The 121896-nt window shown below is 44.3% G+C and overlaps 9 protein-coding genes and 1 long non-coding RNA gene across 15 annotated transcripts; 4 read left to right on the top strand and 6 right to left on the bottom strand.

Moving 5' to 3' along the window:
* Window positions 1-682: 682 nt before the first annotated feature.
* On the bottom strand, window positions 683-1099 carry LOC130878173 (histone H2A type 3). Its single transcript, XM_057775993.1, has one exon. It carries the CDS (start codon window positions 1097-1099, stop codon window positions 707-709), a length of 393 nt encoding a protein of 130 aa, XP_057631976.1. The 3' UTR covers window positions 683-706.
* Window positions 1100-1395: 296 nt separating this feature from the next.
* Window positions 1396-1860, top strand: LOC130878175 (histone H2B type 3-B). Its single transcript, XM_057775995.1, has one exon. It carries the CDS (start codon window positions 1411-1413, stop codon window positions 1789-1791), a length of 381 nt encoding a protein of 126 aa, XP_057631978.1. The 5' UTR covers window positions 1396-1410; the 3' UTR covers window positions 1792-1860.
* A 3943-nt stretch (window positions 1861-5803) lies between these two features.
* On the bottom strand, window positions 5804-6359 carry LOC130878174 (H2B.U histone 2). The gene has a single exon (XM_057775994.1). It carries the CDS (start codon window positions 6325-6327, stop codon window positions 5947-5949), a length of 381 nt encoding a protein of 126 aa, XP_057631977.1. The 5' UTR covers window positions 6328-6359; the 3' UTR covers window positions 5804-5946.
* Window positions 6360-7119: 760 nt separating this feature from the next.
* LOC130878177 (uncharacterized) lies at window positions 7120-13712 on the top strand. 2 transcript variants are annotated; one of them, XR_009057433.1, is made up of 3 exons: window positions 7120-7226; window positions 9224-9602; window positions 10662-13712. It is a non-coding gene; the product is annotated as an uncharacterized LOC130878177 (long non-coding RNA). The 2 variants fall into 2 exon arrangements; XR_009057432.1 differs by having other exon boundaries at window positions 9224-9728.
* A 1505-nt stretch (window positions 13713-15217) lies between these two features.
* On the top strand, window positions 15218-22952 carry Rnf187 (ring finger protein 187). Its single transcript, XM_057773929.1, has 5 exons — window positions 15218-15266; window positions 16225-16841; window positions 18081-18173; window positions 20945-21169; window positions 21843-22952. The coding sequence occupies exons 1-5, from the start codon at window positions 15218-15220 to the stop codon at window positions 21843-21845; spliced, it is 987 nt and encodes a 328-aa protein (XP_057629912.1). The 3' UTR covers window positions 21846-22952.
* An 11390-nt stretch (window positions 22953-34342) lies between these two features.
* Window positions 34343-40478, bottom strand: LOC130878553 (putative butyrophilin-like protein 10). Its single transcript, XM_057776576.1, has 5 exons — window positions 40394-40478; window positions 39869-40222; window positions 38871-39152; window positions 36160-36342; window positions 34343-35069 (listed from the first exon to the last, which is right to left on the bottom strand). Exons 1-5 carry the CDS (start codon window positions 40476-40478, stop codon window positions 34477-34479), a joined length of 1497 nt encoding a protein of 498 aa, XP_057632559.1. The 3' UTR covers window positions 34343-34476.
* A 4488-nt stretch (window positions 40479-44966) lies between these two features.
* On the top strand, window positions 44967-62718 carry LOC130878462 (zinc finger protein 39-like). Of its 3 annotated transcripts, XM_057776440.1 has the most exons (6): window positions 44967-45074; window positions 46253-46387; window positions 55000-55126; window positions 58205-58297; window positions 59976-61609; window positions 62565-62718. In XM_057776440.1, exons 1-6 carry the CDS (start codon window positions 45072-45074, stop codon window positions 62625-62627), a joined length of 2055 nt encoding a protein of 684 aa, XP_057632423.1. In that variant the 5' UTR covers window positions 44967-45071; the 3' UTR covers window positions 62628-62718. The 3 variants fall into 3 exon arrangements, with proteins under 3 accessions (XP_057632423.1, XP_057632422.1, XP_057632424.1); XM_057776439.1 differs by lacking the exon at window positions 62565-62718 and having other exon boundaries at window positions 59976-62505; XM_057776441.1 differs by lacking the exons at window positions 44967-45074; window positions 62565-62718 and having other exon boundaries at window positions 46260-46387; window positions 54961-55126; window positions 59976-62505.
* Window positions 62719-68899: 6181 nt separating this feature from the next.
* On the bottom strand, window positions 68900-83826 carry LOC130877309 (zinc finger protein 717-like). The gene is made up of 5 exons (XM_057774465.1): window positions 83756-83826; window positions 82082-82139; window positions 78219-78345; window positions 74551-74640; window positions 68900-73052 (listed from the first exon to the last, which is right to left on the bottom strand). Exons 2-5 carry the CDS (start codon window positions 82094-82096, stop codon window positions 71641-71643), a joined length of 1644 nt encoding a protein of 547 aa, XP_057630448.1. The 5' UTR covers window positions 82097-82139; window positions 83756-83826; the 3' UTR covers window positions 68900-71640.
* Window positions 83827-91879: 8053 nt separating this feature from the next.
* Window positions 91880-105196, bottom strand: LOC130877308 (zinc finger protein ZFP2-like). Of its 3 annotated transcripts, XM_057774462.1 has the most exons (5): window positions 105086-105196; window positions 103867-103923; window positions 98576-98702; window positions 97617-97706; window positions 91880-95643 (listed from the first exon to the last, which is right to left on the bottom strand). In XM_057774462.1, exons 2-5 carry the CDS (start codon window positions 103879-103881, stop codon window positions 93986-93988), a joined length of 1890 nt encoding a protein of 629 aa, XP_057630445.1. In that variant the 5' UTR covers window positions 103882-103923; window positions 105086-105196; the 3' UTR covers window positions 91880-93985. The 3 variants fall into 3 exon arrangements, with proteins under 3 accessions (XP_057630445.1, XP_057630446.1, XP_057630447.1); XM_057774463.1 differs by lacking the exons at window positions 103867-103923; window positions 105086-105196 and adding an exon at window positions 101368-103409; XM_057774464.1 differs by lacking the exons at window positions 103867-103923; window positions 105086-105196 and adding an exon at window positions 101368-103409 and having other exon boundaries at window positions 98576-98684.
* Window positions 105197-111564: 6368 nt separating this feature from the next.
* On the bottom strand, window positions 111565-112491 carry LOC130878618 (olfactory receptor 1019-like). Its single transcript, XM_057776650.1, has one exon. It carries the CDS (start codon window positions 112489-112491, stop codon window positions 111565-111567), a length of 927 nt encoding a protein of 308 aa, XP_057632633.1.
* Between the last annotated feature and the right edge of the window lie 9405 nt (window positions 112492-121896).

Raw genomic sequence — 121896 nt, 5'->3', positions numbered from 1 at the left:
TCTCCTTTAAACTTTACTATTGGACATTGCTGTACTCTCAAACCTAGTTTTACCAAAACTAATTATTTTGTTCTTCAAGGTTAAGCTACTTAAGTGGGTAAGATTATTTGATCAATTCCAAACGCCTGCTGGACCACCATCATGGCCATCCATCTGTAATCCTACCACTTTTGGGCAGTACTGACCTGTGTCGCTCCGTCCCCGACAAAAGAAACTGAAAAACTTCGAGTTGTTAGCTTTATATATATATATTTAAAAAATCCCTTACACTTTTGGAAATCTCAACGTGATTAGATCCTAACTCGAATGGACTTACGTCTTGGTAGAACGGAAGCACTAGCCTTCATTAGAGACACCAGTTTCTAACCTACCAGCGCCTAATGCTAACTCCAGCCAAACCAAGTGTCCCCTAAGGTTCAAGCACGAACCTTAACGGAAACCGAGTGTTAACACGAAAGTGGTGGGGACAAACCGCGGGGGCCTCCAAACAGACCGTAGGCCAACTGCAGATGGAAGCCGTTAGTCTGAGCGGTCACCACCCCAAGCGCCGCGCGGAGATACACAAACGCATGGAAGGAATCGGGAGACCCAGCCCTGGCCAGTACCTGGTGGTAACAGGCTCAGTATACAGCTCTTTTTGAGGTTGTGGGTGGCTCTGAAAAGAGCCTTTGGTGTCCGTTAAGTAGCACTAGGGACCAGAAGGGCCTCACTTGCCCTTGGCCTTATGGTGGCTTTCGGTCTTCTTGGGCAGCAGCACCGCCTGGATGTTGGGCAGGACGCCGCCCTGCGCGATGGTCACGCGGCCCAGCAGCTTGTTGAGCTCCTCGTCGTTGCGGATGGCCAACTGCAGGTGGCGCGGGATGATGCGCGTCTTCTTGTTGTCGCGGGCCGCGTTACCAGCCAGCTCCAGGATCTCGGCAGTCAGGTACTCCAGCACCGCTGCCAGGTACACCGGGGCGCCGGCACCCACCCGCTCCGAGTAGTTGCCCTTACGAAGAAGGCGGTGCACACGGCCCACAGGAAATTGCAGGCCGGCGCGGGAGGAGCGGGACTTGGCTTTTGCGCGAGCTTTGCCGCCCTGCTTGCCACGACCAGACATCTCCAACTGATAACCAAAAAGAGTAACACGAACCAACGAGAAAGCTAGCGCTAACGACCCCGTAAGCGCCAACAAGCCCTTATATATGATCAGGAGGGAGGCTAGACTGCGCCTTTCTATTGGGTAGCAGCGTTAGCCAATTGGAAAAGGAACACGACAAGCCTAATTTGCATATCACTCGCCTTGCGATGACGTAATGTGCAGTTGTAGTCAATCAAAAGCGAGCAATTTTGATCCTTCATTTGAATACGAGGCGTACAAATAGAGTTGGTGCAGCGGGCGTACGTGTCTCTCCACAGTAGCTAGCCAATATGCCTGATCCGTCCAAGTCCACTCCGGCCCCCAAAAAGGGGTCTAAGAAAGCCGTTACTAAGGCGCAAAAAAAGGACGGCAAAAAACGCAAACGGGGCCGCAAGGAGAGCTACTCCATCTATGTGTACAAGGTGCTGAAGCAGGTGCACCCCGACACTGGCATCTCGTCTAAGGCCATGGGCATCATGAACTCGTTCGTCAACGATATTTTCGAGCGCATCGCCAGCGAGGCCTCCCGCCTGGCGCATTACAACAAGCGCTCGACCATCACGTCCCGCGAGGTGCAGACGGCCGTGCGTCTGCTGCTGCCCGGGGAGCTGGCCAAGCACGCTGTGTCCGAGGGCACCAAGGCTGTCACCAAGTACACCAGCTCCAAGTGAGGCGCTGCGGGGCGTCCTCAATCCAAAGGCTCTTTTCAGAGCCACCCAAATAGTCGTTAAAAGGGTCTTGAACACAGTGTGTGGAGGCATTGATGGTTGCCACGCACCTGATAGGAATTCCGTCACTGGGTACGACCAAGAGAGATGTGTTTGGAGTGAGGAATGTAGGGCTGCAGCTGCTCTGCTCTTCCTAAGGGTGGGATGTGGACGATGGCCACGGGAGGAGGCAAGGGACGTGAGTTCCCTCCCCAAGCCTCGAGTCTTCCCCAGGTGGGCGAGGTCACAAAAATAGTGGGATTCTGGGTACCGCGTGTCCTGGGTGGCCTCTGATCTGCGTTCCTTTAGAACGTTTCCTGGAATAAACAGGCGTCTTATCCCCTGGATATGACTATTCTGGCATTATATATATCCAATAGATCCTGCCCTAGCGGTTTGCTGGAACCGAGGTTGAAAAGGCATGGCGACACCCTGAATGCCTGTGTGCAGGAGCTGGATCTAGCCAGCTGCAGCAGCCAGCAGCAGGTTTAGTGGTCAGGGGATGGAAGGATTTGGGAAAGAATCCTGTTGTTTTGAGCAAATGAGTTGCTGCCCTAAGCTGTTTTATTTTCTGTAAAGCATTGGTATCAGAATTTTCCACACTCAGCATTTTTTTTTCCTTTTCGGAGAATGCCATTTTGGTCTGGCAGGAAATCTTACCTGTGGAAAGAACACAACTTTCCTTGGTTTGGCTTTTATTTATGGAGAGAGGATTCATGATAATTACTTGAACTGTTATAAGATATATTGAGAGTCTTATCGCCGTCTCTAGCACAGAATAATAGGTACGTTTGGACAGATGCTAAGGGACAGTCGCTGGGAGAAGATGTCTCCACTGGAATTTCCTACAGTAGCTGTGCCATCTCCCTCTTTCCACATAAAAAGGATTTTTGACAACTTCAAACGTTTTAAAGTTAGCATCTGAAGTATTTTTTAAAATACTAAGTCAGTTAGCTGCAAAGATGAAAATGACAACATAGGACTTTTGTTCTTAATTAGTCTTAAAAATGCCATTAGAACATTAACACGAGTCAGGTCAAAGTAAACCAAGTTCTTTAACAGATATTTCAGATTATTTTCTCTGAGAATTTGTCTTTATCTTTCTTCTGCCTCAAATTCTGCCAACAGCAATTATATGTATATTACGTTTTACCAATTGCTGATCTCCAGAATTTTCTATTGAAGTTTAAACATGCCAACCAAATTATCTCCGTGTTTAAAGAGGTACACCAGGAAAGCAGACAATTGTGTAAGAAGCTGAGTCTTCCGCTGAGGCTTGATAGGAGGAGGGGTTGGGTGGGAGGCTATACTCTGGACCTCTAATATATTAGCCAAGCCTCTACCACTGAGATGCCACTCAGCCCTCTTCTTTCCCCCTGCCTGGGTTGTTTATTCAAATCCATTCGTGGGTACAAGTAGTTAGTGTGTAGTATATAGCATTATTTTCATTTGACATATTTTTATAAAAATATATAAGTAAGTATACATTAATAGAAGCCTTGTCATAACCCTTGACCCAGTACATTTCTTCTTTAGTTACAGTTGAAAACATAAACCATGTTCCATCATCATAGGGGAGACCATGTTCTGTCTTATATCTGCTGTCTCTTACACACACACACACACAAACACACCAGTGTGTCAGTGTCATTATGTAGGGCTTGTTGGTCTAAAACTCACTATATAGACCAGGCTGTCCCGGAACTCAGAGATCTGCCTGCCTGCACCTCCCTAGTGCTGGGATTTAAGGCATTCACCACCATGGACCCATGCCAGTATTCTTAATCGTCTCCAAAATAGAGGATTTGGAAGCCAGATGTGGTGTTGTCGAATTGAAATGGCAGCAGCTGGGAGGAACAGAGGCAGGGGAATCTTTGTATGCTCAACACCAGTGTGGTCTGCAAATCAGGTCTCAGGCTATTCAGAGCTACACAGTGAGACTGTCACCAAACAAAGCACGAACAGGATTTATATTAAAAAAAAAAAAAAAAAAAAAAAAAAAAAAAAAAAGAGGCTGAATACAATCCTCTGTGAATGGATGCCAAGTGATTGTCAAGGCTTCTGACACTTTTGCTATACTGAGGAAGTACTCCATTACAGACCTGGATGGCCGGGTGCTGGAGTCAACTATCCATTTTAAAATTTTAGCTATGAATGTTTTCCATGCATTTATGTGTACCACATGCGTCCAGAAGTCAGAAAGGGGGTCAGATCACTTGGAACTAGCATTATTGATGGCTATCAGCCATTAATGACCCAATTATTGTGGGTGCTAGGAATTGAACTCAGATCTCTGCAAGAGCTATTCTTGACCCTGGGCCATTTCTCCAGCCCCAAGTTTTAAAGGAATATTTGCAACTGCTTCGTCTAGGTGCGGGATGACATACGGTTTCAATAAACTGTAATCTTTGCCTCCAGGAAAAAGACGAGCCTGGCAGATGAACCTAAACATTTTTAGTACAAAAGATAGAATCAGCGAGCAAATCTAACACACAATTTCCAAGTATAGTTCTATAACAATACATTTATAGTTGTTGGTAATACAATGGTTTAATTTTTAATTTTTTTTCCTGACAAAAACTGGAAGTTGAGAATAAGCTGCCCAGGTGTGTTACTTTGGAAGCTACAGCTCAGAATGGGGAAGATTTGTCCTTCTGTAGGCTATGAATATTAAGGAGGTGACAAAGACTGTGGAAAATTGAGCTGTTGAGATTTTATAATATAGAAAACGGAGAGCAACTGTGTACAAAATCAGTCTGCAGTTCCATGCCATGACAGTGAAAGGCCAGGTGACCCTGAACAACTGGAAAGTGTAGCAGTGCACAGCAAATACGTGAGGATTTGTAATAGCAACGAAGACAATGCAAATAATGTGTTTTCTGGATCTGAAAAACTTAATGTTAGTGAGGTTGGAGGGGGAACGAGGGATCTGCAGGCGTGCAGTCTGAGATAATGACGAAACTGCCATTCCCCAGTCTCAGCTAGATGCTCAAGATAAACTTGCTAATTATTAGGGAACAAACTAGGAATTTCGAGCAAGGGAAAAAGCTGTCTCTTTAAGAAGTTACCAACAGAAAGATTCGCCTTTCCTGTGAGACAGTGAGAGGTTAAATGTTGACAAACGAGCGCCTGTCACTGGAGGTGGTGTGAGGAGAAAGACGCCATTGTCCACCCGAAACCAACATGCAGTCGGAACCAGGGGCAACCAGGAGCTCATGGAAGATGGGCTTCTCCCACATACAATGAACCTCTCATATTGGAATTTTAGGGGGATGGTAGTTTGGACTGTTCTTGCACTTAGTCATTAATGCAGACATAAATTGAGCAGAGCACATATAGGGTTATTATTATTTTTTTGCTGTTGTTTTAAAGGCACCGATTTCCTTTTTTTAAAAGGACGTTTCACCATTTACTAGAGTTGTGTTAATGTATACATACATTTTTATGATCTACATTCATGTGCACACACACATATGTATACACTGAGATGAAACAAAAGAACATTTCATCGTTTAAATACATGCATGGATAAAATGTCAGAATTTTCCATGGCCAGATTTTCGCTTAGTGGTAAGGTTGTGAGCAAGGGGCTGTGCATAGCATTTTTAGGCGTTTCAAGTAAAATACCATAGAAGACCTGTTTAAACTGTTTTTGTCTGCAAGAGCTCTAAGGGTCTAATCCTGGCAAGGGGAGGAAGGAAGCAAAGGGATGGAGGAAGATGGCTCCGAAAGCATCAGTCACGAAAGCACAACCTGAGCCTCAACACGGCATTCCGCTGGACATAGGGGAGGCGGATGGATAGGGTGAAAAGATGAGGAGAGATCCCCCTGCTGACGCCCCCACCCCAACCGCGCAGTCCACCCCAAAATGCCCCCCGGAAGCCATCCACTTAACTACGTTTTCTGTGGCCAAAATTGAACCAAATCAATTTCTTTATTAATGTATCTTTATAAAGAAGGCACGTATTACCTTCGTGTCCCAATGTCCAGTACAATCCCCATCCCAATGCACATCAAATGAATGACAGTTCTTTATCACACCAGGTAGCACGCTCCTTTTTTGAGATTGGAAGGTGGCTCTGAAAAGAGCCTTTGGGTTGGGGACGCCCGCGCAGCGCCTCACTTGGAGCTGGTGTACTTGGTGACAGCCTTGGTGCCCTCGGACACAGCGTGTTTAGCCAGCTCCCCGGGCAGCAGCAGACGCACGGCCGTCTGCACCTCGCGGGACGTGATGGTCGAGCGCTTGTTGTAATGCGCCAGGCGGGAGGCCTCGCTGGCGATGCGCTCGAAAATATCGTTGACGAACGAGTTCATGATGCCCATGGCCTTAGACGAGATGCCAGTGTCGGGGTGCACCTGCTTCAGCACCTTGTACACATAGATGGAGTAGCTCTCCTTGCGGCCCCGTTTGCGTTTTTTGCCGTCCTTTTTCTGCGCCTTGGTAATGGCTTTTTTGGAACCCTTCTTGGGGGCTGGAGTGGAGCGGGAAGGCTCCGGCATCCTGCTGCACTGGCTGCACCAAGACGAACAGGGAGACGGCGGAGGCAGGGTTATTTGTCATCCTTATATTTAAATGAGGGCTCCAAAGCAGTATCATCTGATTGGATAAACCTAAAATGTTGTAACTAGGAGACACCAGTTCTTTTTTCCTATTGGACAGTATTGCAACCAATCCGAAAGTGCGTTGACTGAGCCGGCTCAGGTGTCTCATCTTTGTCTGAACCCTTTGTTTTAACTAGGAAGATTTAGCTTCTCTGGCAGTTGTGGAAGTGGCTGAAGGGGCATTGCTGCAGGATCCGATTCTCGTTGAGCCAAATCACCGGCCATTTGTTTCTCATTAAAAACGAGGGAGAAGCTTATTGCCTGCTTAGTTGGAGGAGGAAATGACAGCTTCCGAATGCCATTTATTTCAGATCATCGTCCCCCTCCAGGGGAAACAAAAGCAAAAACACATTTCTATGAGAATCCTTGAGCGAAGTTCAACAGTTCACGGGAAATCAGAAAGCATACTAATGTAGTTTCACTGCGAGTGTGTGGCAGGGTAGATTTTCATCTGGAGAAGGGGGTTCTTGGCACGTCCATAATGTCAGGAGCTGGAGCTAAGGCTGGTGTAACCTTATCGATGGGTTCCGTATTTACAGGATGCAGCAGGTTATAGAAGTTACGCCTCTCATAACAGTTTGTGCGCACGCACCTAAACACACACGCACACACACACACGGTGCTGAGAGAAAAATAAAAAGGCTGTATGTTTACATTGTTCACATGTCAGCATCACTTGGAGAGCTGGCTTTAGAAGAGCCGACCGCTAGCTCCCTGCCTCACACACACTGAGTCATGGTCTGCATACTACAGTTGAGGAATCCCGCTCTGAAGGCCAATTAGCTGCCGTACCTGGGGTAAGTAATCTGCTTCCTTCGCGCCTCCATTTCTTCATGTCATGGTGGTATAATGCCTGCAGGATGCGGTGAGTTCATATGGGTGAGCAGCCTGGAAAGGGGCCCTGCACAAGCTGGTGCCTAATTCCTATGAGCTCCTTTTACATCAACACACATCCTTTCTATCTCCCACCAAAATACAGAGTGAACTGTAATTCCTCACGCAGAGATGTGGCTGTTTTTCTGGCTGTTTTTCCATTGCCTACAGGGCGAAAGACAACATGGCATCCATCAGACGCCCAGCCAATGCTTGGTGAAAGAACAGACTTGGAAGCCCATTCAGCTGGCAGCTGAGGCATTGGGTGTCTTGATATTGGGAGACTTCAGGGGTAGGGAGCCGTGTTTTAGTTATCAGCATGAGAAAAAAGTAATTTTGTAAAAAAAAAAAAAAAAATCACCTAGAGCCTAGAGGTGATGGTACACGCCTTTAATCCCTGCACTCAGGAGGCAGAAGGAGGTGGATCTTTGAGTTGGATGCCAGCCTGGTCTGCAGAACAAGTTCCAGGACAGCCAGGGCTGCACACAGAAGCCCTGTCTTGAAAAACAAAAACAAAAACCTTAGGAAAAACATATTTTGAGTGTTAACCCTCCTATACACACAGTGTAAATGAACCTTGGGTTAAAATTACTTGCAGCTACCAAGAGTCAAAAGGTGAATATTAGAAATATCTATATAAACTAGAGAACATTTACAAATTGTTTAAGGATAGGAATAGGAAAGAGAATCTTGAAAAATAACTACTGCTATTGATGTATTATACTAATACCAAACAGATGCTCATTAATACAAGGACAAATGTTTCACCGACTAAGATTCTGATGGGTGAAGCTGCATAGTTCAAGCAAGAACACTGCCATACACAAAGGAAAGCTGGCAATATATACCACAATTTTCTACAGTGTACCAGAAAGCCCACTGTCCATTGCAGTCTCCCAAAGTGACAGCCATGTTTGCAAGCAAAAATCAACATACGCTTTCATAGATAGCAGATGTAAAAAAATGTAGAAGTGATGAGGCCCCACCACAGATGTTAAGATGTGTAGTAAAATAAATCGCAGCTCATTTTTACAGTGGGGTTTGTTATCGTCAAGACAAGGCCTCGGGAAGCTCATCCAGCCCTGAATTCTTGATGGTCTTGCTGTTATCTCCAGCGGGTTAATATTAAACCAAACTTAATAAGAACAACTGCATGAAGTGCTCCTCCCCATGACATCAACATCTTAGTCCCTTTCGGTCCCCCTTGCCAGCGTGCTGCTGTGCCCACACTGTGTGCAGAATGGATGACCCCCCCCCCCTCTTCCTCTGAGGCCCGGTTGCAGTGGAGACTCACCTATGGCGGCTGATCCTGAATAAAAGATCTTCCTGTTTTCCAGTTCATTTACTGTTATAAAAACATACCCAATGGGTATGGTATTGTGTAAGGTATAAAAGTTGTGAGAGTGATAACTCCTGTCAGTCTTCACAGACTGCGGGGAGCTGAGGGACAAAGCTGAGAGGCTGGGAGGGAAAGGTGGCTTCCTGTCAAATGGCATAGTATTCCATACTCCAGAACCTTGAGCTTTTAAACTCACAGAAATGTTAAAGTCTCTCTAAGGGACTGAAGGTCATAGGTTAGTTAGATACAGTCTGAGTTTAATATTAATATGCCTCAGGGCCCAGCAACACATGTGCAGACACACACACACACACATGCATGCACACACACATGCACATACACACGTGTGCGAGAGAGTGCGCACATGCAGACACGCATTACTTCTACATGGATATCTTCCCAACAAGAGCCTGTCCAATCCTAGACTGCTGTCATCTTTGCTTACTGGTAACCTCGGTCAAAGATTATCGTTTAAAAATATCTTACACATTCCTTCTCATTTGTGTCTTTTGTTTGCTTCTTTCGTTTTGTTTTTTCGAGACACGGTTTCTCGTAAACGTAGGCATCTTTTGTCCTCTGCAGTTTCCAGCTGGCATCGTTTGGACAAAGGCCTTCCCACCATTACCCCGACTCCAATGACATCTCTGGTGCTGTGAGGGCCGGGGCGCTGAAGAGTCCTTTGGTTAAGAGCGCTGTTTTCTCCTGTGTGAGGAGATTAGCTGGCCTGTTCCTCGCCTGTGTTTGCTGAAGGGCCTTCTGTGGACCATTACTCCTTATATCAGCAAAAGAAAAAGCGAATTATCGACGATGGGAGCTATTGAGGCAAATCTTGGCAACCAATCCATTCAGCCTGAGAAAACCCGGGCTACGATCTGAGAGCCGCATGTACCCTACGTTTTGTGTCTTTGTGCACCAGACTAGCTGCTCCAGCCTCGTGGGCTCTGGCGACATTTTCTTCGTTGTAAGTGACCACCTCCTCCTGGCGCCCTTAAGTAATTCATGCTTCTCCACCTGAGCACCGTAGTTAACCGTCTTAGGGACTGCTGAAAGGGAACTGTTTACTCGACCCAACTCGGACTTTATAAGTGTATGTATTTCCTCAAGACGGGTGGCGTTCGCGCAGAAAGAAGGGTCAGGAGGAGGGGTAGAGGAGCCGCGGTGGCACTATAGAACTGCTGGGAGTGGGATGGGGAGAGGGAGCCGGACCTGGAGATGGGTGAGAGAATCAGGAAGAAATGCAGCCATAAGCAAGCTGCAGGTCACATCCCAGACCTTCCCCAGGAAACACCAGCGCCTGCCCGGCCCCAGCTTCCCTACCCACCCCCACCCGGCTCCCAGGGCACACTTATCCAAGGAAATCTGTCTGAGAACAAGGGAGAAAATATGAAGGTACAAACGTTCACGAAATGCAGCAAATTCCTCACCAGGAGGTGAGGAGGTAAGCTGGCCCGCTCTGAAGGCCTCAGCCAGGCACGGAATAAAGGACCGTTTAGGAAAGGCCGTGGAGCTGCATACAAGCGATGCAGCTCTCGACTTTTGTTAGGAGAGTGCATTGAATGCAAGGCATTGAAATCATCCTGGGCCTCTGGCTGGGTTGTCGCTGTTTTTTTTTTAATCTGCTACCACTGGCTCTGTCTCACCCTGTGATGGTTCTCTGAATGCCTTTATACTGGAGAATTCCCAAAGCTAAAGGCTGTCACCAGGTGCAGCTCTTCAGCTTTGGGAACCCAGACAAACTTTTCTCTGTAAATTATGCAACCTATGGTGTTCAGTCACAGCTGCACAAAACAATGGACAATCCCCCAGCTGCCCTGGGAGCCTCCATCTTGCCCTGGTAGTCTCCTTGCAGTCCTGGAGGGTTTGATTTCTCAGTCACTTCTCTCCACGCCGGGAGAAGGCCCCACTGTCACAGGGCACAAGTATTCCACCCATGTCCCAATCCTGCAGTCCAGGTGCTTTGCTACTCCCCATTTGGGCTTTGTCTCCTTAGCTTAGACAAGAATTTTACCTTTTAATTCAGGTATGGTAGTGCCAACAGAGCAGAAGACGGAAGACACGGGGAAAGCTGTCAGAAGCGAAACTGGAGTCTGTCTTTGTTGTCGGGACAGGGTCTCCTCTAGCCCTGACATGACCATGGGTCACCGTGGAGTAGACACCTGTGGGCACCGGAAGGACGAACGACTCTAGATTTACAGTAACGGTAATGGACTGTTATATTCCCTCATAGGAAGGAGGATAATTGCATAAGCTCCTTGGGGTTCCTACTGGAGTAAACAGGGAGTGGAAGGCTGGCTGGAGGTGGGAACACCCACGATGCAGCTCTCCTGAGTTATCACCCATGCTGAGTTGGAACTTTTTGATAACTGCGGATTCATCCATGATCCTCTACGTGACCCCTTCCCAAGACCTGTCAGTAATTCCAGTAAACTTATTGGCTCACTAATGTGAACCTGGAGGAATTATTTCTTCTGTATTGTAGTGTCTTGATTGGATAGATAGACATTTCTTCACATCCTGGGAAGTCACACCATGCCTTTGTTCAGCCCTAACCAAAAATATATAATTGTGGAACAGGTGTGCCAGGTGAGGAGGAGCAGGTGTGCCAGGTGAGGACTATCTCAAAAGACTCCACCAGGAGGACAGCCCTGCACAGAGGGTCCTGCCAGCGCACAGAGGCTACTGTACCACAGAGAGGGTACTGCCACCGTGCAGGGGGTCCTGCCACTGCACAGAGGGTCCTGCCAGCACACAGAGGGTCCTGCCACTGCACAGAGGGTACTGCCAGCACACAGAGGGTCCTGCCACTGCACAGAGGGTACTGCCAGCACACAGAGGGTCCTGCCACTGCACAGCGGGTACTGCCATCACACAGGGGGTCCTGCCAGCGCACAGAGGGTACTGCCAGCACACAGAGGGTCTTGCCACTGCACAGAGGGTCCTGCCAGCACACAGAGGGTCTTGCCACTGCACAGAGGGTCCTGCCAGCACACAGAGGGTCCTGCCACTGCACAGAGGGTCCTGCCAGTACACAGAGGGTCCTGCCACTGCACAGAGGGTACTGCCAGTACACAGAGGGTCCTGCCACTGCACAGAGGGTCCTGCCAGCGCACAGAGGGTACTGCACCACACAGAGGGTCCTGCAGGGGTTATTGCCCACAACTGTTCTCAAAGAATCGTGTTTTGGGCCATCTGATGAGATCTTCATCCTCTCCCTTTTTAAAATGTACTTGCTTCAGTCTCCTTGTTTACAATGGCATCTGTTCCCTTCATGATGCCCTGCTCTTCCAAATACTCCTCTTAGAGAATCTTCTTTTTGGTTGCTATTTTGGTTTTTACCATTACAGCCATAGAGAACTGTACCAAACTGGTTGTTTTTATTCTGATTGTAAGGTAAATGGATAGGGACCTGCCATCCATCTACTTCCTTATCATCCAACCCACTTTAATTCCCCATCTCTCATCCCTGCGAGGCTCTATCCCCCACTTCAGCGTCCATCTAATCATTAACATCAGGGCTCTGTATCTACCCCCTTGATAGTTAATCACTCATTCACTTCAGAGCCCCATAATCCGTTCATTTTTCGTCTCTTACCATTCATCTACTCAGAGTCCTAGAAACAAAACCCCAGTTTGCTTTAGTCAGTTGGAGAGAATTGTTTCAGAAAGATATAGAGTAATTCAAACTCTTCACATGATGATTATTATTACGCTATTGTTGTTGTTGGTAGTTTATAGTTCTGAACGCCACAGGTATAGTTGAACTTTTAGGATCTTATATAACTTAATGAATTTTAAACATCTGAAATATTTGTTTTTTTACATCTAAAATATTTAAAAGGTAGTAGTTATTAGGTAACTGGTCTGATGCAATTTTCTTTGAAGCAGAGTTATATTTTTATAAACAGCTGTGGGACTGGAGAGATGGCTCAGCACTTACGCTGCTCTTGCAGAGGACTAAGGGTGGATATTCAGGGCCCATGTTGAGTGGCTCATAACCTCCTGTAATGTTGGTTCCATGGTGTCCAATGTCCTTTTCTGATCTCTACAGGTTCCTACTGACATGTGTAGACACACACACATACACACACACACACATGCATACATACATACATACAAATAAAAACAAATACAAAATTTTAAAAGAAAAGGTTTTAGTATAGATTTAAGCACAGGCATTAAGAGAGTAGAGAGGAAGCCAGAGATATGGCTCAGAGGTTAAGAACACTTGAATTTGTTGTAGGGGACCCGAAGTCAGTTCTCAACATGTTCAGGGCAGCTCATGTCCGTCTAGTCCTGACATCCTCTTCTGGTCTTTTTGGGAACATGTTCTCAAGTAGTGTGCATGCATCCTGCAGGCAAAATACTCAAACACATAAAAGTAAATATTTTAAAATTTAAACAATTTAAAAAGGGAGAGAGGCTTAAGTAAAGAACAGTAACCCACACCCTTGAGGGAGTGTGGACTTCTCAAGAGAGTTGCTGCAGTTTTTTAAGTCCAAAGGATAAAATAGTCCTTCCTTAATCGAACACAAAAGGCTGCTCCTAGGCTAAGATATATTTCAGTGGTGGGGGATTGCCCTAGTGTATGCAAGGCTCTTCATTTGATCCCCACCACTGAAGCTTCTGAAGGGCACCTCCTTCATGCTTAGTCATTCACTTTGCTATCTGTTTCTTCCGCTTCCAGCCACACCCTGGCCATGACTGTGCCGGCCTGTGTTTGCAGGATGCCGCAGGTGGGCAGTGTCCAGGGTGCCCGTGTGCTGTCCCAGCTTTCAGATTATGGTGTAGGTTTCCCCACCTCTCCTTCACGCTTTCCATTACTGCTGTGTTTTTGTTGTTCTGTTCGGTTTGGTTTTTCTTTTTAAGCCAGGGCTTTACTATGTAGGTCAAACTGACCTCGAATTCACAATTTCCTTGTCGTCATCTCCCAAATGCCGGGATTATAAACTGGGCCATTGTCTAGGATGCATTGTCTAGGATGCGTTGAGTTTGAGCACCAGACCTCAGCAACAATTTGAGAACCATGTTGGATATGGCCATGGTCAGTTAGATGAATGTAGAAGTGCCCAAATAAAACTGCTTAAAAAAATTTAATCTTGTAAAATTTATTATTATTATTAATTAGTGTGTGATGTGGTGTGATGTGTGTGGGCATTCATGTCACTCTGCTTGTGTGAGGGTCAGAGGACAGTTTTGTAAAGTTAATTTTTTTCCTTCCACCTCTACCTAGGTTTCAGAGATCAAACTCAGGTCTCCAGGATTGCACCCACTGGGCTGTTTTGCTGGTCCCAATTAGATTTTTTAAACTGAAGCAAAAATATTTTCAAATTTGAATAACATATACACACACACACATTCATATCATATCTGTTGAAGAGGTTGGCTCTAAACTTACGAGGCTAGCAACACTTAAGGACATACGAATTTCTTAGACAAAATCTCACTCTGTTTCATGCACGCATGCAATGCATGCGTGCGCACACACACACACTCACCACTTTTTTTGTGACAAGGTCTCATTATGTAGTTCTGGCTGGCCTGAAACTCACAGAGATCTGCCTCCTGTGACTCCTGGGTGCTGGGGATAAAGCGTGTACCACTATACCTAGCTAAAATGTTGACATGCAAACGCCATAAGGTTTACATGCAAACTTCTATTTAATTAAAATTTTTCTAGATGACTCATGACACCCAACAGGCTATGAAGGGGATATGCATATTTTTTATTGTTTAGGAAATGAACAGGGCTGCACAGCTTGAGTACAGATGTGGCTGCTGTAGTAGTGTTCAGCACATACACACGGCAGCATCGCATTTACAATACATTTTTAATCTCAACTGAAGCAGGGTCCTGAGTTGTGGATCGCTGACTACACCTTCTTAGACAATACTCTTTGGAGTGCATTCTTGCAAAATTTGATATTGTTCTGTATACGCATTGAGCATTTTTGGATTACATGAATACCATGAACGTGTGTGATGATTGTTCTTGGTTGTCAAAGTGACTACGTCTGGAGTTAACTGAAACCCAAGGGGCTTGGTACACCTATGGGAGATTCTTTTTTTTTTCTTGACTGAATCATTTGAGCTGGGAAAACCACCCCAAATTCAGATCTTGCCTGAAGATAAAACAGCCCCACTGGTCAGCCTTACAGACCAGGCACACACCTTTAATCCCAGTAGCCACACACTAGTTACCATAGAAACCGGGTGGTGCATGCCTTTAATCCCAGTGGTGCACACTTTTAATTCCAGAACTAGAGAAGATTATAAAATAGGAGGAGACAGCTATCAGTCTCATTCTGAGATTCCTGGAGGCAGGGTCGCCATTTTGGACTGAGGTAGAGGTAAAAGCTGGCTGCTTTGCTTTTCAAGTCTTCAGGCTGAACCCCAATTTCTCTCACTGAGTTCTTATGAATTGTGCTTCAGTTCTGTTTCTCTAGAGAACCCTGAACAGTACACTTACCATTCAATTTCTTTTGTTTTCACTATACATATACTGTCCATATTTTGGCATTGTCCAAGACTTGCTTCTGTGGTGTGTGACCTTGCATGTCCCGTCTTCACTTTCCCATGATGCATTCTTGCCTTCTAACATGCTGCCGCATCCCACCCTTGGAGGCTGGTAAGAACACAATCATTAGCACAAGTCCTTTTGGACATCTAGACATGGAGTTCACGGGCTTAAAGGTGTCTCTCCTTCGCTTGACCTGTACTGCAGGAGTGACTCCAGAATGGTTATCCCAGGTCCCTGGCACTGAGGGGGCATCCATCATCTCTACGACTTGGCTAAAGTGAAATGTGACACTTCGTGTGTGACTAATGCTCAGAATGGCATTGCACTGGGGCTCAATTTCACACTTTTCAGATGAACCCTGGATTTGAGCATCGTCCCATATCTTCATTTCTCAGATCATTTTGGGCTGTTATAACAAAATATCTGAGGCTGAGTAATAAAAATAAAGAAGTTTATTTGGCTCATGTTGTGGTGACTGAAGGATGCCCATGTCCTGACAAGGACCTCTGAGCTGTGTTACAACACGATAGAAAAGTAGAGGGGGAACTGTCCACATGTGAAAGGATCAAGCCCCGACTCCTCATCTGGGCCGACAAGGTAAAAGCATCTGGTATTTCCACCGTCACTTGCTGTCGCTGTCTTCGTTAGCCTGGTCAGATTCCTACTTGACTATGTAGGCATGTTAATAATTTTAGGAGTTTCTGTCTACCTAACCTGTCTTATGCCGCTTCTGGGTTGAAGGCATAGAGGTAAGTCACCCAAACCTTCAGTCACCCTGAATTTCAGGAACTGCAAAGCCTCCCCGGACAGACCACCTCCCAAGTTATCTACGGGAGATGGGAAACTATCTATGATAATTGAGGCAGCACCCTGGAGTACGAATAATTTTGTAGGACACCAGTCAGGATCTGGGTTTGGAGCCCACGACTGACACCATCAGGACAAAGAGGATCAACTACCAGCACCAGGGTGGAGGAGTGCGCAGCTGCTCCGACCTGGGAGGGGCGGGGCCATGGGCGACTATTGGGACCCGAACGGAGAGAGTACAGCTGCTAGGACCTAGCAGGAGGAGCGCGCAGCAGCCAGGACCTGGCTGGAAGAACGCGCAGCTGCCAGGACCTGGACGTCAGAGCGCACGGCAGCCCGAACCCCGCCCCGCGCGCGCGTGCCCGGCGTTGGCGCAGTCCGGGTCCGAGTCGTCGGCTGAGGCTTGTCCATCTCGCTCTCCGGCCGATTCCCGGCCTTTTTGCGCCCTCTCCGCCTGTGCCTCGGTTGGCGCCGCCGCCCGCAGCCCTGGCGCTCCCCGCGGGCCCCGCTGAGGCCGTCTGCGCCTTGTGCCAGCGCGCGCCCCGCGAGCCGGTGCGCGCCGACTGCGGCCACCGTTTCTGCCGGGCGTGCGTGGTGCGCTTCTGGGCCGAGGAGGATGGGCCCTTCCCGTGCCCCGAGTGTGCCGACGACTGCTGGCAGCGCGCCGTGGAGCCCGGCCGCCCTCCACTCAGCCGCCGCCTCCTGGCACTCGAGGAGGCAGCCGCGGCTCCGGCACGCGACGGCCCTGCCAGCGAGGCCGCGCTGCAGCTGCTGTGCCGTGCAGACGGAGATCCGCTATGCTCCGCCTGCCGCATGGCCGCGGGCCCGGAGCCGCCCGAGTGGGAGCCGCGCTGGAGGAAGGCGCTGCGCGGCAAGGTGCGCGAGGCGACCCCGCACACTGCCCACCTTTGTGCCTTACTCACCTGGAGTCAGTCTCTCTCGATCTATGCGCTGACCTCTTCCCTCTCCCGCATGCCATGGGTGTCCAGCATTCTCCCCACCCCGAGTCTCCGCGGTGCCCACCAGCCCTGCACCTTTCCTACCCCGGGGGTCCCTGCCGTGCCTAGTGTTCTTGAATCGTCGAGTCCGTGAGTTCCGTCCTCCCTGATCTCTGTTATCTCTCTCCCGGTCCCTGCTGTGATCCTCAATCTCTCATCTCTAGAGCATACTCTTCTGCCCCAGGTCTCTGGTCTACCTGTTCCTTATCTCTATACCGCCTTTAAACATCCCCTCCTCTCTTCCCTCCCTCCCTCCCTCCCTCCCTCCCTCTCTCCCTCTCCCTCTCCCCCTCCCTTCCTCTCCCTCCCTCCCCCTTTTCCTCTCAAGTCCCACTTCCCATTCCCCAAGGCCTCTCCCTCCTCCAATCCGGGTGTGACCTCATTGAGGCAAGCCCCGCCCATCTACTTGCTGGTTACCTGAGTGTGGACTTTGTCTGCCAGTTACTGCTTGCAACCCTCTGAGGGACTGCCGATCCATCTCATTCTGGAACCTTCTCTGCTGTGCTTTCTTGGTCATTGCATGTGGCTCTTGCCATTGGGTAGAAACCGCCCATTATGATCTGGGCAAAGCTGGAGCCCAGGAGTCCGGAGTATCATCCCTGGCCCACGGTAGCCAGGTAGGAAAACAGCGATGCCTGGTCTCTGCCCCGCAGGAGAAACCACTAGTTTAGTGTGTTTGAGGGTGCTGTTAGCCCTGTGTTCTGGAATGATGCACCGTGAACCCCAGAATAGGATTAGTCACTAATTTATGCACAGTGTTGAGGTGGAGGCCAGTCAGTTACATCCGGGTCCCAACCTGGGGTATGTACTCTGCCAGAATGTGCTGCTAGGGTTGTCTTGCGGTTTGTTGACACTTTCCTAAGCCAGCAATCTCCACAGAGACTAAGTAGGGCACAGTCAGGAACGCCATTGTCTGGATCAAGCTGACACAAAAGGGGACCTATTTAAAAGGTGGAATTACAGAGCAAACCTGGAATTGTCTGCTGTGTGCCTAGTTCAGACAAAGAGGGAAGCGCAGGAGACCCTTTCAAACAAACAATTTCCAGCAGCCAAGGTCTGGACTGTTGACCTGGGTGTCCAAGTCCTTTCCAGTCTATAACCAGTTTTTCTCTCCCAGGAGAACAAGGGGTCCGTGGAAATCATGAGGAAGGACTTAAATGATGCCCGGGACCTGCATGGTCAGGCAGAATCAGCGGCAGCTGTGTGGAAGGCAAGTGGAGGGCAACCAAACTGAACTGCTGTTTGCCTGGCTGACCGGAGGAGGGGCTTCTGTGTGGACTTATCGAATGCCAGGGTACTCTCCTAGGACACAGTCTAGCCAGAAGTCAGCAGAGAAACTCTTTTCCTTCTCGTTCTTTACATGAGGGTGGTTTGTAAGGTTCGGCTTCCTTTTCTGCACAGGACACTTAGTACTCTTGATCCTGACCAACCCCAGTGGAACTTGCTGTTTCCTGGCTGTCATACAAAACCATAGACAGTTACTGCTCTGGAGGCTGGAAGTCCACAGGCAAGCCATGGCAAGTCCATATCTGGTCAGGGCTAGTTTCTGGTGGCCTTTCTTACTGTGTCATCACCTGGAGGGCGGGGCAGGAGCTCTCTGGGGGTCCCTTTAGTAGGGCACGAGTCGTACCTCTACTTTGGTAGGACTGACTACCTCCTAAAGACACACCACTTTTAACCCCATCACCTGGAGGTTTCAGCACAGGGATTGGGGGGAGGGACACAAAAAGTTGGTACTGACCAGCTTGCCATCCTCTAGTGCCTTCCATGACATTCAAAACCAAGGTGACAACATGGTATAAATTTTTTTTAAAAGGTTTATTTATTTTTGATGTGTACAGTGTTCTGCCTGCATGTTTGCCTACACGGCAGTGGAGGACAACATATCTCACTATGGATGGTTGTAAGCTGCCGTGTGTTTGTTGGGAATTGAACTGAGGACCTCCAGGAAGAACAGTCAGTGCTGGGAAGAACAGTCGATGCTCTTAACCTCTGTGCCTTCTCCCCAGCCCCCCATGTTATAGTTTTTTAAAGGTTCCTTGTCAACAAAATCAAACATTGATTTAAATTCTGGTGACCTTTCCTTGGATATATTGATGTTCTTTAGTTTCCATATCCTCCCCTCTGTTTTTTAAAAACATAAAGCCAAAGTGTTTTTGTAGACTTACAGAAGGCCTGGAGCTCTCGGGTAGCCTGCACCTTAGAGTTGAAGCTGTCTGCTCTGCCCCTCACAAAAACTGGAAGGCTCTGAGGTTGTCCAGATTCCTAGGAACTCACAGTCATTCCAAGGACAAGTTCTAGCACAGAGAGATTTTAATACAAAGATGAGGATCTTGCAGTCAGAGGGAGGAGCTTAGCCAGAAAGCAGTTAGCTGGTTAGCATTTACAGCTTTTTCAGAAAAACCATTCTTTCTCAGGAGCGTGGCTATCTCCTGTGTTGTGTGGTCCTGGGCCAGGATGAAGATCTTGAGTAAAGTTAGGAGTGTGCCTTTTTCTTTAGTTCTGTTGTCTGAAGTGGTGTTGCTGAGGGTGGCAGGATGGGTTTTTTTGCTCTTGGATTTACCAGAGGCTATATTAGGAAAAATGGCTGTGCATTCTGACAGGACTTTGGTCCCAGAGTTCATCTTTGGGAAGCTGTGAATGGGGTCTTCACATAACCTGAGCAGTGTGTATGTGGGTTCTATGTCCAACGACTTAACAGACTTCTGCTGGGAAATGGGAACGTGACTGATTGGTGGAAAGCTTGTCCAGCATGTGAGAGGCTCTGAATATAAGCACGCTAAGCACAGCACCACAAGTAGACTTTAGGCCTGTTGTTGTATGGTTGTTTTTGGTACATAGGCTTCTTTCTAGTCACAGTATAGTAGAGTAACTCTTTAGAAAGTATGGTGTCAGCAACTAGAGATGATCTGTAGCACGTGAATGGATGCAGATAGGTTATGTGCCAGTGCTATGCCATTTTGTAAGAAGAGACTTAAATACACTTTGGTGACTTGGGGACGCTTTTCCTGGAACCACTCATGAAAGACTGTGCAGGGAGACAAAACATTGCCTTAATAGAAGTTCAAGTGGTATGAGTGGCCTTATGTGGAAACAACCCAAAGAAACAGTCACAATCTAACAAATACACCGGGTTGGACGGAGAATGGCAGGTTGAGGACAAGTGGTTAATTCAGGAGGCATAAAAGAAAAGAATTATTATTATTATTTTTTTTTTTTTTGGTTTTTTCGAGGCAGGGTTTCTCTGTAGCTTTGGTGCCTGTCCCAGAACTAGCTCTTGTAGACCAGGCTGGCCTCGAACTCAGAGATCCGCCTGCCTCTGCCTCCCAAGTGCTGGGATTAAAGGCGTGCGCCACCACCGCCCGGCTAAGAAAAGAATTATTTTAGCAAGGTCTGTGCAGGATCTTCTCTACCTCCACTTCTCTCCTCAGTCAGAATGCCATTCCTTTCGCTTTGTATAGGGAGAGAGTTAGCCTTTCTCTGTTACTGTAGCAAAATTATCCAGGACTGAGTACTTTGTAAGGAAGGCGAGTTATTGGCTCTAGAGGCTGAGTGTCAAAGACTAAGGCTCTATCTGCTGGTCTCGAGTGAGGACCTCATGGTGCACGTGTGTGGACCCAGGATCGCTCTCTCTGTAATGGCTGCCTTGGGAGCCAGCTGGTAGTAGCCAGTGAGACCAGCACCAGTCCTTCAGAGGCCTGATGGGTACATCGGTGACCTAACCAATCCCCACCTCTTTAAGACCCTGTCAGCTCCACCTCCCCACACTGGGACCAAGCTAACACCACCATGAGGGGCCATAGGGATGTCTTTCACGTGGAGATTTCACTTCTTGCTTAGGAAAATGATGCAAGAGAATCCTCTCTCACCTGTGATTTTTTTTTTTCTTTCTGAGTAGATGGGGGTTCTCTTCCTTTGGACATAGTAGCAGTGGGTGTGAGCCAAGGTGGACTGTTGACCCTTCTCCCACTCACCCTGCAGGGGCATGTTATGGACCGAAGGAAGAAGGCCCTGACTGACTACAAGAAGCTTCGGGCCTTCTTTGTGGAAGAGGAGGAGCATTTTCTGCAGGAGGCTGAGAAAGATGAGGGTACCTCTGAGGATGATGAGCTGGCTGACCCGGCAGACCGCTTCCGGTCCCTCCTGCAGGCTGTGTCAGAGCTGGAGAAGAAGCACCGTAACCTGGGCCTTAGCATGCTTTTGCAGGTACCACCTGGGTGGGAGTGAGCACCTCTCCACGTTACATCTCTTTGGCCAGTTCAGAGCTCCAGTAAAGGAGCTTACCCTAGGGAAAGGTTGGAGCCATGGCCTACCTTGCCCCTGCTGTGGCCTAGGTCTGAAGGACAGGGAATGAGCAGGTGGCTCGGAAAGTGGTAGGAAGGATCTTTGTGCTGAGGACGGTCTGAGATGACCCTGGTTCTCACATGGGAGGGATATTTTCACCCCTCAGACTCCTAGGCAGTAGTAACCAAGACGCCTTTTCTGTCTTCTCCCATCCTCATTTCTGCCCCAAGGGTTGGGCCAACACCTGAGGCCTGAGAGCCCACTTGGCAGTCTGAGCCTGGGCTTGCAATGTGGCATCAACAGCCACCCGTAGCTGAGTATCCCCGTTCCACATACCATTAGCTGTTTGGGGGTTCTGCAGTTCTGGGGTTAGTGGGTGCTATACAGCCTTGGAGACACAAGCTTTGGACCCATTTTAGATGGGTTGTCAAGTCACCTTGATTCTAGGTGTGCGTGCTCAGGGGAGCAGTGGTCTGTCTTACTGCCTCCGGTCTCTTCCTGTGTATTTCTGTCTTGCTGTCACCTTTGTCCCTGTATTGCCCGTCTACGCCTCACTGTCTTTCCTTTTTGTCTCTGTCTCTCCCTCTTCCTGCAGTGATGATGCTTGCACAGCAGGCTGGCACCCTGGAGCATGAGGCAGAAGGAACCACCTTCCACAGCTGGCCTGCGGCACCCCTACCTACATCTTTCAGGCCTCTCTGCCTGGTACCACCCTTCATCCTGGACAGGTCCCTTCTCCGTCAACACTGACATCATGGCGGTCCCGGATGAAGTGTCAGGTGCCCCGCTTTTGATCATCCATATAGTTCCATTTCTCAGCAGTGTTTTTAATTTTCTTTGGGTCATGAATGTGCTCAGGCCTATACCTGTTCCTAGTAGAGACCAGTCCTGGGATTTCCTTCCCAGTGTGTCCCAACCCTGCCAGAGACCACTGGAGAGCTCTTAAGGCCCTGCTTCTTGTTCAGTTACAGCTTAGGGCCTAGTGTGGTGATGTCACTCTAGTATCCAGGAACCAAACCTTGCACCTTCTCCATTGGTGCCCATGACAGGGTTGACTCACCAGACATCCCTCAACAAGGCTCTGGGACATGCCAGTTATAGTCAGCTTGTGTTAGTGCCAGGGAATAGAGATGCAGGAGGCCCTGAGGTATGGCTGGGAAAAAGAAAATGAAGCATTCTCCACCCTCTGGAGGACTGCTCCTTCCCTTTGGGTCTTGCTGTGCCAAATCCTGGGAGCTGTCTTCTGCTTTGCTTTCTTAGCCTCTTTCGTCCTGACTTGTGCCCCTTGGGTATCGCTGGCATCCCCAAAGTGCTCCCTACTGTTACCCACCTCTCGTGGAAGGGACCTTCTTCCCTGCAGAAGAGCAGCAGGGTTGGCATCTCCAGGCCACCTGGTTCTTTACTTGGCTGTGTTTTTGGCTTTTTCTCACCTCATATTTTCTCCAGTAGGTGAATTTCTCAAAACTCGTGGCGTAGCGGTAGCGTGGTTGCCTGCAGCATTGTGTGTGTAGATAACTAGTCCAAGAAACAAAACCCAGCGGAGTGGACAGACACAGGCCAGGGGCCAAAGACACAGACCTATGTAGGTTCGGGGGTCGCAGCGTTCTGTCCCCAGAGGCCCTGGCCTGGGGTGTAGTGACTGGCTCCAGCTTGACTCCCAGGGGGGCTGGGTTTTCAGTGCTGAATAAAGTGGTTTGCTCCAGCCTCTCTGTTTCCATACCTCCCAGTCTCTGTCCACACAGTGGCTAATCTCCGCTCCTGACCAGCTTCCAGGGTCTTTGATACTTGTGAAAGCAAGATAAGCAGATCGTCACTGAGACAGTCAGGGAGAGAAGTTAGGTGTCACTTTGAACCCAGTGTTGATTGTGGGAATTGCATCCAGGAAGCAGAATCCATCAGTGGCTAGAAGGGCCAAGAGGCATCATGTCACAGGACTCTGGCTTAGCCCACCTGTCCGGGTCCTGCCAAAGGGCTGGCCAGGTGAGCAGAAGCCTCCAGGGCTGGAAGATAACAGAATGGATGCCCAGGATGGACCTTCCCTGCAGGCAGAAGAGCTTCCGGAGTGCCAGGGAAGAACAGGAAGGCAGGAGCAGAGGTGCTGGTGGCAGTGAGAACAGTAGCCCTGAATAGTGTGCCCCTTTTCAACAGACTTGTGATCTCTGTTGATGACAAAAATGGAAATTAGACTAATGGAATGACAGGTAGAGAATGCCAGGCAGTGGCCTGTCCACCTGTGTCTCAGACACCGTCCCTCTCCTGCCCCTGTGGCTGCCAGCAGATGTGTGAACTGCAGTCTTCAGTTGAGCACCCCTCAGGTTTGCACCAGAGCTCTGCTTGCCGGTTAGTAACCTGGAATTCACACGTTCAGTCCACAGCGCTCTAATGACTGCACGTAGGACGCTTCCCCCTGCCCTTCATAACCCTGGTCACCTCCAGAATTTGAACCTCTGAGCACCTCAGCACCAGAACACACAAGATCCTTAACTGGCCTCCTCACTGGAGAGGAATCTGCGATCCCTCTGGGTCCTTCCTGGCACTGGCCAGCTTTGTCCTCTTGCCCTGTTGAGGGAGCTGAATCAGGTCTGGTGGCAGATTCCTTATCTGGTGAGGCCTGCTTCCTAGTTCTAGTTCATATAGATGTCCTTCCTGTACGTTCACAGGGAAGAAAGAATGAAAGGTGGCTCTCGAGTTCGAGGTCAGCCTGGTCTGCAGAGTGGGTTCCAGGACAGCCAGGGCTACACAGAGAAACCATGTCTCTAAAAACAAAACAATACGCACACACATGAAAGGTCTCTAGGGTACCTAATAGAGCACTAATCCTATTTGTGAAGCTCCACCCTTTTTACCATATTATCTCCTAAGGTCTCACCTTCCTAATGCCACCATTGGAGGAGTGTCATAGCAGAAGCCTAAAGGCAGAATCCCAAAGAAGACATGCTCTGCTCCCTGCCGCTACTGCTGGGTTGATGTCAGCTCTCAAGAATTTGACAGGGGGCTGGAGAGATGTCTCGGAGGTTAAGAGCATTGCCTGCTCTTCCAAAGGTCCTGAGTTCAATTCCCAGCAACCACATGGTGGCTCACAACCATCTGTAATGAGGTCTGGTGCCCTCTTCTGGCCTTCAGGCATACAGGCAGACAGAATATTATATACATAATAAATAAATAAATATTTTTTAAAAAAAGAATTTGACAGATTTTGAGGCATGGTGACCCAAGGACATCCCTTCCCAGGTCCTCAAGTTAGTGTATACTTTGCTTTCCACACCATTACAACGCAGGCCACTGGGGTTCCTTTGCTAGGGACGTGGAAAGTCTTGGAGGGTGGAGCCAGAGACAGAAGACATGAACTGGATGTTTCACATGAGTGGGGCTTCAAGGTACCATGGTGAGTACAAAACAGCTAAATTAAAGTGTCCATGCGGCCTGTAAAGATATGTCCATCTTTTTGCACTTGTCTACAAAGAGAAGTCCAGTTTGGTGGTGGGCTGCATTGATTTCATAGGTATCCTTTGCACCTGATCCGCAGGCTCCAGGTTGGATTTGCTGGGAGACCATGTTAGACATCAGGGGAATCTGGAGGGGTGGTTGCTTGTGGGATGGGAAATGCACAAGTTTGGGATGTGGGGAATAAAGAGAATACCAACTTCCAAAAGACACTGAGCATGGTGGCACACACCTTTAGTCCCAGCACTTGGGAGGCAGAGGCAGGCAGCTCTCTGAGTTTGAGGCCAGCCTGCTCTACACAGAGTGAGTTTCAGGCCAGGCAAAGCTACATGGTGAAACCCTGGTTGTGTTTTGTTTAAGCCACACTCAGGAAGCTGAGGCAGGATGATTGTCATTAGTTTAATGGCTATGTGGAACAGTCTTGTGAACCACTCCTCCCTGCCCCACCATCCACTCACACACCAACAGCAGGGAGAAGCAGCAGAAAGTAATTTTGTTGTTTTTGCTAGGACCTTTCCCAGATGGAAAATGGCCAGGTTTTAAGGCACATTCAGACCTTGCTTGGGATTTTGGAAACAGTACTATCATGTTGAGTATAACAATACTGTGAACTAGTTTTAAGTGGCTAGAGGAAATGGTGAGGTCAAAAGTACAGAATACACTATAGGTCAGGGGTTTGGTGTGTGTGTTTCTGGTATTTCCCCCCACCAGTTGGATCCCTAGATGTGGAGCCATGTTCATAGATGAACAGGCGGACTATTCCAGCATGCAAGTCATTTCGTTGGGCCTTGATCCCGGGGTTCTCTGGCAGCACCTCTCCAGCAGATGAAGTTTTTAACTCCCTTTGGGGACTTCTGTGAGGGTCTGGGCCAAACCTCTGGCATTTCTTTGTCAGTGAAAACTGGCTGTGGCTCCTGTCCTAATCGCTACATAGTGAAGTGGGGACTGGCGGCAGCTGTCCCCAGGCAGGTCAGTTTAAAGCCCATTCTCATGCCCACCTAGTTTTCTAGAGCGGAAAACCCCAAATAACCAGAAGATTGTTAAAAATCAAGGACAGGGCGGCTTCCACAGGTTTTATGCCGCTTGATGCCCACGTGCGGTGCTTTATTTCCATAAGAGAAGTTTAACTTAGATAATTGAGTTGAACAAAGATTCTCTGTTAAACTGTCATTCATGAAAAAGAATGTGCTGTTAAGGAATTTCTAGGAGACAGACAAGACTGCTAGCTTTAGAAGCAAAATAGCAAGTAAAACACCACCATTGATGCAGTACACAGGCCAACCACGCTTAGACTCTCACAGAACAAATAGTCGGGTTTTTTGTTTGTTCTGTTTCTTTGGTTTTATTAAGATTGCATTTTGGGAGCTGGTGAGGTCTGAGCAAGGGCAGGCCAACTTTAGGGCCCCTTGGACAGGCGTGCTGGGATCTGATAAGAGCTGTGGGTTGTCACAAGACAAGTATTTTTTCCCCATTTTGCAGGGGCAGCATCTGAGTTCCTGTGGTTACTTTCATAAGTATAGGGGCTGGTGTTCTGACGACTAGGTTCTAAAATTCCATTTCTTGTCCTTAGACCTCAGTCCTAAAGGACATGAGCAACTCTCGGGATATGCTGCCCTGTCTTGTTTTCACTATGAACTCGTCCCCAGAAAGCTGAAAGTGCAGAGAGGCTTTCAGGTTTCTGGCCTGAGGGAGGGGTTTCAGGGGTGTATGGTGGCCTCTGATTACAGAGCCAAGGCCAATACCATGCTCCGTCCATCATGAAGGGTCATGCCTTCCCATCAGTTGCAAAGGCTGGCTTTTCCTTTCCTAGACACAGGTCGTCTCCCCCACCCTGCCCCGTGGGTCTTGTAGATACATTCCTAATTCTTATTAGGTATCTTGAGGACAGGGGCACCCCCTCCCCTGTGGACAGCTCTGTATCCTGGCAAAGAAGAAAAATCACCTGTCTCCAACCCGGAAAAACGGATTACTGAGGAAACAGGTACCTGAGAAAAACGCGTGCAAAGCATCACTCTTATAAAATCAAGGTCATATGCAAATGAGGTGACTTCTTGGGCTCTTCTGATTGGACAAACCACAGAGTAGCCAATGGGACTTTCGGGTTGCCGGAGGAGCCGGCCGTTAGAGCCAGATAGTTATGCTATAAGCTGTTTATTCATGTCTGGTGGTCTGCTTCCTGCATCTGTTTCCACCTACGTGGACCACAAGCATCTTGCTCGACTCCCTCTCCACCCCATTTCCCCGACGCGCTCAGGGCTCTGGTAACTCAGGTGTTGCAGCGGTTCTGCCCCTACAATCACCTCCAGCTCCGAGGTGCGAGGTCCGTGAGCCTTGGAGCTGATCACCGCGCAAGACAGTGCCTAACGCGGCATTCAGCAATGCAAGGATGTACGCGGGCACGGAGGCCTTGTCCACCCTCAGGACCCTTCGGTGAATACCAAAGGCTCTTTTCAGAGCCAACCGGAATGGCTGGGTAGCTTAATGGACTCCTGACCCTAAAGCCATTTTTACCTGGGCCAGAGTGGGGAATCTCCCCCTGGTGGCCTGGCGGAGGTATAACTGTGCGACCTGCTAGAGAGATTTGTCTGAAACAAAACAACTGGGGTTCCTTCAAACAGTTCTTGGATTCTAAACAGGTTCAGGTCTCTTGATGATTCAGGTGGGAGGCACTGCCCCTAGCTTTGACCCCGGTACTTAGGTCAGCAGTGCTATAAAGTGAGACCCTGTCTCAATCTTATTTATTTATTTATTTATTTTGGTTTTTCGAGACAGGGTTTCTCTGTAGCTTTGGAGCCTGTCCTGGATCAATCTAATTTTAAAAAATCGTATTGAGATGTTGACAGTGACAAGCCAACTAATTGTGTGGCTCCCCCTCCGCCGCCGCCTCTGCTGTTCTTGTCAAGCTGTATTTATTAACTTTTCAATCCCAGCACCTACTCATCTGCACACTCGATATAGCTCCCGAGTACTTCAAAATTAGTTCTGCTCCTGACTGTTGATACACGTCGAATACACATCATGCAATAATTTGAAAAGGTATACTTTTAATCGACGTTTGGGTTTGTCTTTGACTAGTTTTCAAGGCCAACGTCCAACCGTCTGCCCAGCTACACACTTCCCAGGTGTAGGGGCCTCAGGGACTAAAGCCACACCCTACTTGAGGTTTTCCTCCCGGGTTACCTATGGATATACAATGTGGTCTGTCATGACCTCACGACTTGAGCCCAAGTTGCCTGACCCCAAACAAAACAAATAAGCAACAAGACCTGAAAGCACAATGACAATTCACCATCTTGGCCAAGGCAGGCAGATCTCAGTAGGGACCGGTTCCCTGGTTGAGTCCTATGTTAACTGTCCAGCTTCCACCAAAGAGAAAAGGTAACTGTCTAGGCCCCACAAGTGCTTGGCTGAACACTGCCCTTTCGATCTGGTGCCTTCCTTGGGGAAAATTATACTACCGTGTCTCCATTGCTGTTTTATTTACATCTACATTAGGAAAAAACAAACGTGGCAGACACTTTGCTATGCGTACGAATACTGATACTTACTCTTGATTAAGGATCTGAGTTTTAGCCCATTTTTATCCATTTACAGAACTTCAGGAAGATTGTGAGACAGACTGCGGCAAGCAAGCCCTTCCAGTTTTTACAGCCTGCTGTTTTTCACCCTCACCTAAAGTCCCTACAGGTGCTATAGAAACCTCAATTTTATATTTCCATGTAAACTGTGGCCATTATTTTTGAGAATATTTTTAACTTTGGTTGATAATTTACTCATAAATGTGGGTCATAGCTGGGCTCTGAAGAGATGGTTTAGCGGTTAAGAGCACTGACTGCTCTTCCAGAGGTCCAGGGTTTGGTTTGCCACACTCAACACGGTGGCTCACAACAGTTGGAGTCTGTAACTCCAGCTCTGGGGGATACAGCGCCCTCTTCTGGCCTCTGTGAGCACTACATGTACATGGTACACAAACCTCGTAGCTCAATGAGTTGGTGATAACAGAAAAAAAAATACAGCCTGGATGGTGGATATAGATATATATAAACAAAAATAACAAAATGTGTTTATATATATATATTTCAACAATATTTAAAATAACTTTGAATATTTCTCCTCCTGTCAGACCTTCCTTTTTTTTTAAAAAAAAAAAAGATTTATTTATTAATTATGTATACAGTGTTCTGTCTGTATGTATGCTTGCTGACCAGAAGAGGGCACCTGATCTCATCACAGATGGTTGTGAGCCACCATGTGGTTGCTGGGAATTGAACTCAGAACCTCTGGAAGAGCAAACAGTCAATGCTCTTAACCTCTGAGCCATCTCTCCAGCCTCAGACCTTTCATTAACAGAAAAGTTTATGAAGTTTGGCTAGGTGAGTAATTCTGTAGATCACACCAACAACCAAGAAGACGTCCTTCAATCTTAATTTTGTATTGCATTGTTTTGGGGATGCATGCACCACGGCAAGCATGTAGAGATCAGAGGAAAACTCTTGGGGGTGAGTTCTCTCCTTCCTTGACACGGGTCCCAGACATTAAACTTAGGTCATCAGGTTCAGTGGCAAGAACCTTTACCCACTGAGCCATCTGGGCAGCCCATCCTTGGTTCTTTAAACTCATGCTTTCCCCAGCTTACCATAGTTTTACTCATGGTTCTCCCAAGAATGAGAAAATCTTTTAGCATCTTCCTCACGCAGTTGCCTCCCATGCAAATATATCATGGGGACATGAAAGGGTGCAATGAAACACCATGAGCATGCAGGGGTGGGGCCAGAAGATCAAGGAGCAACTCCTAAAATGTGGGCTGAATGGTGCTCACTTCCTGTTTTCCTTTGTCTGTGATTAAACTAGACAGTGAAGGGTAAGAGCAGGTCTTACGCAGAAAGGCGACATTCCAGTGGGGAAGGGCTCTTGGGGACCTGAGCTCTACTTAGACTTGTACAGAATCACTAGGCATTTTAAAGGGAGAATGGGAGGCTGTTGAGAAGCTCAGCAGGAAAATCATGTGCCTCCGAGCCTGACTACTTGAGTGGGTGCGGTCTCCAGAACTCGTGTTGTGGAAGGAGAGAACCAACTTGTCCTCTGACCTTCATGTGTGCCACGGTGCACATGCGTGCGATTTAGAGCATGCGCGCACACACACACACACACACACACACACACACACACACACTGTAATTAAGGGAGAATAGGGGAGTGAGATGGGGAAGGGCTTCATAGTGGCAGGATAGAGGAATGTTCAAGTCAGACGGTTCCACAGGATTCCCTGGAATTGCTCACCAGCATCTAGAGACATGTTCCTACCTTTTCATGAAGCCTGGGTGAACCAGCCTTGGTGGTAAATGCATCAGCAGGGTTGGGCAAAGTGATGCTTCTGTCAGTCTCCATGACAGTGCACTGAAGAAATTATCAGTGGGTAAAGAAGAACCCTGCTCACCAGTGTGGATGGCCAGCAATCAGTCGGCTGAGAGCCTCACTGGAGCAAGGGGCAGCAGGCAGGAAATCGTGAGCACAAAGCTCAGTCTAAACTAATACTGGCACTCCCGAGGCTGAGGCAGAAGCCAAGTTCCAGTCCAGCCTGGATTTCCCGTCTCACAAAAAATCAGCACAAAGCAGGAAGTTCAGCTTCTTCTGAATCTTTCCAGTTCCTGCGATAAAGTATCTGACCAGGATAAACTTAGGAAGGAAGTTGATCTGGGCTAAGGGTTTCAGAGGAACTGTCCATGATGGCAGGGGAGGCTTGGCAGCCGGCAGCTGGAGCAGGAAGCGAATAGGCGGACAGATCCCTTTTCAACCACACAGTGGAAGCAGTGAGGACAAGCTGGAAGTGGGTTGAGGCTGTAAACCCTCAAACTCCGCCCCCTAAAAATATACTTCTTCCCTTAAGGACCCACTGCCTCAATCTTCTCAACACCATCAACCGGGTACCGAGAGTTCAGTGGGGCGTTTCTCATTCAAACAGGCACAGCTGGTGTTGGGGAATTTAGAAGTTGTCGTTTGCTTTCCTAGAGTCGTGACAATATCATGACCAAAAGCAGCCTGAGGAGGAAAAGATGGCTCATCGGGAAGAGAAACTAGGGCAGAAACCTGGAGACAGGGACTGAAGCTCAGCCTGCTTTCTCAGGGCACCTAGGACCGCCTGCTCAGGTGTGGCATCACCCACTGGGCCCTCCCACGAACATCAGTACAAATGGGTCTCAACAATGGTTCTCAGCCTGTGGGTCTTGACTCCTCTGGGGTCACATATCAGATATTCTACGTATCAGATATTTACATTACGATTCATAACAGTAGCAAAATTAAAGGTATAAAGCAGTGACGGAATAATGTTATGGTTGGGGTCACCACAAAGTGAGGAACTGTATTAAGGGGTCACAGCGTTAGGAAGGTTGAGAGCCACTGCTCTACGGTCTTGCCCACAGGCAATCCGATGGAAGCAGCTCCTCTGGTGTCCCTCTTCCCTTAGTGACTCTAGCTGTGTCAAGTTGACAGTGAAACCAGGACAGGAGAGGAGAGAGAAGCTGCCAATTGGATGGTGAAAAGGGGTAGTCACTTGGGGTTTGTCAGGTAATGTGCTCCCCAAAAGTGTCAGCTAAGAAATGTGTTTCCCAGCAACAGGTATGTTGTCATGACAACAGGGAATGGACTAACACAGAAGTAAAGGAGACAAGAAAATGGTAGTATGATTCCATTTATTTTAAATTCCAGAACAGGGTGAAAGGGTTCATCTCATAGAGGTGCCAAATAGAAAGCCAAAAAAATGAAGGTTCTCAACTCAATGTTTTCAGTAGTATTCCACAATTTAAACAAACTGACTTCAAATTAAGTCCAAGAATGAGAGAGGGGAAATCAAAACAAAATAAAAAACTTCACAGATCAGTGGCTGCCTGCAGTAGAGTCATGGTGGGGATGGGGTTCCCACAAGTCCAGGGGACTTGACCTCTTGATGGTGCTGCTACATGAGTGTACACTTTGACCACTGTTCACCATGCTGCACCCTTCAAACAAGAAAGCTCGCGGGTGGGAGGGGGGTCAGCAATTAAAAGGACCTGATGCTCCATCATAGGAACAGGAGTGCTGATTTCAGCACCCACGTTGGGCAGCTCACAAATGCCTTGACTACAGCTCCAAGGGATTCAGTGCTCTAGTCTGCTCTCTGAAGGTACACACACACACACCAGACATACACACAGATATACACGTCACACACAAACACATATAGACACACACATATGGACACATACACATTCACACCAGACACACACTCACACATACACACACACACAAACACACATGAAGACAGACATATTTTTGTTTTTACAAGACATGGTTTCCCTGTGTAGCCCTGGCTGTCCTGGAACTCACTCTTAGACCAGACTGGCCTCAAACTCAGGTATCTGCCTGCCTTTGGCTCCCAAGTGCTGGAATTAAAGGCAGGGACCACTTTCTGGTGTGCACACGTACATTCAGACAAAACACCTATATATGTAAAATATATAGATAAATCTTAAAAAACAAAAATAAAAACTAGCTGGGCAGTGGTGTCACATGCCTTTAACCCAGCACTCAGGAGGCAGAGGCAGGTGGATCTCTGGTCTACATATAAATTGTTTTAATTAGCAAATTTGTTACATATAAGTATCACACCAATGAACAAAGAAGGAAAAAAATAAAAACATTATCACCCCAAGGTTGAAAATAATGTACAGGTGACAAGGACAGGGCTCTTTCATTGAGTCCCTCTCTTCTCCCATTTCTTCCCATACAAATGCCAGCCTCTCTCCAAAGCCCAGCTCAGGGCCACCTGTGCTTGTGACACTTCCTTGCTACTCCATAGACTAACCACAGCTGTGCTCTCAACCGTGAACCCAAAACCCTAGGCATTCTTCATCTGTGTCTGAGGACCTTGTCTCTGAAGCTTGTATAACTGCTACAGCCCTTACAGACAATGATCTCATTCTGAGGCGGCATTCCAGTGCAAAAGGGTGTGTCCACCACTTGGCAGTGCCCTTCAACTCCGACCCACTATGGTAGGTTGAGTGCCCTCCCCCCCACAGATATGCGGGCATAACTGTGACTGGGGTCATCTGGAGAAAGTGTCTTCGCAGATGCAATCAAGTTACCAACCTCAGGGTGGGGTCAGCCTGTGTTAAAGTGGGCTCTGGGCTGGAGAAGCGTATCCAAGAGAAAGATTTTTAGGGAGAAACGCAGAGAGGAACTGGCCATACAATGACAACACCAGCATTTGCCCTGGTGCTCATGCCAGCCAAGGGGGGCTGGACTCTACCCCACACCGGGAGGGAGGCCTGGAGTAGATTTTCCAATACTTCCCAGAGAAGCCAACCCTGCCCACACTTCAGTTCAATTTCTAGTCTCCAGAACATGGAGGGGCAAGTCCTTAATGGCTTTTAGGCCAGAGCACTTAACCTTAAGCCCCATTCCCCCTGGAGGGGTCCTGAACACCACAGAGATCCCACCAACAGACCCCCGCTGGAAACTGTAATGAGCAGCAAGAGGAAGTGTTGCGTCTTGGGACAGTGTGACTCTGTTTCTCTTGGGGCCTGCAGCCTCACGGCACCGGGCAGACTGCATTTTCTTGGCACCCATGGAGCAAGCACCATGCAGCAGCGCCCCACTCCCCAGTCTCAGAGTGGAAGACTCTCAGGTAGCTGAGAGCTGGTTCCATGGTCTAGTTTTGTCTCCTGTGTTCTCAGCGTCCATCAACACCCACTTCGAGTCTGCTTTCTCTGTCAACACTTTTGTGGTTTCTGTCCTCATTGAACTTTGACCAAAGCCTTAGGAATCTTGAGATCTTTGCCTCTGTGCCGTTTGAACTAGTCTGCCATAGTGAGGGAGAGAAGAGGATTTAAGGTAGAAAGAGATTGGCGGAGTGAGAAAAGAGAGAGAAGGGGGGGGGGCTGGAGAGACAGTTCAATGACTAAGAGCCCAGGCTGCTCTTGCAGAAAACCTGGGTTTTGTTCCCAGTACCCTCACCTGTCACCTCACAACCTCTGTTAACTAGAGTTCTAGGGGATCAGATGCTGCTTTTGGCCTCCGTAGACACTGCACTTAATGTCCGTGTGTGCACACACACCCACACACCCTATCATCATCATCATCATCATCATCATCATCATCATCATCACCATTACCATCATCAGAAATAAACAACATTTAATAGGAAGAAAGAGAAGACGAGAAGGGAGAGGAAAGCAGGGAGGAAGGAAAAGAAAAACGAACAGGATAGAGGGAGAGTAAGAAGAGGGCAAGACCCAGTTATGGAGCAGCCGCAGCACAGCCACCACTGAGCTGGACAACCCCAGTTATTCTTATTGTGTCGTTTTCCTCACTGAGGGTCGGCAGCCAAGACAAAGGACCTCAGCACAGGAGAGCCACGTGATTTTCACTCCGCAGGAACCACTTTCTAAGTCCCAGAAGCATGAATTCTGAGACATTGCTGGTCTCCTGGGCTAGTGAATGGAACCTCTCTGATTCCCCACAGGGTATGTGTGTGTCCAGATTTCTCCTCTTAACAAGAATAGCAGGTTTGTGGGGTTAAGGTACATCAAGGACTTCCCTTTAACCTTAATCTCTTTCAATGCCTCATCTCAAAATGACAACATCTTCAGAAATCCTGGGTGGGGTGGGGGAGGCGCTCAGCATTCAGCAAAGAAATTTGGCAGAGGCAGCATATCCAGCCCCTGGTGTCTTGCCATATATTCACACGGGAATGCAATAAATAATACCAAGAGCCAGGGTGGTAAGAAGGCAGGAGCCTCTCTCTCTTAAGGATGTCCCAGGAGTCCCCGGGGAGGGCAAGGACCTCCAGAGGATTCTGTGTCTTCTTCGGTCTCTCTGATCACTGAGCAGATGGTCAGGGGTCTGGGGTCATGGGTCCAGAGGCAGAAAAATGGCTGTAAGGGACCAGAAAAAGACAGCCCAGAGAACACATAGATCAGGGAGCCGTTGGCCGCATTGCGAAAGGAGATTTCTCCTGCCTCAAAGTCTAAGGAGATGCCCACACGCCGGAGGGGTTGTGGAGGAGACAGGCGAGTCCTGGGGTAGGAGAGGGCCTGGAGTTTCTTCTTGTAAAGCTCCAGTGCCCAGAGACCATGCTGAGGGGACTTGGGGATCCTACCTTCTCGTCCCAAACTCTCGAGACACACACCCAGAATCCAGGCCCTCCTGTCCCCGACCTCCACTTCCCAGTAATGTCTTCCTGCATCAAACCGCTCTCGGGCCAGGATGCAGGGGTCCTGGTCAAATCTTTGGGAACTGGGAGACGGGTCCTGGTCAAACAGCAACCGCTTCACACTTTTCTGATCCTCAGACACTATGAGTTTGGGACTTGCAGTTTCAGGGTCCAGGGACAGGCTGGCTGTGGAGAGAGGAAAGTGTCAGATGTGGGGACGTTTGCCATCTTGGCCCCGCTTGGATGAGGGATCTAAGGTTTGTCTCCTACTTGAAGGTTTCCCCTCCACTTCTATAAATCTGTTACCGGCCCCATTTAAACTGATTTTGTTATTCCCCCAGGCAGTGAGAGAGGCAGGTGTGAGCATAGCCTAGGACAGCTCCCAGGGGACTAAACTCTGTGGAAGAGAGACTGAGAGACGACAGAGACCACCACCAGCAGACAGAGAGCTTGGAACTCACACCCACATCTCACAGCCAGTACTCCAGATGCAGGCTTTTCTGTGGGTTGCGTGTGGTTGCCATATGTCCTCAAAGCCGGGTCCTCAGTGTGAATAGTGGAGTGGGGGGGGGGGGATTTTGTTTTGTTTTGTTTTTCGAGACAGGGTTTCCCAGTAGCTACAAAGCCAGTCCTGGAACTCACTCTGTAGACCAGGCTGGCCTTCAACTCACAGAGATCCACCTGCCTCTGTCTCCCGCGTGCTGGGATTAAAGGCGTGCACCATCACTGGCCAGCGGTGGGGAAACTTTTAAGGGGTGGAATCTCATCCAAGGTAATGCCTTATTGGAACATCCTTTAGTTCTCTGGAGACCCTGGCTATTCCCATGTGACCCTGATCTCCAAATCCCTTGTTTTTTTCTGTCTTGCTATCTATACCATGATTTGACACAGCAAAGGAGCCCTCACCACATGGACCACCTGATGTTGGACATTTCAGCCCCCAAACGTGAGCTAAATAAACATTCCTTTATACATGACCGAGCCTCGGGCATTTTGTTCCGGTGATGGAAAAACGACAAGCCCAAACTTGAAGCTCCTGTCTATCCGTTTTCCAGAAGGAGGCCCTGTAGACTGCTCAGAATTATCTTGTGAGGAATAACCCACCAAGGGATCTCAGGGATGAAGGGTTTCCTCTGGGTGGGTGGTAGTCAGAAAATTCCAGAGTTGAAACCCCCACTAGTCATTCCGTTCCCGCTGTGTTGGATGGCACAAAGACAAAGCCTCAGACCACAGCATGGCATCTAGGTCTCTGGTGTGAGGGTCAGGACCCACTCACCATGGAAGGGCTCAGCCTCAGCACCGGCTCCCGGATCTGCGACTTCTTCCTCCTCACTCTTATCCTCTTTGTGCGATCTCCCGAAGGCACAGGCAATTGCTGCTGTGACAAGCCCCAGTGCCGTGAGGATCAGAGGTAGAACGGGTCCCTTCTCCGTGGAAGGAGGTCTTCTGAACAGGGGGGCTAAGAAGATTCCAGGGCATCAAGAAAAACATGAGTGGACTGTCTTTGTTGCACACACACACACACACACACACACACACTACAATATTCCAGATTCAAGGGACACAGTGTTCACAGACCTTTCTAAAAAGGGTTCCGAAAAAATGAGACGTCTTCTGATACACAGTGCTATATAGCCTGCATATGTGTCCCCCAAACTGAAATTCCAGCCTCTTAGACGATGGCGCGGGTGGGCTGTGAGAGATGGGGAAGTCCTGAGGGTGGGGCCTCATTAGCAGGACCAATGCCTTTATAAAAAGTCTCTCAGAGAGGTCCTGGCCCTTCCTCCACATGAGGACACTGCGAGAAGATCTATGAACTGTGGAGCAGCCCTCCCCAGACCCAGACCCTGCCCACCCCGCCCGTGGCTTCCATTGTCTGTCTGGGACTGCTAATAATACATGCTTGTCCGAGGCCCATGAGCACAGGACAACGCATGGCATGAGCTGAGGCAGAATGGACTGAGGAAGTTGTATATGCATGGCCATATGGGTAAGATATAGATTTTAGGTTTGCTATTTGTAGAAAAAAGAAGTCCATCAAAGTGTGAGTCTGTGTAACTGATGCAGAGACTTATCATTTCTGCAGACTTAAGCTGTAAGTTTAACAATGCTCGGAAATAAGACTTTTGCCAGGTATGGCGGCGCACGCCTTTAATTCTAGCACTTGGGAAACAGAGGCAGGCAGATCTCTGTGAGTTCAAGACCAGCTAGTGATATCCTTTTTCAAAAAGTCAAAACAAAACAAAACAACAAAAACAAAACAAAAATAAGCTTATAAAGAAATAAACTTTGAATGGAAAGCTAAACATAGCCCTTAGTAGATAAATAGATAAATCAACTGTCTGGATAGACCACAGTTAATTTATTAATAAGTTTATTGCTTTAAAATAAATGATTGTTTAAGTGTGGCAGTTTGAATGAGAATGACTCCAGTAGGATTCTATGTTTGAATGTTTGGTTCCCAGTTAGTGGAACTGTTTGGGAACAATTAGGAGATGTGGCCTTTCTGGAGGAGTGTTGCTGGGAGTGGGCTGAGGCTTGCAAAAGCCCACACTACGCCTAGTGTGTCTTTCAGCCTGTAACTTAAGGATCAGATGTGAGTTCTCAGCTACTTCTCCAGCACTATGCCTGCCTGCCTGCCTGCCACCATGGTCCCCACCATGATGATAAAGGACTCACCCTCTGGAATGGTAAGCAAACTCCCAACTAGATGCTTTTTTTCCCTCTAAGGTGCCTTGGTCATGGTGTCTCCTCACAGCAATAGAACAGTAACTAAGACACCAGGAAAGTCACAGAAAACTCTTAAATACATGTTACTAACTAAAAGAAGCCAGTCTGATAAAAATGGATTTGGTGTGATTTCAACTATAAAACACTAGGGAAAGTCAAAACCATTTGAAGAAGAAAAAAAGGTCAGGGGTCTCCAGGCATAAGTTGGAAGACAGAGTGTGGATAGAGGGGGGAGAGGGCTTGAGGCAGCATGCAGTGCTGGTGATGCAGTACTGGTGATGCAGTGATGGTGATGCAGTGATAGTGATGCGGTGCTGGTGATGCGGTGCTGGTGATGATGCAGTGCTGGTGATACAGTGCTGGTGATGCAGTGCTGATGATACAATGCTGGGTGATGTAGTGATAGCGATGCGGTGCTGGTGATACAGTGTTGGTGATGTAGTGCTGGTGATGCAGTGCTGGTGATGCAGTGATAGTGATGCGGTGCTGGTGATGCAGTGCTGGTGATACAGTGCTAGTGATGCGGTGCTGGTGATACAGTGTTGGTGATACAATGCTGGTGATGCGGTGCTGGTGATGCAGTGTTGGTGAACGGATGTCTTTGTCCTGTGTGTACCCCTCTGAGCACCCAGCACGGCTGGGTCCCATGTTCTTGCTGACCCTGGTGGGCCTCTGCCTGTTCATCGCCGTGCTATTCCCCTTCTGGGTTTTTATACCTGGGGAGTTATGACTGTGAGATGAGGGATGTAGAAAATCCAGGGACTGGAGAGACATTTCAGTGGTTAAGAGTGTGCCTGCCCTTCCGGAGGACCCAGGTCCCGTTCCAGCACCCACATGGCGGCTCACAACCATCTGTAACTCCAGTTCCAAGGGCAGTACACTCATACTCATGCAATCGGTAAAACACTCACACACATAAAACAAAGGAAATAAATAGCTATTTTTAAAGAAAAGAAAATCTATGTACTTTCTGGTTAGATTTGCCATGAACTAAAACTTCTCTTTAAAAAAAAAATTCTTAGAGCAACAATAGCAACACCAACATCAGGATGCACCATTCTTGCTTCCCTGCTGGATCTCCCTACAACCCCATTACCACTTCATTTTGGAAACCAACATTCCCGTGACCCCCTTGGCCAGGCTGCAGGCAGGGGCTTCTCTGGCTCTGCCCCTACAGCTCTCTCCATACATCCCTGGCACCCAGCGCCTGGACTCCCGTTCTAGTGGCTTTGGTGGCAGAACTGAACAGGTACTCACCAGGCAGGTAAGTCTCAGCCACCTTCTTCTCAGGGAAGAGGGGGTTAGAGATGGAGCAAGTCAGACCCTCCACAGTCCTTTCCTGGATAGTTACCATGGATACCACAGTCAAGAGGCCAGTGCTGGCAGAGGGTGAGAAGTGAGTTTCAGCGGGCACTGGCTGTCCTCTGAGGTCCAGCCACTCCACCTTGGGCTCTGGGAACCAGCCTGCTGAGGTGCACTCTGCCCGGATGCTTTTGTCCTGGGTGTCAGTCACGTGGATAACGGGTGATGAGCCCAGCCCTGAAGAAAGAACATCGGCTCAGACCCTGTAGCTAGTGGCTTCCAAGGGGGAGGGGATATCTTGTAGGTGTTAGTAGGTTCTATGACTCTCCCTGGACCACCTATTTGTAGTTAACACCACTAAGGCGGCACTGTGTTTCCAAATAAAACAGTCAAGTGAAACGGGAGATTTAAGGAGAAAAACAAAGTTTCCCACTGAATGTGGGGACAAGGAAGGAACTGGGGTCTGTCTGACCACAAATAACAAATTCTGTTAACCTAGGGAAACTTCTCCATACCCCCAAATAATCTCACTCTCTTTTTCTGTTTCATCCCCAATGTGTTTCAGCTTCTCCCTCTCTGTCTCTCTTCAGGTTTCTCTTTGTTCTCTGTGTTCCTGACTTCCCTCTGTTTTTCTCTTCTTTATTTCTCAATCTGCTTCTTGCTTCTCGCTGCCTCTCTCTGACTCTCTGCCGCAGGCTCCGTGTCTTTCCGCCTCCCAGTTGTTTTGTGTCTTGACCCCCCTCCCCTCACATCTGTGCTCCCTTTCTGCTCCTAGGGTGTGTGATGAAAGGGAGGCAGATGGGGAAACAGCGTTCTGTGGGAAGAGAGTTTTGCCCGGGAGGAGGTGTCACCAAGCCTCTCCAGCTTTGGGGCTCAGGGCCCTGGAGGTCTGGCATGGTGGTTGTTGCTGAGAGAGGCTCCCCAGCAGAACGAAAGACCCACACAGCCCTCACCTGCCACCTTCAACCACAGGGTGGCCTGGTTGTGGGATGTGTGCTCCCTGAAGATGCAGTGATAAGTCCCGTTATCAAACATGGTGACGTTGTGTATCCTCACAGTGGCCTCTCCTCGGACCATGCGGTCGCCGATGAATGTGGTCCTTCCCCTATATTCCACCATCTGCTCTTCATACACATCATCTCCGTTCTGGTGTACATGCACAGCTGGCGAGGGCTGGTCCCTGTACCACCTCAGCTCCATGCCCTCGGCACTGATGCTGGGTGACAGTTTGCAAGGCAACTCTTTGTCTTGCCCAGCTATGGCCAGAAGTGGCTCAGGAGGTCCAAGGACACGGAAATCTGATTTCCCTTAGAGATGCAAATAGAAGGGCTAGGTTAAATCACAGGCAGGAGACAGGTACTCCCCCTATACCCATTTCCTCTTTGAGGGTATGGGGGCTCCGTTAGTCGGGAGCTTCTGTTGGAGGCCTCAGTTTGACCCTGGGCACCCCTAGGGTCAGGAAGGGGCTGTTGTCCTACCGTTCCCAGCAGGCAGGAACTGCAAGAAGATGAAGGTGACCAAGAAGCTTGACAGAGTTCCATCTCCATGGTGCGGCCTTGCCATCCCTACTGGGGACACACAGGATTAGGCACACCTCAGCCATGGTGAAAGAGAAGCTAGGAGTTTAACAGGAGCAAGGAAAAACAGCTTAGGAGACAAAGCGGCTTATTCACACGCCACGTGAGTTCTTAGTCGTAGAAACAATGTCGTTTCCCACAGAATTACGCAGTTGGCCCTATGTGTGCAGTTTACCACCTACGCTTGCGGGAGGGGTTTTATGCGAGCTCCCGCCCTTTGTGGGCACATGGAGAAAAACCAGCTCCAACAGGGAATCTCGGGTCATCAGGACCCTGTGACACCCTCAACTGGTCAATTACCCTGAGAAAACTTCTCCAGCTGGGAGTAGAGGGCACAGTTCCCTCCTTGGCAGGGATGGGCACCCCTCAGAACTCAGTAATTTAGGGTAGTTAGTATAATCCATTTAGAGAGTAACTTTTGGGAACAGAGCGACCAGCCTAAGAGATCCTTCCTGGCACAGCCTTAGCTTGCCCTTCATATCTAGTATGCCACGTTGCCAAGAGCTCTTGTATGTTTTGCATACTCGGACAGCCGAGGTGTCTCCCTGCCCACTGAGTATAGAGAGAGGTCCAGACTAAAACACTGAGGAGTGCCATTAAAGAAGAAAACATTCACCTACCTCTGACCCTGCTGCCTGCTTTCCAGGATGGCTTCTGAGGATTTTGAGGGAATTAGGTTGGTTCCCTGAAAACTCCAGACAGGGCACAGTCCAAATGAGCCTAGGTGTCTGTCTCCCAGTGGTGACAGAAGAGGAGAGCCTAGAAACAGAAGAATAGACAAGCATACCAGCTTCTGTTGAGTCCCGTTGCTGCCGTCAGAAAATAACCAGCTCTTACCTTTAGGGAAGTTGCATCAGAGAAAAAAGAATCTTCCTAAGGGGCACGGCCAGCTGTGCTGAGCACAGAAGATAAAGCACTGGTAACAGGGGATAAGAGGAGGCATGGAGATGAGGGGAGGTGGCCAGTAGGAGGGTGGCAGCTGGGCCAGGTTGGGGCCACCAGGAGCCCAAGGGGAGGGCATAGGTGTCGGTGCTGGGATCCCAGCCAGTTGTAGGTGCTGGGGAATTCAGATAAAATGCTCTGGTTACTGAGACCTGCAGAGCAGCCACACTGGCTCCACTGCCTTTGCGGACATTGTGACGTTGACATTGAAAGTAGCCTGATTCTGGCCTTGGCAGTAGAGACTCCTATCCAGAACCCAGCCAAACCCTCCCTCATCCCTTCCCTGTCCCCCATCACAGTGTGCTCCTGGTCGCTCAGGTACTCACACCTTACCCTTGTCTCTTGAGCGAGGTACTGGGCCAGGCTCTATTTGTCCAACTCTTCTTTATTATTGACTTAAATAAAGGTTTGATGGCCTTGCAAGCGTAAGGTAAGAAAAGAGCTAGCTGCCAGGCTGGGCACTTACTTGCCCTGAGCAGAAAGGACCGCTCCTTTTAATCCAGCAGGTGGTGAGGGAGACTTAGGCGCTCTAGGCCTGGGACTATTGAGAAAGTCCAGCACCAAATCCTTCCCGACACACCTCCTTGGAAAACACTCTGAAAAACACGTGATTTTAGGTGCGAACAAAGGAGGTACTGCGTGAAAGCGTGAGCTGTGCTAGCCAGGCAACAAGGCCACCTGAAGCTCATCTTACTGATCCCCGTAACTCAGGAAGGAGGCCCTAAACTGTACAAATCTAGAGTGAATTCCTGAGTGGTCATGAGGGAGTACCGAGATCTCACAAAGAATCAGAACTAAAGCTACCATCTGAAGCTTCCCACCACTGGGAAGAGGAGATTACACCAGTATGTAAAAATGACAGGCACACTCCACATTCCCTGAAGTCCTGCTCTCGATAGCCCAGAAAAATTAAAACAGACCCGCTCCATTGAAGGAGGAATGGACAGGCAGCAGGGAACTCTGCACCCACAGAAGGGAGTGAAGTCTGCCGTTTGCAGCCGTATGGACAGAACTGGAGATTATTATTTTAAGTAAAATGAGTTAGGCACAGAAAGATGAGTACGGCACTATCCTGCTCATACCTGGAAGCTGAAATGTTGATCTCAGAGAAGCTGAGAGTAGACGGGTGTGAGCAGAGTGTGAGGCCAGAAGGGGAGCGACAGCAGCGATCAACAGATGCTGAGTTAAGTAGTAGCAAGATGCTCTGGTCTGCTAAGGCTCAGAAGACCATGCTGCTTACAGACAGCTGCAGTAGGATAAGGGCTGGACAGAAGGCTCAGTGGTTGAGCGGACTCTTTGCTCCTCCAGGAGATCCAAGTGAGGCTCCTAGGATTCATGGTGGGTGGCTCGCAGCTGCCTGTAACTCCAGCCCCCTGGGATCCAACACTTCTGGCCTCTGTGGATACTGGCACTCACCCACACATACACATAATCTATAATACTAAAATGTCCTTTTAAAAAGAGTTATGACAAACGTTTGAGGAGATAGATGTTTGTCCTGATTTAGATGCTACACGTATGCATGCACATTATCAAAACATCACAGGTTCCTCATATCTATGCGTAACTTTATTATACCAGTTATTTCATTATTATCTTCATTTTTAAAAGTTTTTTTTTTTTTTTTTTGTTTTTTGTTTTGTTTTTTTCTAGACAGGGTTTCTCTGTAGCTTTGGTGCCTGTCCCGGAACTAGCTCTTGTAGACCAGGCTGGCCTCGAACTCCCAGAGATCCGCCTGCCTCTGTCTCCCGAGTGCTGGGATTAAAGGCGTGCGCCACCACCGCCCGACCTTTTTAAAAGTTTTTTTAAAAGCGGTTTTTTCTAATCCTCCTAAGACCACCTCTCAAATGCGGGTATTTTAGGCATCCACCATCCACACTCTAGCAGGTTGGCGGCTGCTGCCCCCAGGCCTGCAGGAGGCAGATCCAGTGCTCACCCACTTTCGCTATTGGCCTGAGAATGCAGTATGTCGGCAAGGATGATGCCTGACCCAGAGGCTCCAGCTGGGACCCTAAGAGCTTTGAGACACCCAGCCACCTGCCTCAACTGTGGAGGTTAAGTAAGTTCAAGGCCATAAAACACTGCATCCAGTAGGAATTCAGCTAAATGGTTTGATAAAGGGGGACGAAAAGGTGTGTGGGATTATGTAATGGTTTCGGAATTCTATTTTAAGGCACTAAAACCATTTTCAGATTAGCTATAGGTGCTAGTTGGAATACAGCGTGGATGTCTTAAGTGCCAAATTGGTTTGCTTTATGCTATGTGAATTTAGCGTCAACGAAAAGGAAAAAAAAATAAGAAAAAAGAAAAAAGGACATGAAGTGATGAAGTGAAAAGTGGCACACACCACTCTCTCTGGATGAAATTAAAAAAATTAAAAAACAGAAACTAGAAGTCTAGCTTTTTGCCCAGTGGAATGGATTTCTAGCTCTTGGCGCCCTCTGCAGGAGCTAATGTGTCAGTACATCTGTTTGTCCAGTTTTTTTCTGGAGCCAGAGCCAGAGCCAGAAAGATGGTTAATTTGCTCTAAATTCCCTTTGGCACTCCCCTTTTCCACCTGCAGCAGCTTTGCTCCGTGGGCCCTGAGCGGCGGGGGTGTCGGGGGGTAAGGAGTGGGGTGCCTGAGCTCTTTTCTCTCCAGGGTCCTCTGACAATGGTCCCCACGCTCCTGGGCCTCACCGAGGAGCTTCATCTCTTCAGGCACAGCGCCAAAGGCCCTGGCTTCCAGCATTTTTGTAGCAACTACAGGGGTGTGTCAGTCAGGTGATTATCCCGTTAGACCCGTCAGGACTCCCCCTCCCCCCAACAAGGTTTTTTTTGTAGCTTTGGTGCCTGTCCTGGAACTAGCTCTGGTAGACCAGGTTGGTCTCGAACTCACAGAGATCCGCCTGCCTCTGCCTCCCGAGTGCTGGGATTAAAGGCGTGCGCCACCATTTCCCAGCTCCGTCAGGAATTCTTAAATGACACTGTGCCTCACATTTTATTTGTACTTGACATCCTCTTTAACAGATGGCTTGTTAGATTTCTGTCAGCTTTTCTGTTCAAAGATCTGGGACCAAAACCAAAGAAATAAAGATCAAAGAAAAAGTTACTGGAAATTTAAAAATTATCGTCTTTCTTTACATTTGTGAACAACACGTTTCTACATTTAATTCACCATTCATATGACTTTATGAACAAGATCAAACCCCAATCTCTTATCCACCCGGAGTGAGCTTTATCTTCAGACAGCTGCAGATAAGGGGAGCAAAGTAGTCAGCTCCTACAATCTCAGCATTTTAGGGCTGAGGCAGAAGGACTGTCATGAGTTCGAGGCCAGCGCGGGTTGCATAGCAAGACCTTGTCTCAAAAAACAAAACGCAAAACAAACAAAAACCACTCGTAGATGTCTCTATTCAGGTAGTCTGTCTTAGTCAGCCACTGATTGGTGCCATCTGCGGTCACTCAAGGCGCGAGGGGGGTGGGGACTGAGGTTCGATCCAATCAGGCACGCATCCCGGGCGCAGGGGCGGGCCCTCGCGGGTTCGCTAGTTCGCGGGTCTTTGTCTCGCGCCATCTTAGCGCCTGATCCGTCAGCTGAGCTGGGCAGTCCGGGCGCCTCGGGCCTGTCAGCTGAGGGAGGCGGACGGGGGCCGCCATGGTGAGTGCTGCCCGCGGGAAGCGGCCGGGGCAGGTCCTCGTCCCCTCCGCTGTGCTGTGCGCGGACGGTTTGGCTCCCCGAGGCCTGCACGGGGCTGTGCTCACGGCTTCTGTCGCCCCCGGTGGGCTGAGCCTCCAGGGAGACTTGTCCTCAGCCGCACCCTTCTCCTCTTGGTCCAGACCCCGGTGCCACAGCTGCTGTGCCTGGCGTCCCCTTGTCTATCCGTGACAGCCCTGGGCGCTAGAGCAGCCCGAGGTGTGGGCAGAGCCTGGGCTGCCGCATCCCCTGCATCCCGAAGGCTCTTATTGTGCTGGCAGGAATTCCACACCGAATTCGAGTCCTTTGCTGTGATTATGTTTCTGCCCCCAATGTACCAGCCCGATGGATCTGTGTACACCATCTCCATCTTTATAACTTCGTGGTGTGTGCTTGGTAATTGTCATCTAGATTGGACTGACTGGTCCTACATTAGTAAAAACACACCTCTGGCTGGCTGTGCGAGGCCCTTTCCAGAGGTGGCAGTCCAATGGCGCTGGCCTCATGAATAGATTAATCCCTTGATGAATCCATAGACTGCTATGTATTATTGGGTGGTGCTGAAAAGTAGGGGTCGGGACAGAGTCCTAGGAAGTTTGTCACGAGAGTGGCCAAGGTCATCAATGAATCTATGCACTTCTTCACATGCTTAGAAACATTTCACACTCCATTTAAAATCCCCATTTCCGCTAACTTTGTAAGAGCTCAACTAGAACAGTTAGAATAATTCATAATTCCTGCATCTTTGACTGTTCTGTAGCTATAATTTATTTTCCACGGAACTTGAAAGTTTTAAGTTGATATTATTGAAAGTGTCTTTTAAAGACAATGTGACATGCAGGGCAGAAACTTAAAAGGTTTTCTACATACTATAGCAAAACCTGTGCTAATGCTTGTGTTGCCGCCATAGTGCCTAGTAATTCTGCGATGCTTTTGAGGCATTTTTCAGCATTTGCTTTTTTGACAGCTTTAACAAAGGGTTTGACTGGTACTCAGGGCCAAGCTCACAAGACAATAGTGTGACGCCTTCATGGGAGCCTGAGGGCCATTCTGCTGAATTTTGCTTTAGTTCATGTGTCATTGCACTGAAATGTGACTCCCGGTCACTCCAGTGGCATCCTCAACACTGTGTGGTTTTACAGAGGAACGTGCAGCAGGACAATCAAACTCTTAACACTGGAAGGCAGAAGAGAAGCTATAAGAAGAGGTCAGTGTCTTACAGTCACTGCAGATGGTCCCAGCGGTGCAGAGCAAGGAAGCACAAGGCGCCAGTAAAGGTAACTAAGTAATCATAGACGGTAATAGACGTGCGTGTTATCGTCTTTATTTCCTCATCTAGAAACAGCATGAGATTTTACACACACACACACACACACACACACAATCTGCTCTTTTGCCAAACATGATTTATTGTAATGTGCCATAGCAATCAACAATTGAAAGTCCACAAGAGCAGCACCAAGATGGATCAGTGGGTGAAGGTACTCAGTTGACTCTCTAGGACCCCCAAGGTGAAAGAACCAAATTCTATAAGACCTCCTCCACGTGTGCTCTGTAGCACAGGCATGCACATACACTAAATTAAATAAATTTAAAAAAATCATGTGACCTTTCAATAAATGCAGAAAACAAACGGGAGAAAATCCGCCTTTTGAGATGAGAGGCTACAACAGTGTAGGGACATAAGATTACATTTTACTTGTAAGTAATGTCATACTTAATGAATCAGTGTTTTTATTTCCTGAGAAGAAAAATAAGACATATCCATTCTCGGTACTTTTCTTATTACTGCCCTAGAGGTGCTCTCCAGGACCCGTGGCCTCAGTAATGACTGAGAGTCATGTAAACTGGAGGAATGTTGTGGGAGCTGCGGGCTGTGTTCCTGCCGCCCCAGCTCCTGGTTGCCTGGCTAGCTTATGCCCCGAAATAACAACACACAAACTGTATTCTTTTAAACACTGCCTGGCCCATTATATCTAGCCTCTTCTTGGCTAATTCTCACGTATTAATTTAGTCCATTTCTAATAATGTGTGTAGCACCCCAAAGTGCACTTACTGGGAAGATTCTAGCCTACGTCCATCCTGGGTCGGAGCTTCATCGCGTCTGCCCCAGAGAGGAGAGCTATCGAGTCTGAGCTCACTTCCTCTTCCTCCCAGCATTCTGTTCTGTTTACTCCACCCACCTATGTTCTAACCTATGAGGGCCAAGCAGTTTCTTTATTTTTTAACCAATGACATTCCTCCATCATTTCCCCCTTTTCTGTTTAAACAAAAAAAAGGAAGACTTTAACTTTAACATAGCAAAATTACATATAATAAAACAGTTATCAAGTAAAAATTACAATATTTACATCTATTTTATCTTTATCATAACTAAGGAAAACTATAACTATAACTAACTATTCTTCAACTCCATCAAAGACTCCAGAAAGATACAATATTACTTAAGCAAACAAGAAATAAGCAACTTTCAAACTCTAGAAATGACAGAGACATCTCGCTGCCTGGACAGTCACCCAAAGTTTCTCTGTACCTTTGGGGCATCCATCTTCGGCCTACAGGCCCATAGTATCCAGAGACATTTCCATGAAGCAGGAAATTTCAAAGTCAGTTCAGTCACTATCTGCTGTGTCCTGCAGAATGTCTTGCAGACTCTTTCATGAATCAGGAACCCCAAAAGATCATCTCACCTTTAGGCAAGTTCAGCAGTCCTCTCTCTGAGGGTTCTTTGTGTCCAGTTTATGCAACAGTCCAGGCAAGACCAGTTTCTTGTCCAAATGGCTAACAAACTCCATAAGTAGCTTCTTCGATGTCCATCTTCTTCTTGAAGTAGATTGGTGCTGCCAGGAGCAGATGTGTCTCATTGTCATGAAAAGTCCTAAGTTATTAAAACATTTAAAATGCCATATTCTATAATCTTTGAACGATATGAAGAATGCTTATCTAAAATATATCTATGTACATATAGAAAATCTAACATGACTACAAACTTGACTATTATTAATGATTATCCATTAACAACATATATACATTACGTTTTTACATAAACTACACAATTACAATACCTTAATCAAGAGCAGAAATACATATACATATAACAAAATTGACCTTAAATTTAAATCACGAAAGCAAAATCCATATCAATGCAAATTATTCATATCTATATCATATCCCCCTTTAAATGTAAAAGAACATTTATAAACAATATTTGGGAATATGGACGTAGTTATTTCTCTCCAAACTGCTTCCTGCTGAATGGGGGTGCTGTTAATCAGATATTTCAGGGTATAACCTGTGTGCTAGGTTCATCTCAGTTGTCAATTGAGTGAAGTAATTTTTTGAAGGTGTTCACAGCAACCTTTCAGGAGGGCGTGGTCTATCATACCATATTGAGATGGAAGCAATCCGCAGGGTGTCATCGTCTGTGAAAACAAAAGAAGAATCTCTTTTCCAAAGTATCATATCCTTAGATCCAAATTCTGAAGTCAAGGTATTTTCAAAATATCTATGTTGGATTAGTTCAGTAGCATTTATAAACAAATATCTTTTAGCAGCTGTTGCTCCTTCCTCAGCATTCAAACAATTCAAACAGAGCGTAATAGCATACAGTATCAAGATTCTCTGTGTATTTTTCATCTTTGTACAGCTTTATTTTAACCTCTATTTTGTTTATTTTTACTTTTATTTTTTGCTTTTTGAGACAGGTTCTCTGTATCTTTTGACCTGGAATAACTCTGTAGACCAGGCTGTTCTTGACCTCTTTTTATTTATTTATTTATTTATTATGTATACAATATTCTGTCTGTGTGTAAGCCTACAGGCCAGAAGAGGGCACCAGACCCCATTACAGATGGTTGTGAGCCACCATGTGGTTGCTGGGGATTGAACTCAGGACCTCTAGGAAAAGAGGCAATGCTCTTAACCTCTGAGCCATCTCTCCAGACCTGTCCTTGACCTCTTAGAGATCCACCTGTCTCTGCCTCCCAGGCATTGGGATTAAAGGTGTATGCTACTACACCTTGAACTCACAGAGATCTGTTGTCTCTGCATTTTAGGCACTGGGATTAAAGACATGTGCTACCACACCTTGAAGTCACAGAGGTCAATCTCCCTCTGCCTCCCAAGTGTTGGGATTAAAGGTGTGTACTACCACACTCAACTACTTTCTTTCTTCCTTTTTTTACTTTTAAGAACTTTAACTTTTAGTCTGCATATATTTTTAACACACTGTAAATCATTTAAACATTTTCTTTGACTTTGAATCTTTCTTTTACTGTATATCTCTCTTTTTCTGACCACACGAGCCTTGAAATTACTGAGCAATATGGGTAGGTTTAAAGCTGTGGCTTTGATGGCTGGATCCAGCCCATTCCTTAGCTTTCCAGCCTCATGGCTGAGGTACCGGTTGTAGCCATGTTTATCACCACAACTCTGTGGCGTTTCAAGGTCCTTGCCAGCAAACAAGCTACAACACTCAAATGCTCTCTGTGTAGCTGACCTCCTGCCTCAAAGAGTCAGAGTTTGCCCTGGCAGGATGGCCCACAAAGCCGGCATTTTTAAATGGCGCAGGTTTTTTCCTGCTACAGCTAAAAACCGAAAAGCATGCCTTCAGCTTTTCACCAACACCATTTAAGTGTTTCGTGGCAGGACCTCTTAATAGAGCTGCAAGTTTTTGCAGCTAAAGCTGAGTCAGGAAGCCTCTCTTAGATAAGAGTGCTTGCTTGCCTCTAGCAAGCAGAGCAGACCCAAGAAATTGCTGCTACCAAGAAAACATGCTTTACTCTATTCTTTCCCAAGCTTTCTCAGGCTTTCTGTGGACTCAATTGTCCACATGTTGGGCAGCCATTCTGTTGTAGGAACTGTGGGCTGTGTTCCTGCCGCCCCAGTTCCTGGTCGCCTGGCTAGCTTATGCCCCGAAATAACAACACACAAACTGTATTCTTTTAAACACTGCCTGGTCCATTATATCTAGCCTCTTCTCGGCTAACTCTCACACCTGGACTAGCCCATTTCTAATAATGTGTGTAGCACCCCAAGGTGCGCTTACTGGAAAGATTCTAGCCTACGTCCATCCTGGGTCGGAGCTTCATCGCGTCTGCCCCAGAGAGGAGAGCTATTGAGTCTGAGCTCACTTCCTCTTCCTCCCAGCATTCTGTTCTGTTTACTCCACCCACCTATGTTCTAACCTATGAGGGCCAAGCAGTTTCTTTATTTTTTAACCAATGACCTTCCTCCCTCAGAGGAAGGAGGTCATAATCATTTGGAGATGAGGTGACACTGTGTTCATTAAAAATATGACACATGAAAAGGTTGAGCAAAGTAACAAAGGTCAAAAATAAAACCAGCTGTTTCTCTACACAAAGAACAGTCTGAAGATGAAGCTGAGCAATTCCAGTGAAGGATACCAAAAGCAATAGATTCAAAATAACTTTCTCGAAGGATGTGAGATCTTGATCACTGAAAACTAGACTGTGTGGTTTGTTTCGGGGTCACTGGCTGTCACCTTTCCACCTCCTCCCTTGGCGCTGGGGCCTGTGTTTTCATAGAAGGAGGTAGGGATTGCGTTTTTGTCCTTTACGTTATTACAGATTTGCTCAGGATGAGGCCTGCACACTCAAATGTGTGTTACTGTCTCCTTGTTATGGATAGAAGAATGACGTCCACAGAGAGGGCATCCTAAAAATGGAACACCAGGTACCAATTCCTCTCGCCCTACCCTGCCCATTGTCTTTATTTAAAGGACCCCATACATACTATACCAATGGGTATTTAAAGGGGGACCTGGGACCCAGGGCTCTAAGGAAGGAGGCTAGGGATTCCACAGTGTGAGAGAAGGTGGCTCTGAGGAACTATATCTGAGGTTGTCCTCTGGCCTACAACATGGACTATACTATTTGGTTAGCCAAGCTAAGTGGGTATTATACACCTGATATTGGAGTAACTACAAGGTGGCATTTGATTTTTCATCAGCATTAGGAGTGCTGTGGATGAGTTTATATGGTGAGGCTGACCTCTAAAGCCAAATGTCACTCTATCTGGAGATAGGGTACTTTGGAGTTAACTGCGGTTAAAAAAGTGCTGGTCCCTAGTATTATAGAAGACAGAGAGGCCTTCCTCACTGCACTATGTAAGGACACCTCAAGGACGTTGCCTGTATAAGCCTGGAAAGGCCTCAGTGAGAACTGAATCAGCTGGTTTTGGTCCTGCAGAACTGAGAAAAGGTGGCATGTTATGCAAGGCCAAAGCAGCTAATGCTGTTTCAGTTTGTATGCTTTCCCCATACAAACTGAAATCCCTTTGTCCACATCTAGGAATTTGATGTTTCTGCTGAACTGCTGTTGAATTAGTTTATTGACCTACAGAGAGTCAGTGTCTTTATGGTGTAAAATTCTACTCCATGAATATGGTATTCTCCTTATTTACTTTTTAAAAAGTCCCTCACCCTCTTCTTCCTTCATATACTTGCATAGTTTTGTTGTTAGGATGGCCAGGGTTTTCTTCCCATGCTTTTGTTGAACAAATAGTCTCACATGTAGAGTTTATTATTTTTATATTTAATTTACTGTTTTCTATTTGAAATACTTTAAAGGAAATTATCAGGTATTTTTACTTCTAAATGATAAGGAAATCATAACCCACATTTTCCCCTTTGCATTGACCTTGGTTGGCATGTTTTATACAGTGCTGGTGCTGATGAGGTGGGTCTGTATGTTGATGTTTGAGTTTTGTAGACAGGGTCATGCTGTGTAGACCAGACTGGCTTCAAACATGGATCCTCCTGCCTTTGCCTCCCAAATGCTGGGATTACAGGCCTACCAAAGCTTGCCTGGAAAGATGGGGCATCCTTATCATTCCCTTTCCCCTCAGCTGTCATGGTGCCTCTTAGGTTAAGAGACATATATTTTTATCATGAGAAGAAAGGCTGTTCTGATTTTTTTTTTTTTTTTTGGCTAAGAACTTTACAAAGGGCTCCTGCTTTTAAAATTGGCTCAGTGGTTAAGAATACAGACTACTTTCCCAGAGGACCTAGGTTCAATTCCCAGCATCCACATGGCAGCTAACAACCATCTGTAACTCCATTTCTAGGGTATGCAAGCCTTCTGGCCTCTCTGAGCACTGCATGCACATGGTACACACATACACACACACACAGACAGAGAGAGAGAGAGAGAGAGAGAGAGAGAGAGAGAGAGAGAGACAAAACACTCATCTGCATAAAATAAATAATAAAAAAATGCCCTTCCCATGTCTTTGAAAATGATCACAAGATTATACACCCCCACCAGTGGAACTGTGAATTCAGTCAAATACATTAATGTATTAATATTGAGCTTTTCTTTATTTCTAGAAAAAGTATTTAAGAATGTTTCTCAATTCCTGTGGTCCTGTCACTGAATGTTAGTGTTTCTACAAATTCTGTTCTTACTTCCATTTTTACAGCCTCTTGGGTCCTCCTGAAACCATTTCATTTACTTTGTTGTCTGTATGACTGAGGTTTTGCTGTTAGTGAAATCTTTTCCTGCTAAAACTGTCTTTTGATTGCCAGGTCCTGTCTAAGTTAGGGTTTCTTTTGCTGCGAAGAGACACCATGACAATGACAACTCTTTTTTTTTTTTTTTAAGATTTATTTATTAATTATGTATATGGCATTCTGCTTGCATGTGTCTCTGAAGGCCAGAAGAGGGCACCAGATCTTTATTACCAATGGTTGGGAGCCACTATGTGGTTGCTGGGAATTGAACTCAGAACCTCTGGAAAAACAGTCAGTGCTCTTAACCTCTGAGCCATCTCTCCAGCCCGACAATGGCAACTCTTATAAAGGAAAACATTTAACTGGGGTGGCTTTACATTTTCAGAGGTTTAGTCCATTATCACCATGGGGGAAGTATGGCAGCGTGCAGGCAGACATGGTGCTGGAGAAGGAGCTGAGGGTTCTACATCCTGATCTGCAGGCAACAGGAAGTGAACTGACTATCACACTGAGCATAGCTTGAGCATATGAGACCTCAAAGCCCACCCCCATAATGACTTACTTCCTCTGACAAAGCCACACCTATTCCAACAAAGCCACACCTCCTAATAGTGCCACTCCCAATGGGGTTCATTTTCTTTCAAACCATGGCAGGTCTAAACCATGGCAGGTCTTATATCCAGTGCCAGTTGAATGTTCCCACATTTCAGACCACAGAAACATAGTATCTGTAATCCTCAGTCCGCTGAAGGCAGGAGGATTAAGAGCCCAAGGCCAGCCTTAGCTATACAAAGTTTGAGTCTACCTTGGACCACACGAGACACTGTCTCAAAAACAAACTAACCAACCTCACAGTATATTTAAGATCAGTCTATTACCTATCATAGTCTATGTAATTCCCCTTAATTTTTAAAAAATTACTTTCTACTTAGCTGATCATGTATACAGCCTAGAAGTATATATCCCCAGGCACAACATACAATTACCAAATTTTAGTCCCAGAGTTTTTCATTTTTGTTTTTTCATTTTCTAGGATGAATTATCTATTCTTTCTTTCTATTTCTATTTTATTTCTTTGATGTGTGCTTTTTTATATGTTTGCTTATTTGACATGAGGTCTTAATTTGTAGCCCTCACTGGCCTCATACTTAAAACAGAGATCTGTCTACCTCTGTCTCGAGTGCTAGAATTAAAGGTGTGTACCACCATGCTTAGTTGTGATCTTTTATTTGCTTTTTTGGTTTTGAGATGAGATCTCATGAATTGCTACTTAGCTAAGAGTGGTTTCTGTTCTATATTCTTTTTTTTTTTTTTTTTGACACAGGGTTTCTCTGTGGCTTTGGAGCCTGTCCTGGAACTAGCTCTTGTAATCCAGGTTGGCCTCAAACTCACAGAGATCCTCCTGCCTCCATCTGCTGAGTGCTGGGATTAAAGGTGGTGCCACCACCACCCGACCTGTTCTATATTCTTAATGCTATTGTATTTGAGTGCAGGTGATTATGTGTCACCTGGTTTCTTCCCTCATTATTCTTCATTTGCATCCTTCCTTGTCCACCTTTCCTGAGTCAGCTTTCAAAATGCAGATCTTAGATTTAAGAGGCCAATATAAGGATTACTGTAAATGTACTCAAGTTGTTGGAACTAGACAGTTTTGAAAAGCAAAATCCCTGGTTGTCAGTCACCCAAACATATAACTTTATAACTCACCACTGCCCAGGGATCATCACCTTTGTGGTTTTACTTATAGGCCCATTAACCATCCATGGTTCTGTGCTTTTACAATGTGACCTCTGTGGTTTGTTACTCCCGAGAACTCACTATGCTATCCACGAAGCATAACCTGCAGGATGCTAAGCAGTCCTCATTACCTGTTCTGCAGTGACATGTGTCTTTGTTTAACATCATTTCAAGGGTGTAGGTGTGCCGTCCTCACTTAGACTACATTATTAGGCCAACTGTGGACAAGGTTTCTTTCTTTTTCTAAAAGAGAGAAAGAAACAGTCTCTTGTGTGTGTTTGTGTGTGTCTCTGTGTCTGTTGTGTGTCTGCGTGTCTGTGCGTCTCTGTCTGTGTGCATGTCTGTGTCTGTGCGTCTCTGTCTGTGTGCGTGTCTATGTCTGTTGTGTGTCCGTGTCTGTGTGTGTGTCTGTATGTGTGTCTGTGTGTGTCTGTTACTGCAGATTGAATCCAAGGCCTTATGAATGTTTTACGGCACATAATCCATCCATTTTTGTTAGGAAATTCTGTAGTACTTGTCTTTTCAGTTACTAACTTAGTACAGAAGCAAGGTGTTAGTTATTTTCCCTCCCGCGATAGAGAATATAAACTAATATGCAGCCCATGTAAGACATCAAACTCCTGCATTCCTTTCTTCTGATAGGCCCAAAAACTTGAGTTGAGGAGAAGTGTTTGATTACAGGGGTTGGTGTCATTCGAGGATGTCTCTGTGGACTTCACCTGGGAGGAGTGGCAGGACCTGGATGATGCTCAGAGGAAGCTCTACAGGGACGTGATGCTGGAGACCTACAGGATTCTGGAGTCCTTGGGTGAGTAAAAGAACCCGGTAGTATAAGAAGCATTTCCTTTATTAGTAAGAACAGTAATCATGTCTGAAATTTGTTTGTACTCTCACACACATAATATATTATATGTATGTATAGACCTACCTCCAGAAATTGGCAGGTCTATGCAGACCTAGCACATCTTTATATTGGGAACATTTAAATTCTCTGTTAGCTATTTTGAAGCATTTAATCATTTTCAACTATGGTCATGCTTCAGTGCCCTAGAAAACTGAAAGTTATACTGGTTATCCAGGCTGTACCCTGAATGCACTAGCCATCTTCACTCTGTCCCTCCTTGACATACTCTTCTAGGCCATGCTAACCACTCTTGCCTCTATTTCTCTGAGTGAAACTTTGTTTTCCACTTATAAACAAGTGTTTATCTTTTTGTGCCCAACTTCCATAACTAAGCAAAAACATTCATCAGTTCTTGTTTGAGATAATTTTGGAGTTTCTTAGTGAATACTATTCCCTTATACATAAATACCCTTTTTGAAAGGCAACATCTCATGTAGCCCATTACCTTGAACTCATGATCTTTCAAAATACTGATTTTATTTTCTTTTAAAATATATTTAGTAATAGCTACGCTATAAAGATAGTTCTATTTCTATTTTTTGAGGGACTTTCATACTGTTTTTCATAGTAACAATTTTATATTCCCAGAAACAATGTAGAATAATGTGTCTTTCTATGTGTCCTCATCAGTATTTGTTGTTTGTGTTTTGATAGTATTCTAGCTGCAGGTGTTTTGATATTTCACTGTAATTTTGATTAGCATTTTTCTGATGGTTACAGATATTGACCATTTATTGATGAGTGTGTGAGTTATTTGTATGCCTTTGGGAAAATACCTATTCAAGTTGCCTTGTTCAGCTTTTAATTAAATTATTTTTCTGCTGTTAAATTCCTTCTATATTCCAGAAATCATCCTCTTGCACAATTTCAGATGTTTTCTCTCAGTGTCTGTTAGCACTCTGCTCTATCATTGCTTTTCTGTATAGAGGATTTACATCTGTGAAATCCCGGTTGTCAGTTTTCGCTGTTGATGACTATGGTTTGAGGTCATGTCACAATCTTTGTGCTGGGTGTGACTGTGCATGTCTATGTTTCCTGCACCCTTGAAATTGAGGAGGAAGCATTTCTTGGGCCTAGAACTTCCCGACCAACCTGGTAATGTAGGAAGGCCAATCTCAAAAAGGAAATAAAATCTTTGAATCAATATTCAGCTTTCTGTATTTTGTTTTAGCACTGTCAGATCTTGCATTTATGTTTTAGTTACATTTTAATTTGGTTTCTGAATATGGTAAGATTCTAATATTAGGGGATCTAATATCTTTTCATATACAAGAGTATACTGAGTCTGCTATTTTCACCTGTTCAAATAGTTTGTATTTTTCTTATTTACACTTGAGGATTCTTTTGATAAGTGAAGACATATTTCTGACATTTTTGGTGGCTCTTTTTTGTATTCTTTTTTTCCTCTGTGTTAATTTTTTATGTTTAATGGTTTCTGTATTGATACACTTTCATCTTTTTCTTTTGTGTATTCACTGTATTGCTTAATTTTATATGTTCATGTGGTTTTTAATAATGGTGGTTATTATCCTTTAAATTACTGTGTAACATCTCTTAAGCGTTTCCCGTAGGGCTGTGTATTAGGCAAGCTTCTCTAGAGCAGTGTTTCTCAACCTGTGAGTCTCAACCCATTTGTGATTTGAATGACCCTTTCACAGGGTCACCTCAGACCATCAGAAAACACAGATGTTTATATTATGATTTGTAACAGTAGCAAAATTTACAGTTATAAGTGCTGGGCATGGTAGCGCACGCTTTTAATCCTAGCACTCAGGAGGTAGAGGTAGGTGGATCTCTATGACTTTGAGGCCAGTCTTGTCTCAGAGCTACTTACAGGACATCCAGGGCTACACAGAAAAACTGTCTTGAACTCCACTGTAATTTTGTTTTGGGTTTTTTTTTGGGGGGGGGGGCGGGGACTAGAGAGATGGCTCAGCAGTTAAGTGTACTGCCTGCTTTTCCAGAGGACCTGGGTTCAAATACTCAAATGACCACTCAACAACCATCTGTAACTCCAGTCCCAGAAGCTCCAGCCATCTCTCCTTGGATCTACAGTCATTTAATGAACATGGTGCATAGACATGTATGCAGCAAAACATTCATACAAATAACATATAAGTAAATGCAATTAATTTCTTTTTCCATTTTAAAATATGAAACATGCCTTTAATCCTAGTACTTAGGATGCAGAGGCAGATGGATCTCTTAGTTTGAGGCTAGCCTGATCTCCAAGACAGTCAGAACTACATAGTAACACCCTGTCACAAAAAAGGGAACAAAACGAAATCTAACCACATTATTCTACACTTGAATCAGTTCTGCTGTGGAGGCTCCCACCCTTTTGTTTTCCTTAAGTTTTTGTTGAGTCTTAGCTCCAAAATTCAGATTGCTTAAACATTTTTTTAAGCGCATACACACATGCCATGCCATGCATCTAGCGACCAGAAGACAGCTTGGTAGACTTGGTGCTCTTCTTCCTCTGTATGGATCTTAGTAGGACCTTTCTTTGTTCCTTCCTTTTTTTATTGAACTGTATTGTGTCTCTTTAAATAGTCTTAAAATCCATTTTTAGATTTCCCTTTCCTATTTGTTTTTAGTACTGTAGATTAATGTAGAGATTTATATATACTGGGCAAGTCTGTCACTGCACTGTATCCCCAGCACCCGTTTTATTTTTTTATTTTGAGACAGGATCTTAAGTTGCTGTGACAGACTTTGAACTAGTAGTATTCCTCCTTTCTTAGTCTCTCAGGCATTTGAGATCACAAAACAGAGCTGCGTTCTTTGCTCTCTTTGCTTCCTTTGTCCCATCTTTACTTTCTTCCTCAAGCCATTTAACATTACTTACTAAAGGTAAGAATATGAGGGTACACTCACAAACTGTGCAGATCTGCCTAGAAATCACTCACTTCCCAAAGGTGGTATCTTTCTGCAGTGTACTTGACTTAGCATGCGGTAAAATCTGTTATTTCCCATTATCAGGTTACTGCATTACCAAACCTGAGGTGATCTTTAAGTTGGAACAAGGAACTGGACCGTGGAGAGTTGAAGAAGTTCCAGAGCAGAGTCGGCCAGGTCAGTGAGTACACACTGGACGAAGAGACCAGAATGACCAGATCTAATAGACACTGGCCATGTTGAGCTCTTTTCACTGATGGTACTGGTACATCAGGTGTTTCCTGTGTACATTATCCAAGGAGAACTCTCACATGAATCTCTTCTCTCTCTTTTATTTTGTTATATATTTTCTTGAGTTCACAAATTTTTGTAGCTGTATGGAGATTCCTAGATAATTTTGGTTAGTTGGTTAGCTACTTTCTCTAAGTTCCCAGTTATCAGTGTTTCCTGCCCCAAGCATTTTTGGCTGTGTTCATTCTTTTATCACATTATTTGGTTAGCTCCTAAACATTGCACTTTTATAATTAGACATGTAAGTAAGTAATAATAAAACATGCATTTACACATAAAAAGCTTATATTTTGTTGAAAAAATTAAATGTAAAATATTTGGTTGTAAGATAAGAGTCACAAGCTAAGAAATAAAATTATACACCATTTTATTTCAGGGGAAGTCTAAAGGGAAGGAATTTAAAGGCTATTGTTATTCATTTAATCTTAATATTACTTTTTTTTCTTACAAATTTGGTATATGTAATACATAAGTGGGCATAAAATATAGACTTGAGAGTGGTTATGTCTATTGGGAATTGGTAGCTTAATATAAATATTTATATCGTAGTTATTCAGGCATTAACCAAGGCAATTGATGAGAACAGAAAAAGAAGTTGAGAATCAAGTCTTCTGTCCCACAGAATGAGAATCTATGAAAGTGAGGGACATTCAGCACAACCAAATCACCCAGCATGGAAAGGGAAACGTAGGCGTGACAGGACAAGTAGGTCTTAGATATGAAGAGACTTAAGTGGAGCAAGGATTTCATGGTGAAGGGCCGAGACTTCTGTGTGGGTGTGGACATCTCTCATCAGCAGTCTCTCTTGGGGAAAACAATAGACTTATGTAGAAGACTCCATTTATAATACAAAATAGAAGCTTCCAGAAGCAAAGCGCTTCAAAGCGGGGGTACATGTACCTTACTCTAAGTGAAGAATGTCAGTTCTATGAATCTCAAAAATATCCAGAAAAACATTTCAAAGAATGATGGGTATGACTGTTTCATGAATGAAATCCATTAGTCCAACATGGAGGTAGCCTGGAACTTCCTGACCCTGTTATGGTCTAGGGAGCATAAAATAAATTTCCATAGGAATTGGAGGGCTAGAATTAGCTGTTTTCATGTGGGAATAAGGTCATTTGTGTTTATAATCCAACGCCCTAAGTTTCTATTGTGGTTCCTCATGGAAAAGTAAAAGCTAAACACACAGGAATCAGTCCTTTTCTAAGTCTAAATTGTATTTCTGATCAGGTGAAAGACAAACTGTACAAACCTCCGTCCTCAGAAAGAAAAGGGAAGTGGCATGAATCAAAGACCTAGGATGAAGGAGGGGATAGCAGGTGGAAACGAGTGTACTGAAATACACAGCTAGGCACAGGTGGACATTAACTCTCTGGTGTTTCAAATGAATAAAACATTTTAAGTCAATGAGGTGATGTGATTTTACATTGTAAAGTCTAATGTATAGATTCTGCATACCTCATATCAATATTATTTTGAAATCATAATGTACTGAGAATAAGAAGGCAATTCCTCATCTTTCTGCTGTAATATGAGCTTGGCTATTTCTGTTTTCTTTTAGATGTCCAGAAAGTAAATGAACTGGATGAAACCAGCCAGGACAATCAAGAGAGACATTTGTGGGACCGTGTAATTGCCGACAGCAACATGTCGACTGAGAAGAATGTTAAATTAGGAAAAATAGTTAATGTGAGCTCAAACCATGCTTCAAATCTGACTGTAAAGAATGGAGATTCTTCAGGAATGAGGCCTTCAACACCTAATGTATGGCAGAATGTGCTTCCCCCTAACAAGCCTGGTAACATGCAGACTGGAAAGGAACTTGATGGCTCTGTAAGCAGGACCCCCTTACGTGCACAGCATCATAGACTGTATAACAGAGCTCCAAGTACTCGACAGCATATTCAGTGTTGCAGGCAAGAAGCAATCTACAACACAAAGGCATTATGGACAAATAAGAGGTTTCACATTGCTCATAGTTCCAGCAAATCTGGTGAGTCTGGGAAGGCATCTGATGAGGTGGAGATGACTTGGGGAAGGGCAGGAACTTTTGAATGTAGTATTTGTAAGAAAACATTCTGTTCAAAGTTGAAGCTCACTAAACATAAGAAAATACACAAAGTACAGAAATATTACAAGTGTAGTGATTGTGAGAAAACCTTCATTAAGAAATCATACCACAAAAACCAGATAATACATGCTGGAGTCAGATCCTACAGATGTAGACAATGTGAGAAAATTTCCCATCAGAAAAAACCGCAAACTGCATGTCAGAGAGTCAGAGGAACAAAACTTTATGAACTTCATCAATCCGAAAAAAGCTTTAGTGAGAAGGCAAATCTTAGGAGGCATCAAGGAACCCGCACAGGTTATAAACCCTATGGATGTCATATGTGTGGGAAATCGTTCTACCGTAAGACCCACCTCAACAGGCATCAGAGAACTCACACAGATGATAAACCCTATGGATGTAAAGAATGTAAGAAAGCATTCTACCACAAGTCGTCCCTCACCATACACCAGAGAACCCACACAGGCGAGAAGCCCTACGAGTGTCAGAGATGTAGGAAAACGTTCTACTGTCAGTCAGACCTGAATGTGCATCACAGAACCCACACAGGCGAGAAACCGTATGAGTGCGACGAATGTAGAAAGACGTTCTACTCCAAGTCACACCTCATCATACATCAGAAAATTCACACAGGTGACAAACCATATGAATGTGAAGAATGTCAGAAAACATTCAACCGGAAGTCCAACCTTACTGTGCACCAGAAAACACACACAGGGGAGAAACCTTATGAATGTAGTGTATGTGGAAAAACTTTTCACCGTAAGTCACACCTCAGCATGCATCAGGGAACTCACACTGGTAAGAAACCCTATGAATGTAAGGAATGTGGGAAAGCTTTCTACCAGAAGTCGAGTCTCAGCAGGCACCAGAGGAATCACACAGGTAACAGGCCATATGCATGCGAAGAGTGCAGGAAAACATTCCTCCATAAGTCCTCCCTCACTGTCCATCAAAGGAGCCACACGGGTTATAAACCGTACTCCTGTGAAGAATGTAGGAAAACGTTTTACAGCAAGTCCCATCTCACTGTACACCAGAGAACGCACACAGGCGAGAAGCCCTATGAGTGCAAAGTGTGTGCGAAGGCTTTTCACCAGAAGTCCTACCTGAACAGGCATCAGGTAACTCACGACAGTGAGAAACGGTTTGAGTGTCGCGAGTGTAGGAAAACATTCTACCATAAGTCATCCCTCTCTGTGCACCAGAAAATTCACCTGAGGAAGGCCTCTAGTGTAAGGCAGCAAACTCTCTTAGCAGAACCCATCAGCGGGCATCAGACAAGCCACGCGCAGGAGCTACTCCAGGAATATGATGAGTGAGGACAGTGTTTTGTTTGCGGGCTACCTTAATAGAGAAAAGTCTGTGTCTCCACTAGGTAGTCTGTCTGACCATGTCACAGCCCTACAGAAAAGTGCATATATACGGTGGTCGTTATTTCCACCAGGAACACAGAAACACTCTTCTCCTCAGTTGAGTTTCCATTATCTCTGGGCCTGACGTGGCATGGCCTGCGAGATGACCTTGACATCCATTGTCAGAAAATCACCAATTTAAGAGGTGTTCTCATTTTTATCCCCAAATACTCTTTTAGTTTAGTTGAGGAATACTTTCTCAAACCATTGTGCATGATGTTTTAAGAATGCAAATCCTCCATAGCTAATTCAGTTAATGAAAATTTTGAGAGAACTTACATGCTCTTTACTATTTCAAAATTTGTACACAAGGGAAACTGCATAGCGAATTGAGACTACTTTATCAGAGAAATTTCACTGAATAGTTTGAATAAATTAAATGTTGATAAGTCAGTGTGTGAAACTTTTAACAAAACTTTCATGTCAGAAGTTTGTAATGAAGGAAAACTACCAGTCTTTGTAATTTTAATATTAACTTTCAAATGGAGGCATACATGTGCCAATAAATAATGAGTGACATTATTGTCTGTCAGAGTACATTGTGTCTGGGAACATTTGTGGTTGTTAGAACTGGAGCCTGGGAGTTGGTACTAGCAGGCAGTAGACAGGGGTCAGACATGCTTTTTTCTTTTTTCTTTTGATAATTTTTTATTTTTTGAAACAGGGTTTATCTGTGCAGCTTTGGAACCTGTCCTGGAACTCACTCTGTAGAACAGGCTGGCCTTGACTTACAGAGATGCGCCTACCTCTCTCTGCCTCCCGTGTGCCATCACTGTCTGGCCAGACATGCATTTTAAGCAGCCTGAATTGCACAAATTCATTCACATATATTCGGGTGTTTTATATTAATGAAAATTCCTTTGGCGAGACCTAGGTTAATGGCAGAAAATATGTTTGCTTTGTATTTGTTTTTCTTTGTTAAATAGTGACTGAGGTACGAGTGTACCCCAGTGGTAAAGTATGTGTAACATTTGTAAGACCCTGGTTTTAACCAGCTCATACATGCATCAACTAAAAATTTCTACATCAAATACTATTTTAGCACACGTACCTATTTTCTCCAATATTGTGCTATAAACTTTCCCCACTTTCTCCTAGTGTAAATAAATATGCGTGAACATTGATATTTAACTGTCCCTTAAGTAAGCAAAATTTTTGTAGCTTATGAAGCTAATACAAAGGCTGCCAACTTATCTAATAGAAATATCCATATAGAAATGAAATCCCAAAATTGCTCACAGCTGACACCTAAATTCAAGAGCTGTGAACAACAGTTCTCATTTCAGATTCAGTGCTAAGCTGGTAACCAACAACTCATCATCCACTTATCTGTGCCCCTCCCAGTTTTCTACATTCCGTTCCCAATATAAAACCACTGAACAAAAGTGACTGCTGGCATAGGTTCCTTGCAGATTAAGATGCCCCATTCTCACTGAGCTGGAAGGCACACTGAGCACTGCTGTATCGCCAACGGCACAAGTCATTTGTTAGTATACATTTTGCTCTAGCTCTGAAGATGTTTTTTCCCTACATTTAACAGCTTTGAATAAAATATTCTTGTATAATGCACAAAACCGATTTTCCTTATAAATTGTAAGCGTTAGTATCTGAGAAGAGATTAGCAAAGATGCATGCCAGAATCTAGACTACTGAACTTGTTTGAAAATCAGACAAGGCAGCTCACATACAGTTAGTTAGGGCCCATTAATATGGCACAAACCAATATGATCCTTCATATTTTTGAGTATAATCCATTTGCTAGAACAGCTACTAGTTCAGAATTGGCAAAACAGGTAGGCAATCCTTACGGTAGAATTGAGATTCTGGTTTCAGACCTTAGTACCCTGGCCAGAGCAGAGACAGCAAAGCAGGCTCTCGACATGATCCTTTCCCAACACAAGCAGAGGAGATAACTCACCCTTCTTTGACAATTCTGTGAGGCTCTTCTTGGGGATGTTCAAACGTTTACAGAACCCAGATAGGGCACAGTGACAGACTGGGGAAAATTACATTACATTATAGTCTAGTTTAAGGAACCAGTGAGCTTATTGAGCTTGCTTACAGATTTCACAGTTGTGTTTCACTTCTGTTTTGCTGTCTGCTTTTTTGTTTGTGGTTGAGATGCTGTGATCTCTCAGGCTTCCTGCTTCTCCTACCACACCTGACCAAATTGATGAACTCTTATCTCTCTGGAATTGTAAGCCGAAAAAATCTCTACCAAGAGTCCCTTCTGGTCATGGTTTTTCATCATACCGACAGAAAAATAGTGAATACAGAAGTTGGCAGCAGGAGTGGGGTATTGCTGAAGAACCTGATGCCGCAGAACATACACTTACACTGTGAGGGGATGCGCCACTGTGATTGGTTTAATAAAGAGCTGACTGGCAAATAACGAAGCAGGAAGAGGTTAGGTGGGACTTCTGGGGACAGAGAGGACTCGGAGAGGAAAAATGGGGGGGGTGTCACCGGTCAGATAAGGGGAAAGCAGCATGAGCAGTAGAGAGATGAGGTAACAAGCCACGAGACGGAGCATGAATTAAAATAAATGAGTTAAGTTATAAGAGCTAGTGGGACAAACCTAAGACCAAGCTTTCATAATTAATAAGTCTTCATGTTATTTGGGAGCTGGTGGTACAGAGAAGGACTTGCTACACCTGAATATGCTGCTTTTCTGGAAGAATGTAGATGACCTTGACATTTTGGACTAGAAAAGTTGTTGGATGCTGTAGGCAGAGTTTAGTGGGAGCTTGGAATACAGTAGTGCTGAAAACAGTGCAGAATGTAGAAACTCAGTAAGTTTCAGAAGAGAACGTTAGAAACTTAGCTAGAGGTCATTCATGTGATGTTTTGATAAAGAATCTGACTGCCTTCTGAGGAAGTCCTAAGGACTTGTTTGAGGGTAAAATAAAAGTAATGGCCTAATTTCTTTGGTGGAGGAAATTTCTAGACAACATAATGTTGAAATTGTGGCATAGTTGTTACTGATTATGTTTATGCAGTTCTACAATGCTCATGCTAGAAGACAGGCTCTAATTGTTGAGAAGATTACCACTCTTAATGAGGCCTTATCTGCACTGGAACAAGGGAATGCCCCTCCCGAGCAAGATCCCACCCAGGTAAGTTTCCACCTTTTGAAAGGAAAAGGTGTAAGGAGTTTTAGGGCCCTAGAAAACAACTGAATACAAAAGTTCATGCTAATGTGGTTCAAGGGGCAGACTCCATCCTGAAATGACAGTGGAACTTGGCAGTTTTATCCACAGGGTGAGTTGGCTTTAGAGGAATGAAGGATGCAAGAACGAAGGGGTTAAGGATTCTTCCTCTGTGGTTTCAGAGAACTGCTGAGACCAGGCAGCATGTGGAAGGAAGTCCTGGAGTGAAGGCTCTGAGAGGGAAAGAAGCCCTGAGAGGCCATTGTGTGAAGCTGTAGAAATGAATCCGGGTTTTGGTGGAGACTCCAAGATGTTGGCAATGCCCGAGTCATGAGATTATTTATCCGGGAGAGCCATACGCAGGGAGTGGAACCAGCCCAAGAGAAAGATATGCATGTTGCAGGCAGCAAAGCCAAAAAGGCAGAGCCTCTAAGGCTTTGGAAACTAAAAATATCAGACATTAAACTACAGGATTTGAAGCTAGCCTTGCTCGGGTTCAGTTTTGCTTTGGTCCAGTATTTCCTCACTGTGGCCCCACTATTCTCTTTTGAAATGGTAATGCATATTCTGCATCATTATATAATGTATGTAATTTGCTTTTTGATTTTATACAGTTACAATTTATTTATTTATTTATTTATATTTTTTAAAGATTTATTTATTATGTATAGTGTTCTGTCTGTATGTATGCTTGCTAGCCAGAAGAGGGCACCAGATCTCATTACAGATGGCTGTGAGCCACCATGTGGTTGCTGGGAATTGAACTCAGGACCTCTGGGAGAACAGTCAGTGCTCTTAACTTCTGAGCCATCTCTCCAGTCCCCAGAATTACAATTTCTAAAAGTGCCAGTTGTCTCTGAAGAGACTTTGAAACAGTGTTAAAACAACGGGGACTTTTGGAGTTAGAGTAAGCATATTTTGCATTATGATATGGCTATAGGCCCACGGGAGGCAGGGTTTGAATAAGATGTCCTCATATGTTCAGGCATTCCAAACACTTGGTCTCCAACTGGTAGCGCTGTTTGGGGGATGTTTAGGATGTGCAGCCTTTCTGGAAGATGTCACTAGCAGCTGCTGTTGAGATTTTAAAGCCTCATCCCACCTCTCTCTCTCTCTCTCTCTCTCTCTCTCTCTCTCTCTCTCTCTCTCTCTCTCTCTCTCTCTCTCTCTCTCTCTCTAGTATTTTGTTGAGATGTGATCTCTTAGCTTCCTGCTCCTGCTGCCATACCGCCCTGCAATGTGTTAGGAATTTTTCCTAATGCGAGCTCTCTGCCAGTGCAAATTACCAATCAAAACAAGCCAAATTAAGAAACGTCCAGGTTTAATGGAATACCTATGCTCTCGGGTGGCCCCGAGGGAGAATTGGAGGCCATGAACCCGACCACCAGGAGGAAGGAAAAGGGACCACATGATCCTCTTTTGGGAGTTCACTTAAATACTCTGTGGGAGTGGTCCTGACCCCTCTAGCATGCTGGGATTTGGAGTCCAGACCAATACAACTCTCAGGCCTGGGTGCTGGGATAGATGCAAGAGGCTGGGGTCTATGCTCCCAACTTCACACTATGATGGACTCACCCCTCTGGAATTCTAGGTCAAAATAAACTCTTCATAAGTCACTTCCAGTTGTGGCATCTTATTATCAAAGCTACAAAAACATAATCAATGTACATGTGATAAGGTCTTTCATTGAGCCTCGGGCTCCACTGATGGACAAACAGCTGCCTGATAATCTCTGGTAAGGCTTCTCTCACCTCTGCAATCGGATTACAGGAACACACCATGACTGCTGCTGGGGCTTTACATCAGATGAGGATCTAACCATGTAATGAAAGCACCTTGCTGAATGAGTCCTTTCTCCATCCCACCCCAGGAGTCTCCTGTACCTATGCTCCCTCACCCACAGACCTTATATTTGAAATCAAGAATAATTTTAATTTCAGAGAACAAGAACATGGAAAAAGCTTAGTATATTTCAATAATTTGGAGACTAGACTTCAGTGCTTTACAGATGAAACTTGTTGCACATAAAATCTGAATGACTTAATACTCACAAGAAGTTACAACTTTTATATCCATTTCCTATTTTATTCTGTTAACATACATGCATTGTCTGGTGCAGCCTGTTCAAACTAATAAGCCAGGCTTGGTGTTACATGCCTTTACTAGCACTCGAGGAGCCAGGCAGATCTCTGTGAGTCCTATGCCAGCCTGGTCTACATAGGGTGTTCCAGGAGACAGTCTGGGCAACATAGAGACCATTCCTCAAAACAAACAAGCAAACAAACAACATAGCAACAACAAAATTCTACTGTATTAGCTAGCAACCAATGCTTCTTCAGTCACAATCCCACTCGTCAGTCCACAGTTTGTGTATGCATATGTGTGCATACCATGGTCCCCGCGGTCAAAGGACAACTGTGGGCATCTGTTTTCTTCCACCGTGTGGGTCCTGGGGACTGGCTTAGGTGCTCAGGCTTGGCCATAAGTGCCTTTACCTGCAGAGTCGGCTCAACAGCCCTTATCCTTGTTATTCGAATTCTCAGTAACTTCCTAAACTCACGCTCCAAGGGATTTTGCAAGCATCTGGAAAAATCCCCTTCAAAAAATTTTAATTCTGAAATAAGATTTTTGTCTTATAATAAATCATTCTCTGGACAGTTTAAAATCTGATCATATTTTGTATTTCCTTATGTACGTAACTATTTTTCCTTTAAGATTTGTCTCCAATTATAATCTGGAAGTTAAAACAGGGTATCACCAGGATCAGTAAGGCTACTTCTAGGGGAGGACGCGGAAGTGATGCCTGACTTCTCTGTAATCATGGAGGGAGGTGTGCAAGAGCATGTGAGCCGATAGGCTGAGTCCCTGTGCACCCTATGTTGGCTTCAAATGTCCAACTTTGAATCAGCCTTCCGAATCCTGGGACTGTGCTCAGAAAGCCTGTTTTGGGCAAGTAAGTACCTGGCTGTTGCTCATTTACCAACAGAAAACTAATGTTTCCATTTATCCCAAGTCCTTCAAAAAAGCCGTTTCCTCATTGGCTGTTTTTTGCCCTCCACGTCATTCACACTAGCTGGAAAGCTTTGCATCGTGACAATCACAGGAACCACATTTGGAGGGACAAAATGACCCATTAGAAATGAGGGCTAAAGTGACCAGTGTGTAACAGAAGACAGACTTCCTCCACGTCTCCTGGAACTATTCTAAGGGGCATTATGGAACTCCCATCCCATCCCAGTATGCTATTAGGTGGAGCTAGGTCATATGCTTAGCTTTAAAAGAAATTGGAAGATTGATCTTACCGAATTATAATAAGTACAATTGAGATAAATCTCTGTGTAGTATCCAGAAGAGACCAAAGCCAAATCACACTTTGGCAAAGTCTAAGAGGGTGTTATGTGGTCAAAGAACATTCCGCAGCAGCCTCGTATCAAATTATTAATATGTACTGGTAGACTGCATCTCATTGCTATGCTGAGATGATAAGCTGTCTAACTAGGCGGCACTGACAGAATTTACGCTAGGCATGCCATGTCGAGAGCTGAAATCGGTTCTATTAGAATGTATGCTAGGCATGCCATGTCGAGAGCTGAAATCGGTTCTATTAGAATCTACGCTAGGCATGCCATGTCGAGAGCTGAAATCAGTTCTATTCTCGTGAGCAAACACACACATTGCCCAGCTGCACAGCACACACTCAGATCTACGCTGGTGCCCGACTTCAAGGCATGAGAAAGAGTAATGAGAAGGAACTTACTCCGAGACGGTTTCTCTCAGAGGAGGGAAACAAACACCATTTGTTCACAAAGTTCTAAATCAATTCACAAGACAGTTGTGAAAAATACCTTTATTCATGGTTTTCTACCCTGATACTTATTCTCTTAGAAACACTGGCTCGCTTTAAGACATCACGTGTTAGAGAAATACAAACATCAATACTTGGCAGATAGTTGGTGACAATCACCATAAACACTTATAAGTTAAAAGATTAAGAAAATACAAACTAGAGGCTTACAAGATATAGGATAGTATTTAATGTAGAAAACCTTAATGAAATCACAATAAACATTATAATAAGTGTATTTCCTGCATGTCCCTGTATGCAGAGAACATTTGCTAATGTGATAAAATCATATGCACAGACCTTACATATATCAGGGTGTGTTGGCCTGACATGTATCAGTACCTTCTGAATTAAAACATTCCCACCCTGGAAGAAGGCTCATTAAGACTAGGAAATAAACCCCCAAGTCTCGCCAAGTTCTGAAAACATATATGCACAAGGCCCGTTCCCTTCCCAAGCTTATAAAAACAGGAAGGACTGCTGGGGAGGGAAGACTCTCTAACTTGCTACGTGACCTCCTTTGTTTCCTGCAAGCATTTTCCAGTTTTCCTGAGTCATCCCCGCACTGGGGTGGGCTTTTCAGAGATGGAGCTGCAGAATCATTCCCGTTCCTGCTCAGCAACCTCTCTCCCATACTCCTGTAACCTCAACAAATTCAATGGATTCACCAGACTGGAGTCTGACAGAACTGTGCCCTATCTGGGCCAAGTACACATCTCTGTTCTGGCCTCCTCAGGAAAGGACAGCGGGTCCTCAGCAGTTCAGCTGCACACACTCCTGGTAGCCATTAGTGCCAGCTGCACCTCTTGAACGTTGGTTGTGAGAAACACAAATGTCCTCAAATGTAGACCAAACCACTGTATCAGGCTCCAGCAGAAATAGTTATCCTCTGACATATTTGACTTTTTTTTTTTTGAGATAGGGTCTCATTATGTAGCCCTGCTGGAACTCTCTATGTAGGTCAGGCTGGTCTCAAACTTAAAGATATCTGACTGCTTCTGCCTCCTGGATTCTGGGACTTAAGACTTGTGCCACCACACCTAGGACAAAAGTCATTTTCTTACTGTAACACTTAGAAACTGACAACTTCATTTTATGAATGACTGGAAACTACGAACGTCAATGTTTTATGGATAAACATGTTTCACACACGAACATACTTTAGTATCTCTTTAATGAAATGCTGGTGCCAGGTAAGGCATTTAAATTTTATTGAAATTTCGTGTTTCTTTTTCTCCACAGGATGGCTAGAAAATACAAAGGTGACAAGAGGGCCCTATCCTGGGGGTGTTCTAACATGGATGTTCCCTTGTCTGAGACACTTCTAAAATGGGTCCCAATGATTTTGCATTATGTTGCAAAAAGACTGAATCACTCATACAAACAAGAGATTTTAAACACATATAAAACCTCTGCTCTCTCCAATAAAAGCATATCTGTGAGCCAGTCATTCTCTATACCGCCTACTCCCCAAAGATAATCTTATCTGCTTCCAGGCCATGAACACAAATCCAGGGATAATGGAATTCAGGGACTGGGGCTTGAGGCAGGAAACAAATGAGTCATGACTAGTTAAATCCTGATAGGGCTCTGGCCATGTTCTCCAATGTGGAGGTCAACTTCCTATAAAAGAATTGTCCGCATACATTACATTCATGTTCTTCCAGCCCAAGACCTAGCCAGAGCATTTCCATTTGGTAAAAGTTTTGCCCATATATATCACACTCTTGTGGTTTCTCGGCAGTGAGAGGTTTTCTGATGCGCACGAATGTCTGTTACATTCACCTAGGTGGGAGCATGGCTATTTGTGTGAGTTCTTGCACACGCCCCAACAATATGAGGCATTTTCTACGTTCTTTACACTCACAGGTTGTTTTTCAGCTTTTATATTCGGAGGCTTTGTACTCATGTGGTTCTCTAGTGGAGGCAGATATCTGTATTACAGAAGCAAGTTTCTGCACACGTTAGACTGATATGGCTTATCCTACGTGTCTTCTTTGGTACGCAGGGAAGGATGGCTTACAGCCTCGCCTGATGACAGCCGTGACCTGACATCTGGGAACAGACGCAGCATTCAAACAGTTCCTCAGCTGTGTGTGTCTGATGTGCAGTGAGCTGTATCTGCTGCTGAGACCTCCTCCCCTGCCCACTTTTGAGTACTCTGAGGGACATTTGGTGGAAATATTTCCTAGTGCTTCCCTTCAGAAGGTCTCTCAACTGTGAGGTTTCTCTAATGTGTATATTGGTTTGACGTGTGTCAGGTTCTACAACTCTGAGTTCTGTGATATAAACGGAGAGATGACATGTCTGAAATGCTTTCCTATGTTCTTTAGGCCTGCTCACCCATGTGAACTCAAATTCAGAGATGGGCCTCCCGACTAAAGGCTTTCCGCGTAACTACATCACGGGCCTTCTCACCTGTGTGAACTCCCCATCCTGCTGAGGATTATTTCCAGACGTTACAGTCAGAGGGTTTCTCACTGGTAAGAGTTCTCCAACAACTAAAGTCTGACGTCTGTCAAAAGTCTCCGAACATACCCCACACCGAGGCCTCACTAATGAATGTGACTAAGACCGACAGGTTCCCTGCAGCCCTTACATCCACAGGGATCTTCACCTCTGAATCCCCCGAGGGTTAGGAAGAGATGTCAAGTGACTTGACTTCTACATTCTTTACGTTCACAGGGTTTCTCGCCTGTGTCAACTCTATCATGCCTGTGGAGGTTTGTCTTCTGGCTTCCCCAGATTCAGGCACGAGGTTTCTCCCCCAAGTGAGTTTTCTGATGAATAGTGAGATACGACTTGACACTAAATGATTTCCTACATTCCTTACATTCAAAGGGTTTCTCGCCTGTGTGAATTTTCTCATGTGTAGAGAGATTTGACTTCTGGTTAAAACGCTTTCCACATACGTTACATTCATATGGTTTTTCGCCGGTGTGAATTCTCTGATGTACAATGAGCCCTGACTTTATACTGAAAGTTTTCCTGCATTCTTTACATTCGTAGGGCTTCTCACCAGTGTGAACTCTCTGATGTATAGTTAGGTCGCACCTCCTTTTAAAGGCATTTCCACATATGTTGCACTCATAGGGTTTTTCGCCCGTGTGAGTTTTCTGATGTACACTGAGATTTGACTTTACGCTGAACAGTTTCTTACACTCTTTGCACTCATATGGCTTCTCACCAGTGTGCGTTCTGTAGTGCAAGTAGAGATTCTGTGTGTGTCTGAAGGCCTTCCCACACACTTTACACTGATAGGTCCTCCCACATCTGTGATGCCTACGAGGTTGGTTGTTGATTTTTGAAGATGTATTGCATTCACGGGGTTTTCTACCTGTGTGAGGTCTCTGGTGCACACTGAAATTTGAGTTTGGGGATAATTTTTTCACACAGTGACTCTCTTTACTTGAGAAGACACCCTGATTAACCCTCTGCTTTGGCATATGACACACACATTTCTCATTGCCATTACATCCACAGGGCTTCTCCCACGCATGCCGAGTGTTCTGAAGAATTGTATGGCCTGGTTTTGTATTGAATGTTGGTTCACAATCGGTACATTTACCACATTTGTTTTTTATGCATGTCCTACAACGCTGAGTATGGTTACACTTGTCAGGGAATGACTTCTTACACAAGCTGCAATCCAAAGTTTCTCTCCTTATGTGAGTCCCCTCTTGGGCACTAGGAGCCACTTTATCAAAGGCTTTCCCGTGCTCCTTTAACTTACTCGGATTATCTCCCAAAGGAAAGCCCTTATGTGTCCACCCAGCGTTCCTGCTGAAGGCTTCGTCATGTGGTCTGCACTGATGGTGCCATTGCCCACTTTTAACACCATCATCCAGACTAAGAGGCTCAGGGAGTCGGCATGACAACCTGGTTGTAGCGAGATGATGGAGTTCCTCTGAGGGCGGCATCTCACTGGGCTCACCATGGAGATCCACATTTCCCCATCTATCAGGAACCTCTGATCTCATTTCAGAAGAGTTCTTATTCTTAACAGCTGGGCATAAAACGTGGTTTGAACTCATAGTAAGTGTTTCCCCAAATCTGACCCTCTCCTCAGCTGATGAGTGGCCAGGGATTACCAGGTGGTTCAAATGTCTCATTTGATTGCCCCAGTGGGTCTCACTCGGGCTCTTCTCAGACTTCAGAGCTGAAAACAAATAAAAGTTGCCTTATGAACAACACGGAAGTGATTCTGGTGGAATTCTAATGCAAGAGTGAATAGTACTCCCCACCCCGATGATGTAATATTACAAAACAGGACTTGGAGAGATGGCTCAGAGGCTGAGAGCTCCCACTGGGTTAGAATTCCATAGCGAATGTTGCACACATCTGCTGACTTTGAGTTCCGCAATGAAAAAGGTCAAAGGTTAACTAGCTATTACAATTTCCTCATCAAATAGGAGCCTTTGAACAGAGTCTTGGTTCATCTGGCCTCCACGCCTAAGCCCTCCAGGATGACGTACCACACCTTGGGTCTCCCCTACCAGGAGGCTTTGCAGAAGCTCCTGGAATTTCATAAGTTCTGGTATCTTGGTACGCACTATTTGATTTTGGACATCTTTTCTCACATTTGAATTCCATAGGTGAGTCCTGAAACCTATGTTTTCAGTACTTAGAACTACTAATGCCACTTTGGAACCTCTAATGAAAGCATAGCCACTCTGAAGACTAGAGTTCCTATTAACTCATGAACTACATAACAAATTTGTAACTCTCAAAATTAATCTGATATTAATTTTTTTAAAAAAGATTTATTTACTTATTATGTAAACAGTGTTATACCTGTGTGCCTACAAGCCAGAAGAGGGCACTAAATCCCATTACAGACAGTTGTGAGTCATCATGTGGTTGTTGGTAATTGAATTCAGGACCTCTGATAGAGCAGCTGGTGCTCTTAACCGCTGAGCCATCTCTCCAGCTCCGATATTAGTTTTAAAACCATCTCCTTAAAATTGCTTTAGCCTAGCTGGGCGGTGGTGGCGCACGCCTTTAATCCCAGCACTTGGGAGGCAGAGGCAGGCGGATCTCTGTGAGTTCGAGATCAGCCTGGTCTACAAGAGCTAGTTCCAGGACAGGCTCCAAAACCACAGAGAAACCCTGTCTCGAAAAACCAAAAAAAAAAAAAAAAAAAAAAAAATTGCTTTAGCCTCTGAGCCATCTTGTATTTGTTCATTCATTTATCCAGCCGAGAAAACGCATTTTTGTACTTATTCTTTCAATGTCAACGATTTCTGTGTCTCAACACAGCAGACGCTCTTTAAACAAGGCAAATGTGTCGGACCACGACTGTTGGTCCCACACTATCTATGAGGAATCAAATAAATAAGTGACGAGTTTTTTTTTTTTTCCATGAATAAAGGCTTAAAATGAAGCATTTCATTTTAAGAGGGAAGAAGGACAATGAGGTCTTGAGTAACTAGAAGAGAGGGCAGAATTTATTAGATCTACAAAAAACCACACAGCAAAAACAGGAAAGGGGGGACACCTGGAAGTGAGAGCCTCCTTAGACACAACACAGCAAGCATCTGATTAAGAAGTTAGTCTCAAGATTGGAAGATGGCAAAATTGGGTGAAAAGAATTTCACACACCCACCATCTGCTGAGCTTCCTCACTTGGCATCCCTGTCCAGGGTACATTCACTGACCTGGGAGGCTCTGGTTTGGCGCATCTTCCTTCCACGGCCCAGCTCCTTGCTCCAACTTCAGGATCAACTCAGGTTTGGCATCACACTGGTCTATTAGAAGGAAATATTGTACAAGTTGTACTCCAATGACAAAATATTGGCTTCAGACTCTCAGCAATGACAGGACCAAAATAAACATTCTATGAGAACACTAACGCCGAGGACATTAAAATAAGAGATAGATACAGACAGAATGAAAGGATTATTCTGACTGCTGACCACCTGGATTGAGAAGAACAAAGCAAACAAAAGATTTGAAAATGCACGGAATCAACAGAAATCTAAAGCTCCTCAGTCAGATGCTACAGGAGTTGGCAAGATCAGAAGATGATCTGGGAAACAGTGAGCTCTGAACCCCCATGCCCCTCCTAAAACCGATACAACAGGAAGCAGAGGAAAGCAGGAGAAAAACAATGTATAAGAATTTAATACAGCCAGGCAGTGTAGAGGTGGGGGATCTCTGTGAGTTCAAGGCCAGCCTGTGCTACAAGAGCTAGTCCCAGGCTCCAAAGCTACAGGGAAACCCTGTCTCAAAAAACAAATGAACAAACAAAAGAATTTAATAAATAAAAACAAAACAGCAACAGAGCAACAACAGTAAGAGTTATTTTTTTAAAAGATAAAATCATCTTTTGGTTTCTTGGATTCAGTTCCAGTCTCTGCTACTTTGTTCTTGGTATTGGAAGATCAGGTTACTCCACTAGAAACAGGTAAGAAAATTCCATTGGAGAGAAGCCTTTTGGAACACCAGGGGGTGCAGCACAGAAGGGAGTCTCCTAGAGAGCGCTCCAGGTGAGCGGGACTGTCTATGCCTACAGCCAGAGAGGGGCTTTGCACACCAACAGGGAGCCACACATGGAAATGAGAATAGTCTGCACCAGCCAAAGCATCGTCTACTTTACATCAGTCACAACCATCTCCCCGTCAGCTTACAAGGGACATGCTCCCCTTCTCACCCCTAGGAGGACACAATTGAAGAGTCACCCAGAATTCACCCAAACGCCTGAGAGTAAAAGTCAGCTGGGAGTCCTTTTGTTCAAGGTAACCAGGGCAGCAAGTCAAACTACCCAATCCTCAAAGTCTTTGCTTCTTATAGGAAAAAGAAAGAAGAAAGAAGAAGAAAGGAGAAAGAAAGAGAAAGAAGAGAGGAGGAAGGGGAAGGAGGAGGAAGGAAGAGAAGGAGAAGAAGGAGAAAGAGAAGGAGAAGGAGGTTCAAAGGAGAGCTTACAGTAACTTAAAGAAGTTATCATTAACATAAACAGCTACAATGATTCCATAGTGCTTACCACCTGCCCAGCAGCACGAGGAAAGTTCGAGTCCCCACATCTGTGTCAATACTGCACAAGCGATTCACATGTTCATAGTAATCAATACCAATGACATTCTAAAACAGTTATAAATTTTAATGAAAAGAATAAAAGTCTGGTTGTGGTGGTGCACTCCTTTAATCCCAGCACTTGGAAGAGGACAGGTGGATTTCTGGGTTCAAGATTAGCCTGGTCTACAGAGTGAGTTTCAGGACAGCCAGGGCTACACAGAGAAACCCTGTCTTTAAAAACAAGAACAAAAACAAAATAAACAAAAAGAATAAAAGAACAGACAACCAAAAAAAAAAAAAAAAAAAAAAAAACCAAAAAATAAAAACAAAAAAAACCCTAACCTCAAAACATACTTGGAAGAGTCAGTTACCAAAAAAAGCTTGTGCAGGTTCACAGCCAACTAATCCTCACACACAGCAACAGGAACAATTGTTTAGAAGAAAGATCCATGAAGCTGGATAACCCTTGTGATGGAGAAAGGCGCCAAACCTGCTTCTTACCATACACGCAAGTCAAGTAGACTCCGGAATTATAAAACCAATACTGAAAACACAAAAGGATATAAATCTAGGCAAAAGTGAACTTTCTAAACCTGATACCAAAAGTACACCTGACAAAATCAGCACTGGAAACCAGAATTATTGGGGCTGGAGAAACGGCTCAGTGGTTAAAGCACTTACTGAGCTTGCAGAATTGAGTTCTGGTCCCAGCACCCATGTTAAGGAGGCTCAAAACAGCCTGTAACTCCAGCTCCAGGGGAAAGGCTCTCTTCTGGCCTCCACAGCTCCTGGCCTCACACGTACAAACCCATACACACACACGAAAAACAAATTAAAATAAAAAGGGATTAAAGCTGACAATCGAGAGAGTTAAAAGAAAAACACACAGCAAGAGAAAGTATTTATAAATTATTATCTGATGATGGACTGCCTTACACAATTTATACAATGCAGTGGCATAAAAGTCAATAACCTGATGGAATCCAGGCAAATGACCACAACAGATATTTCCCCAAAGACATAAGGATGTGAATATCCCCAGCTACCACAGCAATGTAGATCAGACAACAATGGGCACTCACTGTACCACAACTACAACGATTAGCAACCTGGAGCACACACAGGAGAGAAAAGTCTGTGTTGTTAGAAACATAAATAACAGACACTCTGAAAAAACAGCACGGTGCTTACTAAACTACTGGGAAGTGACCTGCCACAGAACAACACACACGCCCAGAGGAAAGCCCTCTCAGTGGTCTGAAGAGAACTCTGTGTGCACACAGTTACTGCAGCATCATATACAGGAGAGATGACCTGGAATCTCCTTTAGTGTCTACCCTCAGAGGAACTGATAAGAAAACGTGAAAACTAACTACAGAGGGGGTGGACTTCATCAGCTATGGTAAAGACCCTGGGTTTTCTCTCGCGGGACCACGGATATAACTGAAAGGTACAACTGAGGGAAATTAAGCTATAAGAAACCAACACTGCAGCCGGGCGGTGGTGGCGCACGCCTTTAATCCCAGCACTCGGGAGGCAGAGGCAGGCGGATCTCTGTGAGTTCGAGACCAGCCTGGTCTACAAGAGCTAGTTCCAGGACAGGCTCCAAAACCACAGAGAAACCCTGTCTCGAAAAACAAAACAAACAAACAAACAAACAAAAAAAGAAACCAACACTGCATATTCACACTTGCGGCTGGAAGCTAATGTTAACCTCAAAGAACGAACACCTGGCTACCAGAGCCTAGGAATGGTGTGTGGGAAGAAGGAATGGCAAGAAGATGGTTGGTTCACTGATGCAGGGGAACAGCTGGATGGGAGACATAGCTCGCATAGTACACAAAAGCTAAATACAGTTGGCAACAATTACTTGAAAGTAAGAGGGAAGGTTTTAGGGGTTTGAGAGATGATTCAGTGGCTAAGGGCACTTGTTTTTCTTGCAGAGGACTTGGATTTGGTTCCCATCATCCACATAGCAGTTCACAACTGTCCATAGCTCCATTTCCAGAGGATCTGACATCATCTTCTGATCTCATTGGGCACTAGGCACACCCAGTACACATACATGCAATCAGACAAAATATTCACACATTAAATAGATAAATAGAAAGCAAATAAGGAGGGTTTTAAATGTTCTCATTAGAAAGAAATGATAAATCTAAAAATTTATAGACTTATAAAATGCTGATCATATGTACAGTATTGAAATGACAACTTCCATTATAAATATGTATGATTACTATGTGTCAGTGAAAGCTAGGCAGGGTGCTTGCCTAACACACTTCTCATAGGATTACTGTAGTCTACTCACTCAAGGACAGCAGGCTGCTGTAGGTCTCCAGCATCACGTCCCTGTAGAGCTTCCTCTGAGCATCATCCAGGTCCTGCCACTCCTCCCAGGTGAAGTCCACAGAGACATCCTCGAATGACACCAACCCCTGTAATCAAACATCTTTCCTTAGCCCAAGCCTCAGCCTTTGGTCAGAGACAGGAATATGGGAGGTCACTCCTCTCCACGAGCATCTCTTCCATGACATATACCTTGTAGGCATTCTTTATTAAGAAAGAAGAAAAACAAAAACCTACAAACGCCTTGCCTACTCACTAACTTGGTGATGAGTGACCGAGATACACAATGGATGTTCCTTTAACTTTCCACTTAAAACACCACCCAACTCCAAAAATGTCACTCATAATATACTGACACATTAGTTTTCATAGGCAGCCTTATATGTCCTTCCTAAAACCAGAAGAGCTGCTAGTATCCACAAAGAAATATACATCACCAGTGTCCTATAAAGAGGGGTAAACTGGCTAGGTGTGGTGATGCACACCTTTAATCTAAGCACCTGAGAGGCAGAAACAGGAGGATCTCTGAGTTTCAGGTAAGTCTGGTCTACACAGGAGTCAACTAAATTGGGATAAATGACAATCACTATGATGGGCAGAAGTTACAACTGATCTTAGACATACTTGTCTAAAGTTCCTTCCATCAAATGCGCAGATGCCTAACAGACAACTGGACAAGCAAGATCTTACAACACATTTTTACAAGGAATATAAAAAATTAGAAATTTCAGTGGTAGCTAATTCCATCAAACCAAGCAACCCAGGACACCTATAAAGAATCAGAAATACACTAATACTCAGCGATTGAGGAAAAGGTGCAGATGTTGAGAACTGCAGAAGACTTTAAAATTTATTTTGGCAAAGCAGAAACATTCAATATTAGATAATTTATTAATATAGTCCAAGCAGGCATGAAGGCTCTTAGCTGTAATCCTAACACTTAGAAAGTGAAGGCAAGATGATCTGGAGCTCAAGGTCATCCCCAGCTGTGCAACCAGTTTAAGGGCATCCCCGGATCCCAGGATACATGACTTTGCCTCAAAAAAGGCTCTCTCTCTCTCTCTCTCTCTCTCTCTCTCTCTCTCTCTCTCTCTCACACACACACACACACACACACACACACTCATAAACATGTCTATGGAAAACTACATGGCTAATCCATAAGCATGGGAAATCTTTTAATCTTACATTTTCTTGTTCAGATTCTTTCTTTAATATCTGGAAGTCTTCTTTAACCTCATAATTTAGAGTTATTACATTATTAGATCTGCTAAGTTTATATTGTAAAGGTGACTGGTTTCTTTCTCTGAACAACTGTTACTAGTTTATGGAACATCTCTTGAGTTTTATATGCTGATTTTCCATTCCTGACATATTGCTGAACATGTTATCAGATCTGAGACTCTTCTGGTGGAGTTCTTAGGGTGACAGGATTACGATCACACCACCTGCAAATGAAGGCGATTCGATTTCTGCCTTGTCTATTAGTATCCCTTGCATCTCCTTCCCTCGCCCTGGCTGAGACAGCAAGCGCTATCTAGCCTGAATAGCAATGTCTTAAGGGTTTTAAAGGAACCGCTTCAGCACCTCACATTCCTAACAGTGCCTAGGAGTCTGTCAAAGGACAGGCACAGGCAAAACTGGCTGAAGAGACTTTAAAAGCTCAGGAACCTATTACAAGAATCGACAAGTCAGACAGCATGGAGTTAAAAATATTTTGCACAGTAAAGACAACAGCAAAAAGCCTATAGAATGGGACAAAATCTTTGCTAGCTACACACCTAACAGTGGATTAGCGTGCATAATACATAAAGAACTCAAAAAGTAAATACCAAAGTCACAAATAATCCACCTGATAAATGGTGCAAAACCAAGGAAAAAAGGGAGAAATCTTCATGAGTACCGTGGCACTGAAAATGGAGGGCACGGAAGCAAACACACTTGGTTTAACTCACAAGTTCTTTAAACAGTGATTAGCATGGGAAACATGGTGGGTTTCTAAGACTTCAGAACAAAGTGTTTAGTGATCATGATACAGAACACGGAGAAGCACAGCTGCATTAGCAAAAACATGTAATATTCAGACATGTCCTCCTGTTTTTACTTAAGCTCTGTCTGCCTTTTTCATGATGCAAATGGTATCCACTAACTGATTTTCCCATTTACTCCCAAGGCCTTCACCACACCTGCCTGCCAGCCGTACAATTTGTCAGAACTCAGGCCTTACCCCTGAGGAACAGACCCTTCCAGCCTAGCAGAGACGGACAGTTCCGGTGTGACAAGAAAGCATATGCTTGTCTCTAGGCAACCACACTTCCTCACCATCTAGAGCATCACATGTGCCACTGGAGCAGAATGAACAACAAACAGAGCTGGCAGGAATTGTAACTCCTAACCTGACCTCAGGGAGCAAAGGACAGGGAGGGACGAAGAAGAGAGTCTAGAAAAAAAAGAAAAAACAAAGAAAGAAGGAAGGAAGGAAGGGAGAAAAGAAGGCTGGATGGCTTTCCTCCTTTTAGTGTAGGGTAAAGGCCATTTGATATATTGTTATCAATACCATATGAGGAAAGAATGGGGGATTTGATCTTCATTTTGACAAGGGAAGCTTTAGGTGCCTTTGCATAGCTACAAAGGAGTAAAACTTATGATCTGAAAGCTGAGCGAAAGGTACAAGCTACAGAGAAATAGTTAAGAAAGTCAACCACAGACACCTGAAGCACAGACGTCTACAGGGGAATGGAAGGGACACAAAGCAGAATAAAAAATAATCGTATGTTAAATATCAGCAGGGTCATGACAGAAACCGAAAGGGGGGTTAAGAATAAAATGCTTGTTGTGTAAGACCAGAGTCCTGACCCCGAGGACCCACACCGAAGTCAGGCAGGTAGCAGGTATAGTGGCAGCCTGTAACCAGAGCACTTAGGAGGCAGAGACAAAGGAGCCCCAGGGCAAGCTGCCTGGCTAGACCAGCCAGAATTTGTCAGCTCAGTGAGATACCCTGCCACATAACCAGTGATGAAGGAAGACATTCAGTATCCAGTTGGGTCTCCACGTGCATATGCACTCTCAGCATCCACATGCGACATGCACATCTGCCCCATGTCTACAAACATTTATACACACAAACACACGCACACATGCATAGAAAAAAAACTTGGAAGAATTTCCACATGGAGATCGCTGACAGTAGTTTCAAGTGTGGCGGAAGTTCCAAGTAAGACACCAGAGAACTGTGCTAGCATTTGACTATAATTTAAAACTCGGATGACACACACGTGTCTGAGTACCAGAGAATCCTGACAGCTGTGAACGCTGCACCCAGCTCTTGCCTTGGGAGTAAAGCATTGTACACATCACTGTGCACGAGTCTATGAAGCCTGCTTAGATGTCACAGGCTGGGAGAATGATCACATTCTCTTCCTGGGGTCAATCCAATATCTCTAACAAATGGCTCAGAATCAGAAAAACTAGTGATGCCAGGTGGTGGCGGTATATGCCTTTAATCCCCAACACTAGCGGGAAAGAGGCAGGTGAATCTGCAAGTTCAGGGCCAGCCTGGTCTACAGAGCTAGTTCCAGGACAGCCAAGGCTACACAAAGAAACCCTGTTTTGGGGACCCTTCCCCCCAAAAAACAAAGAAAAACCAGTGGCACAGTTGCAACGACTCTAACGCCTTTACAGCATGGCTCTGTCTACACTATGATCTTACTACGTCTGTGTGCATCTGTCTTAGGTTTGCTTCCCCATTCCAGTTTTACTTAAGGAGCTGTCACGAAGTTCTGAAACCACACACAAAGCAAGGTCAGGAATAAGCACACCACTTACCACAGCTGTGTTCATTTTCCTCGCTCTCTAAGGCACATGGAGCGCGCTGCAATGGCAGCTGGAAGAGAGGGTAGACAGAAGTGAATAGGCATTTGCTGGACCTTGTTTGTGTGCAAAGATCGCTACATAGTTGCTGAGGAAAAAAAGCAAGAGAACAACAGAAAAGCCTCCTGTACGGAAATAGTCTCTGACACACAGGTCTTATGGAAAGAACACAATTAATTAGAGATTAAATTTACAGTTTGCCCATAGGTTAGCGAAAGTATTTGCTGCTTGCTTAGTGACTATATCGTGAAGACACACGGCAACGTTTTAAGGGTGGGTTTTTAAATGAACATGATACAGTCAAGGAAATCATAGAAAGCAGTTGGGTAGGGTTCCTATTTTCCTGTCAGTGCAGCGGCAGCACACAGGATTCTATCCATATCTCTTGGTTTACATATTTAAGTTTCACAGACGACACGCGTTGTACAATCTAACATGGTTCTGAACTGTATCTGTAAATGAACCTGACCCACATTTACTGCAGTTCCTTCGAAGTACTATTTAACAAAAGTCTGTATATGGTGTTCATGTCTGGATGTAGCTCCTTCCCACAATGCCTCTTAGCTTTGTCTTTTCCTGTGCTCTGGCCAGCAGGGCCTCAACTTGCTAAAAGCACAGTTTTCAAATGAGGTTTCCCGTGCAATCTTGCTGGGGAGATAGTTCTGTATTACCATGTCCTGTTAATACGTCTAGACTTTAAAACAGTACCAAGGCTTCGCAAGAAACCAAAAGTACAACCACAGAATCCGGGGGTTGCAATTTTACATGTTTCCACAAGAACTGGAATCACACTGTGCAAAACAGCTCACCCCACTGCTCAGGATTGTCCTATGGCTTTCCCTCTGGGCTGACATTATTCTCCCATCTCCTTCTTGGAGCAATGAAATAAGTCAAATACCTCAGGTCTACAGTGGTGGTAATGGAGCGGTTACACTCCACAGTCCAAGAGGAGGAGAGTTACAGCCCTCCATCTGGGATTCCAACCATGAGCGCTCATAGCACCCCTCTCACCCTGCTAGTGATCCAGGGTATGCAGGGCATGGAAAATGAACTGAACATGGGGCTTGATGAGGTGGCTTCCCCTGAGGTCACCATTCATAATGGGTGGGATTTGGTGGTCTGGAAGGGGGTGGTCAACCATCCTCACTATATAAGTAAGCTCAATAAAGTCACTGGATCACCAAGTTGGACCATGATGGAACCTTTCCTTTGGTCACTCCTAAGTAACTATCTGAGGGGACTAGACATCGTGTACGTCTCCCCAGTAAAAGTCTGTGCAATTACTGTGCACTCTCCACAGAAACCAACACACTTAAGAGTCTTCCAGATGAGGGAGAGCCCAGGAGATGCCCCAGCCCTGGCTTATCCCACACTTCGGGCTGCTCTAGGGCTGTCACTGCTAGACAAAGGGACATCAGACATAAGAGTTGCGGTGCCGGGGTCAGGAACAGGAGGAGACGGGGTACAGCTGACGACAAGTCTCCCTGCAACATCAGGGAGGGGGAGCTCAGCCACGTCAGGACAGACGGCGACTGCGGCCATAAGCTAACCCAGGACAGGGCTTCCGGATCGCACCCTCTGCACACCGCACAGCATCCGCCCCGGCCGGCAAAACCCGGCTGCACTCACCAGAAGGCAGGAGTCTGACTACCTGTAGATGTCCTAACCGGCTGGCTCAGGACCGAGGCCAACCGCCGCGGAAACCGGAAGTAAGATGGCGGCGCCGGAAACGAAACGGAAGTGTGCGGAGGCCGTCCCGATGTCAGACCGAACGAAACTGTTTCAGGTTCTTGGACAGTTTAGAGCATTAGGATCGCTATCGACATCGCTGCGTTTGGACACATCAAAGTTCTAAAGTGACTGATTTGTGAAGATAAACCCAGAAACAATTGCTTTATGCAAAACAAAAGAAAAACTTTAGCTGGGTGGGCGTGGTTGGTACACACCTTTAATCTCAGCGTCTAGGAGACAGGTGAACAGATCTCTGAGTTTCAGGTCAGCCTGGGCTACATAGACCCTATTTCATACAACAAACAAACAAACAAACAAACAAACAACATCTTGTGGTGCTAGACGCATTGCTCAGTGGTTAAGAGCACTGGCTGCTCTTCTAGAGGATTTGGGTTCCACTTCCAGCACCTAAATGACGGCGGCTCAGAACCAGCCCCGGGGTCCAGAATCCTCTCTGAATTTTATGGGCACTGTACACATGTGCACATGCCTACAGGCAGGCAGAACACTCATACACATAAAATAAACTAATTATTAGGTAGCTGGATAGTTAGACAGGCATTATCGGGTCTTTTGTGTATGGCCACACCTTAAGGAAAATTGCGATACCACAACTGCCCTTAGATTTCAAACAACCACATGAAAAGAGGATGGATTCAACGGGCCCGCCTCATAATTTAAAATTCCTCGTGAAAGAAAGATGGAAGAGAATAGTCGCATGTTGAGGCCCTTTAAGGGAAGGCTGTTTCCTATATTTCATCATAACTTTCTACAACAATTTTCACATTTTTTTTTTAAGTTTTTCGAGACAGGGTTTCTCTGTGGCTTTGGACCCTGTCCTGGAACTAGCTCTTGTAGACCAGGCTGGCCTCGAACTCACAGAGATCCACCTGCTTCTGCCTCCCGAGTGCTGGGATTAAAGGCATGCGCCGCCACTGCCCGGCCCAATTTTCACATTTTTAAAATAGTAAGTAGAGAGCCTGAGCCATATCTCTGGCTCTGGGTAGAAGTGCGGTATTTTAAACTGCCTCAAGGATTATAAACACAGGGTGGCTGTGGTGGCCCACATCTTTAATGCCATCATTGAAGAGCTGGAGGCAGGCAGATAGATCTCTGTGAGTTCCAGGCCAGCCTGGTCTATATAAAGAATTCCAAGACACATAGTAAGACCTAGTCTTGAAAATAAGTACATAAGATATCAAAGAAACATAGTTGCCTTGTTCTTACAAATTAATTTAAATAAGCCTATCAGTTTCCTGGATAGAAATCTCTTGAGGAACTTGCCCCAGAAACTTCAGTTTGTGGTATAAAAACCTATTTTCTTTTTTTGTGTGTTTAAAAAAATGTACATATGCTTGGGAGAGAGAGGAAAAACAGTATAGACAGTTATAAAAAGTAATAGTTTTTTAAAAATACAACAAAGTCTTTAAAGATACAATAAAATAACATCAAAAAGGCACATAAAATGGAAAATAAGCAGAGTCTGGATTATGTATATAATTATGTTTCATTTGAATTTATTGAATTTAAAAGGCTATTTTCTAATGGCGTCTTTAGTCTTTACTCTCGTCCCTGACAATGCTTCACCTTTTTCTGTGGTAACTGCGTCCTGCACGGTGCAATGCTTATTTGATCTCACTAGATGGAGTCAATGCCTGGGAAGCCGAAGGAGAACCAGAGTGACTTTCTAGGAGCATATTCTTGGTCAGACCCTTTCCTACTGACTTTTCTCCTGACTGAAGTCAGTTCCATAAGTACCCTGATGTGTGAAGGGAACCTGGTGAACATCATGGTATTAGCACACCTCAAGGAAAAGCTGTATCATTAAAAAAAAAATGTAGTTGGGGCTGGAGAAATGTGTCATTGGTAAAGAGTGTGCTTGTACCCGAGAGCAGAGAACCTGAGTTCTGTTCCTAGCACCCACACCAGGTGCTCCAAACTTCTGTAAGTAAGGGAGCCCAAACCCTTCTGGACTCTTTGGGCATCTTCACTCACACTTACACATCCCCCTGCCACACACACATCATTTTTTAAAATTCAGTGTAGAGCTTCTTACTTAATTGAGCTAACTGATGAGTCTAAGGGGCTGCCCAGGTTCAGGAATTGGAGACTATCACCTTCTGATGACGGGACCGGTAAACACCCAGAGGACACCAAATTCGTTCATTATTTTTGTGACAATATATAATATTGAACTTTATTAATGTATAGCATGCAAACAAAAATAAATGTGCAAAAGCTCAGTGAATTATCAACACAATGAATACACTTGTGTCACAGTGAAAAATGAATTAGCTTCTCCCATGCTCTCAATAGCCTTGGCCTTGCCTATTCCAAACGCTATTCAAGATCTTTGCTGCTGTTTTTAAGACTAAGTTATTTTTATTTTAGGTGTATATGTTTTTGCCTGTATGTATGTAAATATGCCACATGAAGATAACACTGAACTGATCTTCCAACCTCCACAGGACCAACAGGTTTGTGCCATGTGCTAGGATTATAGGCATTTACCACTTGACTTGGCTTAACTTTGCTTTTTATAAAATAAATATTTTACTATAGAAAAATATACATACATATGTAAACACACACACAAGGATATAATAGACTTCTCAGCTTCAGCAAATACTTATTAGGCATTTTTAACCTTCTTTACAGCTTTAACCATCCCCTACCCCGTCAACCCATTCTGCTTAGTTTTACTTCCTTTGTTTATACAGTCAGATGTGCATACATTGAAATCTACAATTTTAAAATATTGTCTTATTACTATAATGGGTGTGTGTGTGCATGTGCACAGGGGTCCCCAAGAAAGCTGGAGCATCTATTTGAGTCTCCTTCTGCCCTCCTGAGCTGGAGTTACAGGCTGTTGTGAGCAACTCAGAGTGGGCGCTGGGAATTGAACTCAGGTCGCCTGGAAGAACAGCAGTGCTCTTAACTGCCAAACCATCTTCCCAGCACCAAACGCTCTTTCTTTTATTGAAATTTATATGTGTGCCTTCTTGTCTCTATGTGCACCACTTGCATGCGGTGCCCACTGGTGGGCATTGGATCCCTTAGAAATGGAGCTACAGGCAGGCAATTGTGAGCAACGGAATATGGGAACCAAACTGGGTCCTCTGTAAGAGCAGTGAGTGCTCTTAGCCGCTGAACTGCCTCTTAGTCTCAAAGATACTTTTTTTTTTTTTTTTAAGACAGGGTCTCTATTATTTAGCTCTGGATGTCCGAGTACTCTCTATATAGACCAGGCTGGCTTCAAACTCAGAGATCCACCTGCCTCTGCCTCCTAAATGCTGGGATTAAAGGTGTTTGCTGACACTCCTGGTTTATGAAGCAACAATTAAATGTATACTTCAAAAATTTGAAAAGATGTAATGTATGTTTTGTCTGCATGTGTGCCTGTGCATCAGTGCATGCCTGGTGCCGTCAGAGGCCAGGAATGACTGTTACACGCCCTGCAACTGGGGTTAGAGACAGTTTTGAGCCACCATGTGTGTTCAGAGAACTGACATGCGTCTTCAGGACGAGCAGTATGTGCTCTTCACCACGGTGCAATCTCTCCAGCTCCTTAAATGTACACCTCCGACAAACAAATACATCTACATATTCATTCATTTTAATATCTTATACTTTTCCAGTGTGGGAGGCACAGAGGTCCTTGTGCAGGTAATCACTAAGAGAACAATGAATGTTAAACACATAGGGGTGTTCCTTCAAAAAAAAGATGCATAACCTGTCATCTGCTCAGAAGGCTGGGAGGGGACATAGCCTGGTGATGTTTGGCACCACACTGGATCCTCCCCTAGACCCTTATTCTTTCTGAGCTTGTCAACCTATAGAATCTATCTTTATGGAAGGTGTCACATGTACCCAATCTATAGCACCCATCTTTATGGAAAATGTCACATGTACTTTACAAAGAATTTTGATGTAGTCACGTCTTAAGCTTTTTTTAAAAAAATAATATTTATTTATTTATTATGTATACAATATTCTGTCTGTGTGCATGTCTGCAGGCCAGAAGAGAGCACCAGATCTCATTACAGATGGTTGTGAGCCACCATGTGGTTGCCGGGAATTGAACTCAGGACCTTTGGAAGAGCAAGCAATGCTCTTAACCACTGAGCCATCTCTCCAGCCCCTTAAGCTTTATTGTGTACATGGGATTGCATTAATTATCACCAGAAAAAAATTCAAATCGTGCTGTGCTTATCTGTGCCTGAAATAAACTACTCAGGGCTAGAGTCCTGAAGTTTGGACCAACACCGCCTTCTGAGTCATGCTGAACTGAATCACTTTCTTGCCTCCCACCAATTGTTATTCTGCTGGCCATAGTGGTTACAGAGATCCCTTCACTTCAGAACATCCTCTCTTGTTCTTACCCAGGAAGTTGTTTTCCAGCTCCATCTCCTGGGCACTGAGATTAAGTGGATAAATTGCTATTAGGGTTTTATGCTGTGCTGGAAATCTAGTTGAGGACATTGTTAACACAATGCAAATCGGGAAGCTTCTATCAGCTGACCCGCTTCTCCACCCCATTCTTTCCTGACACTGAAAAATGCTCAAGCCTCATTTTACATTTTACTTCCCAGACCTAGGATTAGAACCTCTAGAACCCTAGCACCTGTTTCCTTTTGTTGAAGATAAATCTAGCCATCTGTCTGACTCTCTGCACAGACATATTGACAGTGCCACTGAATCATGCTGATTTTGCCCAGTGTAATCCAGAGCCGCAGGTTCAGTGCAGCATGCTGTGTTTGCGCATTTGTACCTTGTGTGGACTACTGAGGTTACGCCTGTCTTCCACAGTGTACTTACTGGGGTGCATGGTAGTTTCAGCATTGCTAACATTGTTTTAAGAGGGTGTGTCTACCAATTAGATTGCAACTTTGTGTTCAGCTCTTGAGTTTAATATATTCACTCTGAGTATATTAAAACTCACTCTGTTTTGTTAGTCACTAAGTCAGGACCATTCATTGTCTCTGCTCCTATATTGCTGTAAAAGCATTTCTAATACCTTGGTTTGCTTGTTGTTTTCTGTAATCATTTGAATTCCTCTTACAACCCCAATGGAGTTTTCGTTTTTAGAGATGAGTTGTGTTAATTTTTGGATTTTTTTTTTTTTTTTTTTTTTTAGTTTGTGACTTTATACTTTTATTTTGTGGGTAAGCTCAGTTCAAAAGACTGGCTGTCTCCGCAGCCCCAATCTTGCACTGAGAGCCTGGAGGATTCCTGGAGGAGAGCCACTGGTCTTCAGTCTATGTTGGAATCCTAAAGATGTTGTCTCTAGTATCATTGCTGGAACGCTGCAGCATCAGCCTAGATGAACTTGCCAGCAAGAGTTAGGATGAACAGGCAAAAAGCAGTTTCCTCCTTCCATGTCCTTTTACCAGAAGTCACTACCCCGATTTAGGGTGGGTCTTCCATTTTCAAATAATCTAAGAAAACTCTTAATTCAAATGTCTTAAACATTAAGAAAATAAGAGTGCCCAGAAAGCTTGTTTTAGTTGAATCTAGATGCAGTCAAGCTGACAAACAAGCTTAACTGGACCATGGTCCCTGACATTTAGCTCCAGAAGAAACCTTTATCTTCCACAATATGAGAGCTGATTCTTTTTAATTTCTTTGTAATTACCTTGTGGCTGCTGCTGATTCCTTCTCTGTTATCATAACCATGTTTCTTGAGTTTCCAGTGTGAACTGAAGTGGTTCCTTAAGAACACTCCAGGCCTTCAGCACCAGATTGGAATGGCTGAACACTGACAGGTGCAGACAGGCAGGATGGGACCTTCTTCAGGGCAGGTATTGATTTGACTCTGGTTGCCTGGCATAGGGATTCCACATATCCAAATGCGTGCTTAAGCAGACTACCATGGCTTTTATTTAAGAACCATTTTCTTCAATTGTATACTGTCCCTCGATGCCTCCTCTAGCCCCAGCGTTCTAACTCCAGGACTCTAGCTCCGAGCTGGCTCCCCTTGAGTGCTTTGCTTTACATACTAAGGAGTGTTGTTAAATATATATTTAGAGATGTTGTATTAGTGAGTTTTAATACTAAGTATCTACTTTGCTTTAAATCTAAAATACCGTTTTGAACTGTAATATACTGTTTTCTGAACATATGTTTTTAATCTGGCTATGCTGTTTCTCCTACACGCCTCCCTTTTAGTCTGTAGATAAAATAGCATTTGCCTATGATGACTATCATAGTAGGTCTATTATTGGGAAGGTTGGCAGGAGCGGCGGGAGGGACGCCTAACTCAAACTAATGAGTCTAGGGCACAAATGTGTGTGTGTGTGTGCACACGTGTGAGGCAGTAGGTGTTTGAGTTCGAAGTGTCTTCTTACATAGGCCTCAAAATCATAATGCGGCCAATCCCTCCAAAGTGCTAGGATTTTACACAAGCATGAATGCTGATGTTGGTTTGTAACTTGGTAACTGTATTTTTCTTTCTTTCTTTCTTTCTTTCTTTCTTTCTTTCTTTCTTTCTTTCTTTCTTTCTTTCTTTCTTTCTTTCTTTCTTTCTTTCTTTCTTTCTTTCTTTCTTTCCTCCCCCTCCTTGAAACAGGGTTTCTCTGTGTAGCTGTCCTGCAACTCACAGAGATCTGCCTGCCCCTGCTTCTTGAGTGCTGGGATTAAAGGCATGTGCCATCATTGCCCAGAGGTAACTGCTTCTTATGGAACAAGATAAACACAATCCCATAAGTAAATGCCCCTTCTCCACCAGAAGGAAAATGCCTCAATTCTCTCATTAGCTCTCTCAGTGGCTCTACACAGCACCATTGAAGTGGATTTTTATAGTTTTGTATACTGATAATCTAGGGGTCCCACCAGTAAAGGATTATATGGAACCTGAAGGTCTGCCCCACAGGTCAGTGTACAACAGAAGACTCACTTCTTCCATGTCTCTGCTTGTCTTTTTGGCACATTCGAAGAGATGCCATGGAACTAACTCCACCAGGATATCAACAGGCAGAGCTGGCTCATATGCTTAGCATTAAAAAAAAAAACTGATGAAAACACTACTCACAAGTGATCATTAGAAACAGAGTAGAGCCAAATCCCTAAGTATGTAGAACTGGGAACAAACTCAAATCCAACTCTGGAAAAGTAGGAAATACAGTTGTATAGCTCAACATTCTATTGCAGGCTCCTACCAACTTACAAGATACTTGTAAACTAATTCACTGTTGTGCTTAGAGGATACTTCTCTCACCACATTCCAGGTTACCCGGCAAACACTTTCATTTCAGCACACCACACTGAGTCAGTTTCTAGTTTTTAATGGGAATTAAAGCACCATAGTTAGAGCATTTGGTGCTGCTGACCCACTTAAAGGTGTTAGAGAGAGGAACAAAGGGGAAATTACCCGGTAGTAATTTTTTATTTGTATTTTAATAAACAAAGCTTGCCTGAAGATCAGAGCACAAATGTAAGTCACTCAAGGCCAGGGAATGGTGGCACACACCTTTAATCCCAGGACTTGGGAGAAGAGGCAGATGGATCTCTGTGAGTTCAAGGCTACCCTGAGCTACACAAGAGTGACCCAGAAACAGATCCAGGCGATGGTGGTTCACACCTTCAATCCCATGTTTGGGAGTCACACACCTTTAATCCCAGCATAGGGAGATGGGGACAGGAGCGATATGGTTGGGCAGAGAAAGGAATATAAAGGGGAAGAGACAGGAACTCAGTGGAGTGAGGAGTCTGAGGTTTCATGGAGACAGAATCTCGCCCTTTAGGTCTGAAGATTTGGTAGAGATGAAATGTCTCTCTAGTGGTTGGCTGCTTTGCTTTTCTGATCTTCAGCTTGACCCTCAGTACCTGTCTCTGGGTTTTTATTATTTTAACTACACTACCCCTCTGAGGGTAGGAGGGAATGAGCACTACAGTTCACAATCAGTTCACGCCACCACTGCGAACCAATGTCCTTTTGGTGTGTGTGTGTTTTACTATAAATACTTTTGCTATCAGACACACAGACCTACTCGGAGACATCATGTTAGGAAAAGAATACCTTTATTTACTTGAGCCAGTAATAACTGTCATGCACATTAGATGACACAAGATTAAGAAGGTATATAATACAATGTCTGAGGCTAGGAAGATATAAAGAGGCCAGAATGGCATCAAATGTAGGAAATATCAATGTTCATTGCAACACGAAGCCATGGAGAGTCCCTTCTGCTAAGTCTTATCATGAAACATGATGATATGACACACTCATATCCATGAAGCATACATACATGAGTATACTACCCAACACACCGCAGGCTGGCCAGCTATACTCCTGCATGTGCCACTGGCCTCTCCCAAACTCTCATTTACAACATCATAAATGACCCCAGACAGAGACTGATGCCTGCCGATAGGCAGCATTACCAATATTCATCTCCTGGCATGCAGATTTTGAAAAACTAGAATATGAGATTTAACATTATAAAATTAATGTACAGATTCCATAGTGATAATTTTCCTTGGTCAGGATTTTTGAAACCTGACTGGAAGTTTTGTTGAGAGGTTTCACACACACACACACACACACACACACACACACACACACACACACACACAAAATGTTCACACAATGATCTGCTTAGTGCAAGATCCCTACCAGAAACACTCGGTATTTATGGGAATTTTATCAGGATTTCTTCTCCCCACAAAGCAGCATGAGAATGAAGAGTGGCAACAAGGATCTCTCTCCTGATAGCTTTCTAAAAAGAGAATTTATTTGTCTCACCCGCCTCCTAGAGGAAACTAACGGCTGTGGGCCTGCCCTATTACAGATTGTGCAGATCTCCCTTTCATACACTAGAGAGATGGCAGAAACAGGCAGGAGGATCACAGCTCTTAGGACAAACAGTATTCCTGAGCCACAGTGCCCTTCTCCACATAGGTCCCAAACACGCTAGAGGTTATTATGTGCACTTCTGGCCAACTATGGATGGGCACCCAGGTGGAGTCTGTTGTAAGATTTTGGGGATAGTGGGACAGAAATAAATAGAACACGTGCTCTTACATTCCACTACAGAGCTTAGCACGACAGCTCACAAACAGAAATGTACTGTAAAGCACAGGCTTATGAGTGCAGCAAAGAAAATAAATCTTGGGGAGCCCATGGGACTCTGCGGGATGAATTCCTGCTGAGCGACTTCTTAGAAACACTGCCCACACTATTACCTGTTTTACAGTCTCTGTGCTAATTCTAATGTCTCCTGAGGTCTGACTTAGAGATGTGGATCTTCCAGATACAGAGTGATTACGTCTGCTGACATCCAGTAAGAGGCTTTCCCACATACATTACTCTCGTGCTTCCAGTCAGTCACTGATGTTTAGAGCAGACTGGAAAAGGCATTTCCCTGTAGATACTCTTGGGGTTCCTCAGCAGTGCAAGTTCTTTAATAAAAAGAGACCTGGCATCTCTTAAAGGGTTCCCTGCTTCCATTATACTCACCTATGTGCTTAGGGTTACTCACCTATGTGACTTCTTTCATGTACGGCAACAGATGGCTTATGGCTGAAATATTTCCTACAGTATTTAGAGTCAAGAGTTTCTCAGTTTTGAGTTTTCAGGTGGACACGGACGTTTATCTTGAGTACCTGTTTTCTGCACATAAACAACATTCATGGAGATGTCCCCATGCCTCTTCTTTGGTATGCAGTAAAGAATGACCTATGGTTGAAGGACTTTCTACATTCATAGGGCTTCCTTACAGGGTATACATTACCTAATGACTGATGAGATATGATATCTGGAGAAAGGTTTTTCAACATTTCATCCATGTGTATGTGTTTTAATGCACAGTGAATTATATCTATGGTTGAGATATTTTTTTACATTTATATGCTCTTAGGATTTCTCACGTTTGTGAGTTCTCTGATCTATCTTTGGCTGGAATATTTTCTTTTTAATTATAAAAGTCTGTCACCTGCGTGAATTCTCTGACCTGTGTACCAGCTTGACACCTGGCAGGCCTTTCCACATACAGAACACAGGTCCTGAGAATGGTGGGCAGATGACTAGTGGTGGTGCTGTTCTGCATCTTCCAATCATAGGATCTCTCCCGGGTGAGCTCTCTGATGCACACAGGTGTGCACTCGACTTAAAGGCTCATCACACACGTCTCACTGGTAGTGACTCTCACCTGAGTGCGTCCTCTGATGTCTGGTGAGGTGAAACTTCAAACTAAATGACTTCCTACACTGTTTACACTCATAGGGCTTCTCGCTTGTATGGATTTTCTTATGTGTATAGAGGCTTGGGCTCTGCTTGTAACTTTTGCCACACACTATACACTCATAGGGTTTCTCATTAGTATGAGTTCTCTTATGTGCATGAAGGTGGGAATTTTGCTTAAAACATTTTCCACATACATCACACTCATAGGGCTTCTCACCCGAATGAGTTCTCTGATGTACGGTGAGGTATGACTTGAGAATAAAAGATTTCCTACATTCTTTACATTCATAGGGTTTCTCACCCGTGTGAATTCGTATGTGCGTGTAGAGACTTGTCCTCTGCTTGAAACTTTTCCCACACGTGGTACATGCAAAGGGTTTTTCACCCGTGTGAATTCTCTGATGTACAACCAGAAATGACTTCAGCCTGAAAGATTTCCCACATTCTTTACAGTCATAAGGCTTCTCACCTGTGTGAGTTCTCTGATGTGCATGTAAGTGGGCTCTTTTGTAAAAGGCTTTTCCACACACATTACACACGTAGCGTTTTTCCTGCATGGGGGTTTGCTGGTTCACAGTGAGTTTTGACTGCTGGCAGTCTTTACACTCGTAGGGTTTCTCAGCTGTGTGAGCTCTCGAATGCAAGTAGAAACCTGGTGCATGGTTAAAGGTTTTCCCACAAGTATCACATTCATGTGCTCTCTCATATCTGTGTGCCAGCTCAAGCTGGAGGCTTGACTTACTAATTGTCTTTCCAGATATACTGTATTCATGGGATTTCTCAGCCTTGTGAGGGTTCTGTTGAACACTGTGATTTAATTTTGAGCCAACAATTTTCCCGTACACATTCCTTCCATCCCCTATGATGCTCTGCTGAACACTCTTTTCTGATTTCTGGCAAATGTATTTCTCATCTTCATTACATGTGTAAGGCTCTTCTCCCACACGCAAATGCTGATGTTTTTGGAGGTTTGATTGTATATTGAATATTGGCCCACAATCATTACCTTTATAATATTTCTTTTCTTTGTGGGTTTTTAAGTGCTGTGTGAGATGAGAATTTCTATAGAACAATTTCCCACACACTTTACATTCAAAAGTTTGCTCCTGTACCTGGGTCCCGCCTAGACCAGGAAGAGCTAACTTTTCTAATCCTTTCCTGTAGTTCCTCAATTTACTGGAGGGATCTCTGACAGGAAATGTGTCCTGTAGCCACACTGTCTTCATGTGGAAAGCATCACTGTGCCCACGACACTGCAAGTGCTGTTCTTCACATTTAGTACTGTGATACAGACTGAGAGGCTCAGGAAGTATGGGGGACACCCTGGTCACAATCGGAAGACCAAGTTCCTTTACCGCCTGCACTTCACTGGGCTCACTAGGGAGAAGCACATTAGCCCACATATTACGTGCCCCAGGTCTTGTTCCAGAAGACACGTCATTCTTTACAGCCAGCCTCAAAATACAGCTTGGGCTAGTAAATGGTTTTCCTGCTTTAGCCCTCTGCTCAGCTGATGTGCTGCTCTTGGCAATTACCAGATTGCATCCACGCATCTTTTGATTATCCTGGCTGATCTCATTTGGGTCATTCACATGCTGCATATCTAGAAGAAATAAAGAAATGGAAGGTTTTCTGGTTAGTATCCATACAGATCAAGTGCAGTAAACTTGCCTGTTACTTAAGAATTTCCTGATGAAATGATGCAGACATCTCCAGTGCTTTTCAAATACTAATGATCATATACAGAGGAACAGATTCTTGATATTCCTAATTTAATCACAATTAAATACAACAAAAGAAAAATCTGCAGACATTTGGTTCTGTAAGTCAAGGTATCCCCGTAACACTGGAAATGTGAGATTGCTGCATGGGTCTGACAGGAACAACTGGCATTTTCTATCTGTGTGAACACATACATGCTGACTCATAAAATCATGCTTCTCCAATGTCTTTATTTATACTCTGGCACTTTGACCATGAGAAAATCTCACAAGAAATGGAGTTTCCTGGACAAATTCATTGTGTATGTCCAATTACAGTGATCTCTACAAAGAGAAAAGTGGAAGGTTAATTACATACATTGTATATGTCGAATCACAGTGATCTCTACGAAGAGAAAAGTGGAAGGTTAACTACTTAGACAACCCTTCACAAAATATGAATCCAGAAACAAGCAATTTGTGGGGTCATTTGACCTTCAAGTCCAAGGTCACCTAAATGTCACACTAAGCTCGAGATGTACCCCATCCTAGAGTCTACACCGGGTGCTTCTTGGCTGCACAAATTCTGCTGTCTTCACACACATGACTTCATTTCCAGCACCTTTGCTTTGTTCAACCCCATGGTGAGCTGCCTAAACCACTATGTTTTCGGTATTAGTTTCAAACTAGTAACATCAAAATTGGATTCTTAATAAAATAATAAGAATTCTGTTCATACCTCTTGTCCACCTACATACTATATAGTATGTATAGAAATCAGTGGTCTGAAATAAATTAAATCAAAAGAAAGTCATAATATTAAAATTGCATGTTCTTTAGGCCTTAACTATTTTATTTTTCTTTTTTCATTCAGGAAGACTTTGGGGGAGGTTGATTTTTTTTATGCCAAAACTTTCATTTCTCAACACAATGGAGCTCTTTAGTCTGTTGATAAATTTGTTGACTTACCACTGCTTGTTCCAGAATATTAAACAAATGCACAAAAAGGAGCACATAACAAGCGATAAACATATGAACAAATGCTCCAAACAAGCAACAGAAATGAGGAAAGGACAAGTAAGAACTTAAATAAAATAACCACAGACTGGATAGAGTTTGTTTAGTGACATACTGCAAAACTAGAGAGGAGAATGAATCTCTGTGTGGAGGCTTGAATTGAACTTGCTACGGTAACACATGGCAAACATAGCTAATCTTGACTGTCAACTTGACTGTATCTGGAATTAACTAAAATCCAAGCAGCTGCACACACCTGTGAGGAATCTTCTGGACTGGATCTTTTGTGGAAGGCACACTCTAAATCTCAGCCAAACCGTCTGCTGGCAGCCCATATAAAAAAGGTCATGGAAGAAGAAGGCTTTTGCTTTTTGCCTGCTTGCCCTCACTCCCATTGGCAAGTATCTATCCTCACTGGTTTAGACCTACCTCTTCAGGATTCCACTGCATATGGAAGACAGCAGCTCTCTAGGAATCCTTCGAGAGTCCAGCACAAATTGGTACTGCTGAGACATCCATCCAGTCTCACTGACCTGACTGAATGACCAGATCCTTGGCCTGTCTATTGCGATAGCCTTTGTAATCTACTCTAATAAATCCCCTATGTATGTGTGTGCACGCACGCATGTGCACGCGTGTGTGCTCTGTCAGTTCTGCTCCTCTAGGAAACCCTGACTAATAAAGTGGTGTGCATGTACATGAAAGAGCCTTTTGTAGACTGTACACACTGATTGTTAGATGAGTAAAAACACTTATACCCAAATCTGGAACATGGGAAAAATGGAGAAAAGAGCTCAACACAGCCACCATCTGCTGAGCTTCCTCACTTGGTATCCCTATCCAGGGCGCATTCACTGACCTGGGAGGCTCTGGTTTGGGACATCTTCCTTCCACGGCCCAGCTTCTTGTTCCAACTTCAGGATCAACTCAGGTTTGGGATCACACCGATCTAGTAATAGGAAAGAATTGTACAAGTTTTGGCTAACTGCTAAGTCAGGTACATTAAATAATGACAATACATTGGGCTGGAGAGATGGCTCTTGCAGAGGACTTGAGTTTAATTCTCAGAACCCAAATGGAGGTTCACAACTGTTTCCAACTTCAGTCCCAGGAAAACAGATGCCTTCTTCTGCCTTCTGTTTATTAATTAATTAATTAATTTTTTTTTTTTTTTTTTTTTGATTTTTCGAGACAGGGTTTCTCTGTGGTTTTGGAGCCTGTCCTGGAACTAGGTCTTGTAGACCAGGCTGGTCTCGAACTCACAGAGATCCGCCTGCCTCTGCCTCCCGAGTGCTGGGATTAAATGCGTGCGCCACCACCGCCCGGCTTTAATTAATTAATTTAATGTTTGCTTGTTTGTCTGTTATTCTGAGACAGGCTTTCTCTGTGAAACAGCCCTGATTGTTCTGGAACTCGCTCTGTAGACCAAGCTGGCTTTGAACTCACTGAGATCTACTTGCCCCTGACTCCTGAGTGTTGGGATTAAAGGCATATGCCACCACCGCCCAGCACTTTTTCTGCCTTCCCAAGGCACTGCACTCATGCAGGCAAAACAACCATACACATAAAATGAAAATATACATTATTATGGGCAATGGGCAGTGACAGGACCAATGAGAACATTTTATAAGTGCTTTAAGAACATTCACAGATTCAGCCTACATTGCACAAGACCTAGTTTGGTCACTAGCACACACACACACACACACACACACACACACACACACACACACACACAAGGCAATCCTTGGTGGAAGTTCCTATAATTATCAAAAAAGCAGTAAGCTTCTCATAGGAGTACTGGAGAGTTTCACTCACTCAAGGACAGCAGGCTGCTGTAGGTCTCCAGCATCACGTCCCTGTAGAGCTTCCTCTGAGCATCATCCAGGTCCTGCCACTCCTCCCAGGTGAAGTCCACAGAGACATCCTCGAATGACACCAACCCCTGTAATCAAACATCTTTCCTTAGCCCAAGCCTCAGCCTTTGGTCAGAGACAGGAATATGGGAGGTCACTCCTCTCCACAAGCATTGTTTACACAGGATATTCATTTAAGCTTTCTTATCATGGAAGAAAAATCATCTGCAAAATGCCTTACAAACATACTAATTTAGTAATGATGAGAGACAAAAAGCAGAAAACAAATGTAAGCAATTGATAATTCTCTCGTTTCCCACTTAAAATACACTTCTGACTCCAACAACGACAAATCCAAGCAATGTTATCTCTAAGTTATTTATAAAGTGCAGTCATAAGCACCCACATATGCTCTTCCAAAAGCTAGAAGAACTGCTAGATTCAACAGAAATAAATACCACGAGCATCCTATAAGGCAATATATAAACAAGCAGAAGCCAGCTCAACACCTCAACGTTTTGAAAGTCATCCCATGAAAGTAGAAAGGGGAAGGTCTCAGGGCAGAGCTGGAGTGGAAGAATCACTTCCCAGTTTCTGCACTGGGAAATAGGGCACTAAGAATACAGAGTGGAAGACATGCAATGTGGTAGGCTCCACAGATCCCACTCCACAGAAGGCTGAGACGGGGGACCAAGAGTTGGAGATGAGGCAGACACAAGACGTAGTAAGGAACTGGGAACTCACCACAGAAGAAACACAAAGCAGCAACAGAAAATAAAAAGTAAGAATAGCATATATTAATTTCTTTTGTCTTTGATAAAAATATCAGTGTGTTTCCAAGGTTTCTACATAAACAATTATTTAGGAATTAATGTATTTAACTATGCGACATGAAAGAAGGGGGGCAATTTGTGGGAAGGAACAATAGATTTTTTTTTTCTCCTGTGGTTTTGCTAACCTGTAAACTGTTTTTCCCATGATGACTTGCTTAATTTCTTTTCAAACACAGGCAAATTAAGATGGTGTGTACAGACTCGGAACAGAATAAATACCTCCATCCTCTCCTCACTTCAACTCAGTCTGTATGAGCTGACACTGCCTATGGAAATATCTGCAGAAGTGATCTGTCATCTCTGATTACCATTTTAAGCTGGTGCCCAGTAACTGACTTAGACAAAAAAGCAGCATTTGAGAGTTGTGAATGAGAAAGAGGGAAGGGGCTGCTTACTCTTTGAGCATAATACATTGGAAAGACTTTCATTCATCATCAGACCAAACTTCCTGGGAAACAGAATAAAAAGTTCCTTAACCAGAGACACGGGCTTGGAGAGCATCGACTAGGAACTACCAGGGTGCAGAACCAGAGGCTCATCTAGGAAGGTGTACAACCTTCAGGGTTAAGTAACCCACCACATCTGCCCAAGACTCAAGGTTTACCCCTTCAGCTCATTACCAAGTAAGTTCCCACACATACTCCAGTCTGCTATACTTTGTACAGGGTAGGTTGAAATCCATCTATAAACGCCAGCTATCTGAAACAAGAGTAGTCGTAGTGGGTGTGAAATAAATTCCTGGCATCATTTTGAGACTTAAGACAAATACAATGCACTATGTGTGGAGGATTCCAGGACATGGGGCTCACTGCCTACTCCTTTTCAGTGCTGTTTATGTGGATGGAACATATACCTCCATCCCCACCTCACTTCACCTCAGACAGGACTATGGAATTACTTGTAGAAGTAGCCTGCCACCTCTGATGACCTTTTGAAGCTGGCATTAGGTTTGCTGTTCTTTTTCTTACTGATCAGCAAACTCCAGGAGGCCACTCTGTGAAGCTATCGTGGCCTGAGATGTGACATATACCTTGCTTATGTAACTTCACCAAAGCAGGTGTTGCTGCTTATCAAAACATAACCTATAGCTCCGACATCAAAAAAATACAGACAGCATCAGCTAGAGAAGATCCAAATCTGAAGATGGACCAGGGAACACCACAAACAAATGCTGATGAACACCCATATATGCACATTGAACTGAGTTTACAGCCCACATTGCCTTCTTGGTCAGAACTGTTCTACTTTTAATTTCCAGTGAGGTAATACCTTTCTGAAAGGAAGTAGAGTCAATAAGCACACACTACAAGAAAAGCTGAGAAATTTGAATTCATATACATTAAAATTAGATTCCAAGAAAGAGAAACAGCAGTCACTTCTAAAAATGCTCACTTCCTAATTCCAGACTGAAGAAAAATTACAGAAAAAAATTAGCATCCAAAATACTTGCTTGCTACATGTGAACACATATAAAAACAGTCCTGAAAAGTAATCTATCATAGCTACATCCTCAGACATAAACATACTTGTTATAAAACAGAAGTAACTGACATAACTAGTCTTCGTTTCTGTAACTGGTCGTGTGTGTGTGTGTGTGTTAGCTGTCTATCTTATTCTAGTACTCAAGCTGTATTTCCCCAGCCTTCAGCAAATGTCTCAGCAGGCCTTGCTTCTTTACTAGGAAGCACAACTGAAGTGTCTGGAATATTTTTAGTCCTGCTTCAAGAGGGCACAGTTACACTAATAGACGCCCTTAGTGATGTCCTTTCATGGTTTGACTGTGGAATGTTCCCTACGGGCTCACTGTTTTGAGCATGAGATCCAAAGCGTGTGGTGCTACTTTGAAGGCTGTGGAAGGGTTAGGTGGTAGGGTCTGGCTGCTGGAAGTAGGCTACAAATGGGGTGTCTTTGAAGGTTATACCTGCCCCTGGTTCCCACTTCTCTCTCAGGTTCCAGGTCTGCCATGGTGTGAACAGTTGCTCCTCTTCACACTCTCACCTCCACTGATGGAGCCACTCCAACCTGCCATCACTGCCATGATGGACTGATACCTCTGAAACAATGAGCCAAAATAAATCTTCCCTCCCCTATGTGCTTTCTTTCAGGTAATATTTGGTCACAGCAATACAAATGTAATTAATATTTTCTCTTATCTCCATGGTAGCCTAGTCTGATCTTCCCTGGGTAATCTAGATTACTCAGGAAAACCATCACTAGCGTCTTTACCACCTATTGCCTTAGAGTCATAAGAAGCAAAGTACTTTGGATAAAATCAGTCCCTCCAGCCGAATAGAGTCATAGTGGTGGCCTTTGGTAGAAGCATTGGCCCTTATCAATATAAGACAGGTAGGCCAGTAGGGCATGTGGCTATGGGAACAGAAACAAAAAAAGGTCCTAGTAGTGGGGTGTGGTGCATACCTTTGAGGCCAGTACTTGGAAAGCAGAGGCAGGTTGTTTGTGAGTTCAAGACCACAGAGCAAGTTCCAGGCCAACCAAACTCACATAGTGGGACCCTGTCTTCAAAGCTCCTAGTGCTAAGCACTTTACTAGTAAAGTCTTCTGCTGTGATCATTTCTGATGAGCTTTGATAGGAGACACAAATACCTTTATCTCTTTTTACCATCCAGACAGTATGTCAACACTCCTGTTGTCCAAATGTGCTTCCAGGGTTCCTTCTGAGCTACTGACCATGAACCCAGGCACTGTGTAGGTCAGTGAAGGTAAGAGTGCAGAGTACGCTTCTCACCTTTACCTGTGGATTCCCACACTCTGGCTTCTGTCTATGGCAAACATCAGGCAAGCTGCTGAACCTGACCCAGAGTACTTACAGCCTTTGTAGAGAATCCCGCCCCAACCCTGTACGGACTGCAATCTAGCTGGTCCTGTTTCCTGTGTTTAAAATTATGTCAGGACATTTTTGAGCAAAGAATATATTTTGTATAATCTACAAACTAGATGGAAGTATTGATACAAAATATATAACCAAGAGATGTACATTATCCAGACCTGTGCTCCTGTTTTTAACTCATGCTCCACGTGCCTTTCTCATGACTCGCACACAAATGGTATCCACTAACTTCAGTTTTCTCCCATTTACTCCCAAGGCCTTCACCACACCTGCCTGTTAGCCATACAGCTCGTCAGTACTCAGGCCTTACCCCTGAGGAACAGACCCTTCCAGCCTAGCAGAGACGAACAGTTCCGGTGTGACAAGAAAGCATATGCTTGTCTCTAGGCAACCACACTTCCTCACCATCTACAGCATCACATGTGCCACTGGAGCAGAATGAACAACAACAGAGCTGGCAGGAATTGTAACTCATAACGTTAGACCTCAGGGAGCAAAGCAGGGAGAAAGGAAGTGGAGGGAATAAAAAGAAGGATCCAGGAAAAAAAAATCCCTCATTTTAGAGTACTCACCAAAGCCACAAGGTAGATTGGCATCAATACCACATACAAGGAAAAAATGGAGGATATGACTTCCATTCTGACAAGGGAGCTTGATGCGCCTCTTCCTATCAACACAGGAGCTAAACTTACGATCTGAATGCTACACAAGTGGTCCATGTTACCAAGAAATAGTCATTAAACTCACACCAAAGGACTGCATCACAGAAGTCCTCTAATGTGGAATGAGTGGGGAACTGAGAAGAAAAGGATAAGTTACGATCAGGAGAAAAAGAACTCAGAAAATAAGCTAAGAAAGCAGTAGCAGCATCGGGACTGAAATGAAGACCTTCCTGGGAAAGAGGACGGGCAGAACTTTGCAGCATGGCAGAAGACGGAAGTAAGGCAGCTGGCAGAGAACAGTGTTTCCATTCAACTGTGATGAGATGCTGAGAATCTGAACCAAGACTACAGTGATTGGGAGAAAAAATACAAACAGTAAAGACGAATTATTACTAGAAACATGTCTGGACATTGCTATGCTCTACATACAAACACAAGCAGAGACACACGTAGGGAGAGAAGTGAAGGGTCCGGAGTATATTGTCTTCCTACATTGCAGGTCTTATCTGACATAGTGGGGTCTTCCAAAAGCTGTCTGTAACTATATAACTATACAACTTTAGCAAAGAAAACCCCCGTGACTCCATCTGAGTTTGAGCACTTGTGAACATTGTGGAATGCTGTGTTCATTTCCAGCCTGGGAATGAAGCTCTCTCTGTTCATATCATGTTTGTGTCCATGAAGCCTGTTTAGACTTCACGGGACATGAGAGGTTGGCACCTTCGGAGTCAATCCAACCCCTACAACAAACAGACCATGTCAGGAAAACCAGAGACTGGTTGGCTCTGTCAACACATCCAGTGCTACCATCTGCATGCATTTATCTTACATCAAGTTTATTCTTCCATTTCCATTTTCAAAAGTCCTAAAATACAATATAAGACAAGGCAAGGCTAACTATACTACTCACCTCAGATGTGTCCATTGTCCTAAGGCTTTCAGACGTGAGAGGACCGTGCAATCACAGCTAGAAGAGAAAGTCAACAGAAATTAACTTACCAGATATGCCCTGCTTTCAGATCTCAATCTGCAAACACAGGAAGAAAGCTACAAGACCAACAAAAATGCCTGCCTGTGTGGGAACGGTGTGTTATACTTGGCAACGGCCACAACTGATCTTGTTGAAGGAGCACCAGGCATATTATTAAACGGTGGAGATTCATCATTCCATTACACACATACTGTCTTACACATTGAAATTTCATACAAAGCATGTCTCATCCACTCTACATGGTTTACTCTCAAGACTTCCCTGGCGAAACCGAACACTGAGTGTATTCACTGCAGGGCTTTGGCAGTGATATTTCCCAATGGCTGGTCTCCTGCACTCAGGCCTTGGTATATAGCTCCCTCCCACAACGTCACTTGCTCTGGCCAGTGGAGCTACAATAAATGTGACCTGTGCAACTTTTAAAATGAGTTTTCCCAGGGCAACTAGCCGAGATGGCAACTTGTGTTCCTACACACCGCTTCTACACCATCTTTAAAAAAGCGTATTAAGGTTCTTCAGAACACTAAAGGTAAAAGTACCACAGGCTGCAGGAAGCCCCAAGTCCAAAGGCGCTGAAACCATAATAAGACAGCTGCGCTCTATTGCCGTGCCATAGCTTTTCCCTCCAGACACAACAGGTCCCCACTGCCACCGTGAAGCAGAGATGCCCTTAGCAATGAAGCCAGAACACAGTGATGGCTAAGTCTCTGGTAACTGGTCCAGCTGATTAACACTCCGAAGTCACAGGCTCCTCACCTAGGATCCCAGCCATCGCTTCCCTCTCAACATCCTCCCCACCAGCTCTTCCCTCACTAATCGGTCAAGGGACCGACTCCTCAACGCCTTCCTCCCAGTAAAGCCTTCACAATGAAACATTACAGGGACAGTCTGCAAAGTCCTTTTGAACCGCGGGATGGGGACACACGCTAGACAACCTGGTGGAGGGAGGGCTAAGCTCAGGAGCCGCAGGACTCAGGAGCAGGGCCAGGCTGAGCACAGAATCCGGAATGCAGGGAGATAGGCGGTGAGCTCAGCCCGGCATAGGTACCCAGCCCAACGCCGTCTGCACCCGGAATAGCCGAGGAGATGAAGACCGACACCGGTCAGCTCCCGCCGGTTCCCCAGAGGCTGCACTCACCTTGGTGCCGGGCGTCAGCTTCTGTGTGGCTTTTACCAGAAGAACGTAGGGCCAAAAGACCGGGTACCAACCTCGGCGGAAACCGGAAGCAACATGGCGGACCCCTAGAGATAGATCGGGAAAGGACGCCCCGCCTCAGAGCTGGATCTGATTGGACAGATCCCGAGTCTCCACTATGATTGGATAGAATATCTTGAGTGACAGTAAACGTTACCAATCGTTGACGGAACAAGGCTGGCGAATTCTACTTACCACTCTATGCTGTGATTATTAAGACTTTCTCCACTTAACCCTGTGACATCATTAAGTACGTTTTTTTTTCTCTACCTTGGCTATTCCATTTAATGTGACGTCCTTCAGGTTAATCTACGTCATCCAAAGTGACAAGGTTTTGCTATTTTTGATACGTATTTCATTGTGGATATTCACGTTTCCTTTTCATCCATCTAGGGATGAACACAAGTAATTTTCATACCTTGACCTCTGTGGATAGTACTGCAATAACTATAGCAGCACAGGAATCTCTTGCACATTGACCTAAAATCCTTTTTTATATGTTCAGATTTGGACTTGCCCGTTGTTACAGCAGTTGCATTTTAATCTTTTTGAGAACCGTTACATTTTCCATAATGGACATCCATCCATCCATCCATCCATCCATCCATCCATCCATCCATCCATCCATCCATTTTCAGCACCTTTAAAAAATGGGTTGCTCATTTCCACATTCTCAGTAACACTTGTCAGCTTTTCTGTTACTGATAAATTCACTCATACAAGTGGTAACTTATTGTGATTTTTAATTTGCATTTCCTGACATTTGCTAATGTTAAATATAGGTTTACCCTTTCTATAGCCACACCCCCAAATTTGGTCAGTTTATATTTTATACCATACACATACAAGCATATAAAACTCTTCCTCAAAAAGGTAATATAAATTGCATTCTTTCTTATAATAAATACCTTAAAATGCCTTTGCTGTTCAAAATGTTTTCATAGCATTTTCATTCAAATATAACATATTTGAGTATAACTACATTACCCCCATTCCTCTTGTTGCTCTAGCTTTCTCTTGCCAAAGTCCTGTTACTCTTTCTAAACATTTCCCCTCTCTTCTCAATGGCTAGAAGCACTTGCTGCTCTTCAGATGACCCCCACAGTACCTATGTTAGGTGGCTTACACCCTCCTGCAACTTCATTTTCAGAGGATACAGTGTCGTCTCCTGCCCTTCATGGACACACACCCACACACACCCCCACACCCCCACATCCACATACACACATACACACAGATTATACTCATACAGAACACATTAAAAAAAAATAAAACCTTACATGTGAAATTGAGTTTTCACTCCCAAGGGAAAACATGCAATGTTTATTTTTTTTCTGAGTCTGGCCTGCTTCGTTCATGTATGGAGGTGTTCAGTTCCAATGTTTCTGTAAGACTTGTCTATTTAATATGCCTTTCCGGGGCTGGAGAGATGGCTCAGTGGCTAAGAGCATTGCCTGCTCTTCCAAAGGTCCTGAGTTCAATTCCCAGCAACCACATGGTGGCTCACAACCATCTGTAATGAGGTCTGGTGCCCTCTTCTGGCCTGCAGACATACATGCAGACAGAATATTGTATACATAATAAATAAATATTTAAAAAAATAATATGCCTTGCCTACTTTAAAAATTATTTTAAAGTTAGTTAATTGTGTGTATATGTGCACCATGTGCATGCACAACTCGGTGGAGGTCAGAAGAGGTGTGGGACGCACACATGGTTGTGAACCGCCATATGAGAGTTGGTGCCATTTGTACGTTTTTGAAAGTGAAACAATTATGTGTTTGATCAAAGATTATAAGCTCGGAGAAGGGCATATTTAGGGTTCTACAGGAGTGAAGTTAAACATTCATCTGGTTTCACAGTCGCAGATGTCTGTACGTCACATCTCCATCAGCAACATCTGGATCAGGACCCTGGAGAGAACTCGCTGGCCACCAACTGCTGTCTTTCCTTCTTGTGAATGGAGGTGTGGCTTCTGTGGAACTTTCCCTCAGGGTGGCAAATGTTTCCAAGTGGAACAGCCCACTTCTATTGTTTGAGCCCAATCCGTGTGGGCTTCTGTGTTACACTTCAAGCTCTGAGTATCAACGTTAGATTATCAGGTCGCCGCAGAGTCCCTATGTGACAAGGTTCAATGGGAATGCAAGGAACTGTCCCCAGGCCTGGGAACAGTAGGAGGAGAGGTACAAACCGAATGCTCAGGATGCGTTCCTGCTCCCTGCTCACTTCACATGGGCTGTGTACTAAACTACCCGCACGAATCTCAACCATCTTACTCGTTCATGACATCAAGATACAACATGTAGAGTTGAAAGATGGGGCCTCTTCTCTGAGAGCAAAACGTTCTTGTGAGTTACTCAAGGTGGAAAGTTTGTGTTTATACCTGAGATACTGTTCCTTAAGCATTGAGTAGCAAAGGCTAAAGTCAAAGAATGTTTGCCTTTGTGGCAGAGACTTGATAAGAAATGAGTCTAAATTAATATGTTCCTCCAGACCTCATACCCATAAAAATGGGGAAGAAAACTGAGGTCAGAAATGATCATGGCGGCATTGGAATCCTTCAGGTTTTTCTGGAGAAGTAAGTCTATGATAGTATATCAACAATTTCTGGTTTTCTCTCTTATGTGCATGTGTGTGGTGTGCATGTATGTGTGTATCTGTGCAGGGTGACACTGAGTCATCTTGCTGGCCCCCACATTCCCCAATTTCTGAACTTTCAGTTTACACACACACACACACACACACACACACACACACACATTTATTTAAATGAGATTATAGATAGAATATATCTTTTAAAAAAATGCAATCATTTTTTTTGTAACCCTGAGTGGCCTAAAACTTGCTATATAGACGAGGCTAGTCTCAAACTCATAGAGCTCTATCCATCTTTGCTTCTGAAATGCTGGGATTAAGGGCATGAGCAGTTATGTATAGCTACTCTGTCTTTAATGGTATATTTTGATAATTTATACTTAAAATAATTATTGACAGAATTATATTTAACTATCTTATTTGTAGCTGTTTCATATTTTTTTTATTTCTCGCCTTTTCCTGCCTTCTATTTTTTGTTTGCATTCTTCTTTTAGCATATCAGTTCTACTTATTTTTAAAGCTCTAGTACATGTTCTTTAGGTTCTAAAATGCCTATGAAAAAACTCAGGTCAATTTAAAAATAACACTACACCACCACTTTTTATGTAATGTAGATACATACAAGAATATCAATTTTACATCATATCATTAGACAAACCATTACCTACAAGAAAGAAAGCACTAAAAATAAATTGTGTACCTTCACATTCTCCATTTATATTTGATTCTGTCATATGGACTGCATGAGGAGACATATTTATTTTTGGTTAACTTAATAATAGTTTAAGAGAGGGAAATATCCAAACATTAGGAATATATAAAACCACAAATTATAATCACATCTTTTTGTGAGATGAAAGTTAGTTTTCTTTTTCTTTTTTAGTCTTTTCATTTCTTCTTCCTTTTTTTCTTTTTCTTTGATTTTTTAAAAAAGGGTTTATCTGCATAGCATTGGTGGTCCTGGAACTCACTCTGGAGACCAGGCTGGCCTCAAATTTACAGAGATCCACATTCCTCTGCCTCCCACTGATGGAATTAAATGCATGTGCCACCACCACCCAGCTAAAGAAAGTTAATTTTCATTTTTTTTTTAAAAATGTTAGAATTTGGATGTTTGACTTGAGGTTAATAGCACTGAAAAACAGCATGAGTTTTGAGAAACAATATTTGATAAGTACCCCAAGATACTGAGTTGGGGTGCCATGATTGTTACAAAGTATGATACAGGACTCAGACTTCGTACTGAATATGAAAGCCTTGTGAGTCCTCCTTATAATCCCACACTTGGGAAGCAGAGGCAGGAAAAGGAGATCAAACAGCACCTCAGAACAACCCCTGAACACACAGGACTAGGCCACATTTCTCATAAATTGAATTAAGTAAATTTTTAATTAGAAAGGAACTTAAATACTTCATCAGAGAGTGGACAGTGTCCAATTATAAATGCATATGCACAAAGACATATGCATATGCACAAAGACAAAGCTCGGAGCTAAGAGACGAAAAGGTCTGTGATTAGATCACATTGCAGAGCTTGTCAGAGAGACAGTGACATTGGCAGTGAGAATCACTGTCCCTGAGTCTGTAAAACCCAAAGGTCCATTTGAGAACGTGGTGAAGATGCTTAGAGCTGACACAGTAAAATCCCTTTTATGATCAGCAGAAGACATCCGGTGGGAATCCAGCAATAGTATTATTCACAGTGAAGTAGAGGGAGAGACACAGACATACACATACAATTACAGATACAGAAATATAGGGAGAGAAAGTCTATTCCATGTGGGGACTTCAGAGACACTCAATAAAAACAGTGCTGCTGAGTTCTCCCAGAGCCTGGGAAGAGTGAGTCAAACAGCCCCACTGACTGTCCATTCCTTGTGTATAAATTCAGGTTCTGCAAACAGAGATAGGAACAAGACTGAATGAGCTATCTAGGTCATCCTGTAGTAGAAGACTGGGCAGTTGGAAAGCAGGTCAGCATAGGGTTGAACACCAACCACCAAACAGTTTCTCCAGATGAATATAGGACAGACGTCTCCAGTAGCAGACATGTATTTTTTTTTTGTTTGTCTGTCTTAAGAATCTATCTAGGTATAATTTTTCACTTGATTTAAGTCATTCAGTTTGTTATTTCTTAGAAGATTCTGAGACACATAGTTCAGTTTTTAAATGCTACTATTTATGTGTGGATCTGTGTGTAGATAGTGCACATGGGTTTGGGTGCCCCTGGAAGCAGGAAGATGGCATAGAATCCCCTGGAGAGGAAGGTCACTGCAGGGACTGTGACGGCATGCTGCAGGTTCCACAACAGGCTTGATCAACAATGTTAAGTGTCACAGGAAGAGAAAGGGGTGTTGCTATAGAGATGAATAATTTTCTTTGGTTTGGATCTTGGTTTATTAATACAAATTTAAGGTCAGTTTTGTTATATTGTGTATATGTATTTCTAATCTTGATTAAGGTATTATGTTTGTCAAGCTCATTTAAAAATGTGAAAAGTACTAAATTTTTAAAACACTTAAATGCCATATTCTGAAGATCTCTGAAAGATTTGAAGAATATCTAACTAATTGAAACATATCTCTATATATCTAGAAAACCTAACTAACATGACTACAAGCTTGACTATTACAGATGATTATCTATTAACCTGAATTTCTTAATTATACATTACAATTTTAGCTCCTCCACAGTCAAAAAATTTGAAAGTAATACAATAAAAACATAATCCAGAATCTCTGTGAATTTTTCATTTCTATGTGGCTTATTTTTCTTTATTCCTTTTAATCTATGACTATCTGTACCCTGTCTCTTTAAATACTTTACCTTTTTTTTTTAAAAAAGCATTAACTTTATTTTATGACTCTCTGTACTCTTTTTCTTCTCTCTCCCAAGTCTCCATACATTTATTCAACACTGTGACCCATTTAGAGGTCATTTGTGTCTGAATCTGTCCTATTGTGAATCTGTAGTTTTTTTACTGTCTAGGAGCACTTCTTATAATGCTAAGCACTTCTTAAAAACTTAAGCTGTGTCATTGTTCTGGTAATACGTCAGTGTCTGCTTGCCCTGCCCAGTCCAGCATGGCAGAGCTGCTTGCACCTTTGAGCCATGCACACCACCTCACTTCCAGGCACATAGCAAGTTTATGTTGCCATCAAGCAAGCTGCTGCACTCTGCTCACAAACCCAATTCAAATGCTCTGTAGCTGAACCTCTTGCCTAAAAGAGTCAGAGGTTATGCTGGCAGCCTAGCCTAGAAAGCTTGCATTTTAAAACTGCCACTTTTTTCTGCTGCGACTGCTGAGTCAGGAAAATCTTTCCTAAAGGATCTGCAGCATCATGCCGCCAACAAAGAGCAAAAAGTTTTGTTAAACTCTCTCTCTCTATTTTTTTTTTAGAATTTCATTTTAAGCCCTCTCAGGTTTTATATGGGTCTAGTCGACCATGCTGGAGTGCCAAACTGTTGGAGAGAGATGATATGGACCCACGGCCAGAGATAGACATGCTGAGACTTTGCTGGTAAGCCACTGCCATATGGTGATATACAGATTAATAAAAATGGGTAAAATTAATATGTAAGAGTTAGCCAATAAGAAGTTAGAGCTAATGGGCCAAACAGTGATTTAATTAATACAGTTTCTTTGTGGGTTTTTGGGGGCTAGCTAGCCAGGTGGCAGGGATGAACAAATGGGCCCTCCTCCTACAGGATGTGATGTGATGTGTGTGTGTATGTGTGTGTGTTTGTGTGTGTATGTGTGTGTATAGGGGGTTGAAATGTGTGGCTCCAGCTTGGCCATCAGAGCCACACACTGTAGTCTAGGAGACTCAGTACTTTCTTCTGCAATAAAGTTTCTGCAGAGCAAACTTCATATCTTTGTTCCTCAGACAATAGACCACTGGATTCAAAGACGGAGTGAGGACAGAGTAGAAAATAGACGCCAGGCGACCCTGGGTCGGGGAGTACCGAGAGGCGGGCCTCAGGTACACGAAGCTTCCAGTTCCATAAAACAAGACAACTGTGGTCAGGTGAGAGGAGCAGGTGGAAAAGGCCTTCCACCTGCCGTCCACTGAGGGGATGCGGACAACTGTGTACACAATGCCCACATAGGAGAGGACCGTGAGGGCGAAGGCGCTCATGATGATGCAAGTGCCAACAGCGAAGCCTATGTCCTCATTGAGATGGTAATCAGTGCAGGACAGCCTCATGACTGGAGGGATGTCACAGAAGAAGTGTTCAACAACATTGGGTCCACAATAGGGGAGGGAGAAAGTGTTGAAAGTGTGGAAGGCAGAGTAGATGGCCCCACTCACCCAGGCAGTGACCACCAGCTCAACACGACATTTGTGGCTCATGATGGTTCCATAGAGCAGTGGTCTGAGGATGGCCAGGAACCGGTCATAAGCCATGGCCGTGAGCAGGAAGCATTCAGTAGATGCAAGTGTGATAAATACATAAAGCTGTGCTATACAGTCGAGATAGGAGATGAGCCCCGAGCCTGTGAAGGACATAACCACTGCCTTGGGGATGGTGGCTGAAGTGTAGCACATGTCCAGGAAAGACAAATTCTTCAGGAAGAAGTACATGGGGGAGTGGAGCCTCCTGTCTCTCATCACAGCTGTGATGATGGAGATGTTCCCCAGGAACCCGAATGTGTAGACAAGCAAGAAAAACGGGATGACCACCAATCTCAGCTGCAGGATATCTGAGAAGCCCACGAGGATGAAGTGAGTCACTCTTGTGTAATTGGACATGTCTGCTCGAATTGTGTTCAGTTGCAGGGGCCACACACAGCTAAGGGAGGGGACAGCAAGAGGAGGCAGGCTCAGACGTGTGTATGCAGCTCATGTTGTCTACAGAGTCATGACTTCCATCAGAAAGCTATCACCACCAAGCAGCTTATCTAAAGGGCATTTCGAAGAACTCAGGAGGAGGAGGAGGGGGAGAAGAATTGAGTAGGGAGGAGTTAGAGGAGGGGAGAGAGAGAGAACACACCTGCCAATTGTCTATTGCTCTTAAATTCTCCATGGAGTTCAGTGGGAAGCAGTCCCAGGTGTTTGCTTTCTATGTATTGAAGCAAATCAGCTCATAAACATTTCAATATTGTTTAAAAGGACACTGTTTCCTTTTTAAATTTTACTCTCATTAATATAACACATTTCCTTCTTAATAGCCTACAGATTTTCTTAATCTCCTCATTTTCTTTCTATTGCTGAATCACCTGTCTTTCTCACACACATGCACACATGCAAACACTTTTTTACTAGTAATTTTATTATTTTTTTTCTTAAGAGATTTTTTTAAACCAAAAAAAATCATTCCACCATGACGGTTGTAGAAATATCCTTAATTGAGGAACACATGTAATGTGAAATCCTTGAGTTCTCGGTTTCTTTAAATCCTTGTTCCTGGAAGCATTGATTTTGTTTAATTTTTCCTCTTGCTTTCTTTCTTTTACTCTGTGGTGTGTTACACAGGAATAAGCTTTACTCTTTCTCTGCCTGTAGAGATGGTCAGTGTCTGACAATGAGCCCTCAGTGGACATTAGTGAATGGGTAAAGCTTCCATGGTCTCCCTCAGACATCAGCCTGGAAACTCGCTCTGAGGCAGAGCTCTCTGTAGACTCAGCTGTGAGTGCAGGTGTGTGGACAAACATATTCCCCTGACACTGACTTAGAATGTGTAGGCTGCTGGTTAGGTTTTAAAGAATATGTTATTTCTATGGAAGTATCTTTTTTCTCTGAACCCCTTTTATTTTTGGTCATCAACAACTTCAGAGAAGACATCTGTACAGTTCCTGGCAAGGGGAGCCGAGGTTCCCACTTTTATCATATTCCCAACTCTCTTGACTGCACTACTATTTGGCTGAGAACCTGCAAAAACTTCCATGCCAGTGTGGGGGGAACAATGCAGGCATGGGGCCCAGTGAAGGCACTGGCGGCAGCCTGGGTGCTGGACTAGATTCTGGGAGCTGGAGGAGCAGTGTGGGGATTTCCCTTAGGAAAGGCAAAAGTGCACAGCGCTTGGGAAAGGGCAAAGTTTGTAGAAAGTCCAAGTGCACGGGTACTCTGGTGGAACAGAAGTGGCTTTGGTCTCACCTGTAATTCCTGATCTAGTTCATCAGCTATGTCCCATCAAATGGAAGGAGAAATCCTTGAAGGATCTGGGTGTGGATGAGTGGGTGTAGAGGTCTTGGTAAAAATTCCAAGTTTTCTGAGACTGGAGCTCAGCAATCAAGTACAGTGGCTGTTCTTCCACAGGATCCAGGTTCAATTCCCGGCACCCACATGGCAGTTCACAACTGTCTGTAACTTCAGTTTGATAGAATCTGACACCCTCACACAGATATGCATGCAGACAACGCTCCATGTTCATTAAATAAATAAATCTTTAAAAAAACTCTACTTTTTTTTCAGTTTTGTAAAATCCACGGAAATACAAGCAATATATTGAAGACAGAGCTGAGAAAGAGTCTTCTCCTGTGGAAGAGGATTAACCTTGGGTGGCACTGACCCTGAGGGGTCATCAAGCTGCAGCAGAAGACTCTTGGTTCACCGATCAGGTGACTATGATTGTCACCTTGACTGAGGCAAGGTCATGATGGATATGGGCCAGGTGCTGCCTCCCCTTTTACTCCCTCCCATCTTTCCAGTCACCTCTTCCTAAATTGACATGCTAAACCTTGGAACAAGATACTACCTCTGGTTTTAGAAGAAATCAATTCCAGATCCTGACTGGTTTGTCTGGTTGAATGACTGTCAGAATCTGATGTGGCAGGGATATAGATTTTGCTAGAAAGTGATATTAAAGCTGAAGATTTTTTTTAATGTCATTTGTGAAAATGAGGGACATTTAAAACATTTTTCTTTGGCCTTGTGGAAACTTGTACCTTCTAAACTTTACTTTGAAACATGGTTTCTCTAAGAATGCCCTTGTTAATGTAGCAAACACTAAATACCAAGATAACTGTGATAATATCTTTACATTGTATCTTTACATCATAAGTCTCTCCATTTGTCTACAAATGACGATAACACGTCTCTGAAAAACATTCTTTTATTATTCAAAGTATAACTTCGTTAGGGACCTAAAAGCAACTTACCAACAAAAGCATGTGTAAGAAAGTGATGTGATATCACTGACCTGTATAAACTGTGGAAGATTTCTGTTTTGAACTGTCCACCTTATTGTAACTAGCCAGAGTGGTTCCTCTCTATAATGAAAAGAAAATTTCCTTTATTAGTCTCTAAGGGCATGGGGTGATTTATCACTGAAAACCAGAATAACAACAGAATTTTCTTTTTGTCTCTGTCTTATTGAAGTAGTATGATGTCCAGGCTCATCCTCCTTGTTGACATCCTCCTTGTTGACAGAGAAAGGACTTACCTCTTTCCTATAGACCGTGTCCCCTGTGTGGATTTTACCACTTTTTATCCATTCCTGCATTGGTGGGCAATTTGGTTGTTTCTGTAGCTCAGCTACTTCCAGGAATGCTTCAGCAGACACAGTAATGCAAACACCTCTTTAGTGTGTGGATTTAAATCTCTTTGTGTACGTACTCAGAGTTGGGTGTGGTAGACCCTGGGACTATTCTCTTCCTACCTTTCTGAGAATTCTACATTCGGCTTTTTGTAAGTGGTAAGAAAGTGAGGGATAAATGAATTACCTTAACTTATTCTCTGGTGCTCAGGCACTGAAATATCACATAAAACCTAATAAATTATCACTAGTCAAAAGCTGAATAAGGCCTGTAATCACAGACTTTGTGTGATGGAAGCAGGAGAATCAGAATTTTAAGATCATTCTTGGTTGTCTAGAGAGTTTTAATGTAACTTAGGATACATGAGGATCTATTTTAAAAAATTTAAATACATCCAGAAAAATATATTAATTTATTATATTAAATTATATTATAATGTTAAAATATTACAATAAATTATTAATTTATTATATTAAAAGATGTAATTCAGTTCAGAATAAATAATGCAGTTGGCCATATTGTGTCTACAGTGAGGAGGAGAGAAATGAATGCTTGTACTCAACCTGCTTTCTCCTTTTATACAGTCCAGGGTCCCTTGCACAGGGTTCTGCTTCACACATCAGTTCATCCAAGCAAGACAATCCCTTGTAGAGATTCTCAGAGGCTAGCCTTAGTGTGAGCAATCCCTCAAAGTGTGCCTTGAGTTTCATCTTCTAGATGACTCTAGATCTGATCAAGCTGGTCTGTGAGATTAAATATCTTAGTAGTTCCTTAGCAGGAGAAGTGGAGACTTGCCTTTTCTCTCAATTGATGGAGTTGAGTCCTGACACCTGACATGAACTGAGACAAACACCCCCTGCTATGTTTTCTATTTCAGTCTCAGTTCCTAACTCACAGGAGCCTGAATTTCCACAGTCAACTTCATTATTCAGATCTGTGGTGCATTCAGATCCTGCTTTCTCCCAGGTTAGCTGGTTAACTGAATTTAGATACAGTTTAAAAGGCAGATTTTTGATTGTGTTTATTTTCAATTTCTAAGAGTTTGCAATTTTAGTTCCTAGACACTGTAAGAGAAGGACCAGCTTAGACTCAGTTCAAAAAATAAAAGAGACAATGAAGTACAACACTGGATACAGAGCCAGTCCTTGTTCACTCAGGTGCTGCTCTGCATTCCATCCTCAGCGGGCATCTCTCCAGGTCTGGAAGCCGCCTTCTCCCAACCCAGTGATTTAATTATCTTCTTTGAATTATACAGATGTTACCCGGCTTCATTTATTGCAATCCTGTTATCAGCCATTTTTACAACTGTTGCGTAGAGAAAAGGGAATTCTGGCCATTGGTGGTCCTGACTGACTGGGAGAGACGCGGGCAGGCTTCATGGTGGTGCTGGCAGAAAACATGTGAAGGAGGCTGAAGCTATCTAGATGGTGGAAGAGTGCTCAGGAGCAATGAAGGATGGCTTTGAGACACGTGTGAAATGGGAGAACTCACTCTATATAACTTTGCATTTCTTCCAATCAGATCTTTCAATGAAAACATAAACTTTTTACGTTATTGATGGTGAATGAGTTATTAAAAACGGTCTTAGTTTCTGTACCATTTCTATCACCATAATGCTTGATTTGGGTATGAAATTTTAGAAGATAGAATCCAACATCATCTTCCAGGCATGGCAGGGTAGAGTAGCTAACAATGCAGACCCAGAAGCAAAGAAAAGTGGAATGCTAGGATTCTTGGCATTGGTCTCCTAGGTGACTCTAAAACAGTCAAGCTGACAGCAAGGGACAGTCTTCACATATGCATGTATGAGAATCTGCTCAGGAGCAGGCCTTGAGTTAGGAATTGCATTTTCTGAGATGCACAGTATGCGCCTCCAGCAAGTTACTGTGCAGTTTCCTATATATAGGCAGGTAGCAAAAGATGTCCCCAGTATAGGATGAGGCACCTGTACGCGTATTTAAATCAAAGTGTTTTCTCAGTAGAGTCTGGAGCTAAGGTTTGAAAACCAAGGCCTTTTCTGGTCAAGTCTAAATCTGCATTGGCCTTAACCCCATTTCCTCACACTTTCCCTGATGTCTTCCTAGCTGATGCTGTTTGTTCATGAATGGATGCATCCAAACCTTAATAGCAGACTCATTTATATTCATACTTTGATGTGAATATAATTTCAAAAGAGAATATGGTGCTTCGGCAACCCCCAAATCATAAAAACATACATCAAAATATAACTTGACCTTCAAAATAGAGTAGAGTCAAGCCAGAGGTGAGGAGGTCACACTTTGGCACCAAGTATCTTTGTGCCTTTTGATTAGGGTATTTCTAGGTGTTGCAGAGGGTCAGGTGAGATGCCTGAGCACAAGCAGCTCAGGTGTCAACGAGCAATGGTGCATGTGTCTTGTGGGGGGCTCTTTTTGGAGTTGTCTGCAACTGCAATGCCTGTGTTCTTCCTTCTGTTTCCTGCTTTGCTTCCTGCTCTTGAGACATTAGGGCTGTGCTTTCACTATATTGCCACCTCAGCCTTCCACATAAAGATACACTGTTTTCTCTTTCATTTTTTCATCACCTCCACAAAGGCCGAATGCTGACCTCACCTCAGGGATGCTGACTCCACCTCAGGGATGCTGACCTGACCCCAGGGATGCTGACCCGACCTCAGCGATGCTGACCCGACCCCAGGGATGCTGATCCGACCTCAGGGATGCTGATACGACCTCAGGGACGCTGATCCGACCTCAGTGACGCTGACCCGACCTCAGCGATGCTGACCCGACCCCAGGGATGCTGACCCGACCTCAGCGATGCTGACCCGACCCCAGGGATGCTGATCCGACCTCAGGGATGCTGACCTGACCTCCGGGATGCTGACCCGACCTCAGGGATGCTGACCTGACCTCAGCGAGGCACTCTATGTACAGCCCATCAACAGTTACTCAATGACTCCAAACCTCAGAAATCTAATGTCTAATATGGATGGAAAATGTCCTTCTTAAACAGAATTCTGCCAGGCTCTGACAGTAACTAAAAGCAACTGGTGCACTGAACCTTCCCAATAAATTTGGCTTCTTTTTGATCTTTTCTACTTGGTTCATTTTGGAGAAAAATTCACCCTATGACGGCACAGTTACTTCCAGTTCTACTTGGGTTGTAAGATTCACAGGAGGCCGGGCTCTACTTCTGAGTGCCAGGCATCAGAGAAAGTAACTTATGATTCCTGCCAACTCAGAGAGCCAACCACTAGTATATGTGAATACAGTTGAGAAGATGGTTTTAAGTCAAGCTTATTACTTAGTTGACCTTGAATTCACTCCCTTTTCAAGAATGCCTTAAACTTGCAGCATTCCCATCAGGTCCTTGTCAATATTCTGAGTTGGACTGAAGATACTTGAACAATTTAGAGACCGTAATTTACAGCAGTTGCTATTCCAATATGTAAACAAGCCTGATAGGCAACACCACATATTCTGTCTTGTGCCCAGTTGATGATATACTAAGACCAGCGGTGAAATCATACTCAGAGAAGTTGTGATATACAAATGCTGAGCTTTTTCCATAAAAAGTTTTCTCTAATTTATAGACCTTCAATTTTCCTAAAACAAGAGCAAGCTGATGGATACATGATGAACATATAACTTGCAATTAAGCAGAAAGGATATTTTTTTTTTAATTTTCTTTTATTTCAGTCAGCACTTACCTGGAGGAATGATGCTCACTTTCTGTGTTCAAAGGTCATCAGTGGTGAAATGGACATTAGGAATGTCTCAGGTAGTAACTCAGCTACCCTGACAAGGAATTACTGGAAGTGTGGAGGCATGAAGCTGTCTGATTCCCCTTGTATGTCTCAAATATTTTGAAGTGATTCACCTTCCAGTTCATCTGGAAAAGCAGATAGCGTGCTTCAAGATGTCTGGGGAGCTTGCTCTGGGAATATGTTTGGTTCCTGTCGGGTATCATTGACTAAGACTTCTCAGGGTCCCTATGGGTTATCTTAGAGAAATTAAAAAAAGTTTCCTGGGGCTACATGAAAATACCAGTTGGTATAAGAAAACTGTGGTTTGATTTTTCAGAAATCTCAGACTTGAGGCTCTATGAGGCAGATATATATTTTAAGACCAAAATATCTTTATTCTATGTAGGCCATAAATATGAAATTATGGAATATGAAATCACCATTTTTCTTGTCCAAGTTCTTAGAGTATATAGAAGCATCAACCAGCTCCACTGCGCTCTTATAACTGCTGCTGTGATCGGTGACATTAAACATGTGATTCCCCCAAAGCCTTGCTTTGCCTTACAGATATTCACGGTCAATGTCATTTAAATGGTAGGCTTACTATTGCATTCCATAAATGACCCATTGAAGCTTACAGCTAATTCTTTATCTGTCACATACAACAGGATCTATTTAAATACATACAACAGGATCTTTTAAATACATCTAGACTGGTGGACAGAAATCCAAACTCAACACTGATTGGGCTTGGGAGGAGGACTATGAACCTGAGGCCATCCTGGGCTATGATACACAGTCCTGTCAAAAGGCAAACAAAACAAGGAAAGTGTGTGTGTGTGTGTGTGTGTGTGTGTGTGTGTGTACTTACACTATTGGCGTTCCTCTACTATATCAGTTTGTTTCTTGACATTTGTCAAGGTCCTTGTGGAAACACAAATACAAAAGGAAACAGATGCAAATCTGAAGTCTAAAAGTCTATTGGATTTTGTAACCAAAGCTCTGGACAAGAAAAACATGAGCATCAACTTGGATGTCTTTCATACGTCCTCCAATCAACATATCTCCATGCATAGTTGGAGGGAATCTGATGAGCAGGCACCCATGTTTACCAATACGCTCTGACTGACATTTGTATCTGACATGAATTACACTTTGCATGTGAGATTCATGCATGTTCTTGTCTATATTTCTTTCTTTCTTTCTTTTTTTCCATTTGACTTTCCTTTTATTATTTTATTTTTATTAATCCTTCTTATTTTAATTTTTTGGATAGGAATGTGTTATACATTTTTTCCATTCCCCTTCCCTCCTCCCCTCTCTCCTTCCACCTCCCTCCTCATCCCACATTCCCAATTTACTCAGGAGATCTTGTCTTTTTTTATCTTCCTAGATGGATCCATGTATGTCTCTCTTAGGGTCCTCTTTTGTCTCTCTTAGAGTTCTATTTGTTACCTTGGTTTTCTGGGATTGTGGCCTGTAGGCTGTTTGTCCTTTGCTTTATGTCTAATATCTACTTATGGGTGAGCACATATTATATTTGTCTTTACGGGGTTGGGTTTCCTCACTCAGTAGGCTTTTTGTAGTTCCATCCATTTGCCTGCAAATTTGAAGACGTCTTTGTTTTTTTTTACTGCTGAGTAGTACTCCATTATGTAAATGCATCACGTTTTCCTTATTCATTCTTCGGCTGAGGGGCATCTAGGTTGTTTCCAAGTTCTGGCTATTATGAATAATGCTGGTATGAACATAGTTGAGTAAATGTCCTTTGGTGTGAATATGCATTTTTTGGGTATATGCCCCAAAGTGGTATTGCTGGGTCTTGAGGTAGATTGATTTCCAATTTTCTGAGCCATACTGAATCCAAACCGCCTGTACAAGTTTGCACTCTCACCAGCAATAGAGGAGTGTTCCCCTTACTCCACATCCTCTCCAGCATAAGCTATCATCAGAGTTTTTGATCTTGATCATTCTGAGAGGTGTCAGATGGAATCTCAGAGCTGTTTTATTTGCATTTCTTTTATTGATTTTGGGCATTTCCTTAAGTGCCTTTGAGCATTCAAGATTCCTGTGTTGAGAGATCTCTGTTTAGATCTGTACCCATCTTTTAACTGTATTATTTTGTCTTTTGATGTGTAATGTCTTGAGTTCTTTGTGTATTTTGAAGATCAGTCCTTTGTCAAATGTGGGCTTGGCAAAGGTTTTTCTTATTCTGTATGCTGTCATTTTGTCTCGTTAAACATGTCCTTTGATCTACAGAAGCTTCTCAGTTTTAGGAGGACTCATTTATTAATTGTTGCTCTCAGTGTCTGTGTTATTGGTGTTATATTTAGGAAGTGGTCTCCTGTGCCAATGTATTCAAGGGTACTTCCCACTTTTTCTTCTATGTGGTTCAGTGTAGTTGGTTTTATGTTGAGGTCTTTGATCCATCAGGACTTGAATTTTTTGCATAGCAATAGATATGATCCATTTGCATTCTTCAACATACTGACATACAATTATGTCAGCACCATTTGTTGAAGATGCTTTACTTTTTTTTCCATTTTATAATTTTAGCTTCTTGTCAAAAATCAGGTGTTCATTTGTGTGTGGGTTGATATCAAGTTATTTGGTTAGATTCCATTGATCCACATGTCAGTTTTTATGGCAATATCAAGCAGTTTCATTACTGTAGCTCTGTATTAGAGTCTGAAGTTAAGAATTCTGCCTATAGAAGTTTCTTATTGTAAATGATAGGTTAGGGTTAGGATTAAGCCTAGGGTTAGGCTATCCTTGTTTTTTTTTTGTTTTTCCATATGAAGTTGATTATTATCCTTTTGAGGTCTGTAAAGAATTTTTCTGGGATTTTGATGGGTATTGCATTGAATCTGTAGACTGCTTTTGGCAAGATTGCCATTTTTACTATATTAATCCTACTTATCCAAGAGAATGGGAGATCTTCCATTTTCTGAT

This window comes from Chionomys nivalis, chromosome 7, assembly GCF_950005125.1.
Source record: "Chionomys nivalis chromosome 7, mChiNiv1.1, whole genome shotgun sequence".
Lineage (NCBI taxonomy): Eukaryota > Metazoa > Chordata > Mammalia > Rodentia > Cricetidae > Chionomys > Chionomys nivalis.
Note: the sequence above shows the minus strand (reverse complement) of the source record. Positions and strands in the feature narration are given on the sequence as shown.

Excerpts from the sequence above, each read along its gene's own strand:
- LOC130878173 (XM_057775993.1), bottom strand. The coding sequence starts at position 1,099 with ATGTCTGGTCGTGGCAAGCAGGGCGGCAAAGCTCGCGCAAAAGCCAAG.
- LOC130878175 (XM_057775995.1), top strand. The coding sequence starts at position 1,411 with ATGCCTGATCCGTCCAAGTCCACTCCGGCCCCCAAAAAGGGGTCTAAG.
- LOC130878174 (XM_057775994.1), bottom strand. The coding sequence starts at position 6,327 with ATGCCGGAGCCTTCCCGCTCCACTCCAGCCCCCAAGAAGGGTTCCAAA.
- Rnf187 (XM_057773929.1), top strand. The coding sequence starts at position 15,218 with ATGCATTCTTGCCTTCTAACATGCTGCCGCATCCCACCCTTGGAGGCT. Across the intron at positions 15,267-16,224 it reads CATCCCACCCTTGGAGGCTG|GAGGAGCGCGCAGCAGCCAG; the intron begins GTAAGAACACAA and ends AGGACCTAGCAG. Across the intron at positions 16,842-18,080 it reads GGAAGGCGCTGCGCGGCAAG|GAGAACAAGGGGTCCGTGGA; the intron begins GTGCGCGAGGCG and ends TTTCTCTCCCAG.
- LOC130878553 (XM_057776576.1), bottom strand. The coding sequence starts at position 40,478 with ATGGCAAGGCCGCACCATGGAGATGGAACTCTGTCAAGCTTCTTGGTC. Across the intron at positions 39,153-39,868 it reads CCTGTGGTTGAAGGTGGCAG|GGCTGGGCTCATCACCCGTT; the intron begins GTGAGGGCTGTG and ends TTCTTTCTTCAG. Across the intron at positions 36,343-38,870 it reads GGCTGAGACTTACCTGCCTG|CCCCCCTGTTCAGAAGACCT; the intron begins GTGAGTACCTGT and ends GAATCTTCTTAG.
- LOC130878462 (XM_057776439.1), top strand. Across the intron at positions 55,127-58,204 it reads CAGGATTCTGGAGTCCTTGG|GTTACTGCATTACCAAACCT; the intron begins GTGAGTAAAAGA and ends TCCCATTATCAG. Across the intron at positions 58,298-59,975 it reads TCCAGAGCAGAGTCGGCCAG|ATGTCCAGAAAGTAAATGAA; the intron begins GTCAGTGAGTAC and ends GTTTTCTTTTAG.
- LOC130877309 (XM_057774465.1), bottom strand. Across the intron at positions 74,641-78,218 it reads CAGCAGCCTGCTGTCCTTGA|ACCAGTGTGATGCCAAACCT; the intron begins GTGAGTAGACTA and ends TCCTTCTAATAG. Across the intron at positions 73,053-74,550 it reads GCCAAACCAGAGCCTCCCAG|CTCTGAAGTCTGAGAAGAGC; the intron begins GTCAGTGAATGT and ends ATTTGTTTTCAG.
- LOC130877308 (XM_057774462.1), bottom strand. Across the intron at positions 97,707-98,575 it reads CAGCAGCCTGCTGTCCTTGA|ATCGGTGTGATCCCAAACCT; the intron begins GTGAGTGAAACT and ends TCCTATTACTAG. Across the intron at positions 95,644-97,616 it reads CCCAAACCAGAGCCTCCCAG|ATATGCAGCATGTGAATGAC; the intron begins GTCAGTGAATGC and ends TATTTCTTCTAG.
- LOC130878618 (XM_057776650.1), bottom strand. The coding sequence starts at position 112,491 with ATGTCCAATTACACAAGAGTGACTCACTTCATCCTCGTGGGCTTCTCA.